The 131771-nt window shown below is 41.5% G+C and overlaps 1 protein-coding gene across 2 annotated transcripts; it reads left to right on the plus strand.

Moving 5' to 3' along the window:
• Nucleotides 1–71980: 71980 nt before the first annotated feature.
• Nucleotides 71981–121427, plus strand: EGFR (epidermal growth factor receptor). Of its 2 annotated transcripts, XM_030445667.1 has the most exons (28): nt 71981–71999; nt 74105–74256; nt 76067–76253; nt 76927–77061; nt 78823–78891; nt 81510–81628; nt 83249–83390; nt 84260–84376; nt 84939–85065; nt 85165–85238; nt 86399–86489; nt 87251–87450; nt 88439–88571; nt 90005–90104; nt 91959–92116; nt 97520–97555; nt 98767–98908; nt 100605–100727; nt 101951–102049; nt 106507–106692; nt 109929–110084; nt 110976–111051; nt 112294–112440; nt 114998–115095; nt 115519–115686; nt 115777–115824; nt 115921–116026; nt 117039–121427. In XM_030445667.1, exons 2-28 carry the CDS (start codon nt 74176–74178, stop codon nt 117413–117415), a joined length of 3495 nt encoding a protein of 1164 aa, XP_030301527.1. In that variant the 5' UTR covers nt 71981–71999; nt 74105–74175; the 3' UTR covers nt 117416–121427. The 2 variants fall into 2 exon arrangements, with proteins under 2 accessions (XP_030301527.1, XP_030301526.1); XM_030445666.1 differs by lacking the exon at nt 71981–71999 and having other exon boundaries at nt 74109–74256; nt 115924–116026.
• The last annotated feature ends 10344 nt before the right edge of the window (nt 121428–131771 follow it).

Below are 131771 nucleotides of genomic sequence, written 5' to 3' on the forward strand. Positions count from 1 at the left end.
AGTTTGGTCATGTATGATCATTGCTCATTGCACTTCACCATACATTGTGTATAACTAATACTGCAATTCAAGGGCACAGTGAGAAGGTCGTGAGGTTTTGAAAGAAAATAACTGAGCATGGCAAAGGAAAGTTTGTTATTTTACAGTGTTTTGTAATTAATCTTAATAAAGTTTTGCTCTGTAGAAAATAGCCTTTCTTCTATTTAGTTGTTATGTAGAGGCTTTTACCTCTGAGGATCCATAGAGCAGCTTCATTCTGTCCTTTTATAAGTGAAGTTTAGAGAAAATGAGTTGATTATGCTGTTTGGTAACCTCCCACTCATCCATTTCAGCATACAACTTTTTGATGCATTTCCATGACAAATACAATATATCAATAGATTTTTCAGACCTAATTTCTTATCCTGAGTTTCTTTTATAACTAGCTGCATCCAGCAATTGCTCCTAGGAAGTACCCTGAGAATGTTATTTCATCTCTTTAAATTTTGGGGGACATACAAGATTCCCTGGACCAAGCTCCTCCTATTATTTTTTGTTTGTTTTGTTTTAGTAGCACTCACCATTGACTCTGATACCCTATTGAAAGCAAGAATTTCTACCTAATACTTGATTGCAGTATAGCAAAAGGATTTGCTTCTAAGTGCAGGGCTGATAGGGAATGCCCTGGGGGCATTTCTCTGCAGGGTGGACAGTGCTTGGCTGTTCTCAATTTACACATGCTTGAATTTTGTGTTTCCAAAAATATAGTTTCCATCTATACTGACTGAAGTCTTTAATAATATCTGGGGAGTTTTGGAATCTAATGAAAAGGCATTTGATTTTTGTTTTCTGTTCTAGTTCTTTTACAATATTTCTGTTCCCTCAGAAAAAAAATTTGCAGTGGGATTTGTGTCTGTGTCCCAAAGCAGATGGATGCAGCTAGATAGGGGAACAGCTTTCCCAGGGACATGGTGTCATTATTTTGAGCACATCCCTCTGTCTCATGCTCAGGAGTGAAGGTTCACTGAGCTCCAGGGGTATGTGTTAGCACCTCTGCCTCTCACAAAGCCTGAGGGTACATTCCATGGTGTCCAGTGTAAATAAAGGGGTGAAAGCCTCATACCTCCTTTCTGCTTAATCCTTGCCTTTGCTTGTGGCCTTGTTTGTGTTTACTTTGCTTCAGAACAGATGTGATGGTCTTGACCAATTTCACCAGCACATTAGAAACAAACAGATTTTTCCTAAAACATCTGTCTTGTGCATGTGTTTTCCATTTTATTACTTTCTTTCAATGTTTTTATTATGAACTGGGTGATGAAAGTTAACTTTTTTGAGCCTGTTTTCAGAGCTTGGTATCTCTCATAGAGTATGTCAGGGCAATAAATCACTTTATGCTGTGTGATTGTAACCCCAAATTTGGGCATCCCATTAACGTGGAAAGCTGATTGCCTCAGTCTCAAAGTGTGTGGGATAAATATATATGATAACCTTTTGTTTTCAAGGAAGAGGCTATTATAAATAAGTTACAACAAGACTTGAATCTAAAGCAAGCTCATAACCTCTGAAACTCTGAAAACATTAGGACTGTAGTGCAAGTAACACAGAAGTATAAATTTGTCTTTATTGGAGGTTTTGGATGATGTGCATGCAGCTGTTAAAGTGCCATATTTTCAGTCCTTAACCTTGAAGGCTTGTACCCAAAGTTGGCTGGTGTAAAAGCAGACTCTTAGATGGATTAATCTGAAGTGGCAAAGAAATTATTTCCTTTATTTGAGTAAGGAGTATAGATACCTCAGCCAGGTAGAGGGTGAGGTATCTTTGCTGGAACTCCTTATAGAAGACCTGGTAGCATTTGGCTTGATATTGCAGAGTGGTCATAAAGAAGGTTGCAGACTTTCTTTCCCATAGTGTTTAAGAGATTTCAAAAGAACCATCTAAACAGACATTTTCTAAGATACAGTATTCATGGTGAGTGACTTTCTCACAGTGTTGCAAGTGCTCCATGGTTACCATCAAAACTCAAGGCAGGAGCAGCAGTGCCAAAGCCCTCTCGCTGCTGCTAGAAGGAGGCTTCACAATGGATGTTCTTTCTTCACTGTTTAATGTTAGATTATATTTGTTTTGTTCTCTGGCTTGCTGTCAATTCAATCTTACCCTACCTGTCTCTGCAAATAGGTATTGCTTGTCATGTGGCACCCTTACAGTCTTTTGTGTTGTGACAACTTCTGCTTTTTAGAACATTGTGTTGACATGATGTTGAACTGCCAAGTCTCATGGGAACTTTGTTATTAAACTGTGGCCCATATTCTCCCTACAGGGCTTGAATGAAAAAAAACAGATGGGCTCAATTGACACATAAATAAAAAATTAAGAAATAAATGAACAGGAAACAAGTACTGTGCTTATATTGCCTTTTGCTCATTTATGATTATTTTTGCTTTACTATTACTCCTCTGTGATGTCAAGTCTACTTGGTGTTGTTTGGCTTCAGGGAATTACTGCCTCCTGCCATATCCTCCCTGTTAAAGTTGCTGACTTTTGTGTCACTATAGGTACAGCTACCTATCTATACAGACCTTGCAGAAGGGTGGATGAGGTGTTTTAGACTGTCCCCATAGGATGAGGAGGCAGTCTGCAGGAAGAGGGAGGACTAGTACACCAAACCTTCTGAGCTGCTCTTTCATTCTCAGGCACTTGCTGGGCTTTTCCTGCCCAGGTCACTGAGCTGTCACTGCAACATTGCTGCCCCTGGGGAGCCAAATAAACACGGTCAGATGGATTGTTAGAAGAGAAAGGGGAGGTGGGAAATGACTCTTAAATAAACTATATAAAAGAGTATGGAGAAATCACAGGTCGGAAAACCCTTTTCTGTACTCACTGTCTTGATTTTTTGCTCCAACACTCTTCTTGTAGTGGTTCTAACCTCTGAACTATGCTTTGCTTCCTGCTAAAATCTTCCAACAAGCTAAAAGCACACAAATGCTGTAAAACAGGGATAAATCAAGCAGTTTAGGATTAACTTTATTTTCTTTTTAGCACATTCTGCTCAAGAAGAACCTCAGAGTGCCTGAAAACATCTGAAGTTCAAGCTAAAGTTCAGCAAATGACTGATTTTACTACTGAAATTAAGTGGAGCTCACATCTTTTCAGTTAACCTGTGATTTTTTTAAACCCAGTATTCCAAATGGAAAAAGTAATTTTTATGCTATCTGAAATGTCTTTGTGGTGGTGGTTTGCAGGTGAGGAGGGCCACCAGGTTTCTTGAACACAGTGCCACCATAGGAAATTTTTTTAGTGCTTTAAGGTAAAATGATGAAACTCTTTAGGCCAGAAGTTCAGAAATGCAAAGAGAAAAAATAGAAATTGATATCAAGATTGATGTCTTTATTATGGTTTCTTGTAACTAGAGAGACATCTTCTGTAATAGCAGAGGATCCTTTCATAAAATACAAGGTATTCCCAAACACTTACAAGTACTCTGTATGTAATTGCATATTCATTTTCCAGTAAAGACCTGGAACAAGAACATGAACATCTGCAGTTCATCACAAATTCATATACCTAAAATTATAATTGTAGGTTGTGAACAGCTTGGATCCAGCTCTTGTCCACTTGCTGCTTCAGACATTCTTTAGCAGTGAGGTTGCACTTGTGATTTGGATAGTTGGGTTTGGGGGATGAAGAGGATTCTCCCAAGCTAAGTCTGCAAGCTCCCTCCTGTTCTTTTGTGTTTCTGCGGTAATCTACTTTTTAAAGACATATGTCCACTTCCTTGAATCTAAGCATCTTCTTTTAAAGAGTCCTCAAATCAATTCCTTGAGAATCTTTTAGAAAAGAAAAAAATCTGGTTGATGTTTGTGATGTGCTGTAGCTTTGAGACCCAGCAGTAGGCAGTTTATTTGGTATGGATTTATTAATTAAACAGTATTGTTTAAGAGTGTGACTTAAACTGGAGAGGGAGATGACTGATAGTACTGTGCTAGCTGAAATACACAACGTTCAAATGCCTACAGGAGAGTTTATCCTCCTTAGCAAGACATTTTGCATGCTGATTAATCTTTCCAGAGTCCTTTGAATCAAAACCAGCACTGGAATAGTGGAGTTAGAGGTCTGAAAATACTGCAAATGCATTAGGGACATGAAGCCCTGGCTGGGGTGCCCTGTTAATGCTGCATTCCTCTGGCTCCCTGCCAGGACTTGCCATTCTGGTCCCACCCAACCCCTTGGCCAAGGGATCATGGCACCTGCAAAACAGCCTGTGACTGTTGCACACCCATATCCAGAAGAGGCATGATATGTGGCATGTCCTGGCATTGGCAGGGAGAACTTTAGTCAGGGCATTTTTCTTTAGCTGCACATAAGCCCTCAGCCTCAGGATCTTCTCCTTAAGGAGGAATCTCGTGCTTTTATTAAGCCTTTTGGCAGGCTGGAGAAATCTTTCTTGTGGTAGGCTTTTGGTGAGGAAAGACTTGAAGGGCAGGGGTCAGCTACTTTATTAAATAGTGGTCACGTCTGATGGGCAGTTGGATGCATGTTGTGCAGACACCTCTTCTCAGCTTGCTATCTTCTGCTGTGATAGATTTGTGATTAGGTAAATCCTGCCTCATTATGCCTTTCACATTCAATCTCAAGGCCTCTATTTAAAACTAACTTAAAAAAAAACAAACAAAAAACCAAAGAAAAGCTGATTTATGTAATTCAGTACCAGTTGACATGGTGACTGATCAGATACTAGCTTTTCTTCTCCAGCTTACATGAAGGTGGTGTAAAAGCACTAAGCCAGAGTAAATGAGTAAATGTCATATTACATGCCCCATCTAACCCACCAGAAATGCTGTTGTGTGCATGTGGCTGATCTGAACCCCCCGTGCCCTCTTGTGGAATGCTCACCATGGGCAATGAGCTGTGGCTTTCCTGCCCTCTCATTCAAACCAAAGAGGGAGGCAGGAGGGTGCCAGCAGGACCTCCCATGGCTCCAGCTGCAATTTCTTGAGGGGAAACCAGCCATTCGATGAGAGGGGAAGGGTCCTGCTCCCCTCTGTGGCCCACACAGATTTGGCCCTCACGATGTGCTGTCTGTGGGATACCACTAGTGGAAAATCATCAGTCCTCTAGTGTATTTTTAACCTGATATCAACCTTTTTATATACAACCAATAATGTATCTTTGCAGCATTGCCAACAGATCAATTTTTCTTGTTGAGTATCTGGCTTTAGCATCTATTCTTTTTTAATGTGTGGGAGATAGGTATGCTGTGGTTCTGGAAGGGAAAAGAAGCCACTGAGAGACTCTTTTTAGTTCCTGAGCTTCAAGCCAGTGAAATTTTGTGGCAAGTTGGTTCTTGAGTGAAGTCTGAATAGCGAGACCTGGGTGGGGTTCACCTCAGCCTTCAGAAGTAATGTAAATTTTCTGTGAACCACCAAAGGGACTTCTGGTTCTATGATGAAAGAACCAGCCAGTTCTTGACAGTCTTGACTCTTCCTATGAAAAATGAATTCAGTGCTGGGATCGTTAAATATAAATATAACCTGAGTTAGGGTTTGTTTCAGAGGTTGTTATGCCCTTTTGTGATATGAAGTATCCATCTCTGTGAAATAAACAAGACCTGTGCCAACAAGAATGAGGGAAAAGAGAAGATATCTCCTTCCCACTGGTAGACTTACCTCCTGCCTTGATAGGGTTTCTTCCAGCTGTCTGTGACATGCTGATGGGATCCGTGGCTTTCCTCTGGCACCGGACGTGCATGGTCATAAAGCCATCATCTCATTAGTACTTCCAGAACCCTGGACTTCAAAACAAGGATAAAAAATGTCTCTGCAATCTGGATGATGAATTGCTGTCTGTGAACTGGAGAAGAAATTGCAAGGCTTCCCTGAAAACCACTCATCAAAAATGAGCAAAAATATCAAATTCTGTGAATAAAAACAGGGAAAAGCCAAACTCCTTACAACCATGTGATAGTCTCCTTCACCTATATTGTACATATAATCTTGTCTCTTTAAATAAGGTACAAAAACGGAAGCTTCTGTTAATAAAAGTCCAGGTGGTTACATCCAACTCTGGAAGCTGATGCTCAGGACAGGAAAAAAATGTAAACTGAGAGTGTATCAACATTAGGGTCCAGGCCATCAGCCTCTAATAGTGGAGCCAGGGCTGGGAAAGCCTGGGTGGGGTGGGGGCACATTCATTCCCTTTGGCTGTTTGGTAAATGAGTGCATGTGTGTTCATCTCTGCCATAGAGCAATGAAAGCCTGAACCATCTTGGGGAGTTACTGTCCACCTGAAGATTTTTTTTCCATATTTTTTTTTAGAGAACTCTGAACAAAGAAAGTTTAAAACCCATGGATAGTTTTAAATCCTGGCTTTCAGTTGGTGACATACTAGGCAGCTGCAATTCAGACTAATGGCATGAAAAGCAAGGATAAATGAAGAGGAAAATTAAAGAGGTGAAGAAGAAAACTGCAATACTAATTTCTTTCCCCATTCCATCAGCTGAGAAGACTTTGGGGCTTTGAGCAACCTGGTCTAGTGCAAGGCATCCCTGCCCATGCAGGGCGGTTGCAACAAGATGATCTTTAAGGTCCCTTCCAGACTAAACCATTCACGATTTATGAAGACCGTGGGAGTAGGGGCTGGGTAGGTATCCATCCTACTGGTAGGAGAGAACCACATCTCCTTTTAAGGACTGTGTTTTATGTGAAATGTTTTAATGAACGATGGGAGTTTTCTACTGGAAAAGACAAAAAAAATTAAGGTTATTTGTACAGTTGAAAGGCAATATATATTTCTTCCCTAGCTAGGGAAAGTTCATCCTGAGCATTCAGTCTTCATTTAACTGATTATTCCCTTGTGGACTGACGTTTTGTGCTCAACTAATGTTAATCCAGCTGAAACCTAAGCAGGTCTTAATTCTCATACTTCCCACTGTAGAAAATGCACTTCTCTTTTTGTGTGCATATTAGTTGCACGTTAGTGCAATGTCTTTAGTGCTTTTGGGAGGAACTGCTATAACTGTGCTTAACAGCACATTACTAAAATCACTTCTGGACTGGTGCTGCAGGGGACTGTGATCAGTACCAAATAGGGGCTTTTCCATCATCTCAGAAAAATTCCCTACATCTTGTTCATTGTTTAAAGACATTTTGGACACCAGTTAAATTTAAACTAAACTAGGAAATTAATAGAAATATTTACAGTGCAGTTGAAACAATTTGTGGTGTTAATAAAAAAGTAAACATTTCCAAGAAAGGATCAGAGAACAGGATTATATTTTTAAAAGAAATAGACAGAATATTCTTTTTGTGCCATCTCCCAGCTGTCTCTCTCAAATGCTGCAGACTCTTGGAGCATTTATTTAGATTAAATAAAACATACAGCTCCGTATATTTTTCAGATTGGTCAGAGAGCACTACTAGCTGAATCTATAATGCATAAATGAAAAATATAAATATTTTAACAAGTGAGCAGCTGCTGCATTTTCACTTTTTACTGTGTGCAGTGTTCTTGAAGGGAAGGGAAAGGGAAACCTCAGCTGGAGGGGAAGGAGGGAGGCGAAATGGCATGTGAAAAGAGATTGAGAAAATGTCAGATGTGTTAAAATGACACATCTTGAGAGAGTCTGTTTGAATAGGAGATTTACAAAGTTTTGTCCTACTCCATGGCAACTTGGGTACACAGATCAAACATGTCATCAGGTTGACATCGGGCAGGTAAGTTGTGTGCCAAAAAATAAGAGAGGGAGAGATGTGAGGGGGTGGGTGAAACTGACCTCTGCTTGCTGAACTTCATCAGCAGGCCTGATGGAGGAGGGAAGAGGATCTGATATCCATCATGGGCTGCCACTACAGCTGCCCATTCACAGCTGCTACAGCTGGAGATATCACTTCAGTTTAAGAATAGCAGACAGCTACTGGTCCTCTGATCCTTTATGTTTGGTTTCTGTTTTGTTTTGTTGTTTTGGTTTTGTTTTGGCTTTGGGTTTGTTTTGGTTTGGGTTTGGGTTTGTTTTGGTTTTGTTTTGGTATTTTTTTTTAATAAAACCATCATTTACAAGTCCTGTATCACTGGATTATGGAAAAATATGTATTTATTTTCTTTGTTTTGCTTTAGAGGTGGGCCTTGCTCCTCACTTTTTGATGGTCTGCTGTGTATAGCCAGAACTTGTTACTCCATATTGCTTATTTTCCAACATGTTCTAAGATTTCCCTTTCAATTCTGGGTTTTCTTCTAATTTATTTTTGCTTACTTGTCTTGACTTTTTTGTGCTGTGATAGCACCAAACACTTAATTATTGACATAGTTTCCGTTATGTCAGAAATGAAAACTAAAGTTTTCACATAAATTTGGTGGTTTAGGACCTTTTTTGAGCAACAGCAGGAGTCTTAGATGATTTTTAATACATTTTGATTGACAGGGCCTCCCTTGAATGGGAATTACACCATGAGGTCACACTGAAACACCACAGATTTCTCATGGCAGCTTAGCGCATTCTCAGCTTAGTGTAATTCTTGAGCTTGTACCACTCAGTATGTTTTGTTATCTTACTTAGCTCAGTGGTTCTATCACAATAGACAGATTAATGACAAATGATTTGGTTTTGTTCAATTTTGTAGTTGAGTTTAGAAATTAAAAAGAAAAAAAAAAAAGAAAAAAAGAAAAAAAGAAAACCAGAGATGAGCTGACTTCTTAAAATAGTCTTTATTGAAGGTTAATGTCCTCTTCATCTAGAGAATGTATATGAACTGAAATGGGAAAGCACACCTCTCCATGACGTTATTGGAGTTCGTGGATTACTGTAGCTGAAACAAGAATTTAATGTATGAAATTCTGCCTATGCAAAACTGTCTCCACTCTCTGCAGCTGAAAGAGTCAGGAGGCAAGCTCCTGTTATGTCAATTTCTGGGTGGGTTTCCAGCAGTCCCAGCCGTGGTCAGGGTCCCCTTAGGGAAAAAAAATACTGTATAGGCAGGTAATGAAGTACAGCTCTGAAGGTCCTATTTTAGGTCAGCCCATGGAGCTGCCTGTCAGGATAGGGAAGGTGTGTTTTATTCTAGCATGTCCCATAGTTCTGGAAGAAGTGAAAGAGCTGCATTTAGTTTCAGAGTCATCTATCTGAGATGAGCATTGGAAGTCTTTTCCCCTTTCCACTTGTCATCTTCTGGTCCATTGCATGGTTCAGATTGACTTGGTCTGAAGTGACCCAATAGCTAGGTGTGCCCCATTTTACATGAGGATTTTGTTTCTGATGGAAGATGACTTCCTATCTAGTATCAGAGCTCAAATGGTCTGGAAGTGAAGCAAGTAATGAAGAGGAGCACAAGCTCTCCCTCTGCCATCCAACAGGGAGAGAAGAGGGGAGCAACATGGACCCAAGTTAGGACAGAAAGGGGCATCTCTCTCCAATTACTTTAACTTGTGCCAATTCCCCTGAAAAACAAATGTTTTTAACTGTATTCTTCCATCTATTTTCCTTTCTGTGTTCCTGTGCATTTCTGTCGTTTACCAAAACATGTTTGAAAATGGAGCTGGTCATGAGCTACTCTCAAAGCTTTTCATTAGTTACCAGCAATACCTGACCTGAGCTAAATTCCAAGGGAAAAAACACCCAAAGGAGTATTACTGCTTTAAAATATTTAGTAGTTTGTTACCAGTAATAACTTACTGTTTGCTCTAATAGAAAGCAGAGAAGGAGCAAGCTAAGTACTATGAAGACATAATAATTTTACCAGCCTCTCCAGCTCCTTCAAATGGGCAATGCTAGTGCTATGGAAGAGAATATTTGCCCACTCAGGAAGGGCCAATCAAGTGGAAATTGTCTCTCTTTTTTTTGTTTGTTTGTTTTGTGGGCTTCTTTTCTTTCTTTTTGAAAGCATCATTAATTCAAACAAATAATAAAGAAGAGCAAAAGACAGTTCCATTCTTTTCTGAGATGAACTCAGTAAAGTTATTGATTTGTGAGAGATGCAACATTCTTGCAACCCCAGAGACTGTCAGTTTTTATGCAGTGAGCAATAAACAGGTAGTGGATGTTGAATAAAGAGAGCAAGGAAGGGAGCCTGTGGTTAAAGGAGGATGGGGTGAGTCTTAGACACTTCTGCCAGGTTCTGAAAGTGGGGCTGTCATTGTTTAATCTATGCCGTGTCCAAGAGGCTGAGCTGTTCTTTGACTGACCAGCTGCTCAGCTCCTTCAAGTAGTGAAGTTAGCAACATAAATCTAGAATGCTAAGTTCTTCTAAGAAAGGTGCCATGTTTCTTTTAAGGTTTTGCACTCTTTCTCAAAACATTTTGAACAAAGTTCTTTTGGACAGTTCCTAAGTAGGGTGTTTGCTACCGCTTTCCTAGCAGGCTCACTTCTGAATGAGTGGCATCATCTTTTTATAGTTGCACACTGCATTTCTGAAATGTTAATTTTTAGCTGAATGAAGCTAAAAGGAAAAAATAAAGCATCAGAAATTGATACAGCTTCCAAAAGGAGTCAATTCCTTTGTTACATGGTTCATTGGAAAAACTTTGCTTTTTTTTTTCCAAGACCTTTTTCAGTATTTTGTATGTCTAAGAAATGAAACCAGTACTTTATTTTTAATATAAGGAAGCATCTTTTGAATTCTTTCAAATGTTGGCAAGTGTTCCTGGGTTTTATGGCAGCTTTGACTATTATGAACAGTAGATACTTTTCAAAAGAATTGGTGATTTGATCTCCTTTGTTCAATATTTGACATGGGTGGACACTGTGCTGTCCATTCCACTGTTGGAATGGTTGAGGAGCGTCTTCTTGCAGCTGGAGAGATGGTGGAGCCAACATAGGGACAGCACAAAATGAGTAGTCCTCTTGACCATGAAAACCATTTTTTTATGTCTGCCTTTCTTGTTCTTGTGACTAGGTGAGCTGGGAGGCAGGACACCCAAGCTTGTCTCCATAAGAAAACCCTCTGAGCTGGTCTCAGCTGCTGGTTCCACCAGTGCCCATTGAAAGTGCAGCAGGGACAGGCTTATCCCTGCAATGAAAACTCAAGAGTGATTCAGGCTTGGGAAGGAAAGGGAGAGGCATGGAGTTGATTGACCCAGTGGGATGGCCAGCATCAGGGTAGTGGACGGAGATGCCTCTCAGTTACTCCTCAGCCTGGTATGACTGAGTTGGGAATGCTGGAGGGTGGTGGAGGCAAATGTGATCCCTTGTTGCTTATATCCTTCACAGGAAGCAGAGTTGTTAAAACCAGTTCATGGGAATGTGGATGTATAGATCAGCTTTGAATTACTGTCTGTGCTCTGCATGCTGTATTGTATTGTTGCCTTGAATTGTAATGTGTTACCAGAGTCCTTTCTTTTGCTTCCTTCAGTGAATGCTGAAAACTTTCAAGCTTGTAAAACCAGTACTTGACACAAATTACAGCAAGCAAATACATTTATTTGCTTGCCCATCATGTCTATTGAAGTATGTTTTCTGAAGCATGTTTTTTGAGGGTAAACATTGTTTTCCAGTTCGTATTGGTCAAAGACAAATAGAAGATCCTGTATGTACTTGCACACCCTTTTTTTTTTTTTTCCCCCACTGTCAGCACTGTCAACTGATGACACTTGACATTTTCTTTAAAGCCCATTGCCCTGGAAGCAAGTGATTTAATGACAAAGTGATTTTAAAAAAGCCTCACAAACCCAAACAAGCCCACCCAAAATGCTGAGTTTGGTCTTCCAGCTCTTAGAAAACGTTTTGAAATTTACATCAGTGCTCCCCAGGGTTTAAAATGTAAGTAAATGCAGCTATCTGAACATTTATTATCATACCTTTATTTTTATTAAACTTCTCTCTGGAAACCTGTTTACTTTATGATTTCTGAAAAGATCAAGGTGATTTAAGTAGTCTATTCAAAGACATGGGGGATTTCTTCTGATTAAGCCTAGCTTGTCTTAATAATACATCTACCTGTAAATCCAAACTGTTTCTTAATCCGCATAATAGCTTCAGGTTTCTTCTTAATACATTTGAAATTTCCCCATTTGAAATTCGGTTCATTTAATTATAGTTGGATTAGGCACAGGAGTGTGTGTAGTGGAGCAGCCTTGAAGGCAAGATTTTTGTCATACTTGGTGGTGGTATTGAGCAGGACAATGAACCAAGCCCAGGCACTATCTCCAAAAGTGGCTATTTCAACATTAGAGGGTGTGTAGGCTCCTGTGCAGACTCATTTTTGTGTTGTGTTGCCTGACTCACAGTTTCTCCCTGACTGTTCATGGTTGAATATTTCTGTCAGCTCTGAATACAAGCTCCTATTCCCTGTCATGCTCCAAGGAAGGTAAGCACGCTGAGATCAAGAGAGGGAGATTGTTACTGCAGGAGGCCAGACTGGTACTGGACTTTTTTTTCTTCCCTATTTTTTTGTCCAGCTCCAGCACTGCATAGATGAGAGCAGTATTTGGCAGCTGTTCAAGGCTAATGTGCCAGACTGTATTTTTCTTTCCAAAATTAGGCATGCTGGTAGCTTGTCTGCAAGAGGTAGTGGCTCCTGGCTCCTAGCTCTTGCTGAGTTTAGTAATCACTGGAAGCCAGGAGCTATTGCATGCCAATCAAAACTGGCCTTCCCACCACAGCATGCCAGCTTGGTTTAGAGCATCCTGGGTATGATGGAGAGCCCTGTGAGAAGGCTCATTTTTAAGATGTTTTACCTTGCTTGTGTTCAGACTTTTCCCCCTCTGTTCCATGTGAAGTTTTAAATAATTCCTGTATTTGCTCACTTAATGATAGGGCACTTATTTCTGTTCATATTTTTGCCTCTGAAATAAGAGTGCAGACATGTATTTTATCTGTCTCTTGTCCCACCTGACTGGCTAGTCAATGAGTGACACCCATAGCTTCCACTAGCCTGATAGCAGCCTGGCTTGCTTTCTGCAGGATGCTAAAGAGATTCTTCACTTACAGCCATTTCCAAATCCAGGTCCTAAGTCTTTCTAATTCTTCCATGTTCATACTTTCCAGCTTTTAAAACTGGAAACTTGAAATCTTAAAAATCCTTTTTGTTCCAGAGATGCAAGCTTCAGAATAATTCTCAAGACTGTTGAGGCTTCATCAAGCTGTCTTTCCTCCTACCCCTCTGAATTGGTACTCACAGGCTTCGGGGCACAAATCTTTTCTGAACCTAGGGCAGCAACTCAGCAACTGGTGCAGCTGCTACTGGGGTTCTTGGGTGCTTACAGATAAACACTGGTGCTGACATATTAATCCCAGTCATCACCCCAAACCTTTAATTACTTCAGCCCTTCACTTCTTCTATCTCTATCAAACCAGTGGCAACTAGGTGCTGCTTGACAAATGCTAATGCTCTGCTGTTATAATACAGGGGGCATGTTTTGATTTTGTTGCTGTGTTGCTTGCAGTGCTCAGGCCAGTGAAAAATGCTGTCTCTAGTTGATGAAGTACGTTTCAGGTTCTTCTCCCTTGCTGGTTACATGGTGTAGGTGAAAATATTTTCTGTGTTTTTCTTTGGCATCTGCTTTCAATTTGCCACTGCCATGGTATTGGGGTGTGTCATTGATTGGCAGCTGGTTTCCTTTTATTCAAATTAGGTGTATAAATGAAAAGCAGTAGAAACTGTAGTAGTGAGATCACATGAATTCTCCCAACATGGGAGCTCCCTCAGCGATTTTCAGGTTAACAAAGCAAAGTTGCTAAGTCTGGTTGCTATTTTTGTAAGGATTCATCCATCCGTTCCCATGTTCAGACTCACTGAAATTTAGTCCAAGCAGAAGCTGCCTCTGATGCTCTGGGTTATCTTTTTCCACACAGACTTGGTCAGCCTCTGCCATAGCTATCTACAAATAAACACAGGAATGAATTTCTGCTCAATTTACATGTAGGTCAACCTCATTGATTTCAGCAGGACTGCAGCAGACATAAGTCAGCAGAATATCTGCTCCATGTTTTGCTAAGTTGTTGGCAGAAGGCAGATTTATATAAGCTCACCAGAGCAGTCTGTCCTTACATGAGAAAAATAACACTTAGCACAATGGTCCCTGATTCAGTTTTCTCAGAGGTACAGCAATAACAAATATACTACCTCCAGTTACCAGCACTTAAAAGGATAACCTCATTCCTCTTTCTTCACCCAGATGTACAGGGTGATATATTTAGAATAAAGCCATTTCCCCCTCTATCACCACATACAAACAAAACTCTGCAGTTGAAGAAATACTTGAGGCCACATGTGCAACTCATTCCCACTGGGTTTGGTAACTGAGGAGGAGCATGGTGGGAACAGCTTGGGAGAAAATCTTCAAAGACTGCTTGAGGGCACTGGGGCCTTTGCAGCAGGAACCCAGCCACAAAGTTTGGCTTTTTAAAAACCACTCTCACACTTGTGATCTGCAGGAAAGAGAATCAGCAGGTAGAAAGAAAAAAATATATCAAAGACTTTCCTTACTTCTCATTCCCCTGTGAGCCCAAGTTTCTGTACCATCCTGCTGTAGATTAGGTCACTAAAATTAACAGTCTGTGGAATTTTGCAAGGTAAAATTCAGTTTTTTCTCTCTGTTTAGCCCTATGAGAGAGCCTCTGAGAAAGCTTGATAACTGCTGAAAATGCTTTGGGAGCCTGGAACAGTGATGCGGACTCCAAGGCAACCATTTTTCTTCACTGAAACATCCTATCAGGCAAGGGCAGGTCAGCTATCTGAGGTGTCAGTGGATGCCCTCCTCTTGCAAACAGGCTGCAGATATTTACAACATCACCTCTTAAATGCCTTGGGCAATACCAAAACGTTGGTAAAAGGTAGAAGTATTCCTGCTGGGAGAGGAGAAACCGTCAAGGGCTGCTTGATTTATTACCACAGATCTTCCCCAAACACAAGCTGAAAATAATAATTGATTACACCTGCTCTCTGGGAGCAGCTAGGTAGGTGTGTTGTACACCAACCCAGTGTCATGTTGGCAGCCCTCTAAATTTGTCTTTATTCTGAGATTTTCTTCAAGGTGGGTGCTCCCCTGTATTACATGTAGTATCTCTGTGTGCGAGGAGCTGAGTCTGTGAGAGGAGATGAGGCCGTGGGCTTTCAGAAACGCCCTCACATGTTTCAGCTCCCCTGCCCTGAAACTGCAAAGTGTACTTTAGCATTAATGTTCAGCTTCAAGCAACAGCACTGGGTTAAACTCCCTGCAAATGAACCCACTGTCAAAGTAGCTTTTGCCAGCTGAAAAGACCATTAAATGAGGTGCTTGGGGCTTTGAAATGTCTATGTTCTCAATACACTGCTGGGCAGCCTCTCTTCAAAAGGCTGTAAGAGTATTATGTGCTAATCCCAATTAAATTCAAAATATCCCTGGGTGTTTACTGCTGTTACCCTCTCTTTTTCATTCTTAATTGCATTGTAGCTGAATAACTCTCTCTCCATATTGGATTATTAATGAATAGCATATTGAGTTGTACTTTTTCATTTCGCAACAGGGATCTGCCGCTGTAGGACTGGTGTAGTCTTAAGAAAGAAACTAATCTATGTGTCTCAAGCCATTAATCTTGTCATGAACAAAATAATAAGAGTTACTTGGGATGTTTGTTTTGGTTGTTTTTTTTTTTCCACTTAGGTGTGTGGTTTCCCAATGATGTGTACAGTATGTAGAATAAAAACATGGTAAACAAGGTCTGTGACTGATCAATATTGATTTTGCAGATTATTTTAACATCTACTTAGATCCATTATGTACTTAAATATGCTGATGCTTTGAGAGGGAAACAGATTATGTAAAATGGCACAATATACTTTTGCTCCAAAAGCACCAATATATGGCAAGGGGCAGAATATGCTGGGGATTGTTTTGTTATGCTCTAGTGAACAAGTTTATCCCTGGTACTTGACATGTTACGTGGACCTCTACAAAGTGGTAGCTGCCTCTGGGATGGTGGTTGTCAATGATCACTACAGCCACATTAGAGGAATGGTCCTCACTGCTGAAGGCAGGTTTTCCTAGCCCTGCCTTGGGGCATGGTGGCCCAGAAAGCTGGGCTAGTTTCTGCTGCACCCCTTTCTTGCAGTTCTTCTGGAGATCAGCCAAATTTCAGTTTCTGCAGCTGTTGCAATCTGTCAGGTGCTAAAGCAAGCCTTTTTGCCCTTTTTTTGTTCAGAACCCAGACCACTCACATGTTCATTTAACTTTTACAGAAGTATTTCAAAGTCTGTCATACCATCATTTTACCCTATGCAATGGGGAGGAGGCCCACATGCCACCAGTACTGAAAAATACTGCAAGTGTTTTCATCAGGCTGTTCATGTGGATGCATGTCCCGGTGATTTTAATGAGTGGCACACATTGGACAAGGAGAAAAAGCACGTATACAAGTGGGGGCAGGCTTTGAAGAATAGAAAGAGTTGCTGCTGGGGTTAGTGATATAAAAACTCATCATCTTTGCTTTTTACTTATGGGTAAGAATACTGTTTTCTTGTAATCATGATGGAAACTGGAACTACAAGAACTTTGTGCATTTTTGTGTACAGTGCATTTTGGGGCATGAGGGGGATTTTAGAGGAGGATGATGTGTTCATTTTTTTAATTCTTGACTTCTAAGCCCTCAGAGAGGCATGGTCTTGTTTGCAGTACAGATCTGCTTTCTGATCCAGGAGTCTTTCCATGTGTCATGGGATTTGCTTGAGCTCACATATGAAGTGACTGTTCATGGGTAGCTCTAGGGAGTGGATCTCAAAACAGGTTTTGTACCTTTCTCCTTTGGTTTGAGGGACAGTGGGATGTATCTCCTGATATACTCCAAAGTAAGTTACAGTTCAGTTAAAAAAACAAAGACCATGCATGCTGGCTCATGCTGTCATGTGTAACAGCATACCTGGGATGCCAGAGCTGTGAAGGTCTTAGGGGTATGGATGAGTTCCTCAGCAGAGGATGGAGGGACTGTGTGAATCAGTGCTGCTTCAGCTGAAACAGAGGATTGGAAGGAAGGGTATTGAGCAGACTGAAGTATACTGACTGTGTGTATAGATATAAAAGCAAAACTTCATGTCAGTAGCTTATTTGGATTCTGTTGTCTCTTTTTGCTGAATGTTTAGCACTTCATCTGTCTAGATTTTTCTGGTTTTAACTCTTATCTCCATTAGCTAAGTCCGCTTTTGAAATGTTTCTTATTGCTTTTCATTTTAAAAGCACTTTGAATTGAACGGAAGTTGTTTTCTCTTTCCCCTTTGCCAACCATGGCTATGTTCCCCCTAACTGACTGGAGGAAACCTTTGCTTCCTACCCAAGACGACCCTGGGTAACTGGGCCACAGCTGCTTGCATGAAAAGCCTGGGATTTTCTCAGTACAAACTGAAAGGCACATGAAGGAAAACTTTTTTTTTTCCTTTTTTTTTTTTTCTGACTAACAAAAACCCACTGGGGAACTGGAAGATTTCCCATTTGGTTTAATTATGGAGATGTAATGAGCTGCAAAAGTTAAAGAGGAGGAAGAGTTCTTTAAATGAATCAAGTCTCTGATTTTTTAAAATGAGTGGTTTCTGTAGCTTAAACTTGCAGGAATAGAGAAGACTCTCCAGTGAGAAATGTAGAAAGGCATATCAGTGTGTGTTGCTCTATTGAGCTTTAACCAAAATTAATCAGAAGCACCCAGGGGAGAGCACTTTATATGAAACAGAGCCTTAGTTAAGTAACTTCCCTGACTTTATTTAAAACATTTGTAAGTACAGTGTGTGAGAAACTGACATAGAGATGTAGGCAATGAATAAAACGCCAGTTTAATTTATTGTACATGTGTATTTAGGAAACTGATTCCAAGACTGTTTTCCTCATCCACAAAGCTGGCTTAGGGAATACTTGCTCTGAGTCACCATTCATAGCCACCTACTGTGGTTTCCCACCTCCGCCCCTTGCCTGTACAACTGTTCGTAGGGCTCTGCTGGAAATTAGGTCTCTGGTCATTTGATCAGAGTAGTTAATTTGCGTTTAAAGTAAGAATAATTAGAATGTTTTTCAAGGGAGAGTTTGGGCAGAGGGTAGGGGTTAGCTTAGTATACTTCTGTTACCTGCTAGGGAAAATTTTTGTAGAAGCTAAAACCAAAGTGGGAAATCCTGACATGTCATGATTTACATGTGAGATATTAAATCCCATCAGCTGCTCCCCCAAATGAGCAAGAACGGAAAACTTTGGATCCCTTGAAGAATCAAAAAATGATGTTGTGGGGTATGGGCTGAAACTGAGGGAAGATTTGCTGGTGGTATTCATGTGTTTTCGCTGTTCTGGGAGATCTGCACAGCTCCTTTCGCCCAGCTCCTTTTCTCCCTGCTTCTTTTTTCCCCCCATTCCTTACATACAAATGCAGGCATATAACCTGCACTGCCTCTTTCTCTCCACATGCAAAGAGTACCAAGATAAGCATACCAACAAAACAGCCAGATGAAGTACAGATTTATCTCTTTTGTCACTTTATTTGGTGTAGCTGCTGCATATGCTGCTGCTGGATGGGAGGATTTGAGTGTCCCAGTACCCTGTGACCTACTTAAGGAATTGGAATGGCTTATGGTTGCAATTCAGTAGAGAAAGGGATTTTAATATTTAGAAGAACATGGTGACTAATACAGTGGAATTTATATAATAGCAGTTGTATATACTTACAATATATATTTGTATCACCCTTGTCTATGCACTAGTGTTCCTGTGAAAGTGTGTAGTATGTCCTGCTCTCTCCATTTTTGGGTATAGTTCAAGAGCACTTAGTGTTTATCCAGTCTCTTCTGCTTTCCAAGAAGATACAGCTCTATTTATGCATTGGCACACCTTTTTAGAAACACAGCCACTAGCTTTTGATGTAAAGTGTATGATGCCTATAGAGAAAGCTCATCTCTAATTGAGTTAGTTTTGTAAGAAGAGATGCAGTTCAAGTGGGCATTTGCCCTCAATAATTTCATGATTACTGTGGTGTCCATAGCTGTTCCTCTAAAGAGCACTGAGTATAGTGAGATGATGTGACAGTAAAATTGATTAAAGGCAAATTGCAAGGTTTTCAGAAGAGCTGACTATATATATTGCATTTCTGGCAGAGCTTGCCATAAACTCTGCAGGTCTGTTTTGCCATTCAGACTGCCAGAGAGTAATGCCCTCTCTTGCTGAGAGCATGTTAGATCCAAATTTTCTTCTGTTTTTGCTTTGCTTCGTTGCTAGCAACAATTTCAACAGCACTGGAAGACGAAAGTGCTTAGGAAGCAGTTTTTTACAACAAAGCCAAGTAAATCCCTCTTAGGCTTTCACCATCATGAGTTTAGCCCTTTCTGCCACTTGCCCATGTTGCACCCTCGGTGAAATTGTTCTGATGCAAATACTTCAAATGCTGTTTTTGGTATCTTCGCGTTTTTCTTTAGAACAAATAAACAAAAGCCTCTGCTACACACTGGAGTAGCCTCCTCTTTGATGATCTTGGTCATAGTTGAAGAGCACAAGGGAGGAGGAAACACAGAGTGATGGAATGATGTGTGTTTTCCTTGTGTGTATTACTTGATATTATTCATGTCTCTGGTATGAAGGAATGCTGGTTTAAGCTGCAGCAGCTTTCTGTTTTCCAGGCAGTACCTCGTGTACTCTGACACCTGCTTTTGTTTCAGATCACTTCATCTTGACCCTTCCTTCTTTCCTTCCCCCTCTTTGGAAGAGGCAAAGGTTGGACAGAATCATCCTTCCCCTTCACTCGGATTAAAATCTGGCAGCCTATTAGTTCACAGGGCTGCTTTCCAAATCCTTAAAGGGGGTTGTTGGCAAAGTCTCAGCCAGTGCAAATCAGCACAGCACCATTGCTTCTTGGTGGCTGTCTGCCAGGCTCTGCCAGCTGAAGGGCTGGCTGAGGAGCCCAAGCTATTTCTTTTACCTCATAGCACTTTACTATCAGGTCTGAAAAAGGGTGTTATTTGTAATGGAAAACCTCCTAGAAGAGACCCTTAGAATGGGTCTCTTCCACCTGTAGGTAACTTGTGGCCTTTTCTTAAGGAGACCTAGTCCAGAGACATTGCTGCAGCAAAAGTTAAATGAGGCAGCTACAAGCAACAGTTCAACTGCCAGGCTTCTGGCTCTTTGGCCATATGTGGGGGGTCCAGTGTTTTGCTGCTAACTTGCTCTAGTCCTGTTAGATGCATTAAAAAAGAAGAAATAAAAAAAAAGCCTGAGTAACAAAAATCTTCTTACCCAGGATTTAGATACACAGAGGTAATGATTTATATTCTTGTCTAATTTTAGCTGGGGTCACCTTCATCATTTGATGCCCTGCTGCCCTTGGAGCTTTGGTGTCCCTGTCCCAGGGGTGTCAGAGGTGATGGGCGTTGGGTCTTCAGCCCCTGTAGCTGGCCTGATCCCTTATGGGGTATTCATCAGTCAGCAGGCTACAGCCAGGCATTAGCCAGCCCCACAGGCTCTGCTGTGAGGCAGGCTCGCAGGGAGGAAGGGTAAAGAGACCAGTGGGACTTTAGTATAATAAACCATCCCAGCAAAGCCTTCCAGAGGATGGTGAGTGAGAGCCCATCACAGCTGCCTTTCCCACAGGAAAGGAGAAGGGATGATGCTAACCACCTTCAATGAATGTATTTAACAGATCGCAGGAGCCCATGGTGCTGACAACTGCAATTGCAGTTCTGGAATCAATATAGTCCCAGAAGTTTGGAGTTGCATGACAAATTGCTTGTGAATGAAAATCTGTCCTAGATAAAATGAAACATTCTCAAGCTAGCACTGGGTTCAGGAAGAAAAATAGCAGTTAACTAAATCCCCCTGTGCTGTTTTGATAGTCTCGTCCTGTTCTGAGCAAATTACAACCTGACTTTATGAAAACACTGAATGTAAGTCTAGCTGTTCCCTGCTATCATCTTAACAGAATGAAAGTTTAGGATTGCTTGGAGCTAAACATGATGTGAGGCTCCGCCAGCATCCGCTGCCTGCTACACAGTTGTCAGAAGCAGCCTGGAAGGTCCAGGTTGCTATTGGATTCTCCACTATCCATAAGCAAAAGTGAACCAAGCACAGAGAAATTACATGTGATTTTAATTACTCCAGCTCTGATACTTGGATCAATAGCCCATCTATCTGGATTTCCCTGTGAATAGGCTCATTTTGCACCACAAAATAGTTCTGCTTTACGCTTAGGGTCTTCCTGACATTATTTGCTTCCAAGCTACTTGCAGAAAATCTCAGTGACTGTGAGTCTTAGTATAACGTGTTGTTACTTTGCTCTGTCCCTAAAATTTGAGTGCAAGCAGCAGCAGAACAGCTGAAGGAAAAGCTCGTAAGTGCCTTCTGTTTTTGCAGAGCTCCCTTCTCACTCTTTGTGTGTATAAAAACTGACTGGGGAAAGGGGAAATCTGAGTGACACCAAATAAACTCCCTTAATTGACTCGGAAACTCCATGCCACTCAACATAAACACAGTGGAAGTAGAGATTTGCTGGCCCTTACATTCAAACAGGCTGTGTGGTGGGGAAATCCCACAAGGTTTTCTTTTGGAAAGTCAAAGTTTATGGAGCTGTGACTATCTCCTGATGCCACAGGAAAAGCTCCAGACAAGGGAGGCTGGGGAAAAGAAAAATCATTGTTCCAGCAGTGTGGCTCAAGGTGACATAGGTTTTGGAAACAAGTTTGAGTTTAAATGTAGCAAGCAGTCTGCTTTGCAAAATCTGAGCGAAAATTTTAGCCTCACTGAATTTTACAGCTGAATAGGATTAGGGTATCATTCTTTGAACCAAAAATCAAAATCTGTAGCCAAAGAATATTTTTAAATGCCGTCATGAGATCTTTACCATGAAGAGTAAAAGCTGAACTGGGACTCCTTTTTGTTATTCCAGGTTTATATTGGCATAATCTACTGGAAGACTTTATAGTGGCATTGCATGTATGGTTGGTGATCTTTGAATCTAGCAGGGACCTATATTTTAAAGCAATAACCTTTGGTTCTGCAGCACAAACCATGGCTACTTTAGAATTCAGTGGGTTACAACACAAGAGCTTCAAAAAATATTTATAATCTAGTCTTTGTTTGAGGACAAGTTTTGACCTTTCTGTTGATGGGAGGAATTTTTTTGTTCTGAGCTTAGCTTTTAGGGTTGCTAGTTGACATTTGGACAATATCCAGGGCACATGCCAGTTGGCTGCTGCCTGTTTGTTTAATAGTTAACCTATATAGCACCCCACCTGCATGATCAGAAACATGTCTATAATAGTGGAGGTATTTTAAATACCTGTTCTGATCTCTAGCAGTAAATGCTGAGCAACTCACCATGGTGCATAGCAAAGATGCTAAATTACAAAACAGCTTTGGTGACACAACTCCGATTTTTTTCCTTCATGGATTTAAAAAATTCTTTCTGCTTCCAAGAGGCCTATAAAGCCTCATATACAATGGATTTAAATTATAGGTACTTCATTTCTCCACCTAAAACTGCTTCTGGGGATAGGTTTGCAGGCTCATTGCACTGAGAGCTGACTGTGTGATAGAACTCGGAGGGCTGTGATCAATGGAGCAGGGTTGAGTTGGAGGTCTGTAACCAGCGGTGCCCCCCAGGGGTCAATATTTGATTTGTCTTGTTCAACATGTTCATTGGCAACCTGGCTGAGGGGACAGAGTGTATCCTCAGAAAGCCCACAGATGACACAAAACTGGGATGGGTGGCTGACACTCCAGAGGGCTGTGCTGCCATCCAGCATGTCCTGGACATGCTGGAGAGCCTGGAAGAGAAGAAACTAATGCAGTTCAATAAGAGCAAGTGCAGGGTCCTGCACCTGGGGAGGAAGAACTGCAGACACCAGTATAGGTTTGGGGTGGACCTGGTGGAAAGCCATTTGGAGGAGAAGGATCTGGAAGTCCTGATAGACAGCAAATTATCCAAGAGCCAGCAATGTGCTCTTGTTGCCAGGAAGGCCAACAGTATCCTGGGCTGCATAGAGAAGTGTGGCCAGTAGGTTGAGGGAGGCCATTGTCCCCCTCTACTCTGCCCTGGTGAAGCCACAGCTGGAATGCTGCATCCAGTGCTGGGCTCCCCAGCTGAAGAGAGACAGGGAAATACTGGAGAGAGTTCAGTGGAGGGCAACAAAGACGGTTGTGGATTGGGGCATCTCTCTTACGAGGAAAGGCTGAGAGAGCTGGGACTCTTTAGCCTGGAGATGAGAAGGCTGAGGGGAGACCTTGTTAATATCTACAAGTATCTATGATGTGGGTGCAAGGCAAGTGGAGCCAAACTCTCCTCAGTAGTTCCCAGTCACAGGACGAGGGGCAACAGGCACAAGGTGTAACATACAAAGTTTCATTTAAACATAAGAAAAAACACTTTTTACTATGAGGGTGAGAAGGCCCTGGAACAGGGAGTTGTGGAGTTCCCTTCTCTGGAGATATTCAAATCTAGCCTAGATGCAGTCCTGTGTAATGTGCTCCAGGTGATCCTGCTTTAGTGGGAGAGTTGGACTAGATGATTTCTAGAGGCCCCTTCCAGCTCTGATAATTCTGTCATTCATTTGCCTGTGTCTTTACTCTGTGCTTTGCCAAATGCAGTGTGTTTTCCCAGGTACTTTCAGACACTGATAATACAAATTATACATGCGATACCTGACTAGCATTTGGTGTAGGTTGGGCACCTTGGTAAAAACCTCTACCACAGAAGACAAAAAACAAAACAAAACAAACCTGAAAATTCTGTGGCTGGCTGACTATCTTCCAAGAGCTAGTAGATTTGTTTGAATGTTTTTCTAAGTCAAAATGTAGAAGTTGGAAGAAATTAGTAGTAATTCAAAATGTCTATGCCAGCACACAGGCTCATATGACTCAAAAATCAGGCCATCTTAAAAGTGGCAACAGGTGAAGCAGCAATCATGAGCCCTAATGGGGGAGAAAGTGAGTCTATATATTTCATTTGACAAAATCTCTTCTCTGCCTGCCCTTGCCTTGTGCTAATCAGTGCCACCCCCTCACTTGTACCTGCTCCATTGTGTAACACTGGAGAATTTAAAAATAGCCTGGCAATGGTTTGGGGTTGTTTTTCTTTTCGAGAGCCAAACCTGTTAATCTGGTTCACAGAACACGCTGCTGAAACAGTTGTGCTGGAGCAATGGAGGGGGTGGCAGACAGACAGCATTGTGAGGACTGGCAGGGATGGAGGAGCAGCAGGACAGCAGTGAACCAAGACATACAACCAGTGAAGAATTCACCTAGAAAGCCATAACCTCAGCTCATCCTCATTTTCTGCCTCTGCTTCTTCTCCAGGATGGTCCTTGGCTCTCTTTAAGAAGACCCTTCTCCATCTCTTCTGGGGCTGCACACCTGAGCATTTGTCTCTTTCTAGAATCTGTGCAGCCTGATCCCTGGGGGGTGGTGTCTCTTTCAAATACTCCCCAGGACACTTACCTACAGAGCATCTGAGGAGAGCTATTTACAGGAATCACCATATCCATTTTCATACAAATGAGCCGTCAGCCTGGGACTTGTGATGAATCTCAAACAGACTTCTCTTTGTCCTAGTGGAAGGGTTTGAAAAGAAAATTTGTGGGTTTTTTGAAGTTAGTGCAGTGAATTGCCACTTGTCCAGTGTCTGGTGCAACAGTTGTATTGCAACAGGTTTGTACTGGAGCTGAGCAGTACCGGTACACAACCAGGCTTTGGCAGTGCAGAAATCCTTCCCAGGCACTTGTTTGTTTGTAAGTGCATGTATCTTGATGAGTCAAAATCCCCTTTCTTCCCTACCCTTCCTGAGCCCCTTCCTTTGTAGCACAAATGCCTCCAAAGCATGTTGAATTAGCATTGAATTTCTGGTATGCAAGCAGAAAGTTCTGAACAAAATACAACCCTACTGTAGGTAGCCTCTGCTCACTTTGTTGCATGTGTTGACGGAGTGTGGGAAAACAGATGGGCTGAGCTTTACCAAATGCAATTTGAAAAGCATGTAAGCATGTAGGAACGAGCAGCACAGACAGCTAGTAAGACTTTAAACACTGGAGTTGTAGTTAAACAAGTCAACTTTTTCTACTTTTTTTTTTTTAAACAAATGCCAAGTTGTTTGGTTTGGTTTTTTTTTTTTTAATAATGCCACTAATTGTTGGAACACACTAAGAAGGTGTTTAACTTGCTTCAGCCACTTCATAATGGCATCTTTCCTACTACAAAAAACAAAGGGAATGAGGCGGGCTTGCCCACACAAGCTCTTTAATTTACTTGTCTGTAGTTTGTAGTTTTGCTTCAAGATCTTCATCAGTCTCTCCCATGGCTCGCAGTGTGTGTGCAGTCAGCTGCAGTCATGCAGCACCACCCTGCTGATAGGTGTTAGCACTCTTCTCCAGCAGCTTCTTGTAGCTGAGCCTTTCTAGTGAGAGGAAATAAGATTTCTGCCCCACAGTTTTGCTCCCCCCCCAGCATGGCAGTGCTAAAGGAGGTCTCACCAGGGAGTTTGATGAGGTTTTAAGGTCAGCTGGCTATTTCACAAACCCTCAGGCCCGGAGGACAAGAGGTGTATCTGCAGTGAAGCTGATCATCTCTGTAAGAAAGTATTAATAAGACTTCCTACATATGATCAGTGAGTGCTTCATTAATATTAGTGAATCAAATTTTTGATTGAAGTCTTACATGCCTGGCCCTGTAAAGATATAGGGAAAATGATGTACTTATCAGTGCCACACAGGAGATCTGTGATGGGGCCTCGACTGAAACACAGTTAATGTTTCAGGAAATTAAATACAGAATTTAGCTACTTTTCTCCTGAGTTTGCTTAGAAAGAGGTGTTTCTTAGCTGTGAGAACAGTAAGAAGTTCCATTGGCACAGGATCAAAGTGTTGTTTGAGGAGATTAAAGTGTTGAGCGTGGAAAAAAAAAAAAAAAAAAGAAATGCTTTGACTTTGGCTAGGGATAAGAACAGGCTGGGAAGGCAAAGGAGAGAAGACAGGGTCCTCAAAGGGCTAGAGGTAACCATGCTTGGGCATGCAAAAAGAAAAACACTAAAAGAATGTGTTCTATATTGTGCAACATCCTTCTGTTGCAGAATTGGAAATGCTGGATGAAGCTACAACTTTCCTGTGGTTTAGACTGAAGGTGTTTCGGCATTCTGGTTGATACCAAGTGGCTTCAGTTAAGAGAGCCTTTTTAGTGGGGAAAATAATGAAACCCCATAATCTTAACCCAGCAACACCAGAGTCCTCATATGGGCTAGTGGTAAGAAAACAGTGGAAGAGCATAAGAACTGATGTCTGATGGAGAATGATCAGGCCTTGAAGACAGAGGGCATTCAAAGTGTCAGATTGTTCAACACATGTTGAACAAGAAGTCAGTCAATGTGGAGATTGCCTCTTTGCTAAGGCCAGTGGTCCTATGTTGATGGAGCTGTCAAACCATTACATGATTTGCAAAAGAATTCTCCCTTGGAAACAGCAGCCACAATTTTTGTACCAGGAAACCTTTAAATGGTGGGTGAGCTCCACCCACACTCCCCAAAGTGTTTGGAGGAGTGTTAGGGATCACTGTGTCCTGGTGGCTGACTGCCTTGTCTTGTAGGAGAAGATACAGGCTGCAGTTCCCCATGCTAGTGACGGTGATGGAAATGGTGAGGGTTTTTTAACATGGGCAAGCATCAAAAGAGAAGCAGCCCAGCAAATCTCTCCTGCCTCATAATCTTACTATTTCATTAGGCATCATTATTGTTTACCCTCAGTAATCTGGAAAAGGTATTTTATTCAGTGTTACAAGGTATGAACTGTGTCCCAAGGGATTCTGGGCACTTATTTTTCTTATTGAAACTTTCATAGGTATTAGTGTACGTTATCAATTACAGTATATGTTGGCGGTTTTTTTGTTGCTCGTTTGTGTTGTGGTTTGTTTTTATTTTTTAAGTAATTCTAGGTGTAGATGTGCAAGGCACAATTGTTCAAGCTTTTCTTATCAGCTAGCTCAGTTTGATGCTAAAAAGCAGAATCATTTCAGACTTGTGCTCTCAAAAATTTACAGGTATCACTCTGGTCACAGAAATTTCATTCTAAGAAATATGGATGCAAAGCTGCACCAGAAACCCCCACCTCACCCCCACAAACTTAGAGCAAGAGACCCTTGCTCGGAGAGGTTTAATAAAAGTAAGATGTGGAAAGTCTCTATCTTCTTTTCTTTTTCTTGCATTGAGATGTTTGCATCAAGAAGTATGAGTCTTGCTGCAAAGAATATATCTTGCTGAGTTTAGCTCATTTGCTTATGCATTCTCTTTGTGGTGACGTTCTCAATTCAAACTACCTGATGTTGTCATTATGGGAATATTCCTTTCATTCTTGAATAAACTGACAGCCATCATCAAGGTAGATCTTTCTGATAATCATTTACCGTCTGGTAACAGACACCAACCCTTGTACTGTATGCAGTCATGGTAAATTATTTGATCTTTGTGGAGGATTTCCAACAGGTCCTCCTTCAAAGAAGGCAGTCGGTGCGATACTTGCTAACAGCAAAAGCCAAAGTGAGAGCACGTAGGAATGTTTCATATTTAATTGCAATTTCTCAGCCAAGAGTGTGACAACTGATTTCTACTGATGTTTACTGTCCTAGACCTATCCTTTTGGGGGCAGCTTCTTTCTCAGAGCAGCCCTGATGAACTCCAAGTAGCCCTGAAGCCTTCAACAGCAGCACAGGCCCTTGCTTTCCATTATGCTGCTGGAGCTGATATGTGAGGCTTTGTCAATGTCAGGTATATGCAGAACTTGGTAGAACAATCTTGTTTCTTAGAACACTTCACCAGCTACCTCTTGGGGAACATCTGGCCATCCCACCCAAAGACCAAAGTTAATATGTTGTTTTGGCTTGGTGCTCTTCACCTTCATGGGGTGGGGGGTTTCAGTCCCTCCTAAGGACCTCATGAATGCCCTTGGAGGGTCCTGTCCTGCCTGTACCGCTGAGGTATCACAGGAGGAGCCATTTAATAAGTGTTAACAGCAGTTTAACACCACAATGTGTGTTAGCCAAGCACTTCTGGCTCCCCTGTTACTACCACAGTTCTGCAGGGTACCACCCAAGTGCCTTATCGTAGGTACCGTATGAGGTCTCCCAAACCACAGGCCACGTTGAAGTTTGATTCAAACCTATGGGATGCAGTGACCAGGCTTCTCACCAGAAAGCCCAGACTTCCTTTCTTTCCTCACCCAGTTTGTACATAACGGCTTTGTATTCTTTGGGAAGGTTTATTTTCCCCACTGAGCTCCCTGTTGAGGTCAGTCATTAGGGCTTAGAGGAGCATGTCAAACCTTGACTCATATCCGACACCATCCTCATCTCTTGTTTAGTTGCTCATTTTAGGAGCTTTAGGAATTTCTTTCTCTTTGTTCGGGCTTGAAAGATGTCTGTCTTTTCATACATGAACCCTGTTGTTTATTTAATGATGGCCTTTCTGGCAACAAAAAAATTAAACAGCCAGTAAACAAAAGAAAAATTCTTTGTGATCACTAGTGCTTCCAAATTGATTCTTTGACATTCCTAGCAGGATGCTGAAAATGAGTTTAGACTTTTCTTTAAATCACTTAAAAGTAAACATCACTTTTTCCAGTCCTGCAGAATGAATTTTCTACCTATTAAAACTTTTGAATTAGGTCACAGCTGGTAAATGTTTTATGTTGGATGCTTACTAAAATACAAGTGCAAAATTTACTTTCACTGGGTTTTTTCTTTTTATCCCTCTGGGTGTTCATTTTCCCATCCAGCTATTGTAGGAGGAAAAATTGGGGAGAATATTAAAACAGGGTTAGGAAAATTAAATCATGATTATTTTCACCAGGAACCTGTTTAAGCATTTTCATCTCATCTGCCACAAGCTCAGTTTCAGATTTCAGTAACATGCTCTTCCCACCGTTTCTCTCTCACCATCCCAGTGCTTTCAGCTGGTCTCCTGGGTCTGGAGGTTCTTTCCCTTCCTCTCTAGTACTGTTTTTGAAACCATACACCCTGCTCGAGTGAAAAGCAACATATTAAGCCCACTAGACCAAAATTGGGGCGTTCTAGAGTTTGGTTGCTGCATTTTGTAGCAACATTTGTCTAGATGGAGCAGAGCAGCCAGAGCAGGAGGTCACAGCAGATGGAGAGTATTTGGTGGACCAGGAGTAAAGGGGAGAGGAAAAGAGAATTTGTAGCAGTTGGGAGAGGAAGGTCAGCTGAGACCCCAGATCTGTGACACACCAGCTCCCAAATGTGGTGTTGAGAGATCTACTTCTCACTGCTTTCATCTTAAAAGAGAACAGTGAATATAAGCAACACAAGGTAGGGTATTCCTGACTAGTCTGGAGCCATCTGGTTTAAGCTAGGCCTAATGAGCCTAGCAGCTTTAGCACAGCACATATGCAAGCTAAAAGGTTATAACAGTATCTTAGGCTGAGGTGACTGACTTGAGCAAAGCCCTTTTTGAAATTCTGAGAGAATGTAATGTCTTTGTGCAGAGAGGTGATATATTGGAGGGAAAAGGAAAGATACGGGGTAGAGCTTATGCTTCCTAAAAAAGTCCTTTTTTTTTTTTTTTTTTCTGTTTTTACCTTTAAGTTCTGAAGAACTAGGGATGCTGCTGTCTTGGCTCTATTTGCTCTTGTATCTGCTGCCGAGGTGCAGAGATGCGGCTGGGGAGCTGCGGTAATTTCCTGCCAGCCCTGGCATCACCTCGCAGCCCTCGCAGCAGTGGCAGCCTCTGCCCAAAGCCTGTGCCAAATGTGTGGGTTACACTTCCCACAATAAAAAAGGCCAGAAAAGAGGGTCCTCCTGGCTTTGGCTAAGTATAAGACATAGTTTTTAAGTCGGAAAAAAGCACAGAATAAAAAGTGTTAAGAAGCAATGAGAGAGAAAGAAGGAAGGAAATGAACACCCAGTTTTCAGTTGACTCTGGGTGCTCTTCCTTGTGTTTTCCTTTCCCTTCAGGCAGGAACAAGAACTGTCTCTGTTTTTCTAGGCCATCCAGGAAGTCTTACAGAGCAATAATAGCCCTGTTATCTAATGGTCAAAGTTTATTTAGGCATTCACTGCTTCCCCTGCCCAGTTTAACCCTCCCCTTTGCCCCCCCCAGCCTTCACCCCTCCCTCCCACCCCCTTCCCCCGTGCAGTTCGCTGGGCTGCTGTAGCCTGAGCTCAATTTGACAGCCAGCTGGGGGAGGGAAGCTGTTGCCTGTGTGTCATTTCCATTACACTCACGCATATTTTCATCTGGAAACTTTTTTTTATTTTTTTCCAACAATAACAACAGGGAAAAAAAAAAAAAAAAACCAACCTATAGCACTATAGCCTTGTTTTCATCGATTCTTGGCAGATCCTTGAGGACTCACCCACATGAGAGACCCCCCAAAGTGCTACATGGGTGCTTTAATCTAGAAGAACTGATAATTTTGTACAATGCTGATTGCAGAAGTCTTCACTATTAGGGCTGCCCAGAAGTTATAGATATTAACTGCTTATTTTCCTTGGGTATGTTTCATGAACAAGAGAGTCAGATAAGAACACTTCTTTATTCATCATTAAAGAAACCCTTATCTTTTCCTTCATTTCCTCTGCTCTAAAGCATGTTGGCAATATTGTGATAAATTGAGATTAGGCAGTGGATGATAAACCCCAAGGAGTGGTTTTGGTTATTGTATTTGCTTAGAAGTTGCCATCCAAATGTTCCTGATGCTCAGAATTAATAGTACATTGGGAAAATATCTGATGTGGACTGTACCATACACTAATATATGCAGCAACACTGCACTGAGGGATAAAGCAAACAATTTTGCCAACTCTTCTTCAGACTCCATTTATTGACCTGGCAAGATGCATGGATCTGAGACAGCAAAGACCCAACTCAGAAGCAATTCGAAGCTGGTTAGATCTCGGCACTTCCTTCTTCTGAATATCACAGCAGGCAGGTTTGGCTCTGAAGGGCAAGGGGATATTCTATGCAGTATCTGAGGGAGCTGGGGCTGTTCAGCCTGGAGAAGAGGAGGCTCAGGGGAGACCTCATCGCTGTCTACAACTACCTGAAAGGAGGTTGTAACCGGGTGGACATTGGTCTCTTTTGCCAGACGACTTTCAACAAGACAAGAGGGCATGGTCTTAAGTTGTGCCAGGGGAAATTTAGGTTAGATATTAGAAAGAATTTCTTTACGGAGAGAGTGATCAGACATTGGAATGGGCTGCCCAGGGAAGTAGTGGATTCTCCTTCCCTGGAGATATTTAAAAAGAGACTGGATATGCCACTCAGTGCCATGGTCTAGCAACCGCAACGGTGGTTCAAGGGTTGGACTTGATGATCTCTGAGGTCCCTTCCAACCCAGCCAATTCTATGATTCTATGATCATATACAATACTGAGCAAAGCCTCTAGGTTTGTCTTTTAGAAGTGAGGTTTAAAATCTGACGTTGCTAATCTGATTTTTATTGTTTTCTCATCATCCATTTGATATCTTCATGCACTGAGAGGATGGGCCTTGGCAGGCGAATGATGTTTACCTGCCAGTGGGCAACTCTAGGACAAGGTTAATCCCTTTCCAAGGTAATTCCCTCATTTTCAGGCAACAAGCTGCTCAAACGCCTGTGTCAAGTCATATCAAATGTGGAATAATTTCGTGAGTCTCCAAGTAAATTCCTTTGTCTTTTTAACTGTAAAAATAAAATCTGTGGGTGTTATTTTGTTTAGGAAATACTACATTGTCAAGCAAATTATAGTACAGTGGAACACCTGTGGGCAGGTGACATTTACCGTAAAGTGCATTATAGGGTGAGCTGTCCCTGTGATTACCACATCAATTGACACTTGAAAGAAATCTTCCCTTATGGGACGTGTGAAAGAATGATCCAGTCCAATCTTCTATGTTAAATCAATTTTTGCAGAGCTACAGTCTCTACTCTTCTGAAACACTTTTATTGATGTATTTGGTTTATTGTATGGAAGAACTATTTGGCAAGTCAAATATTTAAAGGCTTCTAGTTATTCTTTCTCTTTTTATTGAGCCAGTGAATTCTTTGGAATTCTAGATTCCATTTCTGAACTCTATTTTTAAGAAAAAAGAAAGGCATGGGATTGTAGCATCTGTTTTGCAGTGTTTCTGTTACAAGTAGTAATCACTCTATGACATTACTCAAGATTTAGATGTGTACTAAGAAAAATATGCACAGGAATTATCCTTTATAGGCTTGTTCCAATTCAGGTTTTTCTTGAAGATGGTCAGGAACAGGATTATCAACTGCATGGTTTGACCAAGGGTTTTTCTCCTGAATTTCCATGTCCTGGCACCAAAATAGAAGCACTGTGTCTAAACATGCAGGCTGGTGGAGGTCTTGAGGTGGGCACAGGTACTCTGCCAGCACAGTGGGGTGCTGGTGCAAGGCTGCTGCAAGCTGGCCCATCCTCTGCCACTGACAGCGAGCAGCCTGCCTGAGCAAATCCACTCCCTGACTTCCCCTGGTGTGTGCTAGGTATGGCCTCATTGCAGGGATGCTGGCTGGCGTGGGCTGTGGGTGCTGTTGGGACATTGTGGATTGCTCCCTCTTTGCCCTGGCTGGGTTTGGAGCAGAAACCACGTATGCATATCCTCCATAAAAGCAAGAATGTATATCTGAACTGTGTCAGTGGTGTATAATCTGTCCTCCAAGTGTACAGCCTCAGAGTGGTCTCAAGGCCTTTTGTGAACTCGTGTGTCTTTAGATGATAGCTGCATGCACAAATCGCCTTTCCAAGTCACTGCCCCACTTGTACTCTCCCCACCTAAACCCTGGTGGGGATGGTGGCTTGCATTCCTCACCCCTGAGCCCCCAGCACCAGCTGCCCTCAGCTGCTGGACCAACACATCCCTGTGGGGTCTCTCTCCCCAGATGATAGCCAGGAGCCGCCAGTGCTCCAGCAATGGTGGCTTGGAGGGGTATTACAGTCAATGAATAGGAAGACTGGAAAAAAAAAAAAAAAGCTCATCATCTCCTTAATCTACTATTAAAAAAGGTATAAATGGGATATTATTTCTATTTTATGTTATTTATATCATGGGATATTATTTATTTAGATAAAAGCTGCTTCAGAAGTTTCTCAAATTTACAGCTTTAACCTAATCAACCCCCTTCTGTGAGTGCAATTGCAGTAATCTTTAGCATGTACTAATGGGAGAGTATGGAATTTATTGCCAATAACATATTGGGAATCCTGAAGTGGGTCCTCTGGAGATTATGAGGAACAATGACTGAAGGGGTAAGTGTCAAGGTGTCCTTAGCATCCCTTTGGGATAACCTGTGGCTTTAGTTTTGGCATTCAAATATATTGTAGGTAACCCAGCCAACCTGTAAGTGAGCAATTGGAAGAATTGTTGTGCATGAGACAAATCACAGGATCTACTTCTTGTCAGGAACTTTGCGCTGCGTATTGTAGAAGAGGAAGAGAAAGACACTAAGGTAGCTATGCAAGGGCAAATGAGCAGGAGAAAATAATTCTGTGATCTTTGAGCCCGGCGCAGAGCTACTAAGATGATTAAGGGAGTGGAACATCTCCCTTATGAGGAAAGGCTGAGGGAGCTGGGTCTCTTTAGTTTGGAGAAAAGGAGACTGAGGGGTGACCTCATCAATGTTTTCAAATATGTAAGGGGTGAGTGTCAGGGAGATGGAGTTAGGCTGTTCTCAGTAGTGACCAGTGATAGGACAAGGGGTAATGGGTGTAAATTGGAGCACAGGAGGTTCAAGTTGAATATTCGAAAAAATTTTTTTACTGTAAGGGTGACAGAGCCCTGGAACAGGCTGCCCAGGGAGGTTGTGGAGTCTCCTTCACTGGAGACATTCAAAACCCGTCTGGACACGTTCCTATGTGATGTACTCTAGGTGGCCCTGCTCTGGCAGGGTGGGTTGGACTAGATGATCTTTCGAGGTCCCTTCCAACCCCTAGGATTCTGTGATTCTGTGATTCTATGGTGTACAATTGATTTGTGTTCTTTTGAAAGTGGGTTCCAGATGAGGAGTTGGACATTTTTGCCTGCAGAGCCTCTGCAATTGCACGGGTGCACACACAGGCCAGCTCTGTCTGCATGTATGTGCTCTTTGCAAGCTTGCAAAACTCTACTAGACAAACAGTATTTATTCTTTGGTTTTTTCAAGCTAAAACACCCCAAATAAAGCTAGTGACTGCCACTGTAGTTCAACACTTATTGGATTAATATTTTTGAAAATGTCCCAAAGGGACTTTTTGGAAGACAGGCAAGCAAGGGATGAAAAAGAGCTCTCTCTCCCCGTGTGTGCTGCAAGTGAGCCTGGAGTATGTTAGTGACCAGCAAGAGGCTTATGCTGTATCCTGTGGGATGTTCTGGGCTGTGGTCCTGAAGGAGGAGAGGGCTGAACAGTGCCACTCCCCAGGTGGCCTGTCACTTTGTTGCTCTCACTTTGTTGCTCTTCCTAAAACCTGAGTGAGCTGCTGGACTTTGGGGGATGTGGGAGGACACTTCATCTGTCTTAAGTCAGTTTTAGTGGTCTTTAAAAAATATGTGTAAGCCACCTGTTAATTGAAGTCCTTACTGTAAGTGTGTTTGAGGCTAGGGATGTGAGGGTAGGCAGAAAGTCTTCCTAGATTCGCAGGATGTGGAAAAGAGTTCTTTGGACTCTTCTTTTTCCAGTAAAACAACTACTACAGTCATAGTCACCAATATGTTACTCTTAGAGCTGGCCTTGGCTTTTCTTGAGTGCATCCATTTACCGTAGTAAAACCTCTTGTATTCATAAATCATGCCTTAGGACTCTAATAATTTGACACCCCCTTCATGTTCCCAAGGAGAATAAGGTTGGAGACGTATTTCAGAAATCAAATGCAAACTCTGTCATTTCTCAAGTGTGTTTCTCAAGTTAGCAAGGGAACATTCTGTCCACAATACTCCCAGAGGTGCTACACACTGAACAACTTTCCACATTGCAACAGAAAAACACAATTCCTGAGGCTATGTCCCGGGGCATGATGTCTGGTGATAGCATTTATTCCTTAGAAGCTTTTGTTTCTGTGCAGAGGGAAGTTGCCATTGATGGAAAAATATATATTGATACTGTATCAAACTCTACACACACTTAGGACACAAGTCATTGTAGTGAAATGAGGCAACCAGGTGCCACTAAGTACCAGGTAGTGGGCATGAGCTTGTGTTAAGCCCACCTGTGCCTGATTAGGGTGGGCCCCAACTGCACATGAGCAGGATTAGGGGGCCAATAAAAGTGAGGCTTGAAGCACAGGCTCAGCTCAGTCCTGAGCAAGCCAGTGGAGAGGTCAGTTGAATCTGGAGCAGTAGCGCTGAGCCAGGCTAACCAGTCCTGAGGGCAACAGACTCAGAGCACTATTTGTGCACTTCTGCTGGAACACCTGTTGGACCTCAGAGCACCGTGCCCTAAGAGAGGTTCGTCTTGCAACAAGTCATCCCGTTTAATACTCAGTAATTTTGTTAAGTTTTGGATGTGTCCTAGGAATGGCAGACTTTAGACTTCAGGGGAGGTTCAGATTAATTTCACTGAACCAAATGAAATTATCAAATGATACAAAATTCATGTATTCTTTTTGCTCTGGTCAAGTGATATTAACCACAGCCATCTCCCAAGCATGAGTTCTCAGCTCACTGTTTAGAGAAACAAGTAATTAAAAAAAAATTATTAAGAATAAATAATAATTATTATTATTAATTTAAGTAGTGTTTCACTGCATGCCAGAAGTTCTAGTCGTAGGTTAAAACTCCAAAATACAACCAATTTAGTGCCATGTGCTATGTTGAACTGCCAAAGAGAAACATTCAGCATCATGTTAAAAAGGTAGGTCAGATAAAATGTGTGCTGCTGTTCCTTTAACAATGTATTTGCCTTGTGTATTAGTTTCATAGCTACTAAAGTTACAAGAGCATTGACAAATGTTTATAGTTGTGCATTTGCTCAGAGCATTTAAAAAACCCAACAACTAAAATTTTCATGGAAATGTTATATGGAAATATCTCATCAGATAGAAACTCTATAATATCTAATCTTTGCTTAAAACAAATAACCCCACTTTATTTAAGGGTGGTTTGGGTGGCATTTGCCAGGAGAGAAAGAACCCTGTCCTGATGTCTTGAGTGTTATTCCACTTGCCAGGCAAGTTTTGTCTTACATTTTCATTTCATGGGCATCAGACTCACAACAATTACATCTAAGCTGCAGTCCAAGAATTTTCGACTTCTGAAATACAAACCAGAAAATGGTCCTAGGCTTTAACAAACTGATGTGAATTTAATTGCTGAGTCTAATCGTGTCCTTGTTCTAAGTCAACAGCAGATAAACCTGCAAACCAAGGGCACAAATGGACACTTAAATGTTTCTTAGGTGATAAACACTCTCTACTTTCTTTGTTTTCAGAGGGAGCTTTGAGACCAGAGCTTTCAAACCTTATCGTCTATACTTCATTTCATTTACTCACTGATGATCAGGGGACTGTTTAAAGCTTCCAAGTCAAGTGAACAAGAGCTTTCACAGATGGGAAGTAGAATGCAAATTGCTTAAATAATCCCTGAGATTTTGTTCAGCATACTTCCCTTTTCTTTCTGTAACCTGGTTCTCTTTTCTCCTTCATCAGCCAGTCACAAGTTTTTACAAATATTTTGGTTGTTGAGAGGCTTTCTTCACTTCCTTAACAGAAGAACAGACTTAAATTTTCAAGTAAGACCCGACATCATTAATATTCTGTTGTCTCACCTGAGTGCATATATAAGCAGCCAGCGTAAACCAAATTGCAACACTTATGATGATGAAATTACCTAACAATCATGTTTTTAAATGTTATGGTGATGTTCCTTCATTCTCCCAGCTGTGAGCAGGACTCTCATCACTTGCCATAGTTACACTTTCTTTTCTTCATATATTTATCTTCCACATGCCTGTGTAATGTGCTTTGGCATGCGCCTTGCAAAAAATATTTCCTTATTTCCTTTTTGGAAATCTCATTGCATGTGCAACACTGAAAAGAGAGGGCCTCATTTTGGATTATTTTACTGATTTAATATATTGTTACCTATTGTTCATATGCATTCTTGCCTTGGCTTTGCTAGTGCATAGTACTAGGGTGTGACAGAAGCATGATGTTCTCCTTCCCAGACAGTAAACCCCTTACTGACCAAAAGTTCCTGAAGAGAAGGAAAGACCAACAGACCAGGAAGAAGAGCACCACACGTGCCAGTTGCAGGGGAATTTTTCTCATGCCCCTGCTAAACAAAGCTTTCATCTTAGTGTGCTTTCTCCTTCATGGTTAATAATGAGGTTAACATTTTTTCTCTTTCCTTAATTAAAATTCCACCTACTTACCTAGGGGACTTGTACTAAAGAGCTACTGAAGGGAGCGAATGAGCTCCTGCTGATGCCCATGGGATCTGATGGACTTCAGCAGCAGAACCAGCATCAAGGGGGTATCCAGTGTCAGACATGCTTCTCAACATTCAGAGGGCAGTAGCATCTCTTAATTTTGTGTCTGTTCTCCTCCCCCTCTGATTATCAAATCATCAAGGGCAACACTGGACTCTTCCAGTCCCTGAAAAAGAGGTTGAGGAGAAACACCTCTCTCCCTCCAGCTGGGCCTTGCAGCTGGAGTGGCTTTGAAGCCAGTGGAGTTTCTTTTCTTTTAAGTTAGTCTACCCGGAAGAGGACTAGGATTTTAGAAAAAATGAAATGCATCTCATTAAGCATGAGACTAAAATGCTTTTTTAAAACATAAATGAATTGTTTAGTGTCAGATCTGCATTAAAAATCTTTGTTCAAACCCATGTTTTATTAAAAAAAGATACTTATTATTGTGTGCAGTATCTTGGAATTACATGCATGCTTTTCATTTTTTGCTTTTTCTGGGCAGGATAGAGGCAAGTAAGCAAAAGCATCACACTGTCAAGTGCTTTGTGGTTTTCCGTGCCTTATTTGGTTGAGTGCTGTGATGAAGTTGCTGAGGGCTGCTGCTTTTTATTTCTCAGAGTGTGACTGATGTTTTTGGAAAAGGGCACCTTGGAAAATTGAAAAAAAGGTGACTCAAGTTGGGTACCTAAAAAAGGAAAACCTCCCAATTTGTGATTGCAGCTGAAAATTTAAGCAATAGACAGAAGAGAGAAGCAGAAAACACGGAGCTAAATACCTAGGTAAGAGCTTCAGGCTCAGTTGTCTTTGGTTTTTCCAGACACATGTGAATCAGAGTATGTGTTCCTGGAAGGAAAACTTGGCCACAGCCAAGAAAGTTGTATCTTGGTCATTTTTCTTCTGGACAATTCCTTTAAAAACAAACCAAGAAAAACATCAGGCAGTCAGGTTTGGCTGTGTTGGGTTTTTTTATTATTATTATTAATATCAGGTCTTCTATCTTTAAGTTTATTCTTTAAATGCCATTATTTGATACACTGAAAATCTGAAATACCAAAAAAATCCCAGGGTACATAACTCTTTTAATATTTATCGAGCAACTTTTATTTGGTTTTAGGTTTGTTTGTTTTGTTTTTTTTTTTTAGCCTTTTGAGCCTGGTGGGCTTGTATTTGTAGAGGGCAGTGCAAAGAACAGTCAATATTTATTTTAGTCAACTGATAAATAAGTGGTTGATTCAGGGAAACTTAGTCAGAACACCCTTGTCACGGTCATTGCTGACGTCTGAGACAATGACAAGCTTATTGTTCATTAAGTTTCTGCAGGAGTCTGTAATAAAAACCCTAAACATAGTGAGATCTCCTAGGATAGGGTCTGGGTGCACAGTATATGTGGGAGTTTGTGACTGCAGAAATGAAGGAAAGGGATTAGAGGTTCACAATTAAGCTTAACCCCCAGCACTTCTACTCACCAGAAAGTGAGTTTGTTGTTTGGTAATTTCTCTGCTTTACAATGACTGGACACATAATTACCATCCTAGCTTTTTAATTTCTTCATCTAAAAGGTTCCCCACCTCCCCTCCCCTTTTTGTATGGATTATTCTCTGCAGTCACACAAGCAGAAAAATGACATATTTCATATTTTCACTGATTACACCCCTTACAAAAGGAAGCCTGGGAAATATGGCAAATATTAGCATAGCTTTTCTTTTTAACTAGCTGAAGCTCTTCAACCAACCCTTAGCTAACTGTTCCCTTGCCACCACCACAATCTCTTTCACCCCTTGCCAGTACAGTACAGGCTGCTGGAGAAGCTGTTGATATCAGATAAGTTTCCTTCTCTGAAGCTGCTTTGCTTTCAACCAGCTTAGCTTCTAGACTTTGGAGACCAGATGTTAGAAAGCCAGACAAAGCTCTGAAAATGAAGAAAAAGTAATTATAGTGAAAGCTTTTCAGCTGTGTGTTGAAACAATATAATGGTGTGCTGGAAGCTGGCATGGCATCATTAGAATAGGTCCATGTTTGAAATAAAGCTGCTAACAACTTTGGTGTAGAAGTTAATGATGTGTGCCAGATGGTATATGTTTAGTGTTTCTATTCTCTAACAATATTTATGGTCCATACACTGAAAAATAAATCTGTGGCTTTTTACTACAAAGCACTCTGGTTAATATTCCTATTTGTGGCATATTGCTCAGCTTCTAAATAGCTCTGTACTTCACAGAGGGAAATGTGATCATGTAATTAAAGAGTTGTTCTGCTCCACTCAGATTGATAAGCACCTACTTGAAAAGATCTCATTGAAACACTCTCATTTTATTTTTTTGAAATTTTTTTATGTCTGCAGTAGAGGAAAAAAAAACCCATGATATACGAAATGACATCTCATAGCCTTCGTGAGCTCAAACAATTATTCTTGTGGCCACATCTTCTCTTACCTATTTTCTGCCTTTGCATGTTCTTGGTAAATGTAAACCTCAAAATCTGGCATGGGTTGTGTGGGGAGGTGATTTGTTTTTAATAAACTTCTGCAGGCTTACTAGGTTCTGTTAACAGAGATCATATCTCACCTTGGCTCACAGACCAGGGCCATCCAGATGGTACCCCACACTCAAATCCAGTCTACCGGATCCAGCTTGTGAATAATTTTGAAGATGTCCACGTGCTCCTGAGCAGCAGGGCCTGTCTGCTCCTGTTAGTCAGGTTTGAATGCTACCATATGAAATGGTGAATGTCCTCAGAGTTAGCACAGAGGCACAGCTATGCCCCACTACTGAAATGTTTGAGATCTTAAATCTGTAAGCCATAAAATGCCTCCTTTTAAAGTAAACTGGGTTTAAGTAGATTAAGACCAGAGTTTCTTCAACTATGGAGAGATCAGCATTCCTATTTGGACAGGGTTTATAGGCAAGGGACTAAGTCGTGAAGGCTTTTGCCCACATGAATCTCAGTCAAGGGGAAGCATCACTGTGGGTTTGAAATTGGTGGCTTCCCAACTGAGACCATTAGACATTGGCAGGAGGCTGATGCAGAGAGGCTGTCTGAGGGGGGCTGGCAGTGGTGGTTTTCAAGAGGCAAACCTGTGGTATAGGGAAAAAATCCTCCAGGGAAGGAGAGAAAGGGGAATAAGTTTCAGTCACTCTCAGTTTGGTCTCTTTGTTCTTGAATTGTGAATGAAAACTTAATGATTTAAAAGGTTTGGCCTCAAACTTTTAGAGAATAATAGGCTAGGGCTGTTAGAAAAGCCGAACATGTGTTTCCTAACACATACCAGAGCTGCTCATCTATGATCCTTCAGAAGAAACTTTACTTTCTGCAGGGGAAACTGATGCCACTTGTTTCCTATTCCTCATCTTGTAAATGTGCTCATTTCTCCTTCCAGCTCTGAACCTTATGAACAGCACTGATACTTTATCCAAATATATTACTCACGAGTACAGATACCTTCCTGGAAAATCACTCGCTGCCTACAAAACGTCACCTGACTTAATCATCTGTTGAGATGTTTTCCTGAAAGGTGAATGAATAAATCCATTCTCAAAGATAGGTTTGGAAGTGGATTCAAAACTCCTGAGACATAACAAGAAGGAAGGGGACTCGACTTGATCCTGAGAGTTGGTGAGAAGGGCAAGGGTCACCTCCTGACTTTCTCAACATTCCCTTTGATGTTGCTATTGCCCCATCTCTCCAGTGAAATTGGGGGAACCATGGTTGTGAGCTGTAGCTAAATCAAGTTCCTGGAGCACAGAAGGTGCTTTCTATGTCCAGCTCTTCTTCTGCTTTAACCCTCATGGATCAGATGTGCATGAAGGTTGTTCTTGTGCCAGGCACAGGTCTGTGTTTGCCACCTTAGCTGGGGGAGTTAATTTTGTGGTTGGACTGATGATTTGAATAGGGAATTTTCCATTTGGAAAATGGGTTGCTCATCTCTGAGCCTAAAATATGATGCGAGGTTCTCAGCAATTAGATTGTCGCTGTGTTTTCTTCAAAGCTAAAATTCACTGCATAGCTTGCACAAGGCTCTGTGGCCCTTAAGTGCCATTGGAACCCTCAGGTTAGGCTTCTAGCATGCCTTATATAAGACTGACTTGTGGCTTATCCTACAAATAAAGTTGGGGGAAGGAGTCCAGTCAGATTTTAGAGTAGGTCACATATATGTCTGTCCCTTAAATGTGCTTGCTCCCTCTGGATGGTGAGGAAAAGCTACCCTGGAGCCCTTTGCCAGCCTCTTTGCTTTTCATTCCCCATCGTTTTGCAGCTGAGCTACAAAGTTTCCATCATTTTCCTATACAAATATTTGGCTCATAATATTAGCTCTGTTGTAGTGCCTGAGTGAAAGCCTTGTGCCTCCTTTTTCCTAGTCATAGAATGACAGCAAGGAAAACTAATCCCCCCTCTACAGCAGTCAATCAGTGGGGACTGAGCCATCAGAGGTAAAATAAGAGGATGTGCTCCTTCTGGTTTCCTGGAAATACATCTGTTTTCATGGCATACAGCAGTCTTTGTATACTCAGTACATATATTTCTAGGCATTTGCCTCTTTCTGTCTTGAGGGAACTGCTCATGAAATTTCTCTTTGCCATGTTTTTTTGGACTTGTGTGACAAGAAAAGAGGAAAAACTGCAATAAAAGAGGGTTTTCTTTCCAGAGAAAGGCAGTAACTTGCACATCTGGTTATTATGATACTGTTTAGAAGGAGGAAATCGGGGGCGTAGGGTGAGGTTTTGTTTGTGTTGCTTTTTCCTTTGGCTTCTCTTACCACACACAGGCTCAGCCCCTGCCCCTTGAACTGACCAGATGCCTTTGGATTGTCCTTGCATTGCTAATGTGGTGGGTGTTGAGCAGCTGCATTATTAGTTGCTTCAGTGGGGGAAAGCCTGGAGCCTTTTTTTGTCCCTGAATTGTTCTGGAGAGAAACCTAAGAACATAATCTTCCTGTGGTCCAACATGGTACCAAGGTGCAAAATTTATGAGGTATTGGAGTATACCTGACTTCTGCTGGTTTGCAGGAAATACAGTGAGATTGGGGCTTCTGCTGGAGGTAGCATGAACCCTATGGAGTTGTTTGCAGGACCCACCATCCATGTTGCACTTAGAAAGCCAAAAGGAGTAACAGGGAGGATAGGACATCTGGATGTTTGAACCAGAGACTTCATCCCATCTCAGCACATCCCCTGCCTGACCTGAGGGACTAACATGGGCATGCTCTTCAGAGGGAGAACTGTCCCTCCCCAGCTGCTGCAGAGTTTGGTAGATGTCTTGGTGGTTTCTAAGGCCACAGAATGTGATCTGCAGCTTTTCTATTAAAAGTGAAGTATTATAAACTCTTTGGTTGTTTGGAGCCACGCTGGTAGCTCATGAAGTACACTCAGGCAGCTGGCACTGTTTTCCAGTCCTGAAGCTTGACTTCCCCTTGAGAAGAGTATTTTCTCCTTTTTCCCTCTGCAGTGCTTGGTATTTTGTTGGTGTTAGTTGTCTAATACCACTGGTTTGTTTTTAAAGGTCAGGCTTTATGAAAAGCCACTGTACGCATGTTAGGTTTAATGGCACGATGTTCAAATGAGGAGGGGCTGGTTCAGAGGCTTCTACATGGACTTAAGTTTAGGTCTCACTTTTTCCAGTAAAGTTTCCGCTCCACAAGATACTGCTCCCTGTGCTTATTAAACAGCTGCAGCTGCTTCAGCCCTTTCTTTTAGCAACAGGCACATTATTGCTGCTGTTACTGAAGCCTAATACATTGATACAGCAATCACTTCCCCAGCTCAATCACATCTGGTTTAGAACTGCGTGCTCATAACACATCCCCTCTATTTTTTTGAGACCATCAGACCTCACAGCTTATGATGCTGGTGGTAGTTTGCTTGGAGAACCCTGTTATGCTTTGCTTGTAGAGCACACAGTTAAGTGGAAGGTACCAAGCAGCAAAGCAGCCTTCTTGCCTGGTAGATCCTGGAGACTGATCTGGTCAGAAGATTTTTCTTTCATGTCTCTTTTTGTTGTAAATTGGATTTTTAATACTTCAAGGACTTTGTATAGATACACATTTCCATTGTGAATCATGGCATTGTGGTCAGGAGCTTATGCAGTCTCATCTGGGTTTTGCACATAGGGACTGTATTTGGTAGTACAGATGTTTTCAACAAACAGTTATATCAGAGATACCTTAAAAGAACATTTGTTGTAATTTGTCTATCTGGGTGTTGGTTGGGTTTGGGTTTTTTTGTTTTGTTTTGTGTCATTTTTTGCTTCCCAGTAAGATAAAAGAAGAGCTGATTTGATGCATGAAAGGAATGTCAATCCTAAACCAATTGTTTATTATTTTCTCCAGGCCAGTATGAGAGAGAAAATGGTTTAGGTTAACAGCAGTAGGCTTATCTGCAGTCTGTTTTTCTTCAGCATTCTCCAAGTCTCTGAACTTTGATCCAGTTCTTCTTGTTGAAAAAAAGGATAGCACCTGTGTCACAGAATTAAGCTTTTTGGCTCTTCTGGTGAAGGGCTGAAGAAGAACAGGACATTTTTGTTTATAGTTTACATTTTGTTGTTCATATTCCTTATCAGTACTAATGAGGGAAGCATATAAAGGAATTGCTACAGCAATAGATGTATTTAAATAGAAAATAGGAGGAAAATCAGCTGTGTGTGCAGGATATTCTTTAAAATAACTAATCTAAATCTATTTGTTGTTTGTAGTCTGTTTTTAGGATAACTGCTTTTAGAACAGATGTGTGAGCATTTGAGTTCTGTGCTAAACCATTATGAAGAAGGCAACTTAGGAAAACAATGTGAAGCTGGAACTTTTAACAGAAATAGATACTAGATCTACTTGTTACAAGTAGCTACTTCATAAGCAGAATTACTGGACTCTCTGTGAGTGTGTTTTTCCAGATTAATACTATTAGAAGCTTGTAAAAGGTGTTTGGCTTTTGTACATAGATTTAAGTTTGTTGTTCGGCATATGTTAAGTGCTTTAATTCTGCTCTTCTGAAGTCACTGGGATTTTGACTGCATATAAGATTAAGTGCAGCTATGAAGCTGTTGTGTGAATATTTAAGTACGTGTCTGATGAGATTCTTGGAAGTTAATTCTCTCCCTTTTATTTGGCATGAGAAAACTGGTTGTACTCAGTATCGTAATTCATGCATAGCAATAAAAAAGTCAAAGTGACATGCTATTTATTATCTGTAGAGCCCTAACCTCAAGGGAGCTCACATTTACTGTGTTCTTTTACTGGGTGCTAAGTTATGACAAACACAAACAAGCATGTGGCGTATAATATCAGTTCAGGCTAATCTTCAAATAACATAAGTAGGGTGGGAAAAGATTGTTTTCTTTGATGGTGGCTTTCATTTTAGTTCTCAAATGGACATAGTGGCTTTTGTAGCTTAGGAGGTCTTTTTCATGATGACATCTCCCTAGCTCAAACTTTGTGACAGGATGGAAACAACTTTTGGTGATTTTTTGTGCATGTAGAATTTAAAAATATTTTAATATTAAAGCCTTTTCTCTTTCTTTGCAATTGTATTGTTTACAAAGAAATAAGATGATCTTAAGTTTTTGGCAAAGGAAATTTCTAGGGGAAACTGCCTACAACTGAAAGATCTTCAACCCCAAAATTGTCACTGTGTGCCTGTGGTCCCAAAGAGGTGTAGATCTCATTATGGATGTATTTCTACACTTTAGGTTAATTGCATTTGTAACAGGAGTCTTGTTGATGTGGGATTTTGATAGAATCTTTAAAATGTTTTTAACAATTATTAATGGCAAGAACGGGCAACAGCTGGAAAGGTACCAAAGGTCCTTTTTAACTCATATGGCCCCATATGACAAAGTGTAGTTGGAGAGCACAAAGAGGCACACATCTTACTCTCTCACTAGTTCTATTCCCATATGCTTTTTCTTGTTTCTTGTCTTTATATTAAATCCATCAAGGTTTAATACAAAGTGTACTAACATAAAAGTCTTATCCAGTCTGGGAAACCCAACATATTAGAAAGCCTGGTGTATTCATTATCACTTTCAGTGCCTTCCAAAAAGTTACTTGATAGTGAGTGGGGGTAAAAAGAGTGAAAAAATTTTATTATCCTGTATTTTATATTAAGTTTAGGCGGAAAAGATTTCAGCTGAACTTCTAATATACAGGACAGAAGAGAATACTGTGAAGACGCTTTGGGTACTGCAGAAGGAATTGAAAATTAGGAGACTGGTAGCAAAAACTTCTGTTTTTCTTGTCAACAAAAGGTCACATTTACCATCTTAGAAATGCTTTGTAAAATAAATGGTTGCCTGTTCGTCAATTCTAGGGCCATTTTGGGAGTTTTTTAACAGGCTATGTTATCTTCTGCCTACAGGTAATATTTTTGCATACCAACGGGATGTGAGCTTTCTTTTCAAATATGTATTTTAAACTGTGCTAGAAATGTAATGGTTTTGTGTGTCTGTAGTAATACAAGTCATGAGAAAGAGCCTCTGTTTCTGGTCTTGAAGGTAACTGTTGTAACCCTGCTAGAAATACTGTGTCTAGGAGCACACATTTCAGCAAAGTTGCTCCTCTGACCAAACTCTTGAATTCCCAGCAAAATTTCTGTCAAGTTCTGGTTTGACTGTCTTCACTGGACACTAGGCAAATGTGTCTATTTAGGTACTGTGACTCCTTCTAGAAGCAGAGATCTGACAGAACTCTGTTTCAGGTAGTTCAAACCCACAGAGGCCAGGAGAGGTATGCTCAGCTGGCACATCTGGAAAGGGCTTCTTTTTCTGGGCTAGCAAAAACTGGAGCCTTTTGACTTTTGGGCAATGATTTGAGCCTATCTAGTAGAAGTGTGGATGCTATGAAGACACTTGAGTCATGTTTAAGGAGAGAATTGATTCATTCAGCTTGTTACTAATTTTCTAAATTAATTATGCTGTTCTTTTGTAACTGATGGAGCACGCGAAGCAATGACTGTAAACAGATGACAGCAATGTTAGTTTGACAATCTGTTTGACATCTATTCAGGATTTCTTTTCAGTCACTGGACACTGAAGACCCAGTTGACAGAAGTCAACATGCCATGTGTGATCATGTAATGGTTTGCAGCACATAAAGGTAGTTCTTCTTTGAGACCAGAAGAAATCTGCATATTTGGATTTGTCTCAGCTTTAAATGAGATGCCTGCAATGGCTGCTTCCTAGAGTTTGGGGAAGGGAGGAAAGGATCAGTGGAGTCAACCTGTTAGAAAACAGGAGAAAAAAACCTCTTGTCTTGACTGATGATTTGCAAGAAGATTTAGAGCCTGCAGTGCAACTCCTCCATGCTTTCTGATACCTGACCATGTTCAATTCAAGTTAGTAGGATTTCAATTTCTTAAGCAGTAACAGGGATTCAGCTCAATATTTTTTTTAGGCAGAGAATAAAATCAGATGCTTTAGTATTGAAACTCAATTTCTGTATTCACATTTATCACCTGAAAGATAATTTGAGCTTGGCCAAGAACATTTTGAGTCTACATTATCTTTTCACAATGACAACACAATTCCGTTCTTTATTTTTTTCTTAGGAAGACAAAGCAGAGGTCAAGTTCATTTCTCATTAGTATAAATCTGAGCTTTTCTTTCAACAGTAAAAGAAACCAGTAGGAAGGCACAGGAATGTTTACTTCAGAAGATGAAATTTTTATCATTGTAGTGGGAAGCTGGACTTTGATTCATAAGAGTACATGGAAAAAATCATGTAAATATTTGCTTCTTTCGAAGTCTTACATGGCCGGGAATTTTTGGTGTTATTTGGTTTTTTTTGTTTTTTCTATTGCCTAATTAAATGTGATCTTTTAATAACACATTGAACACCGATTTCTGTCCCAATGAGGTGAAACACCATAAGCTTGTCTCAGTCATCTCAAAGTCCAATGTGTTGCCATTGGAAGTTATCATTGCAAATAATCAGAGTTCCTGTTGGGCTGATCCATTTCTTTTTATTTATTTAAAGCTCTCTTTTAGTCCTTCTGATCAAGCCACTGTCAAAACCTTGCTACCTTTATCCCATGCTCAGAGGTAGGGTGTGAGCAGGCTTAGTTGGGGTCAGAAAGCAGTATCAGGGGGAATAGAAGCTACTTTATAGCCTTGTCTGCCAGGATGAATTAATGCTCTGCCCAGCATTGTCCTAAGAGTGTTTTATTTTGCCAAATGGACCTCAGCCAGGATTTAGAAAACAACTAAGAAACTATGATCATCCATATCCTACATCTTAATATAGCCAGGATAGTTTGCTAGAAGACAGAGCCTTGCATTTAAAGCTTTGACTGTAAAGACGTGAATGTGAAAAACTGGTTTATACCTCTTTGCCTGAATAGTGCAGATCAGGTCGAAGAAATAAAAAGATGGGAAGATGAACCTGTTCCACCAAGTGATGTAAACCCATCAGTCAGTTTGATGGAAGAATCTCCTCTCTGTCTGTCATGTGGGGAGGACTGGGCCTTTTTTTCTGAAACATCTGCTTCACTCAAGGCAAGGGAAGATCTCATTGTTTACACAAAGCGGTTCATATTGCGAACACAGACACTTAAAAATAGTAGCTCTCTCCTTTGGTATGTTGTTCATGGAAAGGCTTGCTTTCTGGCATGAAATAAAAGGGAAAACCAGGAGAAGCAGCTAATTATTGAAAGAGTATTAATAGAGGAATGACAGCTTGGAACCTCTCCTGCCACGTTAAGTTGCTAAATTGAAAAAATGGAGCTGAATTTCTGTGCTTGAAATGTATTATTGCTTGAGAGTCATGAGTTCAAACAGTACAAATCCTGTTATTTCAGGTAGTTGTGTAAACTGCTTAGTTTCTGTGTAATTCTGCTGCTCCTGGTAAACACAAGGCAGAGAGGAGAACAGGAATAACCACCCCTTGTTCTCAAACCTCCCTGAGTGAAATTACACTTTTATTTGAGGAGAGCTAACATGAGTGGTTTTGTTGGAAAATAAGGTACAAAATAAAGTCACCTTTTTTCCCTCCTTTGCCTACCAGACAGATTTGTGAGGCCCTGAAGAAAGTAACCACCAGGCAGCATAGACTGTGAGGGAGCTAAGAAAAATATTTAAAGACTGTAAATATACAGAGCATCCGTGCATAAACCCCCTCCCAGTAGCTAAATGCTTGACTTTCTGTTCACTCCACAAAACACTGAAAAGAAGGCATCTGCCTGCAATAGGAAGAGAAGGAAAGGTGGAGACAGCTTGCTGTCCCCTTGCCTGCAATACTCACCCTGATGAATTAAAAAGCTTTCACTGGGTTGCTGTCACAGCTTTGACTGCCACCAAATTCCCATCCCATGTCATTGTGAGCAGATGTGTTGGATTTAAGCTGGAAGTCCAGGTGGTTCTGCAGGATCTGTCAGGGGCGATCCCTGCAGCAGAAAGCTGCTTGTGCTGCATAGAAATGTGCAATTACTGGGTCATGAGTAATTTGCATTTTTTAGGGTATTTTCATTAGTATACATGTGTTGCTGCAGACATCTTCATGTGCTGGTGCCAATAGTGAGCTCTGATAATTTGCTAAAAGGAAAGGAAAAGTTGCTAAAGAGCTGAAAATTTTCAAAAGCAATTTCTACCCTACTCCACCACACCTCCCAGTTCCAAGAGCAAATTTCTCAGATTTTTGTTTCAGTAATTTTTCATCTATAAGGTGACTCTTTCAAGAGCAGAAATGATGGGGAAACAGACAATCTTATGCCAATGCTGAGAAGAAAAAAAGATTAATCTTGCTCATGCAAAGCCCCTCCATGTGTATGGTATGGCTCATCTTTGTATCTCTTTTGAGGAGGAAAAGAAAAAAAACCAAAAAAACCCAGATGATCTCAACTCACTTTTAAAAGGAAGCTGGAGTAACACACACACACATTGTCTCTTGGTTAATAGTCCTTTCTTACAAGTAATAAGCTGCAAAGCAAGAAGGGACAGGTCTGAGAAAATAATTGGAAGATCCTGCTTTTTCCCAGATGAGTCAGTCTTCCTGAGAATATTACCTTTGCTATTTATGCAAATGACCAAGAAAAGAGTGGAGATTTAAAGAAATACTCTCAAGTTCATATGCATATCAACTGTACTTTGAAACGTGCTTCACACTGCCCTTGCTCATGTTCCATAATGCAGCTTCTGTGTTGCAAAAAAGCTTAAGTTACCTAATTTTTTCAAAGCAGACTTAGAAGTGGGACACAAATTGTGCATCAGGATTAGCACTGCCCTTCATTTTTCAGGCTGTGTCAACACCCTGTTGCCAGGAATGCTTGAGCATCTGTAGGGAAAACCCCTCCAAGTGTTCATGCTAACACTGCAGGCAAGAACATGATGTGAAATGCTGGGCCAAATCGCTGATAGTTTGAACAAGGTAGTTTCCCAGGCTGGCAGTTCTGGGAGATGTGTTTGCTTTGGGGCACATGTATACTGCATTTCTTGTTCCTGTTCCTTACTGTGTGCTGGGGACTGTGTTCCACCCTGTCACTTTTTCTCCTCACCTTTCTTTGTTGTAGCACTGGAAATCAGGGAACTATACCATACTCTGCAGGAAAAATCACTTTATTCGTGGTGTAATGGCAGCAATGTGTATATATATTGGAGCTTCTTTGGCAATTAGAGCCTTGATCAGCTATGCAAATCAGCTCCACTGGCTATAATTTGGTTTGTTTCTGAGGGAGAGCAGAAAAGGGTGGTGAGTCTGTGCAAAACCCTGTAGTATTTCTGCACTTACTCTCGCTCTGCTTGATGCATCCACACCCTGGCAGTTATTGCCCTGTTGAGGAGGGGCATCAAGGTGATGGAGATGGTGGTGTCAGAGGTGGTATTTTGGAGAGGACTGAAGAAGTCAAAACTTGCACTGACTTCAGACTTCCTCAGGTTCTGGCGCCAAGTGGACCAAAGCAACCTGTGTTTCTTGGTAGTAAAACAGTATGTCACACCAGATCCTAGGAGTAATTCCTCTTTGGCCTTGCATGGGCTGCCTGTGAGCCATGCATGAACTGTACCAGCAGCAATAAAATACTGGTTAATCGCTGACATGTAGCTCTCTTGGCCCTTGCTAGGGATAATTCTGATTTAATGTAGTTGCTGAGGATGGTTTCTGTCCTGTCAAATTCCCAGTTCTGCCCTGGGAAGCAGCCAGGGACAGCAGATCAGGAGTGTTCCTGTGGGTGGGAAAGCCGATGCCATCCTGTGTACCAGCTGTTTTTGTTACCCTGCTTTTCTCTCATCCCCCAAAATGTAAAAAGCAGCCTTAACCAGGTGACAGGTCCTAGTGAAGAGTCCATCCCCGGAGTGGGTGGCTGGATATAATGTTTTGCTCCTTGTGGTTTGGATTTTTCTGTTTACAGCCCAGAAGCTGACTCAGTGGCCATGCAAACCTGGGCCCAGATTAACACAACACATGCTGGCGAGCAGCTGGTGGCACATACTCTGGCTGGCCACTGCCTACTCTCCTTCCCTCTTCCCAAATCCTATGTACATAACTCAGTATGTGAATGTAATATTTTTTTTTTAACTAATATTTTTTGTTTTAATGCTTCTGGGGACATGCTGTATTGCAACAGAACACTGGCTTCTCTGCTCAGCCAGTCTGTGGCTTGGGATGGCAGGGCAAGAGCTTCTACAGCCCAGGGTAACCTTGACTTCAGACAGCCCTCACATGCAGGCATGTTTCATCTTGCTCTATGTTGCTTACCTGGCTTTTCATCAAAGCAGCTGAGGCCCAGCCCTGCCTGTCAGGAGCCTGACTACAGGATGAACCACCAGACGGCAGTCAGGATGGCTCTCAGCACCCTGCAGCAGCTGAGAAAGCTCCTGATGTGACCTTTTGGGGCTGGAAGTGGAAATCTGGAGAAAATCTGGAAAGCTGGAGAGTCTTTAGTGGACCCAGATGACTGTGAGCCAGCATAAAAAATACAGGGCTGTAACAACGCATAAAAGTCACACTTTTTAGTAACTGGAAAAGTACTTGCAACAATTCCTTCTTTCTTTTTTTTTTCTTTTTTTTTTTTTTTTTTTTTTTTTTTTTCTTTTTTTTTTCTTTTTTTGACAGTACCCACTCAGCACGACTGCTGTGTTGATTAGAAAATAGATTTTTCACTTTGCTCTGGAGAATACCCTGAGCTGGGGCAGCCCCGGCAGCGCTGCACTCGTGGCTGCTTCTCACGGGAGCTGATGGAGCCGTCATAGGGTAACTCACATCCTTTGGGATCTGGCTCCTGGTTGTGCTACTCAAGCAGATGTGTTGCCTCTCCCCTCCATGACTCAGTTTATGCCCACATGTTGGGTTGCTGAATGGCTGCTTCTCACCATTAGAGGTGACCCCAGCACTTCATTGTCCTGAGCTGCCATTAAGAGAACCACTAAATGTAAGCCTCATCGTAAAATATGTTGGTCTTAATTTTTTGCATAGAATTCTTGTCATTATTTGTGGTGAGGTGTATTTATTTTTTTTGTTTGTTCTGGAGAATTAAATACTCTTTTTTTTTTTTTTATCAGTTCACAAGTGAGTTTTTACCCATTGCTTCTGGAAATTGGCACTTCACTAACGCCTAGCACTTTGTAATATCAAATATTGTCAGGGATCTGCTATTAGTGGTCACAGAGGAGATTAAATACCTCCTGAAAGTGGATAAATACATATAGACATTTTGATAAAGTTATAAGGCCCCAGGCCCCACACGTTAACAAACAAAACCCTGCTGTTATTAAATTTACTCTAGGCAAATTTACTTTGAGTGTGTCACAGCCCTGATTTTCAGCTTACAAATGGTTTTGATTGGTACAGATAAAAAGACAAAAGGATTTTGCTTTTGTAGGTTTCTAGATGATGGTGTTGAGCAGTGGGAAGGGAAATTGTGTTGGCTGTGGGCTGGGCATGAGGATGCAGGAGTGGGGCCTCCTGGCCCATGCCAGTCCACGCAAGGGCTGCATCCAAAAGTCATGCTCCTCACCTCCCACTAACCTTGTGTCCTCTCCACTCCTGGGTTCTGCTTTTGTAAAACAAAGGAGAGAGGGAGACAACTGAATCAGTAGTAAAACACCAAGTGAAAAGATGAAATCAAAACCAGCCAAGGAGAAACAAACACAAAGAGAAAGCCTGTGTTACTAAACACAGACTGACAGCAACTGATCACAAGGAGAGCAGCCCTGCTATTGATTACAGGAACATTTGTCTTTGCAGAGTTTTGACTTGTCAATAGTGTGTCCTAGTTTTGGTGGTGGTGGCTTTAAAAAAAAAAAAAAGAGGATGAACCAGGATCTGCAAGATCATCATTTCTCCCTCTTGCTTTTGAGATGTTGATGCTTATTTGGCCTTCAGAATAGCTTTTGTTACAGCAGAGTTTATCCTCTGTGGTGCTTTTGTCTCCCTGCTTGACTTCTCAGCTCTGAGTGGTATGTGAGCACATGATAAAAGTATGGGAGAGTTTACATTATGGGCAATTTTATCACTTTTTTGACTCATTTGAGCATATATTGTAAGCAAAGATGAGAAAGCACTTTCTGATAATGTGATCTTTTTAAACAGTGCTGGCTGCTGTAAACCCAGGTGCATATTTTTGGAACAGGGAGGAAGATGCTGGAATGGGTAGCTGGCCACATTCCTCTCCTTCCCCTCATGTATTGTGGATGCAAGTCCTGATAATTACAGAAGCAGCCCTATATGATACCCTCTCTTTCTCCCAGAACTTAAACCAGGGCCCTGAGAGCTCTGAAAAAATAAGGATTGTGTTTCAATGGTGAAGGCAGATGCTCTTACTTTCATCCAGGACAGAATATAGTCCCAGATGCCTTCACTGGGGATAAGAGTGGTCAAACAGGCAGGGGAGTGCAGGAAGATAAGACTGCCAAAAAAGTTGTTTTGACTTCAGCAGAGAAAATAAAATGTGAAAGCCATTAAGGAAATCTGAGGGGGAATTCAGGGCTGCTGCCCTCTTAGAAGATAACTTCTTACTGGAAGGACCATTTAATCAAAAATCCAGGCTGGCCAATTACTTAAATTAGGAAGTTATTCAAGTTTCTGTCTTTAGCTTCATTGGTACAATGTATGAGTGCATGCATCTTGAGTTTAAGAGTTTTTTATAATGTTTCATGGCGATGAGGCTAGGAATAATTTTTCTTCTTGCTCATAACTTTTAAAAATATGATTAATTTGGATTTAATTAACTGGATTGTCTTTAAACTGTTCTTATTCAGTGCTGCCAATGTGAGAGATGAAAATCTGGAATAATTTTGCCCCAGTCAGTGCATTGCTTGTTTTGACATGGATGTAACTGAGAACAAAATCTGATCATCCCTGAGAAAGCCATCATCAGCTAGTTTGAAAGGAAAGCTGGAAGCTCAGTATCTTATGGAGGGTAGTCTGTCATGCAAATCTTACAAATTCACTTTGTTAAGAGATAAGGCAGGGTTAATTCAATAAATTGTTTTGCTTAGAAAATATTTATAAAATTTTTTTATTTTGTAATTTTTTTTCCAGTTCATTGATTTTTAGAAAGTAAAAAATAAAACTCCAGTTCTGGTAAGTCTGGGGCATGGAGATAATTTAATACATGTATATGAGCTTTCTTCCTCCTACAGGGGAGAGAATGCACATTTGTTCACATTCCCCTTTTAATGCATCTTGATCCTACAGATAAATCACTACTCACTGTTTATGCTATCACTGTGGAAAAGTTTGTGAAATCACAGATTTGGCAGCATGGTTTCACAAACATCCACGAATAGGAGAGCACCATCTGGGAAAAGTGAAACGTTTTATTAGAAATTGGGCTCTCTGCTTAGATGTCTGCAATATTTGTTGAAACACCTCCATCCCCTGAGAAAGATGGGAGTAAGACTGACCTGCTGGCACTTAAAGTCTCACATTTAAGGTCTCTTTTACGCTTTTTATTTCAACCGTAACCTGGGCTACTTTTAAACAGGTAGCATAGAAGTTGTACTTACCTCCTTTAATTTCTTGTGATTTTTAGTCATGGGGAGACAAGTGCTAACTGTGTGAGAGCAGTGTCTCTGAGCAATAAGGCTGTGTCACAGGTAGAGCCTTGGAGGGATATCACAAAGGGGGCAGAAGCCATCACCCATGTTGTTAAAGCAAGCAGAAGTACCAGAAGGAGGTTAGTGAAGGATGTAGAAGTTGTTGATGGGATGCTGCATCCACTGCGTTCCAGAAATATTTTGCTGTTTTCTGCTCAGAAGGAGCTGATACAAAAGAAAAAACCTGAAGCTGGTCAGTTACATCACAATGAATTTTGAAATGTTTTCATAAACCAATCTTGAAAACAGTTGGGTTTTTTCTTCCTGAAATGTGCAAGTGGACTGCATACTGCTGTGCAAATAATACCTTTTATGAAAGAAGATAATGAACAGAAAATGACAAGTCTGATGTTCCAAGTATCTCCTTCTAATTTGCAACAATTATGAGCAAACTACTGCATGTGGGAGTAGAGCCTTATTCCTACCTCTGACCTCTTCTTTGACCTTGCCTGAGACAACATTTACATTTGGCTTACTGAATAAGTTTTGTTTTTCTGATAAATATTTGGTTGGCTTGGAAAAAAAACAACCCATCAGGTTAATTGTGGTTAATAGTTAGCCAAACAGTGACAGGTAAGTAAACAGAGCTTTACAAACAAGGTATACAGGAGGAAGCACTGATTTTTTTTCTGAGGCGTTGCAGACAGGTAATTTATCAGGTGCAACTCATAGATAGAGTCTCAGTGACACAGCCTATCTGGCATCTTTTGTTTGGTTTGGTTTTTTTATATTTGCCTTCAAAATTTAACATGGATTTAAAACGCCAACCTTCCTTATTTCTCTGCAAAGGGTGTGAGCACCAGGAAGTTCATAGAATCATAGAAATTGAGGGGTTGGAAGGGACCTCAAAAGATGATCTAGTCCAACACCCGCTTCCAAAGCAGGCTCACCTACAGCAGGTCACACAGGAACATGTCCCGGTGAGCTTTGAATGCCTCCAGGGAAGGAGACTCCACAACCTCCCTGGGCAGCCTGTTCCAGTGCCCTGTCACCCTCACAGTGAAAAAACTCTTCCTAATATTTATAAGGAACCACCTGTGCTCCAGTTTATAACCATTGCCCCTTGTCCTATTGTTAGTCACCCCTGAGAAAAGCTTTACCTGGGCCTCCTGGCACTCACCCCTTGCATACCCTTGCATATTTACAAACATTAATGAGGTCACCCCTGATTCTCCTCCAAGCTGAACAGACCCAGCTCCCTCAGCCTTTCCTCATCAGGGAGATGTTCTACTCCCTTCATCATCTTTGTGGCTCTGCACTGGACTCTTCCAAGCAGTTCCCTGTCCTTCTGGAACTGAGGGGCCCAGAACTGGACACAATACTCCAGATGTGGCCTCACCAGGGCAGAGTAGAGGGGAAGGAGAACCTCTCTGTCCCTACTAGCCACCCTTCTAATGCACTCCAGGATGCCATCGGCCGTTTTGGCCACAAGGACACATTGCTGGCTCATGGTCATCCTTCAATCCACTAGCACCCTCATGTCCCTTTCCCCTATGCTGCTCTCCAACAGCTCAGTCCCCAACCTATACTGGTACCTGGGGTTGTTCTTTCCCAGATGCAAAACTTTACACTTGGCCTTGTTGTAATACATTAAATTTCTCCCTGCCCAACTCTCCAGTCTGTCCAGGTCCCTCTGAATGGCAGCACAGCCTTCTGGGGTGTCAGCCACTCCACCCAATTTTGTGTCATCAGCAGACTTGCTGATAGTACATTCTATTCCCTCATCTAGGTCATCAATTAATATATTGAATAGTACTGGTCTCCATACTGACCCTTGAGGGACTCCACTAGATACAGGCTTCTAGACTCCATCCCACTGACTACAACTCTCTGACTTCTATCCTTTAACCAGTTCCCAACCCATCTCAATCATCCAGACCATAATTCTTCAGTTTAGCTCCCAGGATGCTGTGGGAGATGGTGTCAAATCCTTACTGAAATCGAGGTAAACTCTGTCTGCTGCTCTGCCATCATCCATCCACCTAGTTACATCCTCATAGAAAGCTATCAGGTTGGTGAGACATGACTTCCCCTTAGTAAAGGTGTTGACTGCTTCTGATAAGCCTCTTGTCCTTGATGTGCTTGGAGACATCATCAAGAATGAGATGTTCCATCACCTTTCCAGGAACGGAAGTGAGGCTGAGAGGTGTGTAGTTACCTGGGTCCTCTTTCTTGCCTTTCCTGAAGACTGGAGTGATGTTTGCTTTCCTCCAGTCCTCAGGCAGCTCTGCTGTCCCAACAACTTACTGAAGATGATGGAGAGCAGCCTAGTAATGACATTCACCAGTTCCCTCAGCACCCATGGTTGTTGCATTGAGCAAAAAAGCATTATCTTCACTGAGCAAAAAGCATTTTCTCCCATTTTCCCATCACTCCCCACTCTCAGCGTAGCAGGGTCATCCTCTTATTATGTATAGTTTAGAAGTAATAAATACTTGATTTCAAAAGCAAGCAATTTAATCTGTCATCAGGCAATCATGATCTTACATGCTTATGCTGTAATGTGGTTCACGTATTTTCAAACAATGAGGAAAGCCACACAGCTTTAGAACCTTTATTCTGCCTTTGGAACAATGCTCAGCTTCAGAAAGTATTTTGAAGGAAAGGAAAACTAAAGTTAATAAAGCAAATTGAAAGTTGTCAAAAGGTTTATTTGTGTTAGCAAGAATTAGTACTATCAGGTTGTCTTTCCTGTTGAGATGGATGGTGTTTTGCTTTTATTTTAGTGAGATAATTACCTACTTGGGCTTCATCAACCAAAATAATATAATGAAATAGTGGAAATTACTATGTATCTTGAAGGTGAAGTTTAGTAGAAGAGTTTAAATTTGGGTGAGTTTTAATTTGTGAGCTGATTAAAGAAAACATGACAGATCGTATCAGAAAAGGTCTAGAGACAGGTGTCTACTGGATATCCTTAAGGATTATTCTTGGGACATGTCCAATTAAATATTTTCATTATTTCTTGTTCTTGTATTCAAGTAGAGCTGGGGGATATTAGGAAATTAAATAAAAGGTAGATAAGTGATGCAGAACCCAAAAGAACATGCTGATTGCTTTAAGATGGAAGAAAAGTGGAGCACTTGAGTATTTGCAGAAAATAAGGATATATGGTGCAGAAGGATCCAGTAGGGATAAAGCACTAATACCATTTATCACACACTCCTAAGTCCTCTCCAGGAAGGCAGTTCTCATTGCCAGCTTAATATATGACATATTATGTATATATGGATGTATTAGTGTGGATATAATGAGAAGAAAATAAAAGAAGATGCATTGGTTTCTAAGACAAGGCTAAAGAAGTCTTCCTACTTGAATCAATCAAGTTAATCGGTGACTTGGTATCTGCATTGGAAAAGATAACACCAGGCTGGAAAATAAGCTGCTTTAACATAAAGAATAATGTTGGTGCAATTTAAACAAATGGTATGAAAGATGAAGACTGAGTTTAGGCTGACCATTGAGAAGCAAATTTCATAAATGTCAGAGAGGTGAAGGTCTGGAGCAAGATTCCAAGAGGCACAGAGGGCCCCACTCACCTCCCTGGAGCTCCTTGTGTCTCTGGAGGGAGGTGGCATGACACAGCTGAGCATTACCTGGGGAACACATAAGAACATTATCTCCCTATAGGTTCACATGGATAAGTAGTTTTCTTATAGCTATCCCTGATGTAATTTATTCCCGTTAATCTATCCTTTTAATCCTATCTATTTCTGTTAATCTAGTTGTGTCTTAACTAACTACAGTCAAGTTAGGTCTCATTATAACCCCAGTATTTGTAGCAAAGTATGATTTACATTGTGCCTCAATTGAAATCTTTATCTTTTTGCAAAAAAAAGGACCACGGTATCCTATGGCGAGGTCGGGAAATCTCTGTGTTTGCTCATCTCCTCCTATTGACTGCAAAGGGTGCAGTGACAGCTCATGTTGAGTCTGAGTCCTTTGAAAGCAGCTCTGTCTGCTGCTTCTTTTTTCCTGGCATCATAGGTGATTCAGCAGCAGCCAGTGGGAAGGAGGGGTCAGGGAGTGATGCGGGGTTTCTGCCTATGCAGAAACAGGGATTGAGCCCTACCAACAGGGAGTTGGTGGAGCTTCTGTGTAATATGAGTCCAGTTGGGCTTGGTATTAATTTCACCAATGGCTGGCCTAAGGGGAGGTGAGCTTTTCCTCCATCTGCAGCTCTTTGTATAGGATATCACTGCCACAGTCCCCTAGAACCCTTCCAGGGAGGCTGGGAATGTCTCCCTAGCTGTCCAAAGCCATGGAGACTGCACACTCACCAAGGCACTCTGTGCCAATATAAGGTGCTCAGAGGACGTTTCAATTTTTAACATTCCACATGAGTGAATCAACTTGGAGAAATACCTCAGTCTCCAGCAATAGTTGTAAGATTGCAAACCTGAAATGTTTCCTGCAATTAGAAGGCTCTCAAAAAGCGTATGTTATATGTCAAAGCCAAATTATAAGCTTACATTGTAACTTTTGACCTTGTAACCCCTCTTGAGCAAGAGATTCTCAGGCTATTAAATTCTCTTTATTGCTCTGTCATGTATTTGCAGCATGTGTTAAGTAGTGAATACCTCAGAACTAAAAAAAGTCCTGTGTTTTTCTTAAAAAAAAAAAAAAATAAGAGAAAAAAAAAACTTTTTTTTTTTCTTAATCAAGACAGGAGCATGACCCTAGAGGTAAAAACACTGTCTGAAGAAATCATGCTTTGTTTTGAGCCATGGTAGTGTGCTGTAGAGGATAAGGTGCCTTTTTAAGTCACTGATAAATATGCCAACTGCTTTTATTTAGCAACAGACTGTTAGAGACTAGTGCTATGAAATAATAACAACACTTTCTGACTTGGGCATTTGTCACAGGGGAACAGTTAAAAAAAAACTGTAGTTTTTTCCCCCCTCCTTTTCTTCCAAGCAACTGTTGAGCAAGAAAAGCAGCTTTTCATGTTGTAGCAAGGAAATAGTTGCAGTGTCTGGGTTATGTCATTACAGACTCCTGTGGAAATGGAGACAGGATGGGCTTTCGTTCCCAGCTGTGGATGTGTTAGAATCATATATCACTGTAAAATATATCCAGTCTCTGTTCTGCTGTCTTGAAAGTGTTTCAGAGCCCTGCCCAGAATGTTGTCTCTTCAGCATGGGGACTCTCGTTGTACAGTTAGTTAAAGGGGTGTTTCTGCATCTGATCTGAAACTTCACTTGCTGTGTATAAACTGAAGCTGATTACGTGCACTCGTTGAAGATAAGAGGAAGAAATAGCAGCAGCTCTGTGGGGAGGCTGGCGGAAGCCTGTGCACGGTGGGGAGGGTTTGCTGGGGTACACATTGGCACTCGAGGATATATGGGAGACTGATGGGCACTGTGCACACAGAGCGTAAGGAAAGCTTGGAAAACAGTGTGTGATGCTGATACCTCCTGTCTGCCCCAGGGCAGCCCTAAGGAGCATCTGCCCAGGCTGCTGGAGCATGACTTTGGGAGAGCAGCGCTCTGCCTGAGAGTGATGTGTGCTTCCTGAGCCTGGGATGGGCTGGGACCCTCCAGGCAAGGGGCACAGCCCTTTGGGGTGTGCTACCTGCCTCTCAAAAGCATCTTGTTGGTTGCTGGGAGTTGTTACCCTCGGGGTCAATCAAGAGTTTGTGCATTCAGAAGATGTCGGCTTCCTTATGTGGGTCAGGATGTAAAGCTTCATCTTAGGAATGGGGTAGGATTAGGATATAGTTACTGCACTATTTCCTCTTTGACACCGGGTTATTAGGGGGGATACTAAAACTTTTTTTAATTTTAAGAACTTCAGTCATATATATATATCTGTGTGTGTGTGTGTATACATATCAGCTCTACAGGATATAAAATAGCCTACTGTTGTAAATTTAAGTCTTACCTTGCCTCTGTAGTCTGCTTATGCATGTCCTTCCTGAACAAGAGATCTATTAAAATGTGATAAAGACCATGCAGCACTATCTGAGAATAAAATGTGCTTTTCCCAAGCCAACCTATCTCCACAGGAGCTGAGATACTCCGGTGGGAGTGGGGCTGCTGGCAGTGGTAGCTCTGCAGCTGTGAGCCTTCATGGGAGTATCGATGGGGTCAGTGAGCAGGGACACCAGGGGCTTGTGATGGTTAAAGGGAGCAGAGATGACATTCTAGCATCTAAGCTGTTTATTCCCCACATTGGCTTTTCCATTTCTAATCATAATTAGGCATGTTAATCCTCTTTACCTATGGAATGATAATTTATACTTGTCTTCCAAGCCCTAAAACTGCAAGCTTAGTCTCACTTCTCAACACTTCAGGTAGACTTACAGTGGCTTCATGAAGCCACTTAAGATATTATGTATATCAAATGTATACATATATGTGTGTGTCCAATGCTGTGGGGGGACAAGGCAGCTGAAGGAGTTGCTTTGAAGGAGTTCACAGTACATTTGGTGTGGGATTATGCATACCAATGGTTTCCAGCCTTGCTCTGTATGCAGACACCTACAGTATTTCTAAGGGAGATGTGGCACAGACCTCTGTCTAGTAAATGTGAGCCTGCTTTTCATTATTTACCTTTCATGGGTGTGAAAATAGTCAAGGGACTCCCAGGGAGATGCAGAGCACAGGCTGAAAATCACTGGTGAGGAAACACTTTAAATAAGGACTTGGAATGAGTGAAATAATATACTTTTGCAGTTAGACCAAAGAGACCTAATAGCAGAGACCTAAAATATGGGTAAAAATTAAGTTTTCAGTGCCCTGTCTGAGAGATGTGCACATTTATCACTGCTTTTGAAATGCTGTCACCTCTCCATAAATTTTCACATAATGACCACAACAAAAAGTTTTCCATCAGGAGATGGCCTTGTAGTTATGGAGTACAGGATGTGATTATTTATAACCAAGCTGAGGTCTAAAAAAGAGCTTAAAACTAAACAGAGTGGAGTAAGGCAGAAGTTTAAAATGCAGCATTGCATTCAAAGCCTCAGCAACAAGATCTTCACATGGTCACTGATCTAGGCCAATGCAGATTTTCCACCATATGAGTTTTTTATTCTTGAAGCATAAAACCTTGCTAATTGAAAGTCACATCTTGATATAAAGGCAATTAAATGGAAAAAGAAGAGCAGACAATTTCACATTCTTGAAGATACGTGTGATTAGGAAAAAGTAAAAAGCATGTTTGCTGTTTATAAGCATCCTCACTCTTTTGGGTAGGATTCCTTCCTCCCAAGAACAGAAGCTCAATCCCGAGGGTTCAGAAAACCAGTATTTTGCTGCATACCAATGTCCTGCAGTGTATGATGTCCTGCAGTCACATCAAGTAAATTGTAGTTGCAAGAGTTGGGGAACTCCTCCGTGCAACTTTTGGCTCCAGTGTATGGAGAGAAGGCAAACACCCTAAAAACCACATTGGAGTTACTACTGGACCCACATTTTCTGTTCTGGTTTGTGTTAGTAGCACTTTATTTGTAGTAGGTGCACGCTGGTAGAGCTTCTTCCCACAAGGATAAACTGTATTGCCATTCATTAAGAGAGTTCAGTGGAGTACAGCAGAAACTTTCCATGGACTGTTTTGAGACTTTCAATGGAAACTTATTTTGGCAAAGCTCTAAGAGCATTCAGTAATTTTTTGTCATGAGATCCGAGAGCTAAAACACAAAGCCCTTCTGTCGGAGGCAAACCTGGTGACAGCAGACACATCCCATAGCTGTAGAACATACTCAAATCACAAGCCCAGTTTTCCCATGGGTTTTCTCAACTCCTGTCCCAGAACCTTTCGCGAGATTTTAAACTGCATGAGCATATAATGCATCAGCCAGCAGCTGGTTTCTGTCACTTCTAAGCCCATCTTTCTTTTTTTTTTTTTTTTTCATGTTACCACTGTTATTTTTAAGGCTATGTTGCATTCTGCTTAACAATCAGGAGATCTCTTTGAGGTACTGCAGCACAGTGCAAGTAAAGACACCCTGGAGTGAGACAGACTCTTGAGATACCCTAACACTGCATTGATATCAATACATTATTTGGTGTTTTTTTGAAGCTTTGTGCTTTCATTCCTTCTGGAAGTTTCTTCACAAAGACCTAGTAGGTTGGGAATTTTTCATCATGCTTGAACAGCATTTATACATATTAAAGAGGAAATTTTGGAAACCAGTTCTGTTATTTGCCTCCTACTGCATGCCATATAATTTGCATGCTGAACTTCTATTCCTACTATGGAAATCTCTACCTAGATTTTGAAATGCAGATCTTTATTTCTAGTTTGGGGAAGAGGGGCTTTTTTTCATTAATTTTTTTGAGACTGGCCATACAATCCAGTGTAACACCACCATCTCATATTCAGCACTGCTAAATTTATTTCCTAGCCCATGCAAGGAATAGTTTGATTTGTTCAAGATGGGTGTTGCTGTCCAAGTTTTTTGAGGGTAAGGAAAGACAAGGGCACTACAAAGCTGCTGAAACACAAAGCTACTGTTCTCTGAAGCTGGTAGCATTTCATTGCTTGCAGCAAGGTGATTTACTAGGCTCCCAAGAGCAGCTACAGCTCCTCCATGAAGTGATAGAGATGAGAGACTGGTAAATGCATTAAAGGCAGACAAACTGACCTACAGCTTTAAAAACTTGCTAGGTTCATTTTTCCTAGATAAGATGGCTCTGGTTTTAATAAGGCCATCAAAAATTACTTAATATAAGGAGTAGCTTTGCAGTGGGGTGGGAGAGTTGGCAGGGTGATGTGTGTATTTGCTCAGAAGGTGACTATTTTGCAATTTTGGAAACTTTCTGGGAAGCAGTGGCCAGAGCCAGAGCCTTCCAAAGTTAATGTCATGTTGTGGAAAACTAAGTGTGACTTTTTTTTTTTTTTTTCAACTGAGATTCGTAAGTGCCTGCCTTGCATAATTTTTTCTTATATTTTTAGTACTCAGTAAAAGCCTTTGAAAGCTTAAGGATCTCATATCTGAACGTTGCTTGCCTGTTATTTCTTCCCAGCTTGCTACTCTACCAAGTCTTTATTTCTTTAAATTTACACATAAGAAACAGCCTAGGAATAAAAAAGGCATCTATGCACAGTGTACCAGAAGCCTTCTAGAATGTGATTCCTGTTCTGCTAAAGAAACTTCTCACAGCAGATAAATGAAGGCAAGGAAGTGCAAGGAACACGAAGTACAGTGGTTCTCTTAGGCAGATGCAGTTGTGATGTGAGGCTCCTGGCAGTGTTTGAGTGGTTAAGTGCAAACACAGTGTATGTACTTAACAGATAAGCAATGGCCATCCTCCTGCAATTCTCCTGGGATGCCTCACAGCAGTAGTTCCTGTGCTGGAGTTTATGCTAGGATGTTTCTGGCTCTTTTCTCCTCTGTTTTCTTCTAGAAAACGAAAAGAACAAAAACCTCATTTTGTGGAGGACTAAGAGCCATCCTGTTACTTCCTAGCCATATCCTCTGTGCATGTGGGGGAGCGATGGTGGTACATCCAAGCTTGTATACCCTCTCTTGCCCTCCTCTTGCTCCTAAATAGGCAATCACTTCACTACACAGGGACCAAATAAGTTTCTGATGTGCTGAAATACCATAAAAAGACCAAAGTTAATTATTTCTATTCAGAGAGTGGGGAAAAAAGAAAGAAGCCCACCAAACCCAGAGTATTAAAAAAACCTCTCCATCTGTCAAAATAGTCAAGCACAATCTTTTGCAGAAGAAACATCATGGGGATGGAGGAGCAGATGGGAACAGGAGTGAATGAATCAGTTTTACAGTCAAGCTTTCATATATCTACATGAACTATGCTGTACTAGTAAAAGGTTTCCTTTCCTCCCCCCCCCAAGACATCTTTGGCAAAGATAAGCAAGTCCAACCAACTGCTACTGATAACTTTTTACATTCTGTGCTGTAGCTTAGGTTGTAGTTAATTTACCAGCTTTTTGTATGAGAGGTGATGTTTATTCCCCCTTCACTGAATTGATGGAGCAATTTCTTTCTGGAACCTTGTTCTTACAAGGAGTAGAATGCATTAAAGTAGGTTTGTGGCATTTCTGTAAGGATGGATTTTTTAAATCCTTATCTGCATGTCTTCTTTATTTTCATATTTGCATGAAGTTTTTTTAGTGTTTGAGAAAGCTGCACGGCATTTTGCAAGCGTTGTTGCTTAAAGCAGGTCCATGAGGAAGATAAAACAATGTCTCAAACACTGGGGACAAAGGAGTAAGAAAAAATAAAATTAGCAGCTGCATTAATTTTCATGATGATTTTAAACAGCCACAAATTCTGAGTATATTTAAATTAATAATTTGACCTAAAAAGACTAGTACTGGATGATGTCTTAGCTTTTGATTTTTTTTTTTTTTTCAGGAAAGAAAACCCGTTTGTGAATACATTTCTTTTATTAGTGTTTTGAAAGACTAGATAAATAAGGGGCCCTCAAAAGTCTGTCTCAGTAACAGTTGCTTTACAGGCTTTTTGTGCAACCCATTGCATGTCTGGGCCACAAAATATTTAATGCAGAATCAGAAATGTTTATTTTAAAGAGATGGGGGAAAAGAAGCATAAGGCAGTGGAAGGGCTACTTTGGCAACATCAGAGACAAGTAAAACCTGTGCTGGGGCCCTATTCTAAAACCAATTTTAAAAAAAGATGCACTCCATCATCTGGTTTTTAGGACATAGGAACAGCTTCTCCGTAGGTACAGCTCAGAGAGCATTAGCAGAGGTTTATCCAGTATAACATTTTACTTCTGGAGTTCAGATTGCAGAATTTCTGGGCTCAGGACTATGCCATGGAAATGCTGCTTTGATGAAGAAGAGGAAACAGTGTGAGGAAGGCAGCCTGCCTTCTAGCTCTGGTTGCATGGCCAAGGTTAACCGTGCAAATCAGGAGGTGAAGAGGGAGCTTTTGCAGAGTTTGAACAGCATGTAATGTACTGTAATGGTGCATTTCAAGTACCTTTTAAAATGTACAAACTTGTTTACATTTCTTCACAGAGCTAAAATCTGGAATAAATGTGTCTGAGAGTCACTATTGCTAAACAAGCCTGACTCTAAAAGCAGTTCACTTGCTGTAACATGCAACATTTCTAGTACCAACGACTAAATTCTGTGTTTTTTCTTCTCAGACTTTTGAAGATAAATTGGTCTTCATCTTCAAAACTTATCCAGGTGCTGTTAAATCACTTTGTGGCTTTTTAGCTGTGCTTTCAAAATGTAATTGCAGTTCTCCTCCTTCCAGAAAAAAAGGGCGGTAGAAAGTCTGTTTACCTCATTTATTGAATTTCACAGTTAAATTAAGTGAAATAAAAGCTTGATTCAGACCCTGTTGGTTTCAATAGCAGTCTTTCCACTGAGTTTTAGTCAAGCTTTAAATGAAGATCAGAAGGTGATGCAGAGCTCATTTACATTTAATACTTACTCTTAAGCTACTCCTTTTAAGCGTTAATATTATTGGAGGCTTTTCAAACCCAGCAGCATGTATTAACTTGCTTGCTTGTGAACATGTGCAAATACCCTACTTTCTGCTGGAAGGCCTAATGGAGGTTTTAACTGTAGCATTTGTTCCCATGAAGCTGGAGACATGCTTTTAAAGCTTTTTATCAGCTTTTACTTGTACTTTGTAGTTAGTTGACAGGACATTTGCTACATTAGTACAGATATCCTAACAGTACCTTTATTGTTTGAAGCAGCAAATATCTTAGTCCTGTCTGCTTTTTTTTGTCTGGTTTTAGCCTCACTTGAGAAGACAATCTCATTCCTAAAGGACGAGATGTCTCCTGAAGAATTTTGGGGTATAAATCCTTCTGACTGTAGCTTTCCAACTTGAATGTGTGTGAGGTGGGAACTTGCTTTAGAACAGGTTTGGAGGAAACATCATGCTGTCCTGCAGCTATTTGGGCCCAGAGGTTTGGTGTAGCATCCACTGTGGATGCTGGCAACACTTGCTGGGACATCTGTGCCCGGAGTAGGTGGGGTTATCATGAAGGTGGCCATGAGTGGTGCAAGAGAGTGAACAAAACTTGCATGGATGCTGTTATGTTTTCTGCACTTCCCCAGATAGATTGCAGTCTCTAGAGATGTCAGTCTACTCATCTGGAAGAGCTACATATGTATATATGTCTATTTATTGGTAAAAAAATAGGAATGTGTTGCATTTGTGATAGCAAGCTTTTAGTCTTCTTCTTAGAAACATATGTAAATTATTTCTCTTGCCCTTTTTGAGTCAGTGTGTGAGTCTTCACGTAGAATTTACACCTCAAGGGATTCAGAAGTTCTTGTATGAGCACCATGGCTTCTTTCGACATAAGACTTGATTTAATATAAGTAAAGAAAAATATGTGATTTCATTGGAAGATACATGCAATTTCAGTGCCTTGAGAACTCCCATGTGGTAAAGTGGTCACAGCGTAGTTTAATGCTTTTAATTCTGCTTTCTCAACCCATTTTTAAACAATTTTAAACAGTTCAGTGCTGATGTAACTAGAAGCTCACGTTTTCATGGGCACACAGCTTCAGTTTCTTTTTATTGTGCTATAAAATCCTTCTGCTTTGTAGATGTTGCCAGAACGAACACCAATGAAGAATGTAATTTTTTTAGATCCCAGAGCACAAGCCAATGTATCTGTTGTTGTCAGCTTGTTTTCCTAAATATCCCAATGTAAATCTTAAAATGCCACACATCTCCCCAAATTAAAGGCTCTGTCTGTGAGCCATGCAAGGTGTCTCAGCTACTTGCTGCTGCACTCTGTGCAGGCTTTTAGCACCACTTGCAGCAACACAGCAATACAAAATTCACTCTGAATGCCAAGAACCGTTGTGTTTCTCCGAGCGGTTTCCCAGCCCTGAACTTGCATGAATGGGGTTGTGTGATGACCCTTCTCCTGCTCCTGGGCTCTGCCCTGCAATTGCATAAAGTTATTTTGTGACTGGTGTGGTAGCTGTGTCAGTGTGTGAAGGTGGGGGACAGGAGGGCTGCAGCCATGGGGTGTCAGCCTGTGCTACCTGGTGGGCCCATTCTTGGGGGAAGCCACTGGAGAGTACAGAGCCTGCTGAGACTCACCCAGTGTCTTTTCTCCCTTTCATGGTCTTTTTTGTGGTTGTCTTCCACGGTACAGGACAAACTTAATTTGTTCAGTGTTTAGGTTTCACACAGCATAAAGATGCTTTCTCTTGGAAGACCCAGTGTAAGTGAGATGGCAGTACTTCCACCCTGTATTACCAATACACCACACTCTGCCTTTCCCTTATCCCACAGTGGTTTCCAAAATCTTGTTCCTCTCCGTAGCATTCACTCATGTTTCCCTGGGCTGTTCACTGCTTGGATGTCTAAGCTGAGGGTGGTTTTTTTGACTCAAAGAGACACATTTGGCACCTTAGAGCATCCACTTTCAGTGTCTGTCTCTACTGTAGGTAGGAAACTGTGGCCCTAAAAACGGCAAGCTGTGGCATGAACTCACCACTTTGCCCATCCTGGTCTTGATAAATCTATAGCTGGTCACCCTCCTCTGCCAAGCTCACATGGAGAAACTTCTGGGGGGTGAGGGAGAGGACTTCAAAGTTGATATTGGCTTCCAATAACACAGTCATTTTGGCCTGAGTTTCTTTGAAGATGGTTAAAAAGGGAGGGAAGGTGTCTGTGTAGTTTTCTGTACAAAATTTATTAAGTGTTGTGTAGAAAATATATAAACTGTTTGTTATTATCTCTGTGCGTATATCGTGTGTGTATGGTCAATGGATATGAAGTGACCCTTTTTCCTCACTAATTAATCATAGGAACATTTGAATTCATTGGTGACTGCACTTGTGATAGACCTGGCCACTAACCTTGAGCAACAGATCAGCAGAGAAAGCCCCACACAAACTCTTGGTTTCCTTTATAGCAGCCTCCTGAAAGGCTGCCAGTCAGAGGAACAGTCTGGCAACAGCACCCCAGCTCCATCTTGAGGAGCTTGACTTCCAGCCATTCCTCTCAATAAATAGCCTGCAAAACTCAAGGCAAAGTCATACTGCAGCCATTGCCCATGTGGTGGGAAGGTGGGCTGAAGGGGTGAATCCCAGCTGGAGCATCCTGGGGATGTTGGGAGCAGGAGCTGTGCCCCGTGGCACCTGCTTTGCTGGGAGAGAAGAGCCCTGTAGTGCAGAGGCCCCCATGCTCAGGTGGCTGGGGCACCCCTGGACATTCCAGCACTGGCTCTTGCCTCCCCTCACTTGTCATTTTCCTACTGATGCTCCCAACCACAGTGATTTTCTGTTGAAGAAACGATGCAGTGGTCACCTCTTTTAATCCCCCAGTCCCTTTCAGGGCCATTGCACCCTAGCTCCCTGTTTTCTGTCTAGGATGTGTTCTGCAAATGTAAGGCCTTGCATTTGACTGTATTTCTACTAAATGTTGTCCAGAGGGCTTGTTTTCTGAAATTATAAGAAGCAGCCTGTGAGGGTTGCTTGTCCCTCTTTATTATTTAGAACCATGGCATTGTTTGTGTCATCCACAGGCATTCCCAGCAGTGATTTGATGTCTTACAGATCACTGATAAAAAAAGCCATCAGAAGAAAACTGATCTATAGCAGGGTTGTTTTTCACTACCCCATAGAAATACCCTCTGCAAAGATTGCAATCGATTATTCACCTTTAGAAATCAACCTTTCCCCAAACTGTAGAAAGGTGCAAGGTGACAATTCCCATTTCTTCAAAATTCTGCTGGTATTTACAGGAAATATTAGTATCTCTTCTGCAGCTGCATCCTGAGACATTTAGAGGGAAAAGCCCCAGTCCCGGCCTAGCCCACCATGTCATTGTAGATGCCCCAAATTTACACCATTATCTGCAAGAGAAGAATTAAATCCCCCATCCAGTTCACATTGAAGCCAGGGGAAAAACTGATTTCAGTACATCCCAGTCTGGCCTTAATCTGAAGGATTAATGAAGATACATGGTGAATTACATAGTGACAATAGAGATGAAAAATAGGAATATTAGTAAATGATGTGGAGAAATAAAACAACAGCCACCCTAGGGAATTAGTAAATCTGAATCCCTTGTTGTCAAAAATGCTCTGACTTTGGAGTCATTCAAGAGCAAGTTCATTTGTATTATTCTTGTTATAATTTATTCTTTTAGGGGAAGGCACTCACCAGCACTTGGTCCATCCAGCTGTCACACTGTTTCCATCCCTTCAATTCTGTACATTGGAAAGGGTCTGCTCCTAAATGGAGCAAGGGAAATTTAAATATAGATCTATCTGGAAAAGTTGCTGTTATCAAGTAAATAGAAATCAGAAACCATCTGGGAAAGTTTTTCCTTAAGGCATATTCTTTTTTCTCTGCTATGGTGTTAAGTTTTGGTCACTTTTGCAATTAAAATTGCTATCTAAGTGTTTTTAAGAGCTCTGTCATTGTTTTGTTCCCAGTGTATCTAAAAAGTTGAAATTCATCTCTGTAACTCACCACACTTTTCATATTCTTCCCTTGCAGATAGTGGTGTAAATTTGGAGCATCTACAAGTACATGGTGGGCTAGCCCAGAGCTTGAGCTTTCCCCTCTGAATGCCTCAGCATGCAGCTGTAGAAGAGATACTGATATCCACAGCTTGTTGCAGTGGATTGGTTTTTGTTTTTGTATAATGAGGGCTTTCCTCCCTCTTAAAAATCTCAGTCAGTATGTAAAACACACAACCAGTAATATCAAAATTTCTCCTTCACATCTCTCTCTAGTGTTTAGGAACTGATTAATGTATGAAATGTTTCAATTTAAATGGTTATATTTTTTTTAAATATATACAAACATTGCTTTCTTTTTCCAACCTCTAATATTTTATACCTTGTTTTCTTTATGGAAAGCATTGCATGGTTCTTTGCCTTTTTATCAGAAATTAGGTTAGTCATAGTGACAAATGCCCTGTCTGTTCTAGTACTTCTCTGTAAGCTTGAATGCCTTGCAAGCTTAAATTATCTTGGTCATTTGACAGTAGTAGCTGCACTTTTTTGGTTTCCCTGTTAGGTTATGGGTATCTATTTAATCGCTGTAAGGGAATGCTTTGAGCTTGGTTAAAAAAAATACCCAATATACAGGACCTGCCCTTATAGCTGATGTACAGATGCATGCTTGAATGACACAAGGATCTTCATTTTATTACTGTGGCCCCATTCTGTGAAGGTCAGTGGAAGCCTTCATGAGGAGAAAGCAGTCTTCCTCCTAGGGAGGAGTGTGGAGGTGCAGAGTATATGGCTGGGACACCCCATGTGGAGGACATGGCTTTGGCATGGCGTGATTGTCCATAAAGACCCATCTCAAGTATTTCTTACAAAATTATTCCAGTTCACTTGAAAGGTTTTTCTGTCACCCTGTGATCAAGTTGAATTGGTTGTGGGCAGCAGGGACATTGAGTGACATTCTTCCTTGGCTTTGAGTAGCATCTTTGAATCTAGACCAAGTGTCTGGGAAGGTATCGCTTTTCCATGAATTCCTAAAAAGAAATCACAAGTGAACTTACTAACAATGAGTTAGGAGAGAGGAATATTTATAAATGTCCTGACAGATTAAGCAAATATCTCTTGTCTTCAAATTTTATGTTGTCCATAATGTCCATCACATAATGGCTGGAAAACTTACAGAAAAAGTATCTATGTTTATTATGCCAGGGTGTATAGAGTTGTAAGTGATATATGAAGCATGGAAATGGACTTGAATGTCCCTGAAATTTCCTTTGCAAGTTACTGTTTTGATGTGTCTGTCAGAGCTACAGGGGAACTAACACAGGCTGTGCCTGGACAGAAACAGCTGATGATTTGGAGATTGGTGATAATTTAGTTTCAAATCATTCTCCAGGGTTTTCTCAAGTCTAGGACAAGTATGCAGGACAGAATTGCAACTTCAGTAATCAGATTTTCTGGGGAAAAGATCAAAACAGATTTCACTTGTATCAAGGCAATTGCTGCAGAGACCACTTTGTTTAATCTGAGTTTATATGGATTTGGGAGAACACAGTCAATTAGTGCTACAGCTGGATGGACAACTCCACTTCTTTGAGCTGTGCAAGAAAAAAATGGCCAAGGAGCAGGGAGTTGCAGAGGGTCAACACATTTTCATCACCTAGAAGTACTCCTTTTAAGTCCAGCTTCAAGGCAGAGAAGGGGAGCAAGCATGTCTGGGGACAGAGAGAGGATTTTAATATCCAGGACATCCAACCCTGCACTTCCCATAAGCACTAAAATTCATCAATTTTGCAACTATCAGTATTGTGCCTATTTCTACATCTCTTTCACCACCAGTGTCTTGCACAGTGCTCAACATTTTGGCTCATTTCATCAGTATCTGCCTTTTTGTAGGCTGTTAAGGTAGTACTGTAACTGATATCAGATCAACAGTACTTTGGCATTTCAGAAGTGCAGCATATGAGCTAGGAGCAACAACATATAGAAACAAAATGCTTTGCAGTGGTATCCCATGGTGCTGCCCTGCAAACTTCTTGGTTTGGGCCTGGAACTCTGGGCATCCAGCAGGTCACCTGGGATGGAGCAGGAGAGCCCCACAGCTGCCTGCAGGCAGCCCCACTCTCAGCTCTGAGCCCAGGCAGCCTCCTGGGTTGTCCTCTCTATGTCAAAACGTCCCAGACTGACTGTATTTTTATTATATTAACATCACAGGTAAGAGCAAAGCCTTATGAGGATCAGCCTGTGACCTGAAGCTCCGTTCTTAATCTCAGCTTCCCTACTGTTCCAGGGATGTTCTCACTCTGAATTTTTCATCAGGAAACTTCACTCACTGTGGTGTGTTGTTTGGTTTTTTTACCCTCATTTATATCTAAAATGTGTCACAGCCATGTCCACATGAGAAACATGTTAGGTGGTTACATACTAGCACAGCTCCCAGCAGTACCACAAGTGTATCCGTATCTGCCAATGGATAGTGCTGGCTTTGCTATACATTGAAACAGAAGTATATAATGGATGTCTGTGGCATCAAATTATGTCCTTTGAAGGTCAAAGAGGTCATGCTCAATAGAGGTTACACCGTAATATAATCCATTCACTGAAGCATACACATCCCACTCAGAGCAAGGCAAATTCTGCTTTTTCCTCTGACCTGAAAGGCACTCACACTGTAGTATTATACAGAGATAATTATAACATTTAGCAGTTCAGTACATGGTTTTCATAAGCAAAAAAATTGCTTATGGTATTATTTATCAGAAGCAAGAAGGCCATTTTATTTCCATATGTTCTAGTTGGAAAATTATTCAGTAGCTTTGCCTGAGTTGAGTAGCACGGCTGCAAGGGTTTAGCATGTTTTGATTGATTTGGCTTTTATTTGCTCGGCATATACTGCTTATAACCCATGTTCTCATTTGGTAAACACTACTGTGATGAAGGCAACTTTTCAGATGTACTTAGATCTCTTTGCAGCAAACAAGTATTTGGCCTTTTATCCCTTTGAGCAAACAAAATATTGCGTGTGAGGGGAAAAGGTCGTGTAGGGAACTCTGACTGGTGCTATCCATACATTATCATAAGCTACCCATTTTTTTTTCTTTTTTTGCTCTCCAGATTTTAACTAACATCTTGTCTAGATCTTCTGTTTACTGCACAGAGAATCTTAAGAGCCTCATGGAGGGAATGTGGCGTGAGACACATTTGGTAGAGAGCCATCTAAATGCTCTTTGCTCACAGAATGGGGGAAGACAGTAGGTCTTGGAGGACCAGCCTGAGGCATCTTCACACTTCAGAACTTGTTATGTCTAGGTTTCCCTCTGCAGCTTCACAAGCTGGCAAGCTCTTTCTCTTGACTATGTTCTCCTGCCTCCTCCCTACGCTTTGAGCTGTTTCCAGTGCAGCAGTTCATGGGGCACGATGGTGAACCAAATCAGAAAGCTTTCTTTAGCTAAAAATGTCCTCTATGCTTTTATTTATTTATTGTTCTGCATTATTTGTAGCTTGGATGGGCTCTTTGACCTAGTTTACTGAGCAGCCCCATGGGAGATGGAGAAGTGCAAGAGTAACCATACCCTCCACCTGCTGCATCATCCTTGACCTAGTAAACCATCTTTCTCAAGATGGCTGAGGCAACTTCAGAGTTTCAAAGTTTGTTTGATCTCAAGGGAAGTACATCCAAGTGTGTGCAGTTTCTTCTAGGACTTGTTTCATTGAGCTGGACTATTTTCTTGTATAGTCCCAGTGGTGCCAGCCTGTGCAGAATCGGTCATGGGCACGGGTGACCCGGAGGATGTGCCAGAGAAGGCTTCTCCTTCCACCTGCCCTTCAGTTCAGTTGTAACATAAGCCATGCAAAAGCTGCTTCCTTCCCCATCAAGCAAAGCAGGCTTAGATGGATGTGTGTACCAAAGCTTAATATGCCAGGAAATCTCCTGAATCTACTGTATTCCCAGTATGTCGGTGTCAAGAGTTGTGTGAGCCCAGAGATTCATTTTGCTCTTAAAACCCAGACTGTAGCTTCAGGGGGTTCTGCAGAAAAGTTCTCTTCCCTCCCACTGATCTTACATGGAGACCCAGTGCCCCCAAAGTATTGGAAATGGGTCCTCAGGGAAATTGCCTTTGGTGGTGCTTGGCAGCATACCTCTTTCAGTAGTGTTTGATGGCACTGTGTCAATGTCTTCTCAGGAACTGACTTATTTTTATGTTACAGAAAACTTGATGGAGTTTTGTACCAGTTCTTAATACTGGTACACCTCTGTGCCTGGGAAATGTCATGTGCACTCTAAAATATTGTCATTAGGGCCAGGCAAGATGATATTCTTGTTTCTTATGAATCTTTGCTGATGCTTTGCTTACTGCAGTGCTTAAAGAGGTAGATGGGCTACAAGTCTTTACCCTGTACTTATTCTTGCTATTCTTCATGAAGTCTTCATTTCTCCACAGTTTGTCAAGGGACGAATAACAAGCTGACCCAACTGGGACATGTGGAAGACCATTTCACCAGCCTGCAGAGGATGTACAACAACTGCGAGGTGGTACTCAGCAACCTGGAGATTACATATGTGGAGCACAATCGTGACCTCTCTTTCTTGAAGGTTAGCATTAGCCAATGTGGCCTTCCCTGCTAAAGGAATCTTGCTGTATTTTTTAAGAGCAAAGGATCAGCTACTTACAAAATTCTACAGTGATCCTAAGCCATAGATAGCTAATGTCAGAGAAATTGCAGATCTCAGCATTCCTGTAGGCTGCAGGATACACTCATCAACCCTATGATACTAAATCAGGTAGTTGGTGAAATAGCTTTTCAAGCACCTGCTAACCTGTGTTCGTCTCCTTTATAAATATTACTGCATCCTTACACATTGCCTCACTCCTCAGAAGGCTTTGGTTGTGCCGTTGAGCAAATCGAAGCACAGTGAATGGCACCCACTCATGGCACTGTGGAGGCCTTTACTGTGCCCTCCAAGATCTGGTCATTTCCCCTGTCATGCTGGTGAGTGCCTCTCCAGCCCACAGCACCCACACCCTAAGCAGGCAGGTCCTGTACAATGATTTACCACATGGACACTTTGAGTGATTTTCAAGATAATCCTCTGCAGCTGAGACATAGGATACATCCAGCTCAACTTTTGTTTTGTGCACGAGTGCATGAGCAACCATGTCAAGCTGAGAGGGGAACAGACAGGGGATGCATGTTAAAACACAGCCACAGCGTGGGAAGAGGCACTGTCTGCCATGGAGATAGCCAGATTCTCCACCAGCAGAGACTGGGCAAGGGATACAGCTCTGCTCCTCCACTGCCAGTTTGCCACCAGTTGCAGTAGCATGCCACTGGGTTTTTTTGTTTGTTTTTTGGTTGGTTGGTTGATTAGTTTTTTTAAGATGTTTCAAATGCATTGCTTTTCATATACCTGTTTATCAGACTTGGAGGTTTCCAAAAAAAGATGCAGGAGAGGAAGTAGGTTTTTTGACATGGTAAGTCATTGTCTGATATCAAAGTACTGTATGGTAGCTTTGAATGAGCAAGTCAGTCCTCTCATCTGGAAGGAGTAATCACCTTGTGTGAGCTTTTGTTCTCAGGGAACGAAGAAAGGGGAAAAAAACATTCATTATAGTAACAAACAGGAACATCAGAAAATATATTGTCCAGACATACAGGTTACAAATATGATGGTACTGCCATTTTGTTTCCCAAGCACAGTTTCACCATGGAGTTCTGTGTTCCTAGAAACATAACATCACTTGAAACCTCACTGGTAGTCTTCACAGAATAGGACAATATCCTAAGTAACAGCTTAAGGGTTCTTCATTTATGGTGATTTCTGTAGGAGATAGAAATGTACATATTTCATAGGCAGGAGTCCCTTCATCCAGGGTCAGTGCCTCACTTTTTTTTTTTTTTTTTGTCCTTTAATTATTTATTAAATAAGAGGAAGAGGGTTACCTGATCTTTCCCTCTTCTGAGCATTGGAGGATCCTCAAGGGAAAGAGCACAGTGTAACAGCCTCAGTCAGATGGCATCTCTGTGTGGCCAGTGGTTGGATGCCAAGTATTCAGAGAAAGCATCACACTTGGCTTCCAGATCATACATTCTTACCCTGTTCTCCTGCATCCCTTAGAAAGCCCCACTTGCCCTTGCAAGGGGACAGAACAGGGTCCATCTGAACCTTTGAAATTACCCCCTGGTAGCTGCTTTAAGGATCAGTTTATACCTGCTTAGACAGCAGTTTTCTCCATAGTCCCTTTTTGTTTGTTCTCAGGTTTATTTATTTTCTAATGAAGTTAAGTGGTTTCTCATTCCTTAAAATTGAAAGATGGTGGCTTGGAGGGGTGGGAGGAGGAAAGTGACTTTGTTGAGAGGAGTACTATGGATTAAACACCTTTTTTCTTTTATTTTTCTCTTAGACAATACAGGAGGTTGCAGGATATGTGCTCATTGCACTTAACATGGTGGATGTCATTCCCCTAGAAAATCTCCAGATCATCCGAGGCAATGTGCTATATGACAACTCCTATGCCCTGGCAGTTTTATCCAATTACCACATGAATAAAACCCAGGGACTCCGAGAGCTGCCAATGAAACGGCTGTCAGGTGAGATGAGGACAAGAGGTGGATGCACCTGTAATGCAGACCAGCTGTGAGTTTATTGGTGTCAGGATCCAACTGAAGATCTCTCGAAGTCATATGCTGATAAATCCTGCTTTTTTAAAGGATCTAATTGAAGTTTCCCAGTTTCCTAATCGCTTTCCTGCCAGCCAGTCAAGATGAAGAAAGTTCATAATTTCCTATTGCAGAAAGGTCCAGAAAATCCAAAGCATCAACAGGGTGGGGAGATCTGTTTGTGTCCACCAGAGTGGCAAAGAAGCATCCACTCATTATTTTGCACTATTTGATCCCAGTGCATATGTTTTGGCATATTCTGTGAAAGTTCAGTGGGAGCTCATGATTTCTAAGTCTTATTGGTCTCTGGCTGTGCACACCAGCAGTGCCAGCTCCACGGAGTGCAGTGGTCTCTGGAGGTGGTACCAGACAGAAAGCCACACCTTTGTGTCATCCAACCACAGCCAACCCTCCAGAATCCATCAATCTGAGTGTGGTGTTAGTTGCACCATCAGGAATAATGGTGCCACTCAAATTGTCCTTTTCTTTCAGCATAGTGTGACTGAGGTGAAGATATACATGGTTTGTTTCCCTTTCTTTAGACCAGAGACAGAAGGCGTAGGGAGTTTTCTTCACTTAACGATTGTTTTTCCTTCCATGGCAGAAATTCTAAATGGAGGTGTTAAAATCAGCAACAACCCCAAACTGTGCAACATGGACACTGTTCTCTGGAATGACATCATTGACACAAACAAGAAACCTCTCACAGTGCTTGAATTTTCAAGCAACTTGTCATCGTGTGAGTACTAACTTCCTGAAAATGATACATGGTACCCCATTTCAGAGAAGAAAGAACTTCCCATCTTTTGTGCAGTAGGTTTTAGGTCCACCAGTTCCTGCATGCAGGACCACCAAGTCCTGTTCCAAGGGAAATCCTTTCATTTCTTCATTGCTGGCCTAAGATGTACATTTTCATTGTGGTTAGGTGTTTAACTCGTAACTCAGTTCTTGGGAAAGCTCCTCTTGGTTCCAGACCGTACCCTGTGTATATGTTCCTCAAAGACAGCTCAGAGTAGTGTGCACTCATTTGTTTCCAGCAGTCTTCTGTTTACAATGTAAGGCTTTGTTATAGAAAACCCATATGTGTAGGTAGCTTCATGGAGTTAACTGTGAAACTTAAAGCCTTTTTAGCACTAAGACCCAAGCTGAGTGCCTGGAAAATTTGGTGTCTTGGGCTGTACAGATTATCCTTGCAAAATTAATGATAAAAAGGCAGATAAATCTGATGCTTTGGATCAGGAGAGAAATGAACATATATTTAAAAGCTTTATGTAGCGTATACTTGGAGTGGGTCTGAACTAATCCTGCAGCCTTACAAGTCCCTAGTAAAATCCCCAGTAATTTTGCGGAAAGGAGAGTTTATTTTCATTTCTGAACATTTCATTTCTGGCACTACAAATTGGCAGAAAAACATACTTGCTTTATCTTCCTCCAGTTGTGTAATTGCCTGAGAGCTAATAGCCAGCTTCTGTGTTGACATATTTTTCTGTGGAGCCGTAGCGTATTGAAGGACTTGCAAACTATACAAGTCAGCACAGGAATTTGGCTCTAAAAACTACAGAAATGCTAACCTTTAACTTTTTTTTTTTTTTTTTTTTTTTTTTTTAAGAAAGTTATTTGGTCCCACACCAAATCAATTAACTCTTGGACAAGTATTGGCATTTGTTCAGCTACTTGATGGGTGAGGGGAGAATCACACTGGTAACTACTAGGAAATGCCTCGTAGTGAATTCCAGATTAATCTGCTTAGACTGCCCTTTATGGTTTTAATACCTATCCTGTAATGTAAAAAAAAAAAAAAAAAAAAAGTTGTTTAGCTGGGACTTTGCTTGTCTTTAAGAAAAAGACATAAGAAGAAAAAAAAGAAAGAGGAAGGGCTGGGAGAGCACCTAGCACTGAACCTTCAAAACCAGGCGGGGTGTCTGTCCATCCTGCTGGTGCTCCATCAATTGCCCATCTGCTTCTCAGTCCTACACTGAAGATTTTTTTGGCAGAGGGCAGAAGGAGGGTGCGAAGCAGACAAGTCGAATTACTTTGTGGTCAAAGTAGCTGGCAGTTGCCTGCGAATCCAGTTGGGTTTGTTTTCTTTTTAGAACCGCATTGTTCAGAAACACTGATTTACATGTGCCTGTAGCGAGCAGCTGGCACGTGGCCAGCCGCAAGCTGGCAGTGACTTGCCATTGCATGCAAACTCCAGCAGAAGGGCTAGCCGGGCACTAGCTGAGATTCCTGTTCCTGGGAAAAATATACCTCTTTCGTAAGCTAGACTGGCTGGGCGTTGTGCTTACTTGCTCTGAGGTGTGGAGATTTGCACGTAGGAAACTGGAGATGAACAGAGGGTTAAGGAATTGAAGTCCAGCTCTCAAAATGTTGGGGCGCTGCTATAGCGGTGCTTCGTCCCCTGATCCATTAAGAAGGAAAGCTGAGTATCTTTGCTTACTGTGACTAATGTGATATTGTCTGTGGTTATAGAACATAAAATAGTGCTCTTGTGTTTTAGGTCCCAAATGCCACCCGAACTGCACAGAAGACCACTGCTGGGGCCCTGGCGAACAGAACTGCCAGACTTGTAAGCCTGCAGATTAATTAAGAAATATCTTGTGTGCTCTGACATACTGAATTTCTATCTACTGAAAAACTAACCTGTCAAGCACAAATTAGTGACGCATGTTTCACACTTGTCCTTCTCTGCATCCCACCTTGCTGGGGCTCCTTGAAGCTTACCACAGGGGGAGGTGGCCGGCTTCCCATGCTGCACAAGTGGCTCTGTCTGCTCCCCCCAAGTATCCCCATTTCTGGAGGGGAAACCTCAAGGTGGTTTCCCTGTAGATTTGCTGTTCCTCCAGAGGGAAAATACTGCAGCTGTCTCCCACGTTGAACCTTTTGTCTGTCGCCCACAGCTTTCTCCCATCTGCACTTGAGAACGTTTATTCTTTAAGTTATTTTACCATATAAGAGAGAAATCGGTAGCTGCATGGTGAATTGTTTGCCTTCCCGCTGTTTCCCGCAGAGCCATTCTGCAGGCTAGTTAACAAAGCTTTGGGATTAATTTCTACTATTAGAAGCAACAACATAACCCAATTTTTCCTGTCTTTAATTCATCTTTTTGTAATCCCTGTACATTTCTTTTGTAAGAAAAGATTACCCTTCATGTAGGTAATCACAATACATACTGTATTCAGAGGACCTGTACATATTGTACATACATACCGTATTCAGAAAGGCTGAAATAAAGAGCATTATTTCTTTTTTCTGTAATAGGTAGGGAAATGCAGTGTTTCTGATTTTCCTTTCCTTTTTGTATAAAGTTCAATGGAAAGACTTCTGATCTAGATGCAGTGCATATGAAATAAAGACCTTATCTTTGGTTTTCTATTGCAAGTAATTACCTAAACCTAAGGTTCTTTCTTGGAAGTATCAGGCCAAATCTGTGTGGCTTCTAGGGCTTAAGGAAAAAGGAACATACAACTTCTCTTTTGTACAAGCTTTAGGATTATTTTCAGTTAGCTCTGCAGTCTGGCTCATGCCTTCAAGTGCTCTTGAGGCATAGAGTGGCTGAGCACACAAAGCCCTTCCCTGGCCACACAGCTGTCTCATGGGCTTGCAAAACCTCAGGTCTCAGCCCTGCAAGCTTCCAGCACTTACAAACTCTTGCTGGCTTTGGGAGAACGACTAGGAGTGTTGAAAAACTTTTGCAGGCTCTGGCTCTCCTCTTGGGGCATTTGGGAATCTGGCCAGCTGAAAATGTATCCCACATTTCCCTATGTGGGAAAGTTTGGGATGTTACGTATCTTTCTCATTCAGCGAACATAAACGTTTGCTGTGATACATATTTCCAGCAGGAAGCTCTAGTCAATGGCTATCAAAGTGACAAGCTATTTACTCCCCTGCTGATGCTTATGAAAAAAAAAATATAAAAATGCTGTTGGTGTAAAACAATGTGCCTTTTATTCCTCTGTTTCTAGTTGAACGGAGGAGTTGCTATCAGAGAAGCTAATGCATATTGTGCAAATAATCTGTTTCCTTGAAAATATAATACCTTGCTTACAGGTCTGCAAGAAAAATAATAGAGTTTGGATACAGAAGTGTGTAATGGAAAAAGGGAGGAAATATGATTTTTGCAATATTGGTGTTTATACCCTGTTGCAGACTACATTTTCCAACAATTTTCTGTTAATTAGCAACCATCTGTTTTGGACTTACAGGAATTCCTGGTAATATTGTAACTCATTTGTACCAACTGCAAAGTTGATAACAGTCTCTGTACTGCACAGCCAACATGCTCTGATGTCCATTGCCAGGGTCTGTGAATCAGTAATTGTTTTTTAGAGAACAAACTATCTCATTTTGGGACTCTGGTACAAACATATGCAAGCCATTAATTTCTGCGTTTTTTTTCTCTAATTGTTTTGATTATCATTTTCTCTGCTTTGATATTTAAATGGAGACAGTTTCCTGATTCCCAACAAAGTGTTGCAGGCAGTTTTTGCTTCCCTGCAAAAAGCTAAATCAGAGCCAGTTCTTCCTCTGGGTTGCTGCACTGGTGCAAACCTTGTGGGAGTTGAGTAATGAAGATAAAATTCAGCCAACGAATTGACGCCTAAAGAAAAATAATACAATACGCATATGAAATCAGTTTGCTGAGTGGGTCTTCCCTCTCTGCAAATTTCAGAAATATTTTTAGTGCACTGATGGAATCTTAACACCACACCAATGAGGTACAGTTTCCAGTTATAGTACAGAGTCCTGGCAGTTCTCCTGACGTGTTGTTTTTCCCAAAGCTAGGACTAATAGTAGCAGATTTTCTCAACAAAATGGAGCCAGATCCTGGTCTGTTGCCCAGCTGTAAGATGCAATGACCCCACAGTTTTTCCTGGTTTAGGCATTGATGCTACAGTGACCTAGATGCTCTTTCTAATCAGGACATGGTTTACTGGCTGGGACCAGAGTGCCCAGCACCTCTTGAGAGCCAAGATAATTATGTTCTGAACACAACTTGTTCTCAACACCACCCACACCAGTTCTTACCCCTCCTGAGCTTCAGACTGAAACAAGCAAAATGGAGAAAATCTGCACAGATCCTGTGCCAGGTCTTTTTACTCCAGATTTCTTGATCTCACTGCAGCAAGCACAGCTTAAACATTCCTCACTCCTAATGGTTTCCCCTTTTTTCCTTGTTTCTTCCAGTAACAAAAGTCATCTGTGCCCAGCAGTGCTCTGGCCGGTGCAGGGGAAAGGTGCCCAGTGACTGCTGCCACAACCAATGTGCTGCGGGCTGTACGGGGCCCCGGGAGAGCGACTGCCTGGTAATGATGCTACACCTCCCCCCTAGAACTGCTTAAACCCCTGCTCCAGCTGCATGTCCTCTAGCCTTCTTTCATCTTAGAAGGCCTCTGAGACATGCTGACCTGGAGGATGCCCCTGGGCTTCTCTGCAAAGGTAGTCAGTGGGAGGGAGATGAACTTCATGGCACCCTGAGCTAGTCTCCAGTACCTCTGCAGGTGGTGTGCCAAACCAGCCTTAGTGAGGCCACTGAGCTGAAAGACATTGCAGAGCAGCTAAGTGTTTGCTGTAGGGGGAATTCTCCATGTAGGCAGATCAGTAATAATCGTAGTTACCAAAGCAAGAGCTTATAAGGGAAATCAAAATCTTTCTGAGTTTCACTGAACTTCAGACTCAAAATCAAGGCTTTTCTTCGTGGGTTTCTCTTGCTGCAAAAGCACTGTGTTTGAGGGACCCTGGAGCAATGGAAGGAGAAGGAGCAAATGGAGCTTTTTTAGGAAAAAAAAGGGCTTGACCCTTGTGATCCCTCAAATTTATACTGAGTATGATGTGTATGGGATGGAATACTCTGTTTGGTCAATTCTGGCATCTATCTTGTCCATTTCTCCCCAAAGGAGTGCTGCAGGTGGAACCTCTTTATTCCTCTTGGAGGGTAAAATGTTCCTCAGAGCTGAGCAGTGTCCTTGGCTCTGCACACCAGTCTCTGGCTGTAACTATAAACATGGAGCGTTATCAGTCCTGGAAGCAGACACTGTCTGAGAAACTTGCTGTTAATTTCAGCAAGTGCAGCTACTTACAAGAGACTTAGCTGAAAGCAAAAGTACAAGTCAGAAAATCACCTTTATCTTGGCCCAAACCCGGACACCATTGCTTTTCTATGAGAGTTTCAGGGTGTTGGTGCACACTGTGTTCTTAACTCTTGCCCTTGTTTGTGCTACACTTCATTCTGATTTAAGTGACATTTGAGTATTTGCTACAAACACAGTCTGGTCTGGGGTATTCCTTGTCCCCTTATAAATTGTGTGGCTATGATGCCTTTACTGATTCAGAGTAGACAGTTATTCTCTTTCATCTGGAAAGTCAGGAGAAAAAAAAGGGGAAAATAGAGTCATTATTAACTTTATGCAGAATAAGGTTGGAAGAAACAACTTGTCTTTTATAAATGCTTGCTGAATTGTTCATTACCTGAGGCCAAATGTAATGGCTTCAGTTTAGTATTTAGTCAGAAAAGTCAGTAATCGGCAGGAAAGGACTTGATTTGATTTAGGTTATTAAAAAGCAGCCGAGAAAAGTACCGTTTGTCTTGATCTGGTTACTGCTTGTAGGGAAAATTCTTCTGTCTAAGACATGCAGATTTGCTCCTGTTCCCACGTGAATCCCAGCAGCTTTCCACCAGAGTGCCAAGGTTTCTTTTTCAGAAAAGGCAAATCTCCCGTTGTCTCATTTTTTCCAAATACTAAATTTGATTGCCCAACCTTTCACCTTCAAAGCACCAGCGACCATCCCTGTAGATGCCTGGGGTTTCTGTTAGAGCTGAGCAGGGAACAGATAAATTCATTACAGTGTTATTAAAGAGCTAATGCAAAACCATTGTTGCCTTTTAAGGAGATGGTAGTTTAATGGGGGCTGTTGTTCAACAATAGGCATGTCGCAAGTTTCGGGATGATGCTACTTGCAAGGACACTTGTCCTCCCTTGGTCCTGTATAACCCCACCACCTATCAGATGGATGTCAACCCCGATGGAAAATACAGCTTTGGAGCCACTTGTGTGAGGGAGTGTCCACGTAAGTTCATTTCAGGCTGCAACCATAAAGGACGTGGGAGGCTGAAGAGCGGTGGGAAGGGGTTTGTATCATCCCTCTGCATTATGGCCATGTGCAAGGGCACTTTCTTGTTCTTGTCAGCTTCTATGGGAACAAGTGACAAAAATGAGAGAGTAGCTGGTAAAGAAGCCAGACACTTCAAAGTGGATCCATCCATCACTTTCCCTGATTTTTATCCATTACATTTTGATTTCTGAACATTTTTCTCTTGATGGGGAAAAAAATAACATCTTATGAGAGTTATAAAACCAATAACCTAATAAGTCATATGAGATCAATCCTGTGGATTACCAACTTGTAACTGGTTCTTAATTATGACTGATTGAAAATAATTGGTTCAAACACTTCCTCTCAAGGCCTGTGGTCACTGCTTCCTTTACAGATGCTTACCTTTTTTTTTTCATGCTATTCCATGGCCATGGTTTTTAACACATTAAGGCTTACATATACGAGAGGGTTTACCTTACAGAACTGATATCCTTTTCTGAGGTTGACCATTACCTGGCCTAGTCCTCAGACTGGAAGAGTGAGTGAAGGTGAGGGATCAGAGGTGCTGTATATTGATTCCGATTATGACACTGCTGCACAGCCTGACCTTGGCAATGTTGTTTTATCCTTCTGTGACCGTTCCCCTCGCTGTACAATGGTGATAGCATTGTATGTCTATCTACCTTCAAAAGATGTTTTTAAGAATTAATAATTAATGCCTGTTCTTTAGTAAATACGCAGAAAGTTCAGAGCCCCTTTTACTTCCTAGTGTTGAAGTACCTGTGCAGCCCCCAACGCATTCCTCCCATATTTCAATGACCTTTGTATCCCTGTTTTTCCAGACAACTACGTGGTGACAGACCATGGCTCCTGCGTTCGCTCATGCAATACTGATACTTATGAAGTTGAAGAAAACGGTGTTCGGAAGTGTAAAAAGTGTGATGGGCTGTGCAGCAAAGGTATAAGAACCATGGAATAGAGCAATAGGGCTCTGAGATTATAGATAACTGATTAGAAAAAGTACGTGGAATTCTGACCTTAATTAAGTGCAAATTCAATAATAAATATCCAGAGATAGTTTGGAGAGCTGACAAGTGGTTTGATTAGGTAACATGGCTGTGGATCATGCTCTTCAACTGGGAGACACCACAAGTACAGTAGATAGAAAGTGTGTTGTTGTGTTGTGTATCCTGCACATCAGCCTTCTCCTTCATTTGCTTTTCCCATTATATTATCAATGGAAATAAAATGAAAATGGGTCAAAGAGAGACAAGACCATGTGCCAAAGCCTGCATGTGGAGATGCACAGACCAGAGCTGCACATCTGGACAAGCAGGAGGTGCTTTTTCCTGTGTTGAAAAGAAAAAGCAGGCATAAGATCTATATAAAACTAATCTTAGGGTGATATGTTTGACCACATGGGAGTGCTTTCAGAACTAATGGCATCTTCCTGTTCATTCCCTTCTATGTGATTGGGCTTCACTCTACTTCACCCTGACTTTTGTGTCTATCTTTTAACAGTGTGCAACGGCATTGGAATAGGTGAACTTAAAGGGATCCTCTCCATAAATGCCACAAACATTGACTCCTTCAAAAACTGTACAAAAATCAATGGGGACGTTAGCATTCTCCCAGTTGCCTTTCTAGGGTAAGTTGCCCACTGGCCATTTAGTGCTGTAGGAGGAGGACTAAGGAGAAATTCAGTCTGAGACATTCTTCTCCCAATTTCTCATTCTTTGTTTTTCAGTGATGCCTTCACGAAGACCCTACCCTTGGACCCCAAGAAGTTGGATGTCTTCAAAACAGTCAAAGAAATATCAGGTCAGACATGGGTTTTAAGCTGAGATGGTCTCTGATACTTCCAAAAACACAAAGGCAGAGGAGGGAAATTTTTTTGAGGACATGAAGAAAAGCGGAAGCAAATTATTTCTGTCTCTGAGCTATCAGGGTAACTCTTTACCAAGGTGGTCAGCAGAGCCTCACCAACATTACAGCCATACTGGCCTCCCATCAAAGGTGTGTCATTTGACCAGACCATCCCTTCTGCTGAACTGTCAGCCCTAGCAAAGAGTGAAAGCAGAAGAGATCCTCAGCCACCCAAGGAGTATGTGATGATGCAGAGGCACGCCACTCAGGCTAAAAAAAGCCAAGTGTGTTCTATTTGTGGAAAACCTTTCAGGAGCTCCCTAGGAAAGCGTGCTGAGTGGCTTTCATCATCCTTGTGGAGACACCCTCTGCAGCCTGAAGAGCTCTTCCTTAGGGCGAATGTGTCTCCACCAGCACAAAGTGGCCAGTGGAGCCAAGTCTTGCACAAAGTATCAATTAAAAGTAATTTTGTTCAGCCCATTATAAAATGAGTGTACTGTGAGAGCTGAGTCCACAAATTTCACTCCAGTTCCACTTTTTTTTCTGTCTTTTACATGTCAGGTACCCTTCAGGGTTGCAGTGACTAACCTTGGAGCTTCATAGGGCAGCCTGCAATTTCCCAAGTTCTCCCCGCTCCTCCCAGGCACCTGGGCTGAGCAGGGGAATCTGCTTGCCTTAGCAAATCCACTCCGAGCAGCTGTCTGTTCTGTTCCTTTTCTGCTTTCTCTTCAGTTTTCCTTTACCCTAGGGGCAGTTCACAAATGGGACAGAGAGATGTCTTTCTCCTGCAGCCTCTCAGCTGGGGTGTCTGCTGGCAAGAGCCATCATCCTTGGTGGCTTGGTGTGGCAAGATGTGCGCTTCATGGACACACTCGTCTCTTGCACTCCTAAACCCTCTTGGTGGACTAAGAAGTAAACTGTTTACAAAATTGGGTTTAAAAATATCTCCCTGCTCTCTAAAATGTCATGTTTCACTTTGAGATTCTGAGATAAGCATAGGGAAAGCACATGTGCCTTCCTCCAGCACAGGAGGAAGTCAAGGAGGTTCTGCTGCCAGTACTGACTATAGCTTTACTATTTTTATTTTTTTTTTTATCTTCTTTTCTTCATTTCAGGATTTTTGTTGATTCAGGCCTGGCCTGAAAATGCTACTGACCTATATGCTTTTGAAAATCTGGAGATTATACGAGGCAGAACCAAGCAACAGTAAGTAAATCATGTGCCAGAGTGACTGTGAGACTGTTTTAGAGAGCACTTGTCTGAGCACACCAAGATAACAAGTAATGTGAGATTCAGGTGTCCCAAAACTGATGCAAAGTGGGAAAAACCCTGAAAGGAGTCAAGCACCATCTTTGTAGCAGTAGATAATGAGGCCTGGGATTAATGAGCCCTGGGTTCTGTGCTGTGTGTGGAAAGGTGCCCTGACCCCTGAGCCTCCTCAAGGTCTCCCTCAACTGCCTGGAAGCACAAGCAGGACAGATAGCCCCAGAATACACTCTTTGCAGTCTGAAGCAAGTTATGGTGTCATCAGAAGCACTTTGGGATTTGGGGAAGTTGGACAGTAGGGGATGCAGTCTGTGGCTGCCAGGCAGTGAGGGCATTAGCATTGCATACATTGCATTCCTGGGTATACCCCAAGGGAAAGGATGGCTGGGTGGACCCCAGCTACTAATGGCTACTCTACCTACAACCATTGTTGCACATTCTTTACTTTAAAGGGCCCACATGTTCTGCCAGTTCTAGCTTAAAAAAACCCATGCAAAACCAGATAGGAGTGTTGGAGTTGCTTTACAATAATGTCACGTGTCAGGGTTATGTTTAGAAGACTTAGCAGCATCTTGTACAAAATTCAGTTCACAGCAGCACACATTTGAAAACAAAACAAACCAAAAAAAAGTGTTGCGTAAAACCCTGCTTAGTAATTCTCTTTCTTCCATGTGTTTTTTTTCTGTCCACCTGCATTTTAGTGGCCAGTATTCCCTTGCTGTTGTTAGCTTGAAAATACAGTCCTTAGGGCTGCGCTCTCTCAAGGAAATAAGTGACGGAGATGTTGCCATTATGAAGAACAAGAACCTCTGCTATGCTGACACCATGGACTGGCACAGCCTGTTTGCAACTCAGAGCCAGAAAACAAAGATTATACAGAACAGAAATAAAAATGAGTGTGGTAAGTCAGCACTGCCTCCCTGCTTTCCATCGAGGCTTGTGCTGAAATGGAAGAGTAATTTGAGCAAGGCTTTTTTCTCTCGATTCCCCTGGCTGCAAAATTCCTCAGTGATCCGGCTTTAATGAAGGTTGTGAGGGAAAAGGCTTTTTTCCCACTGAGAATTTGGACACCAGGCTGTCCAGCAGATAAGAAGGTGCTGCCTCATCACTATGGGCGTAGTGAAGCCATGTCATGTAGATTGAAGGACATAGTAGCTAAGTCCAAATGTTGAATTTTTTTACAAGGTCAAAACTGGTGTTCAGCCATGCTGCTGTTGACTGCAGTGGTTCATGGGGCAAAATCTATTTCTCTTTGCAGAATGTGAATTTGTTGTGTTTTGGAAATTGACCGTAGAATCACAGAATGGTTTGCTTTGAAAAGGAGCTTCAAATATCATCTAGTTCCCATCTCTTTCACTAGACCAGGTTGCTTAAAGGTCCATCCAATCTCGCCTTGGATGAGACATTCACAGCTTCTTTGGACAACCTGTTCCAATTTCTAATCACCCTTACTGTAAAAAATTTCTTCCTTATGTCTAATCTGAATCTTTCCTCTCTCAGTTTAAAATCGTTGCCCCTTGTCCTGTTGTTACAAGTAAAAATCCATTATAAGGCTCTTTTAAGTATTAAAAGCCCACAGTAAGGTCTTCCCAGAGTCTTCTCTTCTCCAGGATGAACAGCCCCAACTCTTTGAGCCTGGTTCTAGTTTGGTTTTAGTATAAAATTGTTGGGCTGTCACAAAGGACCTTGTTCTTATTTTGAAAGGCCAGAAGTCTCTTTGGAAGTTAACAGAAGCATTATGATTCCTCTTCCACACTGCCAGCACCATTCACATATGCTTTGAAACAGTTTGGAGATGCTGGTCAGGATGGAGTCAGTAGCAGTGCTGTGCTTGTCCTCTCTCCTGCCTTAATATTCATGGTTTTTTCTTGTGTCTCTTTCTCTCCCAGCTGCTGCCAGGCATGTTTGTGACCCCCTGTGCTCGGATGTAGGCTGCTGGGGCCCAGGACCCTTCCACTGCTTCTCCTGCAGGTTTTTTGACCGCCAGAAAGAGTGTGTGAAACAGTGCAACATCCTGCAAGGGTAAGGCATTTTTTGGAGGTACTTGAGGTTTAAGTGATGATTTGGGGATTTTGTTTTTTATAACATGGTGTAGGTAGGAAGAAAGCAAAAAATAAGGTCTCTGGTCACATGGAATTTCATCAGCTTTGCAGAGATGTAGTGTGAGCACAGTACTTAGTTGAGGGTACCTCTTCCTCTCCATTCAGCATTGCTTATGATTTTGCTCCTGCCATGGTGACTGCTGTGAAAACCCTTGAGGACTCTATGTAGAGGCCTGAGGAGGCTGAGCCTGATGCTTCCTTCCCATAAGAAATAGAGGACCTTAAAACCCCAGTGGAAATCCATCCTATTCCTGACATATCATGCACATCAGGTTAGAGCTGGAGCCAGTTGCACTCACTGACAGCTCAGTCATCCCCAGAGCTAGGGATGACTTCACTTTTCTTCACTTTTCTTATAGATTTGCTCAAATGAGCAGTTCACCCTTACAGTTTGCAAAGTTACAGTTAAGGGAGCATGGCTTTCATCCAGAAAGCACTGGGAGCAGTTATCTCAAGTAATATTATTGCTTCAGCTTCACTCAGGTTGAGGAAAATGTATTGCTGCCTGGGTGTCAGGAATGTGGCTGGGATTTTCAGTCCATTCAAAGGGTGATGTAGATGGCCTAGGCATGGCCAGCACTGAAAATTATGGGGATTTTTTAATAAGACTTTCCAAATGTGACTTTTTAAAGTCATCAGTTTTGAGCACATACTTGAGGGGTTGCTGATGCCCCTGGTGTTTTTCTTTCTGTAGCAACTTGCAGTTCAGCAGCTGTCTTTTTTTGTTAGTGAATTCCCTCCAGCAGCTGCCCCTGAGGGGTAGTTCTGGGCATTTTTTATTTTTTTTTTCAAATGATGGGTAGGTTTAGTTTAATTAATAACACCACCACTTGAAGTGGAACAGCTTTATTTCTATTGAAACCATCTGTTCCCAAATTTAATATTTTAATGATTGTGTGTTGGGGGGGAGGGGAATGCATTTAATTATCAGTGTATTGTTATTTAACTTTCCTTATTATTATTTGGAGTCTTGGAATCACTTGAACTGTTTTGCCTGTTCTCTTTGCATCACTGCCATTTAAAAGCCTTTGGAAATCATTGTGAATATTCTGTGTCATTAGCTTAATAGGGAACATAAACTTAATTTTTAGTGTGCAATCTGGAGTGCCGTGTGTTTCACTGTCAACCAGATTTCCCTTACCTCTCCCCGGTTGTGCTGAGCAAGTGCTTCCAGTGTAACCAGGAATGGTCCCTCTGTCTGGGATAGGGAGATGGGATACTTCCTTCTGTCTCAGCATCATCATCCCAATATATTTAAACTGAAAAAGTCAGGAAAAAGAGAGAGAATCAAAGTTTATCACTCACCAATCAGGATGGTTTTTAATTCTTTTCTCTTTTTTTGTTGTTTTCCAGGGAGCCGAGAGAGTTTGAAAGGGACTCCAAGTGCCTGCCCTGCCACCCCGAGTGCCTGGTGCAAAACTCCACTGCGTACAATGCAACCTGCACTGGACCTGTAAGAGCAGATTCAGCTTGTCAAACCTGCACCTCAGACTGTGAATTAATATGTATTCCCCATATTGAGATAATCCTGAGGTCTCATTTACCCTTCTGTGGGATTAGGTGGAGATGGGGGGGGGTTAGAGGGCAAGTGCTGGAAACAGGGGAGTAGAAACAGGAGAAGGAACCCCAAGCTATTATTTCTCCTTTTTGTCACCCATCATAGGTGTAATCCACAGCCACAGACATTGTGGGGCCTTTCTTTCCTGTCTTTTTTAAAAGCAGAAAAACTATTGAGGCTTGCTTACATATGTGATTATAAGGCACTTTTGTGAGCATTAACTAAACTTACTTATTCAGAAAGAAAGAACTGTTAAAAATAAGGGATTATAAACACTAGCTTTTTGCCTTTTTTAAGAAGTCATGATAAAATTGTGCTCAAAATGAGATACTTACAGGAAGATATTCAGGAGGCAGTTTTTACTTAAAACTATGTTTCCTCCTCTAAATAGATCATAGTGAATACATATATTAAAGTAATTGCTGATGTAAGTTATGTTTGAAAAAAGTTGATAAAAAAAAAATTATTGGATTTTTTCAAACTTTTTAAATATTCCAAATTCATACAGAACTCCTTTACAAAATTCAGTACAGTGTAGTCTTGCTGGTTAGGCCAAATCTTTCTCAATTTTGTTGGTCTTCAATTTTGGGAATACACATTTGCCTTAGGAAGTGCCTAGTTTGGCAGCAGTGCAAAACTATTTCCTTTTAATCAGCTCAAACTCATACCTTATTTGTAAAATGCTGATTATTTGCTGGGTTTTTGTGGGGTTTTTGAGGGGGATTAATTGAAATTGATTTTTCTGCCTCCTCTTTGCTTCTTAACTCAAGTCTTACAACACCTCTCACCCCCACTTACAGCCACTGAGTGTTTAACTCTTGCCCATCATCAGTCTACAGAGTCAATGCTCAGTAATACAAACCATTTCTATCCTCCCATCTATCTTAGGGCACTACTGCCTAAGGGATGTTATTAATATTATAAGCTCCTTCAAGCTGTGACCGTCCCCTTGTTCCATCTACTAATCTGTCTATTATAGTGGTCCTTAGGCATTATAGTAATTCAAATAATCTTCCTATAGCATGTCTTACTGAGGTCCCACTGGGACCAGCACTGTGGATGTGGTCTGGTGTTTCTTCATGGTAGAATGTGACCCACAATTACTGGCTTCCCTGCTTTGAAATATTTAGGGCATTTCTAGTGCTGTTATAATCTGAATAAAAACAGTACTGCCAAAAATGGCTAAAGGCAATCCCTTTAAATGCAAACTAAGTGCTCTTCAAAGTGACAAAAAACCTCATGGACTCCTTGGGTTGCCTGCTAGTGCCCTGCTTTTCCCTAACTGAGGAAAGAGCCTGTGCTGAGAAACGTGAAAATAATACTTCAGGGAGGCCAATGCCAATACTTCAGGGAGGCATCAGCCATCTCAGCTCCATCGTTTTAATTCATGTGATGGTAGATTGCACCAGGCCTGGCCCTCTGCCTTTGACCTTACCCCATATCAAGAAGTCCTTAAATTAATCCCCATTTTAAATGAAAAATACAAACTTTCTAGACAAGCAGAAGTCAGGGGAAGAAAAGCAGCAACAACTGAAATTTAAGAAAATATTAGCTTTAAACATCAGGTACTGCTTTTTGTACAGCCCATGTGACAAGAGAAAATACTTGGAAGAATGCCAGGTAGCAAGATAATAAAACCAGGTGATGCTGTACGCTTCCAGGAGCGGAAGGCGTTCTGATTCATCTTCTGAATTTCCTCCTGAATAGGTTGATGAAAGGGCACTACAAACAAATTGTTTTTCTTTACAGGGCCCCGACAACTGCATGAAATGTGCCCATTTTATAGACGGCCCCCACTGCGTGAAGTCCTGCCCAGCGGGCGTTCTGGGTGAGAACGACACCCTGGTCTGGAAATATGCTGATGCCAATGCTGTTTGCCAGCTCTGCCATCCAAACTGTACCAGGGGGTGAGTAAAACCTCAGACTGAATGGAAGCAGGGGGGGAGAACAGCTCATCTTGAGCTCTTCCCCTTCACAGTGGTCCCATTTCAAACCGAGAAGAAGTAGCAGGGAGCAAGAGGGGTCAGAGTACCCAGGTAATGTAAGCAGAGTGCAGTGGACTTTGTAAATATTTCAGTGGCACTTCAACTTTGCACAGAAGCAAAAAAAAAAGGAAAATTGTTTCAAGGGTTTTGAAACAGGTCTGTTTGTAGATTTAAATAGGAAGCTTCCTGGAATTGTACAGAACTCACCTACTAGTGAAGTACTTATGCTTTTTCCCCACCTGGCTTGGTGCTCTGGATTTGGGAGGAACATCAGTGACCTCTGGTGGATGCTGAGCTCCCGGGGACCATTTTTCCTCTGCACCTTTTGGTTTTCTAGAATGGCAATTCCAGTGGCATACCACAGTGATTTTTTCTTTCCTCCTTCCCACATGCTAGCACTTGGTCTGAGATTAAAATTTTGTTTGTCCCCTGAGTATGGGCTTTATTAATGGACATCATTGTAAACCAAATATGTATGAACCATTTTTGTCCTCATTTGGGGCATACTTAAACTGTCACCTATAATGAGATGTGAATTTAACCTACATGACAAAAAGTAACAGCTGTCTCCACTCCTGGTTTCTGGCCTGCAAAGGATGCACAGTAAAAAGTTTCATGGTTTGAGTCTCAGTTGTTGGACTGTGATGCTTTCAGAGCAAAAAACCAGCCCACATCTGTTCCTTCACAGCCCCCCTGCCCTGTACCCTGCACGTCTGTCTAATCCAAAATCCTTCTTTAATATGCCTGTAGTATGTGTTGCAATAGAGAAGTTATAATGTACTGAAACCAACCATCATCCCATTATATATTAGCTAATTTAACTGCTAGGTCATTAATGGGCAGAGTGCCCAGACATTCATGGAGAAGAGGAGATAAAGGGTGACAGCCCTTCCTAGTGCTCGCAGGAATCCTGCCTCATGAATCCAGTGCTCTGGTTTTCAGATGGGAGCTGTAACATCCATGGGGGTTTGCCATGATTTACATCAATTCCTCTGTGTTCTGTTCCAGTTGCAGGCAAGGCTTACCCAGCCTTCCCATCACACTCCTGAGATGAAATTATCTCAGTTGAAAAGGCATCTTTGCTCTTTATTAATGACCTCAGTAGCTGCAGCCATTAGTCTCTACTGATATAAACTGGACACAGGGATCCAATAGTCTTCTTCTAACTGGCCACATGGAAACATGGCTGATTACTGAAGGAGCATAATAGAATGAGGCTTTCAATTGTGCAGCCTCAGGAGCAAGATCAAACACTGGACTAGAATGAATGCAAACTTGGAGAACACCATTTTCCAGACATGGATATAGCTCTAAGCAGTGCAGTGGCCACTCCTGCACAAGCAAGTTCCCAGAATTCATCAGGGAAATCCTTTACTGCCTGAGTTCAGCAGTGGATGCAGAAGTCTGGCAGGTCTTAGGGTAGAGTAAGAAAAAGTTTTTGAAAGTCAGGGGTACCCAACCTATGGCTCAGTGTATTTGTCCCTGTGTTTTTAAGTTAGAACATAAAAAGTAGTGTCAGTTTTCTCTCTTACTTAAAAGAACTGGGCTAAGTTTGCCACAGCTGTATTGCAGACATGCTCAATGGCACTGTTCAAGTTGCTGTCTGAATGTGGCAGAAGAAATAGGTTGTATCCCTGAAGGACTCAAGACAGGCAGGAGAGGGTAGTGTTACTGTTTTTGCTTTCCAGATGAGTCACCTGGGGCCAGTGGCATTGACAGGCAGGGAGCCAGTGTCAGAGGTGTAATCTGGGAATGTGAAGTCTGGCCCAGCATTGTCCCCATGAAGGCAATCAGTAATGCCACTTACTTCTCTTCATGCCTTCCCCTCATTATGCTGTGGGAATGGGATCTGTTCAGTAGTGGGTAGAAAACATCTGTCTCAAGATTTTCTTCCTTAGAAACCAGTCCAAGTAATTTCTGCAACAACTTTATTTCTGTCCCTGTCCAATTTCATGGACGGAGACCACAACATCTTATCTGCATGATTAACTGTGCTGACTTCAGTAGTCATGAAAGTAAGGGTTTCCAGGATCCATCTCTATTTTCCTTGTCTGAAGGAGCTGCAAGTGTAATGAGGACTTCACTTCCCAGATGAGCTTTGTCATGATTTTTGGTTTTTTACTTTAGGTGTGCTTACTGGTAATGCATGGCTCTCTTTCTATCAAGGTGTCTCACTAGTCTCACTTGCTTTGCTGAGTCAGTTTTTCTGTCTTCATTAGAAGACAGAATGGAGGGCTTGCTCTTGCTCAGCCCAAAGTATGTCTTCTGTCCCATTTCTCCTGTAACTTCTTGAGGATTTTGCACACAAGTTCCTTCTTGCTCTGTCTCTAGTGCAGCTGAGAAAATATGCTCTGATAAAGACAGCGATGTCCCAGAAGCCCTGGAACTTCCTCATTTATACCTCCACCAACTAATCATAGAATCATAGAATTGGTTGGGTTGGAAGGGACCTCAGAGATCATCAAGTCCAGCCCTTGACCACTCCCGCTGCAGTTACTAGACTATGGCACTGAGTGCCACATCCAGTCTCTTTTTATACCTATTTAATATCTCCAGGGATGGAGAATCCACTACTTCCTGGGGCAGCCCATTCCAATGCCTGATCATGCTTGATTAATCTGCTTGGCATTGAAGGATTTGTTTTTTTCTTGCCACACTCATAGAGCACGGGAATTTAATCAGCCAGAACACCTGGGGTGGGAGAGCAAGAAGTGGAGAAGCCACCAATGTAGTTGGTAGAACTGGCTGACATGTCCTGCCATCACAACCACTGCCAACACTGTGTGTCTTGCCATTCGTCACGTTAAATGCCAGGCGATTTTATCAGGGGTGAGAAAGCAGATAGGGAGTCCAAGGGGTAAGGTTGCAGAAGCAAAGTGTAAATGAGATCCCTTTGTCACACTCTGAAGGTTAATGAGAAAGAAAGGGCAGAGAGAAGTTCTTGTAAGGCTTTTAAAAAAACATGGTTTTCCATTTCTTTTATGACTTTGAAGTAACTTAGGGTGTTTAGTGTGAGTTTGCACTGAAAGGCCTTAAATCATAGCAACCTGGCTGTATTATATCAAATTAGGAACTAGGGGTTGAAAATACAGTTGTAAAAATTTTGATGGATTTGGGAAATAAATAGCTGTGTCTGCACTAGGATGAGTAATATTTTCATAGGCAGATGAAATGCCGAGTTCAGAATGCAGTAGTTTTCAGGGACTGTGCACAGCACTAATTTTCCTGCAAGTAGAGGAATATTTCAGAGACTGCATCTGCTGCTGCTGTCTGATATACCTGTAACATCTTGAGGCAGTTCATAACACAAGGTCACATTTCTCATTTTGGTTTCTGTAAGCCAAAGAAAAACGATTCAGGAATGGAAAAAGTGATTGTTTACATTCCATAAAACCTGGGTTACTTATGATGGGTACCATCATGAAATGTCACACTAAGAAAGATGGCTATATTTAGTCCTGGATGGATATTTGTGATAGACTTTGTTTCTCTTTTGACTTGTGAAATGAATCAGAAAATCACATGGGATTTGAGAAGCACAAGTTACTCTGTCTTTTTCTTCCAAAACACCTTTTCACTTTATCCCACCAGACTTGATGTTGATGGATTTGTGTGGGAAAGAATTCTTTAAAAGAAGGGGACAGATTAAAATCTACACCTCTCATGCTTCTACTTGTTGGTGTAGGAAGTCAACTAGTTAGTCATTCCTCAGACTATAGGCACTATCCCCTCAATTTTTTATTTATTTATTTATTTTTTTTAATTATTTTTTTCTGTTAGGAAGCATGTGGAGGGCTTGCCATCATAAAGTAGACTGGCAAATTGGTGTTTTTGAGAAGACATTACTTGAGGGACCACAGTCACATTCTGAAATAATGTGATGTCTTTTAGTTTTACATCTTTATCAGGATAACCTATACATTCTTTTGTTGCATTAGCATATGCCAGTTCAAATCTAGCTGGTAGAAGGATGAGGTCTTGGGTCCTAGATCCCTTTTCTGTTGAGCACCCAAAGAGAAGCCTGGTGCAAAGCGAGATGCATCTCCTGTGACCGTAAGCAAGCTGATGGTTCTGCTCTGCACATGCAGCCTCTCTGTGCTTGCTTACACAACTGAGCAAACAAACCAAGCCATAGGCAGACAAGGAACACTAACAGAGCTGGGAGCCCGAGATCCGGGAACTGGTATGCAACAGCACTTCCAGCGTGTCCAGGACACCAGGATGCACATTCTTTCATGGGAGACCGGTGAACTCACAAGACCTTCCAGATGCTGGGTCTTGGAGCACTGTGTTGGCCTAGAAACAAGACAAACACATGAGGGAAGATCAGCGTCATGAAAACAAAGAAAGAAAGAAACAAAAAGCCAATAAAATGAGTAGTTGCTTCACCTCTTCCTCCCCCAGACCTAGATCGAGTTATGAGATAAGACCTGCAAGTCCACCTGCCATTTTGACTCTTTTCTGGTTCCTCCTCTCAGTGAGAGGGAATTCAGGGCAGTTCTCCTGGCACAGGCTCACTCCTTACCCCCTACTTGACCTCCTCTGGAGTTGTTTTGGGATGATGCAGTTTCCTTAAGTCAGCACAGGGAGAGGATACCACAAACTGGATTTTTCTTCTCGCTGTACTCTGGTTTTTAGAGGTGATGTAACCCTCTCTGTAATGCTCTCCTTCCATGGTAGACACCACGAAGACCACAATTCCCATGAAAAATACACATCTTGTAGCCCAGCTGAGCTTAGGGAATGCACGGTGCCTCTCACACCCATTAGACCATGAAGTGAATGCAGACACTATTTTCATCCACGTTGAGTTTGTTGCATCTGGCTGCCAACATTCATCACTGGCATTTTAAACTCAAATGAAGGGTGAATGACTAGAATTCAGGATTCAAGGATTACACAGGAAGGTCTGCAGTGACAACGTTCCCACATGGCCTTCTGCAGAGGAGGGAGGTTCTTTCTGTCCTCCCCCATTGTCAGGCCTGAGCTTCTGTGCTGTACAGATGTCACCAAGCAGGGCCAGGGAATCCAGGTCCATTCTGATGTATTCTATCTATGTCCTCCCCCTTTCTACCATGTGATAGAAAGTTGTTTTAAAAGATTATTTAAACTAAATATGCAGCATAACTATTAACTAAATAAAAGATTTTGGAGCAAGGCCATTGACTAATATTTAATAGAGTGTAGACTATTATAAATTCCAATGTTAATCCTTGGACTGCTCTGAAACACAATTTTTTCAATCATTACCACTCTTCGTAGATGGAATTGTAAAAGTGTGTATTCCAGAGCTAATATGTTTGTAATGTTCATTTGTTTTTACAGGTGCAAAGGACCAGGTCTTGAAGGCTGTCCAAATGGGTGAGTATTTCATCTGCTACAATTAACAACAGAGTTGGAAAGAATGCATTCATGTTTATATTTCCACTCTGGACACTTCAAGGCTGTGACTAAAGTTAAGTCTTCAGCTCTGTACAGGGAAGTGACAGATAAAAATGATTTAAAGAACTGAGAAGTATCCCAGCTGGCACAAGACTCCAAAACCTTGTTCTGCCTAGCTTGCTTGTCAAAGTGTGACCTGAAATCTGTTAGCAGAGAATAAAAGGAGGAGCTGAAAAAAGAAAGGATTAAGGGCTAGTGGAGAGAGAGATATATCTAGGATTTATATGGTTGCCTGCATTACAGGGCACTGATCTCAGAAACACAAGGTGTCTTTTCCAGCCTAGTGATCTTCAGCTGCTCTCTGCACAGGTTTATTCTTCATACTAGATCTTAACACTGCACTGTTTGGCCTCATGACTTGCTCAAGGTCATGCAACAAGTGATAGGCTTGTCTAACTAAGTGAGATGGATTTAGTTTCTGTCCACAAAGTCATGCTATGGCAAGACAAATTCAGCCTGGAAGTACTGGTAAAAAGTGACTCTAATTAATATTAATCCCTGAGGCAACTTCAAAAGAGCTGTGATGGTTCTCTAAGTACAGACCTTGCATAACAGGTTTTTTTTTTCAACTTAAATTTGAAATTACCCATGATCTAATAAAAATCTGTATGTACAATGTGGATAGTTCACACATTGCCTGGCCTCAGGCGTTTGCACTTGGTGAGGACTGAATTGTGACTCTTATAGGATGTCCCCCCAAATAATGGTGACATGCTAGCTCATTGCTGTTATCATGATTGTATACACCTTGATACCTCCTTCTCTCTACGTGCTATGTGTAGCTCATGACATGCTGTGGCTTGTATATGTAGGCATCACAGATCTGATGCTTGTGTTCTCGGTGGGTCTGTCAAAGGAAGGAGAAATCCCCTCGCTTAAGCTACGGCAATTAGCTCCAATTACAAGTTTGAGAGAAGAGGGAAGACTTCCATCTGGTTACTGGATGGGGAACTTAAAAGTGCAGATATCTGAGATACCTGAAATGACAAACGAGCTCAAGCGGATGTCCAGAGTGTGCATTTGTTCAAAACCCAAGGCCTCATGCCACCTCTCCGGGGTCTTTAATAAATCTTAAACCTAAGCACTTTTTTTTTTTTTTTTCTCTTTCTGCATCCCCTCCTGTCTTGCAGCTCCAAAATCCCCTCTATCGCAGCAGGCGTGGTTGGAGGTCTCCTTTGCCTGGTGGTGGTTGGCTTGGGCATCGGCCTTTACTTGCGGAGGCGCCACATTGTCCGGAAGCGCACCCTGCGCCGGCTGCTGCAGGAGCGGGAGGTGAGAGCCCTGACGCCAGCACCGCCGCAGCCCCCACTGCTCTCTCTGGGGCAGTGGCTGCCAGCATCCTCCTGCCAGGGAATTAAAGCACCCTGCCTCATCCTTGTCACTCAACAAGCCCTCAGGATGGCAAAAATGGCATCCTCCTCGCTAGTTGGTGAAGAGGCAGCTGTGCACTTAATGCCTTCTCACTGAAGCTCAAATTCGGGCTTTCTGGATAAAATTTTCAAAAGCCTTAGCTGGCTCGTGTGACTAAATCCCAGTGAAAGCCACTAAGATGGTTTGGAAAAAAGATACTGCTTGGAAAGTTCTGCTTGGAAAAAGAAACACTTCTGGGGTGAGGTGTGGTGTGTTTGCTGATCCATGCCACCATGCCATGTAGACCCTCGGTCTCGAACCATTTCTCCCTCTAGACTTTGAGGCTGCTGTGGCAGCTTGGGCAGTTTTGAATATTTTGTTGAATATCAGGCACATGTCTGATCCTGCAGAAAAGAATGAGAGAGAAAGGAGAGGAGTGAAAGGAATTGAGGAAGTGTTTTTCTCTTGTCTTCAGCTTGTTTTTAACACAAAAGTTCCCCAAAGCCATCAAAGTGAATGGTTCATCCTGTTGGGAATGGAAAAGATATTTTCTGTGTGATTTTGTGTGCACTACAGCATCACCCTCTGGGTACCTCACAAAATAGTGAAAATCATTACCCTGGATTAAAGCTGCTTTTTCGTGACTAGCTCTTTCTAGTCAAATCTTAGAAAATAATTAAGAAATTGTGTTTAGCATTCTGCTAAAAGCACAGTTGCAGCTTCCTTCTGTGCTTGCTGGCTTTGCAGAATCAGCTGCTAAAATTCTATTAAAAAAAAACAACTGTCCTGCTTTTTAATGAAGTACCTAACAACAATATTTTATATACCACTGTGTTCTGCAGTTGGGACAGTAGAGTTCAGTTGTGCTCCTCTTTGGGCTCCTCAAATTCAGTATACTTCCATCACAACAGAAAGGCTGCTGAAATTAGATTATGTCTAGCTAAATACAGTCTTATTCAAAGAAAAGAAAAAGGAAAAATCACTAAGGGGAAAAGGTGACCTATGCATCAAAAAGGTTTTAAATAACTGTGTTTTGGAGGGCATTGCTACTGGTTGCAATAACGCCTAGATAAAATTTTGAAAACATAGTCAATTCAACATCACCTTTTTTATTGGGTAAAGAATCACTCTCTTGAGTTTCAACTGCTGCTTGTAAACCCTGCATTCTGAGGGAGCCACTGATAGCTTGGGAATTTCATCCAGTTAAACAAGAGCAGACGTGAAAGGTTGCACGTGGTTCTTGCCTGTTTTTTAAAACATTTTTGTAATTTACTGGTAAGTTGAAAAAAAGTAATTTTCTTCAGCATCTGTGGTGATTACATTGTTCTTCATGATGTGGTTTAAGGCTTTGAAGTCAAAGCCTTCATTTGAACAGTAGTATTCCTTCATTCTCCTTCAAAATGGCAGTTGCCACCCTGTGATTGTCTTTACCTCTGAAATTTGGAGCAAGTCTAGGTATTTATTGCTGCAAGTCTTAGTGGAGCTGTCCTTCCATAAACTTCACGTGGAATAAAATGTTCATTACTTAAAGGAAGGATTTATTTGCTTCCCCAAAGTGTACTGCTTGCTGTCTTCCTAGGCTGTGTATCCTTCTAACATCTCCTTCTCTTTGCCCCAGCTTGTCGAACCACTGACACCCAGCGGGGAGGCACCAAACCAGGCTCATCTGAGAATTTTAAAGGAAACAGAATTTAAAAAGGTTAAAGTTTTAGGCTCTGGAGCTTTTGGCACTGTTTACAAGGTAAGATTACCATGTTTCTTTTACCCTTTTAATCTTGCTCCCTCCAGCAGAAGCCACCCAAGCAAAGCATGATCTGGAGCTGCTGTCATAGCTTAGATTTTATGATTATTTGCTACATTTTAAAGTATGTATATATTGAATGGCAGAGATATGACTCAATTATTAGTTGAGTTATGAATGAGTAACATGGGAAGTTTTCTATAAGATGTTGCCAAAGTCATACTGCTGAACCTGGGAAATAAAAACCTGTACTTAAAAACTACCATAGCCAAATACACCTTGTTCTGAATATAAGGAAAAAAAAGAAATGCACTTTGGTCACCTCAGTGCTAAGCTATTTTTCTGTCTGGAGTCTTGTTTCAATAATTGTCACTCAGTCTTTTATAACTGACTCAGATGTGTGGAAGTGACTACACACCTGCAGTTGTGGAGGTCCACAGGGTATTTTTTTCTCTTGGTGTTTGTTTATCCTCTGTATTTCTTCTTTACCAACTTCCAGGTTTATGTGCTACGCCTTTTATTCAGGTTATGTGTTTCAGACTCTGCCAGCAGTACTGAGATATTGTGAATTCATATATCTCTTTATAAAGCTCTGTATTCTGAAAGAGGCTATGGCTACGACCTTCAGGGCCACAAATTCCAGTGACCTCCAAAAATATTTACCTACATTGTTGGGTACTTCAGCAGTGTCCTTGCAGTGCCATGCCATTCACCTGCCACCTCAGAGGCCTCCTGACACTACAGATGCCTAGCACTGAACCAGTAGGACATAAACCTTCCTGCATATGTTTAGGACTGGATTATTTGTAAAGTACAGATGCCATCTTGTTTTCAGGAGAAAATGCCAATTTTTTTATCCCGTGATTTATAAATTGGAAGAGGCAAGGTTTTGCACACACAGTTGGTGTGATATGCTAAGTGTTTGGATTTCAATCCACAAAAGATTCTCTTTAAGCATCTCTTGGACTATTTATACAGGGACAGTAATGAGCATGGATTTTCAAAAAAATACGGTAAAAGTGACTGAAAGAGAAATACCACTCATTCTATTAACAGGAATTTGTTAATGCCCTTGGGTTTTTTGCATATATTTATTGTCTGCCAAGTATTTCCATTTGTCAGAGTATTTAAGTCTGCTTAGAAGATGTAAAATGTATATATAATTGAGAGAATGAGCCTGTTACATGTAAGACTGAGTGACACTTTGTGCTTCTTTTTGGTAGGGACTTTGGATCCCAGAAGGGGAGAAGGTTAAAATTCCTGTTGCTATTAAAGAGTTGAGAGAGGCTACATCACCAAAAGCCAACAAGGAAATACTTGATGTAAGTTTCATGGGGTTTTTGTCAAATTGTCAGTGGTCTGTGGATTTTCCTCTGTAACAACCCAAAGGGATTTCAGGATTTTGGGGTGGGTAGAAATATTTTGCACCCCAAACTGCCTTCTCCATATATGTGAAATGCTTTTTTGTCTTCTATGAAGCCTTTGTTTACAGTCCAAATACTGATAGACTTTTGGGGTAGCAGGTAAGGTGAGGTCAAGACCATATATTTACAGCTAATTCTGTTTTCTTTATTCTGACATTTCAAGCTTTAAACTGTGGCATTCATTTACACTATAGCAGTAGAACTAAAACCAGTATCAACATCCCTAATGGTTTTTGAATCCTGGTATTACAGATTATCACAAGCTAGTTGCTTGGTTACATAGGGTTAAATTAACTATAAATCCATAAGGAAAAAATATCCCAGCTGTCCCAATTTCTCTGCCATGAACAGCAAGAAATTATCTCACTTCCTGAAAGAGACCTGGGAATTTTATTTTCTTGCTTGGATATAGCTCATCACTTCAGGAAATGGAGAAAAAACATTGTTTCAGGATGTATGAGTGTATGAGTTTACAACAAGTGAGCCAGAATTCTAAATACATAGTTCCTTGAACTTGGAATAGCTAAAAATCAGAACTTTCTTGCTAGATCTGAAGCTACACAACACAAAGCACAAAGGATTTGTATTTAAATACAAGGCAAAGAACATTCTGAGTACTGAGAAGAGCACCCTGTTCAGTTCAGTTCTCCTGTGCTGTGGGTCAGTCCTCAGCAATAAAACCCACATTTGTGTGTGTCCTTTTCAGCATTTTGTGCCTGTTGAATCCCTCTGGAGGACCAGTCAGCCCAGGGACTCCCCAAGCAGCACAGTGTATTTAGTACATGTGAAGTCTTTAAACTTTCCATTGGTATAGCTGCATGAGCATGCCTCAAACGTATAGGTTGGAAGCCTAGATTTAGCCTGGACTGATCTATCAAGTGCTTGTTTACTAGGACTGGGTACAGATCCCCGTTGTGACCCAAATGGACCAGTGACATTCAGGTCTACAGCTTGGGACAGCTTGTTTGCATTACAATCCTTCAGTCATGGGGAAAATTCTGGATTTTTGTTATTTTAGTACGAATTGAACCACTTCAGCAGTAAACTTGTTTTGAAAATCTTAATCATCCAGCTTCTTATTGCAAATGACACCTCAGGCTTATCTCACATGGTTCAAGCTGGCCAAATCACATAGTGAGCAGTGTCAGGGTGAAAGGCTGTAAACAAACCTACCTGTTCTACTGATGATAGTAAAGCACATTGGATTTGTCCCGTCACCCTGAATAAACAGTGTTACTCCAGTGCTTTACTTCGACAGATCATGTCGAAGATCTGTGCCATATCATCTGACACATGTATTGCAGCAATCCAAAAGAATCTGTGGTCCATCTCAGAATCCATACATGAAGCAATACTCATCCTAATTTTAATTTAGTTAAACTCTGTCCCATTTTCAGCCCCTCCCCAATTCCTCAACCCCAGTGGCCCTGGTCCCTGGCCCTTGCCTGCCTGCAGGCAGACTGCGGTCCCTCTCTTCTCTGGCATTCCCTGCATTGAGGAGCTGGCAAAGATGCTGCTCAGCTGCCTGTCCTGAGCTCTGCCCCTCATTTCCCTCTTCACAGTGATAAGAAGTGTAACAGTCTTAACTGCATTAAATTCCTGTATACTGAAAGAAGGGTTAATGAATAAGCCTGCAGTACTGCATCCTGCCTTCAGCAGATGTTCAAAGATGCAGGGACTGTGGCATCAAAGTACTTTCTCTTTTCAAAGAAGTTTCTGTATCAAATCCCCACATTATCTTTCTGGATTTTCATTGAATTAGGATGTGTAACAAAAAGCTTTTGCTTTTTTCAGTCCTGTTCATTTTTCAGATTATTTGGTTGGTGAACTTCATTCTGTATTTCAGAAGAAAATTTAATTAAACACTAAACCAGTGCAAGAAGTCAGAGGGATGATTCCAAAAGCTCGTCCCGAAACAGATTTTTGCTACACAAACAATTTTTTGAGGTCACTGAAACCTCTGAGATAATAATGTCCAATTAAAGATGGTTTGTCTCACAGAAATGCACTTAGGTATAGGACAAGCAGAGCAGCATAAGCTCATACAATCCAGGCGAGCTCTTGCTGGCTTTATTAGGGTAGGGCTAATTCAGAAGACTGTTGTTGAATACCAAGCATACTTGGAGCAGGTCAGAGCGTACCACAGAGATTTCCAAGATAAACAGTTGAAACAAAGGCCCACTTTAATGTCTTGGGCTACTTAGAGAGACCCAGGACCGCACAATAGCTCCCTTCTACTCCCTCCTAGGAGGCAGTGGCCTATTTTACTTTGCAGTCTCAAATGTAGAAGGCAGTGTCAATGCTTGGATGCTCTCAGAAAGCTCTGTGGCCTCTACGCCCACCCTGCTTCATCAGCATTACCCAGTTCTCAGCCCCTGGGTCAGCCCGCATGGGCTGCACAGCAGATGGGCAGTGAGAACAACTCTGACCCTGCAGATTTTTCCCCCCCACCTGCTGAAATGAAAAGAGTATGGATCTGAATGCTGAGAGGAAGCAGGGCAAGAAACAGACGTCCTTCATCAGTAGTGGCTCAGGCTGGAACCCTAAGGAGATTTAGCATGTTTCAGTCTCTACGTGCATCTGAGTATCGTGTAGTGGATTCACAAAGCTCTCTAAAAACACTGCTCTAAATATCTACGTAATTGAAGATCGTGTTGTACTCTTGCTTTATCTTCCCTCAGGCTAGCCTACAGAATCCGTGTTAGTCTTTACAGAGGGGTGTTTGTCAATGCCTGCTCACATCCTTCAGGAGTCCTTCCCCAGTTCTGGCAGACATCGTCTTTAACCTGGCTGCCACTTTAATCCCAGAGTCTCCAAAACAAGGACACCAAATGCAAAATTAGCACCTCAGAAGAAAAGTGCATTAATTATGTGTTGCTTAGGCTGGAACATCAAACAACATTACCAAGGCCAGAAATTATTGCTTAGGAACTGGGCTTGCTTATTTCTTGAACGTCAAAGCTTTAATAACTTCATTTAATAATAGTTCTTACCAGATATGCAGCTACGTAACATCTGTGGAAAGCTTGTTAGATGATGAGTAAAGTGCTGTGGTATTTAATTTCTTAAGCTCTTTAAAAATACATATTTGTTCCTTTCCCTGCCATGATAGTGGTCTGGCTATTATTTCAAGCTTGAGGGGGTTGCTAGCCTAGTGTTAACTTGCCAAGGAATGATTAGTTGGTGTCACTTAAGATGTTGAGTCAAGGTGCTGTATGAAAAAAATTCCCATTTATTCCCCATTGTGTTGGTTTTCAATCAAATGGCTTTTAAAATGTCTCGAAGTGAAGTACTGTAAGTCAGACACAAAGTTAATTAAAAAGAAAGCACAACTTCAGCTCTTATTTATAGCCCCTATTGCAATTCATTCTTTGAGCCTGCACTTGACATTGGGTGTCATATAAATGTGGATCTCAGATTTAAATCTGTGAGTAGTTTTTTGCATTCAAAAACCTGTTAAAAGGATGTATTTAGTGTGACTGGAGTGTATGGCAGCAGCCTCTGAAGGGGTCTCTCCTTCCTTGCAGAAGAGCAAAGGAAGAGGAGGTACCTTGGGTACCTTAGCTAAGTACTTAAAGCTGCATAGAGTAAACTCAGGCTTGAAAGAAGTGTTTTTCACATATATATGAAACTCAGGCCCAAATTCCAATTGACCAAAGGGTTTATCATGCTTAGACTCCCACATAGTAAGTCCCTTCCTGGTATCATTTGCATTGTTATATGGGTCTAAAACAACTTTTCCAACTGGGGACAATGTTTTCACCAGTGCTGCTTGAAGTAAGATGTGTTCAGACTTCTAAAGAGGTGAACTGATTATTGACCTGTTTGGTTTGACATGAACTGGTGAACTTGCAGTCTCATCCTAGATGACAGCTTTTGACTTCTGGGTTAGTACTAACCCAGACAGATGGACAGAGGTCTCAGTTTTGTGAAAAGATTTTGTGGTCAAAACAAAGCCACCTGGCACATGTTCTCAAGATGTGTTGCTCTTGCAATTAGGTTCTCCAAATTATGAAATCCCATCAGCATCTAGTTGGTGTTCAATTTTTAAATTCCTCCTAAGTCAGTAAGTTCTGTCCCCAGCATTTTATGTCCCAGGTTTGATTGTTTTACCAGCAGTGGGAAACTGGCCCTTCTGCAGCATCTCAGTGAAGCTTCAGCCTTCAAAATCTGAATTGTCCAGTGAGTGGCAGAAACTTGGTGCACAGAGTGGAAAATAAAATTATTTTGTATGTGATACAGGGCACAGAGTTTGCATATTGCATTTTAACCTCCTGAATGACTGCTTCCAAACATTTCTGTAGTGCCATACGGAGTGTTTAACCTCTTTTTTTTTTTTTTTAATTTCTCCTCAGGAAGCTTATGTGATGGCCAGTGTAGACAATCCTCATGTGTGCCGCTTGCTGGGGATCTGCCTGACTTCTACTGTTCAGCTGATCACACAGCTGATGCCTTATGGCTGCCTCCTTGATTACATCCGAGAGCACAAGGACAACATTGGTTCCCAGTACCTTCTCAACTGGTGTGTGCAGATAGCAAAGGTAAGTGGACCAGCACACCACCAGATCATTTAAAAGTGACTCCAACACAGAGATCTGACAGCTAATAATGTATTTATTTACTTGATTTTCTCTGCAAGCCTTTATGTTCCACCACATGGCTACTAGATACCTGATACTTGACTGTAAGCAGTTATTTTGCCTTCAAGAATTTACCATTTTCAAGCTGCTGTGCAAGCCATAACTAGTCTTCAAAATTCACCTAGACAGCTTAATATTGTCACCAAGGCATTTATGTCCAAACCAAACACCCTGAAATGAAACAACAACGTGATGCAACAAAGCTGTGGCTGGGAAAGGAGTTGAATTTGATAATTGCCATGCCAAAGTGCTGCTTCTGTCAGTTTTCTTGAGCTCTGCCGTGAGGCAAACAGTGATATTGTCCTTCTGTGCCTTGGACAAGCACTCTGATTTTTCAGGCTGAAACCTCTGAGGCCTGGGGATCAAATATGCTGATTAATGAATACCAGCTCCGTTCTAGTGCAGTCTGGCTGTGACTGAAAGACATTCAAGCACCCCAAGGCTGTTGTGTAATTTATAGGCACCGAGTCAGTGCCTGTAATCTAATTGCTGTGGCCATAGTGCCAAATAACAGATTCATTATCAGACCTGACACTGTTTGCCACAGAGAAGAGCAGCAAAGAAGACTGAAATACAGCTTCTTGCCATTAGCAGCAATATGATGTGCTTGGAAATTGGTTAGCCAGTTGCAAGCATGGAAGAATGGAGCAAAACCAGGAAAAAAATAGCTGCAGTTGATTGGAGATTTGTCGTGTGAGATAGCAGTGTCCACAGAGCCTGGCTGCTTTAAATGCTGCTTACTACAGGAATGACAGTCTGCAACCTAACCACATACTTACAGCCTTATCGGTCCCTCGAGACCTTGTATACATCCCAGTATGGGATGGCTGTGGTTTGCATTCAGGAAATACGCTGAGGACCTCAGAAATGTATCCACCAAAAGTATACAGAGCACATTTTTCATCTCAGTGTGTGTACTTTTTTACAGCGTGCTCCACAGCAAATGATTTTTAATTTCTGCATCCACCTGGGATGTGAACAGCCTTTTTCTGACTCTTGCTCTCTTGTTTAATATCAGTTACAGCTCTGGCCTGGTTTCAGTCTCTTTGGAGGATGAACTAGAGGCCACATTTCCCTCCTCCTTCTCCTCATTAATTTTTAAGGTGGCAGAATCAGTCCCCAAATTGATCCCTGGGGCATTACTTGCCCAAAAGGTTGGCCTTCACAATTGTTAGCTTCTGTTTGATTTTTTTCATGTCAGTTCAACATTTGCCCATAGCAACTTCTACCCGTTCTAGCTATGCCTGACCTTCAGCTTTCTCCTTTGTGCTGCTCCACACTGAAGTTCTCCTCAAAGTGCTCGTAAATCACGTATACAGCTTTTTCCCACCAATGTGTCTGGTCTTACTACTCTGATAAAGTCATGCTAGATTTTTGGACATTCTCCGAGACTTCAAACATGTACTTCTGCAAGGGAAAAAAAATGGAAAGGAATATATTTATGTCTGGTTACTAAACAGCAGGAGACAAGTTCCCAGTGAAGTTTTCTTTATTTATTTCTGTTTTCACAGCTTTGAAATAAGTTTTCTTTGCATCTTCCACAAACAATGTTTTTCACTGAGCTGTTGAATCCTGTCTTTCAGACAAGATGTTATGACAGTGCATCAACACTCCACGTGCAGAAACACTGTGAAGTAACTCTTTGAACACACTGGACTCACACTTAAAAGACAAAAACTGGCTTAAACCCCAGGCCTGCACATAATTATAGATCTGCTGAACATTCTAAACAAGCAGCTCAGCATCTTTGGTGTGCAGTTGTGCATGTGCACAAGTATTTAAGTTATTGGTGTCTTAAACAGCTTAGTGTGAAACTGATCCTCTGCTTTTCACTTACTTTGAGTCTTACTAAGTCCCTGCAGCAGGACATGTTTAGCAGGAAAATTTTTTGGAGTTTTATTTAAGACAGTCAGCTTTCTATGGGCAGCTCAAGATTTTTTGTTTCAGAGTTCTGCTCGCCAAAGACCTATTTGTGTAACTAAATACAGGCTCCTAGTGGCATTGTGCCAGTTTGTTTGGGTGGTTTGTTTTGGCAACAGTAGCAGCACTTGGGTGAAGTTCTGCTGAGGGACTCCAGAAGAGGATTTGATGGTGGTCCAATTTAGCAGTGGGCTTAGGAAGGAGGTGGGGGCTGGAAGGGAATTATTCCCTCCAGTGCTCTGTCATCGCATCAACATGATCATTTTTGTGCTAACTTTGTATGTTAGGAGTACTTTTTTAATTAATTCTCTCTTCATAAAAATACAAGCACATAAGCTTCTGCCAGCAGAAACCTACCGACTGGGAATAATTGTGGTTTTTAGAAAAGATCTTGCAGAAAACCTAAAAATCATGATCTTCTTGATTTTATACACCAAGAGACTGGAGTTTAGGGAAAGGGGGAATAATCTGTGTGGTCAGAAATGCAGCTGTTTGATTCATACCTTAGAAGTCAAACCAGCAAAATTAATCTTATTCCTCTGTGAGAGGCAGTTGTACCAAAAAAGCACGTATGCTATGGCAAACCCAGTCTAATCATGGGAGGCAGTGAAACTAGAAGAACTTGCCTTTTAAAAGAGGACTTGAAAATACATGCAACGCTGAGCTCAGCCATAAAATGGATTTTTTAAATTTTGTTTTATTTTATCAGCTTTGTGGTGGGATGCCTCATTGTTAGCAGGGACAAGGCAGGGTACACTGTAACAAGATGCAGAATCGGCAACTTTGAACAAATAATTTCTTATTTTTGCTTGGACTCTTCCCTCAGGTCATTAGTGTCTACGTACTGTCTGTAGGCTTGGCCTATGAGTATATGAACAGTGATAGTTATCCTTATTTGCTACTCTTATCCCAATGCTATAGTTTCTGCATTAAATCCCAAAGGAGCCACATCCCCTGCTTATACCTGCTACCATCCCTTTTTTCTCCATGGCACATTGACCCATAAAAAAGATTTCCAGAAGGTAATAGTTACTTCTCCTTGTAATTGTGCAACTACACATCCTTAGTCTGCAATAAGTGTCATGTAAATCAAAACAGCCAACCTTATTCTGAAGGAGTTGTAAGTTACCACGTGTTTGTGGTGGTGTGTGTACTGTTACCTCAGAGTATCTGAGGTTTGGTAGCTTGTTTGCACATCCAAGTCTGTCCTACTGCAGGGAATGAACTATCTGGAGGAGCGTCGCCTGGTGCACCGGGACCTTGCTGCCAGGAATGTCCTCGTTAAAACTCCTCAACACGTGAAAATCACGGACTTTGGGCTGGCAAAGCTGCTTGGTGCTGACGAGAAGGAGTATCATGCTGAAGGAGGCAAGGTAAAGTGCGTTGGAGAAACGAGGCACTGCATGTTCATCTGTGTTTGTGCTTGCACCAGAGCCTTAAGCACAAAAAAAAAAAAAAATTAAAAAAAGGGAAAAAAAAAAGAATGGCTGGGCTTTTCAAAGCACTCAGCTGCTGTCTCAGCTTGCTGCCTTTGAAGACTGTGGGAGTCCTCTGAAATCAGCCGAAGCAGCATCAGGCCAGTGGGACTGCAGTGGGAGTGGAGGTAGCAGAGCAATGAATGCTTTTGAAATTCCCACCCAGAATGTCTGGGAAAAAGCAAGATTATTAAAAAAAAAAAAATTAAAAAAAAAAGAAAGCAGGGCTGAATTAATCCGTGCAGCCAACACTAATAACACCATTTATGAAGAGAAAGGGAATGCTGTATATTTTTAATATGTATAGCAGAAGAAAGACCTGTCAGACTTGGTTCAGCACGCCTTCATGTTGTACTACGTGCTGATGGAGGGAATGTGTCCTGCCGAGAAATTAGAAAGAAGCTGCTTGCAAATATTGCAAAGATCATAAATGGAAACCATATGAGTGCAGATCAGTCTGAGTCATACAGCCTGAGATTGGATTTGTGTCTTGTTATGATAGGAAAAGGTGAATAATATTGTAATTTGTCTGTTCAGAGTATTGTAAGACTAATTTGTAAGAGATATTTCTAATATGCCTAGTATTTCACAATTTCCCTGGTTCAATATAATAAAATAATAAAAAGGGACTCAAAAGTTGCTTGGACTGACACTCAGATACATGTGTTGCTTGTTGGTTGGTTTTTTTGCTTTCTGCAACAAAGCTGTTGGTTTAAACACCACCTGGTGGTAAATATTGCTGATAAATTTTGTGTAAGCCTCTTACGGTTCATCTGTGATTTTTCCTAGGTTCCTATTAAATGGATGGCCTTGGAGTCAATTTTACACCGGATTTACACTCACCAAAGTGACGTCTGGAGTTATGGTGAGTCTAATCTCATTTACAATTATTGCACAAGTGGTGAAAAATTGCAGGATTTGCTAGTGACTACACAGACCTTCTTTCTTCCTTTTATGAGAGTACTAGGAGAATAAATGTAAACAATGGACCCAAATAACCTATTCAATAAAATAAAATTCCCATGAAATTGCATTCTAGTGAGGCTTAAGATGTTTTGCAGAATATGCTTTCAAATTACAAGCTCTTTGCCAAAAGGGGCTGAAGCTTCATGTGCTGAAGTTCTGCTGAGGCTTTTCTTCAGCAGCTTCATATGAAATATAACTGGGCTGAAAATAAAGCCACATAACTGCAGGTAGGACTTAAAACCATCAGCCATGCTGCTGTTAATCAGTGTAATTCTGCTGTGACCTAAAATGGCTTTGCCATCCTGCTATGCAGGGAACAACTCTAAAAGGGAAGCAAAGTTATTAGCTCCTTAGATATTAAGTTTATGTTTGGTATAGTTTGTAAGCCAGATTGAAAGAAACAAGAGCAGAAAGGGAACTTCTTAAAGCAACTTATTCCAAAATTTCCACAGGCCCTTATATGCCTGGAAAAAATTAATGCAGATGGTCAGATGCTGTGTACTTTAGAAAAAGTACAGCCTCTGGTCTTTTTAATCCATTTATGTATCTTGGCATCCAAAATCTTGTTTTGTATCCTAAGCTACCAGTCAGTCACAACAGCTACATCACAAGAGTATGTGGTATGTCAGCAAACAACACTGAGGCAACTGGTTTACACATCTTTCAAAAACTGCTCTTGCTCATCTCCAAAGAAATTGTTTTCAAACAAAAACACAACTTCCATTTTTAAAACCACTTGCTGGGCTGGAGTCTAGAGATTGTAACCTGCATCTCCATTTTGTGTGTCTGGAAAGTCTGTGGGATGTTCAACACCGAGATACTATCTGAGATTTAAAAACAAAACAAAACAAAATCCAAAACAAACAACAACAAAATCCAAAACAAACAACAACACAAAAACCCAAACCCAGACCCACACAAAATTACTCCCCAAAAAACCCCCAAAAATAAATCAGGATGAATTCAACCTGTTTCATTATTTTGTCTCTCTTCAAAGTATTGGCAGAAAATGTTTTCCTTTGGTGGGGCTCTGGCAATACAGCACCTCTGGAAAGCCCTCTTTCCTCACCACCTCCCTGCACCCAGGGCAAGCACCCTGGCTCCCAGCAAAGCCTCTCTCATCTTCTCATCCTGCCTGCAGGCGTGACAGTGTGGGAGCTGATGACATTTGGGTCGAAGCCTTATGAAGGGATTCCTGCCAGTGAAATCTCCTCTGTCTTGGAGAAGGGCGAGCGTTTGCCCCAGCCCCCCATCTGTACCATCGATGTCTACATGATCATGGTCAAATGTGAGTTCACATTTGGGGTTGTGGGTGCTCATCTAAGTCAAATGAGTGTCATGGTTGTCTTTGTTATGTCACATTTGTATATGGTGTGTTCTCAGTGACTGCACAGAAGTAGGGTTAGGTGAAAGGAGTGGTGACACCAGAGTGTGTTCCCACACTTTGAGCTTTAGCTAGGAGCACAGAATATGGTTTCATTTGTTGCTAATTCGGTTGGGCAATGTTTTTTTACCATTCACAGCACTGGCTGATATTCTCAATTATTTAAAACTGTTATTATCAGGCAGTATAAATCAGCGTAACACCACCCACTTTACTTAATACTCTAGTTTTATATGTGTAGAAAATAAAATTGTCACTGCCTTCTTCTCCAGTCTCCTTCTTAGTTCAGTGAAGTCCAATAATATGCCTCCCCCTGCAATCATGCACACAGATCATGGGATACTTTTACTAAAGGAGTGCTGCGAGCACAGGCATCACCCATAATGGCAGATGCACATGTGGGTCCAGAGTTCCGCATCTGATTTTTGGATGGCTCTTTTTCAGCTGTTGCTGTGAAGTAGCACAGGAGCTAGGAGTCTCTCAGGTACTTTGTGGTCATTGTTACAGTACATCAAAGGGATTCTGAACCCCAAATTAATTTTCCATCTATATCAGCTGCTAAAATGTTGGATTATTATCTGGCTTACTGTGTGTCTCTAGACCATGAGTGCTGCATTCCTGCTCTCTGCCCTTTGTGTTTGTGATGATGCTGATGAAAAGCCCACTAGGTGGCATTTAAGACCATCTCACTGGAGCAAAATTTACCTATTCCTGAAACAGGAAACAATCCACTATTCACAGTACTTTCAGGGAGTCCTGGAGTGTCCCAGTGTTGCTTTGTCAGGACAGTCATGGCATGGGGAGAGCCCGATTCTGTGCTCACCAGAGAGAACAGGAACTGGATCCAGATATGTGCATCAAGCTTGGGAGGTGCCCAGACCCACAAGCAGTGTCCTGGAAACTCCTCCCCATCGCTGATGAACCCTGCTGACACCTCAGCCCTGCCAACTTCTCTGCTTGCAGAGAACCCAGAGAACTCTGCTTGCATTATAACCCAGATCTTCAAAGAACATACCTTCAGGGGCTGAGCCTTTGCTCAGCAGCTCCATCCATTGCCCCTCCTTTGGGTTAGTCCAGATGCAGAAAGCAGGAAATTTTTCCCAGGCATCTACTAATGGGGTACTTGTTACTAGAACACCACCAGTGGAGAGTCCACATCCAGTTTCATACTGTTACACTGAATTTAAATGCAAGAGCATGAGGATCTGAGGTCTGAGTCTTCCTTTGGCCACAGGACTTGGCTGCACATCTTTCCCTTCTCTAATCACTCCATGTTTGCAGGCAACAGCATGGACCCTGTTGAAGCTGCCATTTTATCTAAACAAATTCTGGATTTCCAGTTTTCTCTTTTATAAACTGAGAACATAAACCAAAATGTTCAAAGTTATTGCACAAAAATTTTATTTTTATTTTGTTTATTAAGAAGCAGTATTTAAACGTATGCAACTCAGACATAAATTCAGAAGTAGTAGATGCTACTTCTACGACAGCAGTAAACTCCCAAATGCTCCAAAAGCAAAAAGGATTTTTTCCTGAATTAGCAAGGGATCATATTTCTAACATAGTAAAAGGTCACTGACAATTATGAGATTTTTGTCTAATGCTGATTTCAGATGGCATAAGGATAATAATAAGGCTTATTAGAATAAGCTGTTTCTTGTGAGTTCCTCCAGACACACTGGGCTTGGCCTTTCATATTTTTAATTTTAGACACAAGATTCTCTACATCAGCTCATCTGTTCATCAATAAAAGAAACTGTGGGTTTCCTAAGTAATCTCACAAGTTAAACCACCAATATCTGTATTCAGAATTTCTTTTAGCATTGGTCCACCCTAAGTTGTAGGACTTGTTTTTGTTGAAGTCCAGTTACTAATTAAATACAGCTTAGATATGGTTAATCTTTCATAATGTCCCCATCAAGGATGTTTTGAATTTTGGAAGACATTTGGTACAGAGAGTAGCTTCTGCTTTAGGCTTCCCAGGATTTTGTGAAGCAATGCACTGAGGACTAGATGGTCAAATCACCGCACATCTGCTGGTGCCCAATGAACTTATTTTGCTTCCCCTCCTTCAAGAGCTTTTTCAGAGCAGAATAATTTGGACTGCTCCAGGCTGGCCACCAATTTTATATCCTCAGGACTGATGCAGTGTTATAACTCAGGTGGGACCTGCCTGCCCAAACAGTAATAGGCCATCAGGAGACAGGCTCAGTCTGGAGTTTTTCCAACAAGGGTTTTTATTACCTCTTTCATTCTTTCCCTAATTGCCAAGATGCGCGTTTTAAATGCTGACAGTCACAGCAGTTGTTGGTGAATTAACTTTTTATAGTGGTCCCTTACCCATAAATCCTTAAAAGCATGTATGGTGCCAGTCTTTTCTCTGTTACACTTTATTTTAAGCTGTGTGTTTTATCATGAAAGCAACTTTATTTGTGCGTTGCATGCCTTATCATCCCTGCAGGCTGGATGATTGATGCGGACAGCCGTCCCAAGTTCCGTGAACTGATAGCAGAGTTCTCAAAAATGGCCCGTGACCCCCCACGCTATCTCGTTATACAGGTACTAAACCCAGTGGTAGGAAGATTTCTGATAACATGAGGCCCAACAGGATAAGCAATACACGTAAAAACGTATGATATGGATAATTTACTTTCCAGGTTTTAGCACAACCAGCTAGAACCACACACAGAATTTCAAGACCAGTGACTGTTTTCACAGTGGTGGTCCCAGTAACAGCCCATACTGCAGTCCTGAGAGGAGAAGAGAGTTTGGTCCTCATCAAAATGCAGATATTTTGCAGCAGCATAGACAGAGATTGCAGGCCCAAATACCTCTAAATTCTTGGTAAATTTGGTTAAACACACAGATTAAGATTTTACATCTTGGACCTCTTGCTATATTACTTTGTGTCTCTCAGAGTAGAGGATAATGATGGTTTGAAATGAATCTGCAAGTCCACTCTCATGCTGATTTGTCTCACAGGGAGATGACAGGATGCACCTTCCCAGTCCTACGGATTCCAAGTTTTATCGCACCCTGATGGAAGAGGAGGACATGGAAGACATAGTGGATGCGGATGAGTATCTCGTGCCACACCAAGGCTTCTTCAACAGCCCCTCAACATCTCGCACTCCTCTCCTGAGTTCATTGGTATGAAACTTTCCTTCTGTGGAAACACAAAAAGCAGTTTTAAAAGTGAACTGCTTCTTATATTGTCTGTATTTTCTTTCTCTCTTTAAGAGTGCTACTAGCAACAACTCTGCTACAACCTGCATTGACAGGAACGGGGTAAGTGGGATGACTTTTTAAAAAGGATAAACTTCTATGTGGATTAATTTCTACAAAGCAGTCCCTTTAAATTTATATTCTCTACTTCCAACTTAGCAGGGGCACCCTGTAAGGGAAGACAGCTTCGTCCAGAGGTATAGCTCAGACCCAACGGGTGCTTTCTTGGAGGACAGCATAGACGATGGCTTCTTGCCAGCCCCAGGTAAGTACCTTTCCTCTGTTTCAATCCCACAGCCACTCATTCACAAGCCATTTTCTTGTCAATATAATTGTCATTCCTTTTCTGTAGAAAGGAAGCAATCCAAGTGCTTCCTACCATTTCTGCTCAGTAAATGGGAGTGGAAATGCATGTGTATATCCCTTTCTTAGACTTTTTTTGTCTACTTCTGTCCCCCTCTCATTTGGGTTCTTTCATGAGCTGGGTTCCTCATGTTTGCTATGTGGTACCAGGGAGTTTGTATTCCTGGTCCTATGTTTAAAGCTTTCTACCACCCCTGAACTTTAAAAAATATCCTCTAAAAAGGTTTCACACCTTAAACCATTTTAGCAATAGAAGCAGCTTTCTGGCATTTTGACTGCTTTCTGATACACAGAAGGCAGCTCATGGTTTCACGTGGACTTACAGCGTAGGCAGTTGGAGAGTGAGCCAGCGAGTGCTGATGGAGCTGATGCTGGGTTATGCTTTGTGTCCTTGAAAAAAACCCAACCAACCCTTCCAAGAACACACCACAGCTAAAAAGGGTGAAAGACTCTGCAAGGGATGGCATTTAAGTGAGATGTGGAATCTCTGTTACTGCTAATCTTGTATTTTCTAGGCACTTTCCTCATCTCTAAACATTTTCCTGGGGAAATGGCTTCTGGCAGCAAAGCTCCCTGACTGCAGTTTCAGAACAGTATCTGGGGTGTAGCCACCCACACATCACTAAAATCAGCAGTAGCTATCTCTCTCTCGATCTCTCTCATGGTCCAAGCCATCTTTCTGCTGCTTAGCAGACTGAATTCCTGAAAGTTAACTTCAGGTCAGCTTGTTTGGTGCCATGGCACAGCAGTCCCTGCCTTTGGCTCTCTTCTGCTTCAGGAAGTTCAGTGAGATGCTGTGTGTGAAAAGCTAGTGATAGCTGGGTTGAAATTACACCTCAGGTGATGCAAATGGCTGCATTCATTATGTGTCCTTATTTTCCTTCCTTCTCATTTTTGTTTTCTTTTTATTGCAGAGTACGTAAACCAGCTGGTGCCCAAGAAAACATCTGCCTCAGCGGTCCAGAATCCAATCTACAACAACTTCTCGCTGACAGCAAACTCAAAGGTCCCCACAGACTCCAGCTACCAGAATTCACACAGCACAGCTGTGGACAATCCTGAGTATCTCAACACCAACCAGTCCCCACTGGCTAAAACAGTCTTCGAGAGTTCTCCGTACTGGATCCAGGCGGGCAACCACCAAATAAATCTGGACAATCCTGACTATCAGCAGGACTTCTTACCAAAGGAAACCAAACCTAATGGTCTCTTGAAAGTTCCCGCAGCTGAAAACCCAGAGTACTTGAGGGTAGCAGCACCAAAAAGCGAATACATTGAAGCTTCAGCATGACCATAGGGAATTTCTTCTTGCAGCAAGGCAAGCCAGACTGGGTGAGCCACCTGGCTGCTTCAAGAACAGACTCTGGCTCAGAGGAAATGGTGACTGCAATGCATCAGTAAGCACACCTTTCTTTTTCAGCATGGAGGCTGAAACTGCAAAGCCTATCTGATGGTAGTTTGAGTCTTTTCTTGCCCAGTTCCATGTAATTACTGAGGCCCATAGCCTGCACTCGGATGCACGTTGAGATGGAGGGGGATCTTCCTGGACAGAAATAAAAAAGATGCATTCCTTTAATTTTTAAATGATAACATGGTAAGAAGCCACTCTGGGATGAATTTAAGAACTGTACTCAATGTACAGTCAAGATCCTTTCTAAGTCTTTATTTTTATAAGTGCTTCTAACAGAATTTTTGGATCTTTTACAAGATGAGATGCTTGTACTGCTGGTCTGCTATGTGGTACTCAGATCACCAGCAAGAAAATAAAAAAAAACAACATTACTCAGTGGTTTTCCAAAACTCCTGGTACAGAAACAGTTTTTCTAAACCATCGGATTTTTACAAATTGGCTCCATATACTGCTTGGCATGAAGAGGAGCAGTGCATCTGAGGGACGTATGGGAAATTCTGCCCTGGGCAGTATGGAGTGGATCACTCCAGGAAAAACTAGCACAAAAAGCAAAATGGCACAATACATCACCTACTGACCACTACTGTTAAAAGCTGACAGGAGGAACTCACCTCAAAAGTCATGGTTATAAAGTGCTCTCTAGTCTGTTTTCTGATGGTCAAACACAAGACTTGTTTTTTCTGATCACTTATGTAGTTGTCAAATTGCCAAAATGCCTTTCTTCTTCGACAAAACTGTTAAAGATGTTGCTGTAACTGAAAAATGAAGTGTCAAATAATGTTTAACAGACTTTAATTAAATGTCAAGGAAATGCAAATTGTGGCAATTCGGAGCATTCACGAGACAGTCTGGAAGAAATATAGTGAATTAAATCTTCTAGGGCAAGAAATACAGGTAGCTGTAGCCAAGCAGTTTTATTTCCTTTCTTAAATGGGATCAGAGCATGAGTAACCCAGTATAAAATGTGTTGGCAGCTTGTGTGTGTGCATTAGCTTACTAGGCTCACTGCAGTCAGGAGCAAAGCCATATATTGGGTCAAAATCTAGAGATTGTCCTGTTTGGTACATGCTTGTCACTGTGACCAAGTCTCAGGCACAGCAGTATGGAGAATGCTGTTTGACTTTGATTATTACTGGCTTGTCTTTAAAATGCTAACAAAAAATCAGTTCCTACGTCCAACTAGAGGCAGATTTTGCCTTGCATTCCTGAGAGAAGATTTGTTGTGTTGCTCTCACAAGCACAAAACATGTATGCACAGGCTGTGCAACTTTTCTCCACCTATCACCCTGGGGGGACTGTACATGAAACCAAAAAAATGTATTGGCAGAAATCACAGATACTTTTCAATTTGCTAAATCAATTTGCTATGTCTCCCAGCAGAACTACTAGAAAATCACATAGTTCATGTTCTCCTGCAGAATCTTTACAACACTATTACAAAAAGGATTTAACTGATGTTTTGTGTTAGATAAAATGAGAGAGCCACTAAGAAGTAGCAATATGTATTACCAGCATTATGTAGCATGAATATTATTTGATAGAGGTTAATGTGCTTGTCCTTTTAAAATAATTTAGGAGGGATTCAGTTGCAACTAGTTGCTATAAACAAGGACATTTCTTCTAAGCATTGAGCAGTATAATTTTGAAAAAGCATCCCTTTTTTCAGTGTGTTTGTTTTTAAAAGAAAAATAGGGAAGAGGATGCAGGACCATGAACTCTCGATACAAATGTACAGACTCCTAATTGGTGGAATCAGCTATATTGCCAAGTAGTTTTGGTAAGCAGGCATCCTGTAAGCCATTATTTGTAAATCAGCAGCTCAGTAATGATTGTAAAGCCAGCAAACAGTAAAACCTGGGCAGTGTGCTGTAGTCTATGGGCTGTGTCTGCAGGGCAGATATGATGGCAGTGGGAGAGGCTGGGACTGCGTAGCTGTGTCACTGTTGCTGGAGGCATGGGTGCTACATGGAGGGGTGCTCATAGGGTAACAGATATTAGCAGTGTACCAAATAATTTCCAGCAAGCTGGAAAAAAAACAGATACAAATCAATAAGCAGTAGAAATGGTCTGGTTTTCCCACCACAGCTCCCTGACCATGTAGCAGCAAGGAGGCCTGTGCCATAAAGGCAAACACAGGCAGCATAAAGCATCATCCAAAAATAATTTGCAAGTTCTGCCCTTGTCTCTCAGGAGCCGTGGGTAGAAAATGCTGGTTTTTTGAAGTGCGACTAAATAGGGAAATACAGAAAGCAACAGACACTTTTGAAAACTAACAATATTACTTATCAAGAAAATTTAAATTTCCATTTTTTCTGTATTTCTCATAGAAGGCAAAATAAAACCACTCACAAGTTAGTGCTTAGTGTCTCTGAAACATAAAGCAGTAATTATTATGGAACTGCTTTTGCAATAATAATTTAACACTTTTCATTACTGCTAAGTGTATGAAAATGTAAATTAAGTCAAAAGTATGCATCTTACTTTGATGTTTTCCAGTGAGCTATGTATAGTGTCAGTGCACTTGACTTCATCTGGGCCTTGAGTTGTTCTCCAGCACGGCAAGTTCGCTTGGGAAACTTCCTTCATGTTGCAATTGGTCTTGTTGAGTAAATTCATCTGAGAATCCAGGCACTTGCTTTTGTTTCCAGCTGGCAGGCAGAAATGCAGTGACTTTTCTGGAGAGAGAAGCTGAAATTAGATGGTAGTTTCTGAGACACTTCAAGGTGATGCCCTGTCCCACCACTGCCACCAACAAATGGTCACATGAAGGCCCCAGCATTAGAAAATATGGTCCCATGGTTCATTTGAAAGGAAAGGGCTTGTGTAGAGAGTGTAATGCCAGGGAAGGGGCACAGCCAGCCCATCCAGCTGTCAAATTTGCCCAGGGGCACCACTGATCCCATTGACCATTTGCACAGGTTCACATGGTGCCTGTCCCTGCTGACAGCTTGAAGCAAAACCCTCTTGCAGAGATCGTTTGTGCAAAAACCAGTATAAGCAGCAGCAATAATACTATGGGCTGAATCTCTTCTCTTGCCCAGGAGATTCAGTAAGGGCTACAACAATGTCACAGCTCAAAGAGATCCCATCACAAGGTGCCTGGAATGTCCCTCAGTCTGTCCGGGAGTGCTCCAGGGTTCCAAGGAGAAACTTTGCATTTCCAGACAAACACTCATTTTTCAGACTCAGAGTGCAACATCTTATGCTAGTATTACTGCTGCCTCTCCAAATGAGCAGTTATGGTACTCTGGCTTTTGTTTCCTTCCACATTTCTCTGTGAGAAAACATCTGAATCAGGATAAAGTATGAAAATATACCTATGTCCCCCTTCCTGATGCAAACTGTATACTTATGAAATGTCAAACTCTGTTAGAACACTTAGCAAGAATGCTTTGTAATGTTTTATCACCACTGATTGAAATTTTTGTATTGGGATCCCGTTTTCTAGCTTTCTTTTTGTAGCTGTTAGCTCTTTGTTCTGATATTCAACTTTTAAAAGAGCCTTTTTAGAATAATAAAAAAATAATAGAAAAAAATTATACAAAAGAAAGACATGACACTTTCAAGTAGCTTGTCAAATAGGCTGCATTAGGACCAAAGATGTAATGTGTTGTTTTCTTGCTTTAAAGGAATAGGGTATTGATCACCACTTCCACAGCCTCTCATTACAGGGAAAAGCTACAGTTCTCCATTCTTCATTGGGGTTGGGCCAGACTTCCACAGAGCCAAGAAGGCTTGAACGGAGGGTGAGGCTTCTCCGTAGAAAACCAAACCAAATATTAGCACCAGGTATCAGTTCAGGGCCAGACCTACAACCTCTACTCCATTTCAGTTCCTTTTCTGCTCATCACAATAGCTAAACAGTGACAGTGTCAAGGAAAAAAAAAAAAAAGAAACATGATATTTTGGCTTAGTATCAGAAAAAAATATGAAAATGTGAAAATTTGACATCATAACTGCTTTTTATGTGGGGAGCTATGTAGGCAGGCACTGAGACTTTAAACTGAATTTAAAGTCAGTTTTGTATTTAATTATGCAGGGGAGTTGAAATCATAGCATTTCCATGATTGGCTTTACTTTCTGCCGTGTGTCCTGCCTCTGTTCAACATCCTGTGTTTCTGGTAGATCACCTGTATTACTGTGGCCTCTTGGGCTGAGAATTGCAGGTCTGTCAGAGGTACTGCATGCAACGCCGCCTTCTTGTACAAGGGAGAGAAGAGCATGGTGATAGCAAGCTATACCACAACTGGTGGTTTTACAAACCTTTGGTGGCATCCAAAAAAAAGGGTTTTCCTGAGGAAACATTGGTAACTAGGGGCCCAGCTGGCAAAAGACGTTCCACTTACTGCACTGCTGAAGTCAGCAGGCAAAATGCCTTTGGCCAAGATTCAGAGCTGGTGCCCCAACAACTTTGCTCTCGTCCTCTTACATGGTCCAGATGGGGCTGTCTGGATGCATGACAGACAGCACAGGCCTTGTGATGTCTCTCTATACCTCTTACCTTGAAGTAATGGGTATTTTTTGATTAATAAGATGAAAACCATAAATCAAATCTGCCGATAATGATTTGACTGCTTGAAGTCGTTGTTCCTAAGTAGCTGATATGGTACATTATTTCCAGTCTTACTGGAATTTATCCAAACCCTTCTCTTTACCTATCACAATCTAGCTGGAGAGCGTGCATTTGCAGTCTCCATTGTTATCCTCAGATTTTATGAAAGGGAATAAGTGAGGTAGTTGGCTGCCATGGTAGGAAGCTTGGTTCACATACCTAGGTTGCTTTTTAAATTCTCCATTCCTAATATCGTTCTCCTTGAAATTAGTGAGATGTTTAACTTGATTACACTGAGAGTATAAAAAAAGGCTAATGTTGAGTGATTTTTGAAAATCCCTCACAATAATCAGAGATCCCATGGATCTATTGCCCATTTTAGGCTGCTTTGTATTGATGCAACCAACCAAGTATAAGGTATAATGTCTTGGTTTTAATAAACTGTCAAGCAATATATCCATAGATACAGGCGGTACCCTTGCAATGTTGTAAAGTTACTCAGCTATGAAAGCACTATTTGTACAATAAGAAACTCTTGACTTTTGTATGGTTTAATGGTTTATACTGTTGATCAAAGATTGTTTGTATATTGAGTGATAAAAATGAGGTGTATATTATTCTTTTTAACTGTTTTTAATTTTTGGAGAACTTTTATTGTAATATACTGTTGTAACTTGGGTGGGGAGAAATATCAGTGGCTAGCTTGTAGGGTTTGTAGCCAGAGAAGAACTCACATTAAGGGTTCTTCATTGATGGACCTAGATTATTTTTTTTTTCTGGTAAAAGTTGTCACCTTGGGGATTTATCCAGAGCTTAGTGAAGCTAATAAAAAGACCCTTTCCTTTCTCCAACACTCTTAGGCTCTCTGCTTGCGCAGTGCTGGAGTTTCATAATGTGAGCAATAACACAGCTAGCGCTTGTGACCATTAGAAGTGTAATGTGAAAGCCCAGGTGCTGCTTATCTAGGTGCTAATAAAAGCCCCTTTCAAATTCTCACTTCACTTTTTTAATAATAGCAGCAGCTCATCCATGTAACATGTGGCATATGAAGCCATCCTACTGGCCATTTCTGAAAAACACAGATATGATCTGTGCAACAGCAACACCAGTCTCCCTCACAAGGAAAAGCAAAAGGAAGTCTCGAGCAGAGTCACACTGGTGACTTAAGTTGTGGTACCACACAAGGCAGAAAAGAGTAATTCTTTTAGCAAAGCCAGACAAATGAAGCCCCAGCACCTCCTGTGTTTAATTATCCCACTGGCGGAACATGTAGCAAAGATTAAAGGAATTACAGGGTCCTCGACATAGCAGTGCAAAATACATTGAGTTGACAAGACAGCAGAGAATAGCTGGAACTGTCAGTGCACATTCAGCTTGGATAAGTCCCCAGAATCATGATTAGTAAATTAAATAATTTAGTCTTTATAGATGAACTTTGTACACAGAAAAAAAAAAATAGCCACTAGAGCACCTTTCTCATTTTCATCTTTCCATTCAGTCCCTTCCAATACATAGGCTGCATGTTTTACCAGCTCAACCTATTTTATGCAGAAATGAGATAGTCTTAATCTTCATATTACTGGTTCTCAGAAATATCTAATGCGTATTAATGCATGATATTTTTATTTTAATAAAATTAATTAATAAACTTCAGTCTTGTGGCACATTATTTTCCTCCCCTCCCTCCCCTTTAGTGATCAGCTGGCTTGGGAAGATTCTGTACAAGTTAGTATTGATATGAAGAAGAAGAATATCAAGAAGGAAACTAAAATATATGATGTACATCTACACATCTCCTCTGTGAAGATCAGAAAGCCACTTAGAGATTCAAAAGTCTTTATCAGACAGGAAACTGCTGTTCTCCTCCTTTCACAGACAGGATAACAGAGGCAAAGCAATGTGTCTGTACTTACCCCAGAGAGGTGAGAAGACTGATGGGACTAAATCCCACTGTCAAAGCACCAAAAAGGAGGAACTTAAAATAAAGAATGGTGTAGATAAAGAAAAAAACATGAGTATTTGGGAAGAACAAGAACTCAGAAATTCCACCGAGTTCAGTGCGGCCAAGTCCAAATAAACTTTAGAAGTGACAAAGTCTGTGAAAGCAGAAGACAGTCAAAGAAACACAGCTTCAGTTTAACCCCCCTGTCTTCCTGTACAGGATATGGTAGGTTAAGATTAGATAAATAAAACTGCTATTGAAAGATAGGAGGGGAATACAAGTCTCTTCCACATGGCTCCATCAGTATGGGCAGCAAGCATCAGCCTTCAGTGCTCCCTATCTCAGCTCAGGATTGCAGCATAGCAAGCCTCTAGGGAACTAATCTGAATGCACAATAATCACATCAGATCACATAAGAAATTTCCAAAGCAGCTGGTAAAAGAGACAACATGCTCAGCCCCCAGCTGTAGTTGGTCCACCTACAAAGGCACCTAGGGCAGATCTATATGCCTGTGCTAGCAGGGAACATGGAAGTACTTCCATGTTGCTCTTTGGGGTAACCAAATTTCAGCTATAACTGAAAGGTCTCAGGTGGCCCTACTTGTTCTTGTCCTTAAAGTGCCAACTGGAGCAACACTTCTGCAGGGTGTTTGTACCAGGTAGGAGCCTGGCAAGAAAGAGGAGGTACCTTGCAATTATCAAAGACAGGTCCTGGGAGCTGCAGAGAAGGTGATTCAGCCTTCTTAAATTTGTATTAGATTTGCTGGCAGACACAGGCTCAGCTCCTATGTCAGTACCCACCCATAGCAGACCCCCAAGAGGAGTGCCATTGGCAAGACAGGCCCCAAGGGATGTGTCCTACTCCAGGTACTCAGCAGGGTTACTGATCTTCCTCCCTACATCCCTGCCTGTAGGATAGGTGGCCTGCTTGGAGCACACCTGTAAGAATATATGGGGGAGTACACCTGTAGTCCCACAATGTGAATTATTTTTGCTGTGCTGTTGAGCTGAAACTGCAGATCCATTTGATGCTTTAAATTATTTGTTGGGAATTGGAATCTCTCTAATAAGCACCATCTGTGTGAAATTCAACACCAGAGCTCATGCTGCAAAAAGCCTTTTACTTTAAAACATGTTTTCTTCCTAAAGAGAGCAGAAGGAATGTTATGTAATGCATGTGCTAACCCTAGAGACTGCTCCCTTCACTGAATTTTACAGCCCTGTGAAAGGGAACAAGCTCAGAAATAGCACTGTTTGTCATCTTTATCCGCAGAATCACAGAATCAGCCAGGTTGGAAGGGGCCTCTGAGATCATCAAGTCCAACCCTTGATCCACTCCCACTGTGGTTACCAGATCATGGCACTGAGTGCCACATCAGTCTCTTCTTAAAAACCTCCAGGGACAGAGAATCCACCACCTCCCTGGGCAGCCCATTCCAATGCCTGATCACCCTCTCTGCAAAGAATTTCTTTCTCATACCTAACCTAAACCTCCCCTGGCACACATTAAGACCATTATCACACAGACTGGTTTGTAATTTTTTTTTTCCCTTTTCTTTTTTGACTTATGAATTCACTGGAATTCAATGTCACTCTCAGGAGCAATGATGAAGTAAGAGATGGCTATTCTGGTCCTACAGTCAGCTTTTATGTAGTACAATTTGTACTGCCACTCATTTAACTAGCCAAACTATAGCAAATAAGGATCACAGTTGATTGTATAGGTTTCCATGTAGTTCTTGGAGTATGTTAAATAATCGAAATCCGAGAACCTGCATGGCTTTTATGCTTGTGGATAAGAAATACGCACTTTGTGAGTTCTACCACTGCTTGTTGATACCAGGCCTCAGTTAGTATAAACCAAGCTAGGTTAGGCATAAACAAAAGCAGGATGAAGATCTGGCATAGAAGGGTGCTGACGACCTGCCACGGAGCAGTCATAGAAAGTACATGCTCCTATTTGAGATTTCCAAAAGGAAACCAAGCTCGCCAAATCTGCGTGGCTTCTGGTTCCTGTACCCCGGGCTTGACACTTCGTGCGCAGGCAGCAAGGATGCTACAGTCACCCTTGCTTCTGAGAGCAGCAGAAGGAAGGCTAATAGTGCCCTCTTTTGGAAGAGAAAGAAGCTGCCCACAACACACATAGCTTTAAAATAGGCCTCCCAGCAAGCAGAGCAGAAAAAATGAGATAGTACAGGCCATTTATTTGCCAGTCCGTTTGGAGTACAGGCTCATGGTACATTTAATCCAACTTAAGTATGAGCTGCTGCCAGAAAGGGCCACTGATCTGATGGAAAATTAATCCTTCTCTTTGGCAGTTTAGTTTCAGTAGACATGCAAAGTAATCACATGCACAATAGAGCTGATGTCTGGCGTGGCAACGCGCATCTGAAGGACACAGCCGTATTCCTTGGTGACAAATGTACAAGTGACAAGTTCATAATCAGTGTGACATCCTCCTGCCCTCAGAAGCTCTTCTGCATGAAGAGCACTTGATTTTCCTAATGCTCAGTTATTTGGTTTCTTCATGTTTTCCAAGAAAAGCAATGTTGTGGAGATGATGCTAGGAAGAGTCTTAAAATAATGCAAACATGCTGTGTCAGAATAAAGACATTTAGATTCATATTTGGTTTGTGATTATTAAGCTGCTGGTGGAGAGAAGTCTGTATCCAGCCTTTATGTTTCATATATGAAGGCTTCAGCATAGATTTATCCCATTGCAGAAATAAAAAAGGCTATTTTCTTTGAATGGCAGTTTTAGAAAAGCCACGATCTTGTCTAAAACAAATAATACCTCTGTGTGCTTTTAAAACTTAGTATATTGGTCCTGGGCCTTAATAATGAAATATTTCTAGTACTTGTTTTGTTGGTCCAGATTGCAGTGGGGATCTGCCTAAAAATATCTGGCCACTCTGTGTTTTGCTGTGAATAATGATGCTGGAATAGACTCATAAAGAAGTAGGACTTTTGCATGCAAAGCCAACAATCCAACAATCCTTACTTCCATCAGTTGTGCAGGTGGTCAAAAGCAACAAAATGCCTGTATGCCAAAAAATGAGATCTTTCAGAGCTTAATTTTCTTTTATATTTGCAGAGGGCAACAGGCAGACCTCCAAGGCATACATCCCCAAGTAATATGGAACATTACAGAAGCACACACAGCTGTCTTCTGCCTGAAAGCCAGGCTGCTCTCTCCCCAGTTTCCTATCAAAGCAAAACCATGCTGATACCCCTGCTGAGGAAGTGTCTGTGTACTGGTGAGGTGTTTCCCCACCATGGGGTAGGCAGTGGCAATGTGCAACTTCAGAGTCACTTGATGGTGATGCTACCTCAATGGGCATTTAAAACCAGCACAAAAAACCCAGCCAGGCACCAAGCAGTTTCTGGGAGAAACAGTAATCTATACATGATTAAACAAAACCTGATTAGGCGATAGTTTTTAGAGGTAGCACAAAATTCATCATTGCAAATGATGAATTCAGACACCAAATTCATCACTGTAAACATCCTTCTCAACATCCTAATTGAATTGGTTTTCCTAATACTTCCCTTCAATAGAAGCTGGTTTAGACCAGTAAGTCATTTCTTCCAGGGGCAGAGTTCTCACATGGAACCTTTAAATCATTTAGCCAGAGATGAGCCCATTCAGATGCTGGCAGTTGAGCTAATTGGGAGGAGAAAGCACATTCAGAGTACTCAAAGTAATCCTGAAGAGACCTCCATGTTGCCCCTTACTGCCTCCATGGCATGGACACAAATTTAGCCTCACAAGGACCCTAAGAGGTAGGAAAACTTATTATACACTGGTAGGGAAGCAAGAAAAAGAAATGTAAATTTGGGAGGAGTGGGATGGCCTAAAGGGAGAGAGCAAAGGGCTGCACAAAGAGCAGTAAGGATGGAAGAATAACATCTTTCTTAAGGAGAGAAAGCTAACTTGGAGGAGGGGATGAGCTAAGAAAAGACCTGCAGAGGTTCTTGATTGGTTTCAGAAAACTGCCACTTTCTTTAAACTATATCTGGATCAAAATTTAGTCACTATTGTTGAACATATTAAGACACCCACCCATCACTTTTTTCCTCACGTTATTAACTTAACCCCTTTAGATGTGTTATTTTGGTTCATGAGAAAGGTTTGAGTCCTCTGGAGATGTGTTAGACAGGATTAGGTGGACTTGCTCTTTGGGTGGTCTTTTGGACTTGTTTTCTTCAACAGAGGAAGATAGAGCAAGAGGCGTTTTTGGAGGTGCCTGCCCCCCTGGAAGTGGGAAGGAAAAGCACTGGATGTAGAAAGGGACGGTTTGGAGGAATTATCGATAGAAGTCAGTTTTTAAATGATCTTTAAGATTGCAGCTGCAGCAATGGCAGCTTTTTATGGAGCTCCTTTAACAAAGGGTCAGTGCAATTTCACAAGCATTAGCTCTGTAGCTAAACTACATGCAGGCTGAAGACTGATTTGTGTCCTGCATGTTTCTAAGCAAGGCTTCATAGGTATTCAGCTCAGTTAGGTCCCTTTGAAATTGACCTGTTAGATTTCGCATGGAAAAGATGAGCCCTGCACGGCTTCTACAAAGAGATTCTGGATATGTGGTCTTCTGGTCTAACCATTCTGTGCAAAGAGGCTTGCTCAGCAGGTAGAACAGAGAACTGGCACATCTATAAACTCTTGCAGGATGCAGTTTCCTAATTTGCAAGTCTGTCAGCTGTTTACAAAGAGAAGGTATCATCTCAGAGAGTGTTTAATGGGGTCATAGGTGACATTTCATCTTGAATGCTAGGTTATGGAGTATTGAGGTTATAATTCAAAATGTTTGCTCATAAAACTTCCTTGGGTGAAAGACTGCAATTCTATTAACATTTATTTCAAACTAATTCAATGACCACATCTTAAATTTATGCTTTCTCACATAAAGAAACGCCAAAAAATTACCCAGAGGCTATTGGGTAATGAGTAAATAGGTTCATTATAAACTGAATTACCCCAAGAGGTGAACATTGCTCTTTCTCACACACTTTCCTTGAGCACCCACTTTTAGCCACTTGGAGAGTAAAGATATTTCACTATGTAGACCTTTGGTTTGATGACACCTAGCCAGAATTTTAATAATGCTGATGAAAAATAGAGGGCAAGCCTGTCTCCAGCCACCCTTTAAATGCTTCTGGCAGTTCACTCCTGTTCACCAAGCAGAAGAGTTTTTCCCTGATGGTGGGGCTGCTTCAGCTCTCCAGTGGGAATAAAGCAACGAGATCCTATTGGAGTGCTTCTAATTTACATCCATTCAGCCAGCAGTGCTTTCTATGAGTTTATGAATTTATAGTTTGTCCTCTGTTATGTTGACTATGATTTTTGCCTTGATGCTCTTTATATTGAAAACATAAATATATAGAGAGCAATTGTTTACCCATAGGCAGTGAGAAATTATCACTTGTGGTGATAATTTATAACCTGATTTCAAGAAAGAGTGAGAATTATTTATGTGATATAAATACCTTCCCTCCAACACAATATTACTCTGCAATAAATATTTTAATACCAGTTGGGCCAAAGAGATTTCTTGGATGTGAATTTGCTCTATACTAGGGAAATCCATTTTCATTTTTCAGGGAGCTTGTATCTTTAGAAAATTATAACTGTGCATTGCTCTGTCTTAGCAGAAACTCTATCAGTAACACTGCTGGTTTGCTGTAATGATGGACTTCTGCCATAGTGCTCTGAAGGCTTTTTATAGAGAAGGTGCCTTTCACCACGCAGAGAAACAAAGCAGGCAAACAAAGCAACAAGCAACCAAGTAACTAGTAGCAGCTAATGTGAAATCCAACTGTTATTGTTTGCATGTTCTCAAGGTAACCTCATGTCTCAGCTATAATGTGTAAATGCTCCCAAACATCTTTGTACCAATACAATCTGTTTCATAAATGTACCTATTAGGTATAAAATTTTCTGACAATGCAGTGGTCTATTTTAATGAAAGCTTCATAAATGAGGCACATCAAGATTGCTGGAAGAATAAGATTAACTACTCTTACTGAATATGAACATATACTAACTTGTGTGATGAAGGAAACTGCTGTGTGCCTTGTTCCATGCTTCAGCTCCTGTGGAGGAGTATAGTAGATAAAAAGCAACCTAATGAGTCTACTAAAGACACTGGAAGTTTCCTTAGTAAAACATCAGAAAGCTCTGAGAATTAGACTCGAAGCCTGTTGTTTTTGCTGAGCTAATGTTTTTAAATTAATAAGATGCACAAGCACAGACTGTTTAGCAAATGGCTCTTTGCTATAAATATTGCCATTTTGTATGACAATGTTTTTGGAGAGGTTTTGGCAAACCTGCCAGCGGCAAAGCTGCTGTCACATCTTTTCTGTCTTGCCAGGATAGAACACATTATGCAAAGCAGAACATCTTTGTGGGTTGCTTTTGTAGATGGGAAGAGCTAATCACATGTATCTTGTTCAATAAACTTCATTTCCTGGGTTGCAAGGTTACGTTTCTGTTGCCTGATGAACTTTATTATGACAAATAGCAAGGCTCTTCCATCTGGCACAGAGTGGTGGTGTACTACCTGGAGCTTGAGCCCTGCCTCCTCCTGCACCAGCCAGATCCTTCAGCACTGCTGATCCCTGGGAGAGGCAGCAATTTCAGGAAAAGCAGCAGCAGGTATGCTGGCAAAGCTGGGTGGGCAAAATGGCTGCTGAAATCTGATAGCAAACTAGATTCATAAAAAGCCACTTCAGTACAGCCTGCAAAACAAAGCAGCCGTCAGAAATCCCACCTTTATAATCATCAACGTCTTTAGCATTGTGAAAAAAAAAATGTTTTTCATCTTCAAAGGCCTTTACAAACATTCACTAATTAATCTTAGTATTGCAGCTATTGTGGGAATGTCCTTGGGGGAAATGGTAGTAAAGTTTCTAACTATTCCTTCTTAATATTAAATGTTATTTTTAAATGTTGGTTGAAGCTCAAATTCCTTTTTTTTTTATCTCACCACTGAATGCAAAGTACTTCTATAAACACTTCAAATAGCGGTAATATTGCTATTGAAATGTATAGGACCTGTGTAAAATCTCATGCATCATCTATGTCCGCCTTAAGTCTTTAAAACATGACTAATGGTACATCAGCCCTCTCTGCTGGAGACGATTTCTCTAGGTGGGTCTGCAACTTGCATATGTGATAGATTTTGTAAAGCAATCCCACAGAAGCTCCGTGAAGCTGCTCTTGGTGAAAGATATGCATGCGACATTTGCATGAATAAAGCTATAATGAGTATAAAATGGCAGTTTGAACCATTACTCATGTTGGCGTATGCCTTTATGCACAGGTAGGTACCTCACCCCTTCTGCTGTTACTACACTCACTTGTAGTGAAATGAGGCAATCAGGTGTGGCTGATTACAAGGTGGGAGGCATGAGCTTGTGCTAAGCCCACCTGTGCCCAATTAGGGCTGACCCCAGCTTTGCATGAGCAGGACTGGGGGGCCAATAAAAGGGGAGCTTCCGGGTGCTGAGTTGGGAGCAGAATCACTGAAGAAGGCTGGTCAAGTCTAAAGGCAACAAGATTGGAGCAGTGTTTGTGCACCTTGGCAAGGACATCTGTTTGACTTTGAAGCGCCGTGCCCCAAGAAAGGTTTGTCTGCTACACTCACTTGTATTTTTCTGGGCATCATTACATTCTGGGAAGGCAATTTTTTGTCTCACTTGGAGGCCCAAGCTAGAGTGTGTCCCAAGAAGTCTCATTGCAG

This window comes from Calypte anna, chromosome 2 (assembly GCF_003957555.1).
Source record: "Calypte anna isolate BGI_N300 chromosome 2, bCalAnn1_v1.p, whole genome shotgun sequence".
In the NCBI taxonomy this organism is placed as follows: domain Eukaryota; kingdom Metazoa; phylum Chordata; class Aves; order Apodiformes; family Trochilidae; genus Calypte; species Calypte anna.

What these genes read in the sequence shown, in the direction of transcription:
- EGFR (XM_030445667.1), top strand. Translation starts at nt 74,176, where the DNA reads ATGTACAACAACTGCGAGGTGGTACTCAGCAACCTGGAGATTACATAT. An exon ending in CTCCCAGTTGCCTTTCTAGG is followed by an intron (nt 85,066 to 85,164) that starts GTAAGTTGCCCA and finishes TTTGTTTTTCAG; the next exon opens with TGATGCCTTCACGAAGACCC. An exon ending in GGTGTGTGCAGATAGCAAAG is followed by an intron (nt 106,693 to 109,928) that starts GTAAGTGGACCA and finishes GTCCTACTGCAG; the next exon opens with GGAATGAACTATCTGGAGGA.